The sequence below is a fragment of the Ruditapes philippinarum genome, unplaced genomic scaffold (genome assembly GCF_026571515.1).
Source record: "Ruditapes philippinarum isolate M1 unplaced genomic scaffold, ASM2657151v2 ctg5203_1_1_1_1, whole genome shotgun sequence".
NCBI lineage: Eukaryota > Metazoa > Mollusca > Bivalvia > Venerida > Veneridae > Ruditapes > Ruditapes philippinarum.
In genome coordinates, this window is record NW_026854671.1 from 1 (window position 1) to 102,889 (window position 102,889).

General features: G+C 33.3%; 4 protein-coding genes across 7 annotated transcripts; 2 read left to right on the forward strand and 2 right to left on the reverse strand.

The window, feature by feature from the left end:
- Window positions 1-1,311: 1,311 nt before the first annotated feature.
- LOC132740718 (PRKCA-binding protein-like) lies at window positions 1,312-34,175 on the reverse strand. Of its 2 annotated transcripts, none has more exons than XM_060728682.1 (10): window positions 34,057-34,175; window positions 21,666-21,906; window positions 20,656-20,722; window positions 17,861-17,950; window positions 16,381-16,497; window positions 14,929-15,062; window positions 13,390-13,482; window positions 12,313-12,413; window positions 9,509-9,603; window positions 1,312-3,159 (listed from the first exon to the last, which is right to left on the reverse strand). In XM_060728682.1, exons 1-10 carry the CDS (start codon window positions 34,089-34,091, stop codon window positions 2,927-2,929), a joined length of 1,206 nt encoding a protein of 401 aa, XP_060584665.1. In that variant the 5' UTR covers window positions 34,092-34,175; the 3' UTR covers window positions 1,312-2,926. The 2 variants fall into 2 exon arrangements, with proteins under 2 accessions (XP_060584665.1, XP_060584664.1); XM_060728681.1 differs by lacking the exon at window positions 34,057-34,175 and adding an exon at window positions 27,205-28,459.
- On the forward strand, window positions 4,821-8,199 carry LOC132740717 (uncharacterized). The gene has a single exon (XM_060728680.1). It carries the CDS (start codon window positions 5,227-5,229, stop codon window positions 6,514-6,516), a length of 1,290 nt encoding a protein of 429 aa, XP_060584663.1. The 5' UTR covers window positions 4,821-5,226; the 3' UTR covers window positions 6,517-8,199.
- A 19-nt stretch (window positions 34,176-34,194) lies between the features above and the next one.
- LOC132740716 (trinucleotide repeat-containing gene 6C protein-like) lies at window positions 34,195-72,900 on the forward strand. 3 transcript variants are annotated; one of them, XM_060728678.1, is made up of 15 exons: window positions 34,195-34,307; window positions 52,789-52,860; window positions 53,081-53,127; window positions 53,491-53,569; window positions 53,948-54,038; window positions 54,395-54,507; window positions 55,054-55,086; window positions 55,313-57,112; window positions 57,423-57,569; window positions 59,208-59,345; window positions 60,411-60,506; window positions 60,882-60,939; window positions 61,236-62,870; window positions 63,557-63,621; window positions 63,864-72,900. In XM_060728678.1, the coding sequence occupies exons 8-15, from the start codon at window positions 55,532-55,534 to the stop codon at window positions 64,317-64,319; spliced, it is 4,176 nt and encodes a 1,391-aa protein (XP_060584661.1). In that variant the 5' UTR covers window positions 34,195-34,307; window positions 52,789-52,860; window positions 53,081-53,127; window positions 53,491-53,569; window positions 53,948-54,038; window positions 54,395-54,507; window positions 55,054-55,086; window positions 55,313-55,531; the 3' UTR covers window positions 64,320-72,900. The 3 variants fall into 3 exon arrangements, with proteins under 3 accessions (XP_060584661.1, XP_060584660.1, XP_060584662.1); XM_060728677.1 differs by lacking the exon at window positions 34,195-34,307 and adding an exon at window positions 51,146-51,397; XM_060728679.1 differs by lacking the exons at window positions 34,195-34,307; window positions 59,208-59,345 and adding an exon at window positions 51,146-51,397.
- A 7,754-nt stretch (window positions 72,901-80,654) lies between these two features.
- LOC132740719 (kelch-like protein 24) lies at window positions 80,655-84,876 on the reverse strand. The gene is made up of 2 exons (XM_060728683.1): window positions 84,695-84,876; window positions 80,655-82,754 (listed from the first exon to the last, which is right to left on the reverse strand). Exon 2 carries the CDS (start codon window positions 82,743-82,745, stop codon window positions 81,006-81,008), a length of 1,740 nt encoding a protein of 579 aa, XP_060584666.1. The 5' UTR covers window positions 82,746-82,754; window positions 84,695-84,876; the 3' UTR covers window positions 80,655-81,005.
- Window positions 84,877-102,889: the final 18,013 nt, after the last annotated feature.

The following is a 102,889-nucleotide window of genomic DNA, read 5'->3' on the forward strand; positions in this document are numbered from 1 at the left end:
GTATTATGCATTAAAATTTTTGATTTTATTTTTTATTATTCAATTTTATTTTAATTTTTATTTTGCTTTTATTTCTTAAGGTACGCTTTAATGTCGGTAATATGTTATAACAGAAGGCATAAGAACAAATACAGATAGGAAGATCTAAGTTAACCAATCTACGGTAATCGCTTTAACAAGATAATTAATCCTATTTCAGACCTTTCGATAGTAAATGTTACAAAAGAAATTTTAACACTATCAGTAACCATAAGCTGATTTGTCATGAACTTACAGGGTTTCAGTTAATACTTTTATTAACATGTAAACATTGTTTCATTGGATGATTCCAAATTTCGTTACACGAAATTAAAATTGATTGGTTAAAATTACCTAAGGGAATTAAGGGTCACATGATGTACAGTAAAATTGATTGGTCTATTATTGTTATGGAAGTTGTTGTTCTAAAGTCCTTTCCTCTGAAGAGCCATAGATTGTATGACTCTGGATTGAAATAGTTTAAAAAATAGTTTGAAAATAAATTGAGGAAAAAGGACATCTTTTTGTATTTTAGTTGTACAAGAATTCCCCTAGTACCAAAGCAGAACAATTGGGTCAAAAATGTGACCACTAGAGTGGTCACAAGGTTTTTCTATTTTTAGCTCCTGTGACCTAGTTTTTCATCAGAGATGACCCATGTTCGAACTCATCCAAGCAATTGACTAGACAAGCATTCTGACCAAGTTTGATGATGATTGGTTCAAAAATGTGACCACTAGAGTGTTCACAAGGTTTTTCTATTTATAGCTCCTGTGACCTACTTTTTCATCCGAGATGACACATGTTCGAACTCATCCGAGCTATCACCTAGACAAACATCCTGACCAAGTTTGATGATGATTGGGTCAAAAATGTGACCTCTAGAGTGTTCACAAGGTTTTTCTATTTTTAGCTCTTGTGACCTAGTTTTTCATCTGAGATGACCCATGTTCGAACTCATCCGAGCTTTCAACTAGATAAGCATCCTGACCAAGTTTGATGATGATTGAGGCAAAAATGCGACCGCTAGAGTGTTCACAAGCAATTGTGGACGGCCGGACGGACGACGGACGACGGACGACGGACATTCATCGATCCTAAAAGCTCACCCTGAGCAAGCTCAGGTGAGCTAATAAAACGGGAGGAACTCACAAGAGAAGATTCCCGAACACTGTTTAGTACATGAACTGTAAGGTTTCCAAGTTTGTGAAGCTGAAAGAATAGTCTGAAACTTACCAGGTATTCCTTATTGTCACCTATAAAAGTCAACAATAAAAAAACTGACAACAAAGCTAGATTTAACATTTTATTATATTTCAAAATTAAATTACAACAATAAGTCAAATAATATTAAAGGAACAGATCTACAACAAAATGCAAATGATGTATACAATAAAATAGTTCACAACAACTGATAACAGTAATAATATTTCAAATTGGAAATAACACAATACATAAACAATAAATAACAAATATAAGTTCCTAATCTTTGGCCCAACTTAACAGTAAACACTCATTTGTAACAGTGTCTTGAAATTAATGGCATAAATTTGTGTCTTTCAGAATCCTTAAATAAAATTAGTTTCATGTCAATTTTAATATCATTATATCCTAGTTCTAAACCGTAAGGAAATAACATTAGTCAAATACAACAGTAATGATTATTCAAATTGGAAAGAACTTGTTCAACAATTTACATTTAACAATGTCTTGAAATTCATGGCATATTAATGTCTTTCAGAATTTTAAATGAAATTAATTTCATATGAATTTTTATATCATTACATCCTAAATATTAGTTTTACATACATTTATACAGGTATAGAAATAATATTTCTGGAATTCTTTTATTTACCTTTCTGGAATGTAGGCAGTATCAATGAAAACTATTGGATTTCTTAAAGAAAAAAATATCTATATAAATAAATCTTTAAAAAAAATATGACAATAAATAGTTAATAACACAAATGAATGAAAATAATCAAATGCGATATTGCACAAAAATTGCTACAGTAAACAAAGATGATGAAAACATTATGTCATTAAAGAAAAAACGGATAATGAGCCAGCATATTTCTTTCCAAATTCAATTAAAATATTCTTATATTGAGGTCATTTTCATAGATCATGGGTTTCAATATCTTTCACATCATTCTAATCTGTTGATGTTCATTTCATCAAATTCAAAATCACATATTTGCCATCATTATGTAACCTTCTGAGCTGTTAAGTTTGATGAGTTTCAAAATCAAATATAACATTCTGAAATGATATTCATTAAGCTGAACATGTATATCATTACATTCAGGGTATCCAAATCAAATATAACATTTTGAATTGTTGATCATCATGTTCATTGGTTTCACAATCCAATATAATTTCTGACCCAGTGATAATAAAATCATAATCAATGTACTACAATCAACCAAAAAGTTTCTATAGAGTCTGGTTATTCAGGTCCAGATAAACTTCCTGACATACACTTACAAAGTATGAAGTAGTCAAACAGATTGATACCAGTGCTGACAAAGTTTCAAAGAAAATTGGTCAATAATATAATGATCTTGTCTATGTTTTTTCTCCACAAAAAGGGAATGTCTTTATTAAAATGTATCCATATATGATATACGAACTGCCTCTACTATAAAATTGGATGAAAATAAGTTTTATACATGTATAAAAGATAAGTTACAATAATTGCTTTCTGAGATTCAAAACATTTTAGCTGAAATATAATAACTTAAAATAAATTAAACTTTTATAGAAAAGCTTTGAGCTTACATTGTGTTCCAATTTCTAAAAGAAATCACAACCTAAGTGAGCTTTTTAATTAAAGGATGCAGCTCGAATTAATTCAGGAGAGTAATTGTATACATGTAGTTTAGAAATGAAAGTCAGTTGACAAATATTAATCAGTCGAAATTAAATCTCCCGATACTTCTATCCCATGCTCTTCCTGTACTTCTTCTTCATCGTCCATACCATCATTGAATTGATTAGATGTGTCGTACGTAAACGTGCCTCGTGACAGATCCACTTCAATTGGAAACACAATAGCTGTCTTCATCACTGTGTGGCAATCATTATGGTACTTGGCCATTCCAGACACAAACCGCTGAAGTTGGAACACAATGTCTTGTACTGTAAAAATATAAATTTTTATATCAAAATTAATAAAATGTCCAAACTTAGTCAAAAGTCTGAAAACGAACTTGTTGAAAACCCTTGAACTGTATTAAATTTAGACACATGACCTAAACAGTTTCTTGCATGTAGGTTTGTTTCAAGAAGTTGGTTTTACAAGCTTTGACATGGTACCTCTTACAATGAGCATAGTTAGCCAGCAAATACATGCTGGTTGAAAAGGTTGACTTAAGTAACATTGGAAAATGGAAAATGTCAAGAACAAAGCTGAAGTAGTCCACCAGTCCGACTACTGATATATTTTCTTGCCCTATATCAACAAAGAAAAATCTGAATCAGCTGATAAATGCTGATTTTGTTTTCCTTGCTTCGTGAATGAATGTAAATAAAAATTAGGTTGAAACAACAGAATTTGTGAAGTCATTTCTAAAGCTACCAATTTGCATGTATTTGCATGTCTTGGAAAAGTTATGACATAAATAAAAAACATGATAAAAAAATCCAATCAAATGTAAGTCCATATTGAAATTTAGAAATCAATATTTCAATAAAATTATAAACTTTTTTTATTAAATGTTTTTCACATGTTAATTTTTCACATGTTTAACATGTGATCCTAGATTGCACACTTCTGAAACGAGGCAAAGATGTCAACTAAAATCAAAATGTAACTTTTAAGGTACATTACAATAAAGTTTCTCTAAACTCGTCAAGCAGTTCATGGGTAGCTGCCATTCAAAACTATTTTCTATTTTTAACTCTGGTAGCCATTTTGTTCAGTTCTAGCTGCTATTTTCATAGATTATACGAGTTTCATCAAAAGTTTGCTAAATGGTTAGTGAGTTGTCTTTTCAAGTGTCTTTTTTTGTATCTCAAGCATCTATCTATTAAAGCAAAACAGTTTAGTTATTTCGCAATCATTTAACTACCCAGTGACTTCATCTAATAAGTTACATCTACAAAGACTAAGTGGTTAAATACGGGATGTTATTTAAAGCTTCTTTATATTTTAGTTCTGGCAGCTATCTCGTTCACTTGACTAGAACATTAGTGACCATCTTCTTTCATTTCAACACCTTCACTAAATTCAGATCATGTTAAAAGATTACGAACAGAAATGAAAGTACTGATCTTGATCGTTTGTGAACATAGGTTTTTCTTGCATATCAGACTGGTGTTTCCGTTAATTTTGCCCATGCCGGAAATTTCATCTGGCATGGGAGGTGCCAAATGAGTTTCTTGCTATACAATACCATGCTCTGGATGACGTAATTTTGCCATTATAAACGATGTTGTAATTTAATACACTGTTGTAAGAAAATAGTTACAGGTGTAATGACATGAATTTCCATGAAAAAATGTTTTATTAAGGTGAAGAATTTGAAATATGTTGGAGTATGGTAGAATATGCAAGAAAAAATATCTGACATATGTTTGCGGTAAAGATCGAAATATCCGTCCCTCGTGAACCCGGTCAAGGGACGGATATTCCGATCTCTGAACTACAACATGTGATAGATATTATTCATCTTTATGTATTGTTTCTTTCCAATATACAAGCTACTTTGTAGTTACAATGGTTGACTTCATGCATTTATTTTGCCAGTTTTTAAAAATAGCTGTATTCTTTAATTATTATACAAATATATAGGTAATTGATAACATGCTCAAAGAGCCTATAACACAGGTTTCACAGTAATATTTATTCAATAAATGTACATGCATATTTACATTGAATCGATACAAATTTGCTGTTACCTAAAAATAATCATTGTATGTGGTTTCTTGATTAAACAATAAGTAAAGTGGTATAAACTGCATAGTCTTGTTATCTTGTTCAAAATACGTCCGCCCTGATATTCATACCACGTGAATACCATGAATACAGTAAGGCTTGGATTTTTATGTACATGTACATGTAAAATTATAAAAAAAATAAAATTGAAAATCAGCTCAATATTTCAGGGTGATTGATTCAAAGTTCAAACAAACAGAAATCAACAGGGGATTTTAGAATGCAATCTGAATTCTTGGGCTTAATACAGTATTTAAAGAACCAAAAGCATGGCTGCTGAAATTAATTTGCGAAGTTTTCAACAATTATTTGGACATGATAAAAAGGATTTAGATTGTGTCATTAATGCGATAAAAGATTTTAATGATAATAAAGGCAATTTGCTAAGAATAACATGTGAACTAAGAAGCATGGGTATAATAAGCAAGGAAAATTATAGGAATTTGATTGAGTTGCATCGTGGAGACAGGGACATGTTATTACCCGAGTATATTTTAAGATTATGGGTAATGATTCCTTTTGAAGACCTGTGTTTTATTCTAGATAGAGAGGGACTGAATACAGTCGTTTTAAAGCTGCAGGAGGCGAGATTTACACGTATGTACAGAAAACCTCAAAAAAGAGAACTTCTTTTTGTAAAATTCATTCATAAATATTACACAAATCTAAAAAGCCAAATAGATAACAACTGTTTCATTGGTGGCAAACAGGGTATCAGAATTATTCTAAGAGCACTTCTTGCTAAATGGGATGACACCGTGGCATCAAGTCAAAGCACAGAAAACGATCGGCAGTTAGCAATGGAGAAAAAAGCTGTAGGTCTTGTCTTACTTATGCAGCAGTATAAAAATCCAGAGAAACGAGAGATTATTCTTACACAAGCACTAAAAACAGAGACAAATGGATGCGATAACATGTCCCTTCAAATAGTTTGCCATTCAAAATTGGCGTGTACAGAAGCGTTCAGAGGAAACAATGCTGCTGCTAAAGAACATATTACACACGCACAAGCTCTTTGTGAAAACATTTCACCATGCTTTGCTGTGATATCTGCTTTTCATGACTTTTTATTTGTGCAAAGATTATTCTTCTCAAACAAACAGTCAAACGACAAATCTGAAACTGTTATGACAGGAAGTGAAAATGCTCTTTTATGTATGTTTGAGGAGCAAGAAGAAGTGCAAATTATGTGGAAAAGAATAATATTGCAATTCATGGTAATGTCTTTACTGAATATAAAATTGGACTTTGAAGTTCAGAGAAATGAAATCACAAAAGAAAACGTAACAAAAGCTAATGAACTACTTCATGAAATTGATAAAAGCAGCCAAAATATTGAAAAGAGACGTCAAATGATAAAGAGTCTGTGTTATGGGGTAGTTTGTGAGATGCAAGGCGATCTGGACAGCGCTCTAGTCTATGTTGATGAAGCACTAGACACAGCAAAGGACGGAGGCTGTTTCCATAGCAATGAGCTGCACAATATTGAAGAATATCATGATTATCTTTCAGCTCAGACATCTAGAAAATCTCTGTTATATGAAAGATCACAAAAGTAATCAACTGAAACTGATATTGGCCTTTTAAATATGATACTAGTATGATTGAACAAATGATGCTCTTTTAGTCAATTGGAGGATTCAGATGGAACTTATTATAGTTTACGTCTTTCCAAACTTCATTTCAAAAAACAGACAGTCAAATGGAACTTATAAGAGACATAAGGAGCTAATGATGGTCTTATTGGAGTTAATGATTTTTGTGAGGTTCTATAGAAATTATGTACCATAGGTTATCTTTATTTTATGCTTTTGAGTGGATTACTGATTTTTCCATGAAAATTATATTTGATAATTTCGCAGTGAAAAATTATCAAAATATAATTTCACACTTTTCAATGAAGAGGTTACTTTTTTAAGATTTTCCCCATGTGGTAGGTACCTCAATTTCATTTTTGCTTTGAAGTGGCTTCTAGAATGTTTACTCATCTGTCGACAATTATTGAGACTATTGTCTTAACAATCCTCAAATAAGTTTTCTTTTATATGAGTGTATGTAGAATTAACAAATCCAAATGAAATCCCTCTGAATCAATTTCCTCCTTAACACAACTTTAAAAATTGCGGTCGCATACATTTCAAAGGCCAATCTAATATAAACTTCTGCGGAAATAGACAGAAAAAGCTTGGCTTGGTGTAACTTTTTCTTCTCTTAGAAATGTTTGTTTTAATTATTAAAACAAGCAATCATTCATTTTTTTTACAAAAAATATCATCACCATTTAACGTTGATTTTTGGACTCAGTTGATATTGAGGAAATTTCATTTAAACTTGTTTTTAAGCATAACAGAAAAAGAAAAATTTGTTTGTATTTTTGTGTAAGATGTATTTTTTCCATACTACACCACTCACGAGAATACTGTTTTTAAAGCTCACTTTAAAAAAAAAATCATTATATATTATTTAGAACTATCATTGTCACCAAAGTAGTTAATGAGGACCATAAAAGTACAGCTGAAATGTAACAAGACCAAGTATGTAAATGACATCAATAGAACTGATAAAATGCTATGTCAAAAGTAAGTTGTTCAGCTTTTTGTGTATTTGATACTACTATGTGTAATAATACATTTATATGTACATGTATTTTCTTAGTATGTAATTTGGAAACTTATTATATATTTTTTTTAAGCTAAGTTGATTTTTCTCTGGAAAAAAACCCAAAACAACAGTTAAAGAGTCATGCTTTTAAATATTTAGTTTATTCATATCCAAATATTAGTTATATCATATTTAATTACTCACTCCATATATACATGTAGTGATTAAACTGTACAATGTAAATATTAAACATTAACAGACTTGACTACATACTTCCTGTTAAACAGACATGTATTATTGCACTTCCTGTTAAACAGATCAGTTTTATGTTAAAAGTAATCTTATCTCTCCTTTACTGAGAAAAATGTAAATTTGTTTGTTAACGTTGCAGACACATCAAACATTTTCTTAAGATTAAAGGCACTGGACCGTTTTCATGAGAATTTATTTTCAGGGGCTAAGGGATTACAGATAAAAACCAACTTTTAACACTAATAAAATATGTTTTATTACTTTTCATTATTAAAAGTATAATACAATAATTTCAGGTAATTAAACCAATTGTACATGGTACAATGTTGTCACTTTTTAAACTATTGTTTAAATGTTATTGCATTTTAAAATTGCATACATACATGTACAAAATGGCTGTCCAACAATATATGTTTGAGCTTCTTTTATTAAATGGGGGTTGGGGTATACTCTTTTTAACAGGATTTTATGACAGAATATATGATTTTTTATGATGTTTTACAGCATTTAGATAAGAAGCACTGCTTGTTGGTTGCAACCATTTTTAACCCTCGCCTAACCCTCCACGCCTCAACGTTCACCTACAAATGTCAAGGTGAGAAAAACCTCTGACTACCTTACTATGGCTTCACTGAGCTATCCAGTAGCTTACACATTTTCTCCACTAATTAGTATACAGTTATGACTGTGACATCACTATGTAACATTAGTTTTATAAGATATGATATTTAATTATAATAAATGTAGTGTATTTTCTTTAATGTTTTGTTAATAAAAATAGCCTACTCTCATTAATAAGCTAATTATGTTATTTTCCCTTATTAACTGTTTTAATACATGCATTTGCTCTCTATAAAGTATAAACTGATATTTATAAAGAACTTATAATGATTTATGTTTTACATTCCCTTAATTACTCTGTGTATGCCTTTTGTAGGCCCATAAAAGGGGGTCTGGTTAGCCCCCCAGAAGCCGAAAACAAGTGCAGATTGAAATGCACGTTCCGGAGTATTTCCAAGGAAATAATCAAACCAATTAGTTTAAATTATGACTTTGATTCAATGTAAGCTTTACTGAGGACAGTATATCATGCACATGTCTAAAACACACTTAATTCGACCATAAGACTTGAACTCACTACCAGCATTTTTATTGTTTTGTTTTTTTTGACTTGTGAAAATGTCAATTTCTTGACTTACTTGTAGGGACGGGCATACATGGCCTACATGTAATAGTAGCTATGCCACTGAGGTTTACAATACTATAGGGTGTAGTCCATACAGGATGTCTTCTCAAGCATTATAGGAAATTCAACAATTATTAAAGGCCCATTAAGCCTCAGAAATGCTTTCATTTTTATTTTTCAAAAGATTACTAATTTTGGTGTCTTATTTAAGTTTACAAAATGTCATTCGTTGGCCATATAGAGGAGACTTCTTTCGCTTTATAAGCGTTTTAGCAATGAATGGATACAGCTTTAGTGATTTAGTATTTTGTATGGAAGTCAAAATACTACTTTGTTTACATTTTGCTATTTTTATGACAAATAATTTCACTTTCAGGACTACTTTGCTCAGGTGATAAACATTTAAGATTCTCTTAATCCATTTTTTAAATGTTACAAAACTCATTTTGGCCTTTTCTAGAGAAGGAAAAAGAATATTCATTTCTGAGGCATAATAGGCCTTTAAGACTCACCATGCTTTTGATCCAGTAATTCCATTTTCACTAATACATCAGACCTCATTTTTGCGAACTTCACCCTTGCATCTTGTCTACATCGTAAAACCAGTCTGCAAAAATGGTAGAAGAAAATAAAATAAAACCAGTCTAATAACAATAGTAACCACAATAACAGAAAATAATATAAAACCAGATGAAAATAACAACAGAAAATAACATAATACCTATAAAAGAAAAAAGAAGAAAACCAGTCGGAAAAATTATAACTGAAAATAATGGAAAACAAGTCTGAAATTGATAACAGAACATAAGCAAGATAGCATTAAACCAGTCTTAAAGGGTATAAATCTGTATCTTATGAAATGTTTTTATAAAATTTATCAACAGTAAAATTATAATGGTTCCATTATGATATGGTTGATTTCCGAAAAAGTTGTAACGTAGAATGTCTCCATTATTTAACACACATGAATAATGTATGTAAATAGAATAAAATGTTCTGGGACAAAATATTATTTTGCTATTTAAAGTAGGGTTTTATCCGTTTACCAATGATTTTGTGCATGCGTCATTCGCTTTTAAGGTGATTAACTACCATTTTTACTTCCTACAAGCTGTTTGGAAAGCATTCTTTTTTAAAAAATTCAAACAATAAATTTTGCAGTAGATATATAGCTTTTATACACTTTAACAAATTTGTTCTTTTTGTTTTGAAAAAAAAGCCTTTTATGAAAAATAGCTTGTGGCTATGTTAGGGTGATTTACTGCCACTAAACACAAGTGGCTTCTACCTTTATATTTTTTTGCAGTTTTCTGTGGTTTAACCCTAATAAATTGACAATCTTATCAGCATATTTGACAAGAATATCTGTCTATATGATCCCTATTTTAATACACAAATTATACACAAGCCAAAACCTGCTTATCTATAACATTGGGGAAAAAAATCAGAATTTTGACTAGAAGTATTGCATGATGCATCATGTCTAATTTTGGTCATGATTAATAGCAAAATCATTCACTATCATTTTCACCAAATCATAAATGGTTGTGCAGATACGAGGAACAGAAAGCAAATAAAAAAAAAGTTAAATAAGATCAAACATCGCTAAGGCGCTTATCCCTATTCCTCCTTAGGATAATACTGTTATCTGAACTCAAATGAAAATGCATTTCATGTTTACATATCTTAAGCCTTATAAATTTGCATGTAGCATGTACTGCACTATTGCAATCTGGCTTGTCTTTTAATATTAGTCCTCTTTAGTTAAAAACAATGACACCCCTGGGGCAGGGCCAGTTTTGACCCCCGGGCTTTTATTTGAACAAACTTTGTAGATATTTACTAAAAGATGTTTCATAGTTAATATCTAAACTCTAGCTATTTGGGTTTTTTCAAAGAAGATTTTTAAGTTTTTGCTTTACACAAAAAAGGAAAATCAATGACCCCCGGGGCAGGGCCAATTTTGACCCCGGGGATTTTATTTGAACAAACTTTGTAGACACTGATTAGAAGATGTTTCATGCTTTATATCTAAACTCTAGCTATATGGGTTTTTTCAAAGAAGATTTTTAAGTTTTTGCCATACACATATAAGGAAAATCAATGACCCCAAAGGCGGGACCAATTTTGACCAAAGGGCTTTTATTTGAACAAATTTGGTAGACACCCATTAGAACATGTTTCATGCTAAATATCTTAGCTCTAGCTCTTTGAGTTCTTTAAAAGAAGATTTTTTAAGTTTTTACTTTATGCATATAGGGAAAATCAATTACCCCCTGGGGCGGAACCAATTTTGACCCCAGGACTTTTATTTGAACAAACTTGGTAGACACTCACTAAAAGATGTTTCATTCCAAATATCTTAGCTCTAGCTCTTTGGGTTCTTTAAAAGAAGATTTTTTAAGTTTTTACTATATGCATATAGGGAAAATCAATGACCCCCTGGGGCGGGGCCAATTTTGACCCCAGGGCTTTTATTTGAACAAACTTGGTAGACACTCACTAGAAGATGTTTCATGCAAAATATCTAAGCTCTAGCTCTTAGGGTTGTTTAAAAGAAGATATTTAAAGATTTTCCTTTCGGTTGCCATGGCAACCAGAGTTCTGCATGGAATTAAATTCTTTGAACAATTTTTAAAGGTGACCACCAAAGGAACATTCCTGTGAAGTTTGGATGAAATTGGCTCAGTGCTTTATGAGGAGATGTCATTTAAAGCAAAAGTTTACGGACGGCCGGACGCCGGCCGGACGTCCGGCAAAAAGCGATCACAAAAGCTCACCCTGTCACTTTGTGACAGGTGAGCTAAAAACCCCAGAAATTAACATTTCGTCACTATAGTTCAGTAACGGGTTATGTCCTAAATTTAATAGCAGTTAACTAGTTATTGCACTAAAGTGACGATTAATTATATACTTACCCTGAGATATGCTTTCATGTAATAGAATACAAATGAGCCGCGTCACGACAAAACTAACATAGTGCGTTTGCGACCAGCATTGATCAAGACCAGCCTGCGCATCCGCGCAGTCTGATCAGGATCCATGCTGTTCGCTTACAAAACCTATTACAAGTAGAGAAACTGATAGCGAACAGCATGGATCCTAATCAGACTGCGCAGATGCGCAGGCTGGTCTGGATCCATGCTGGCCGCAAACCCACTATGTTAGTTTTGTCATGATGTGGCTCAATACAACAAACATTCTTCATGCCACTCTTGTATTCATAGTTTCCAGTTCCCAACTTTAATCAAGGTTTTTTACTGACTTGTATTCATAATTTACAGTTCCTACCCTTTACCATGTATTTTTTACTCACCTATATTCATAGTTACCAGTTTCCACCCTGTACAACGGTTCCTGCAGGGCAGCGTAACTGTACTCCTCATCATCCATCTCCTTTACCTTCAAGCAGTAAGACTGAAAACAAATATGTACCTTGCACAGGGTGTGATTTTTCTTAATTCTTACCATCAACAGTACAATACACATTACAGTTTGTTTATAAAAGCCTTTTCAAATACTTCATAGCTGAAAGAATTAACAGCCAATGGGAATTCTCCGTCGCGAACTGAAATATAAAAGGGTCACTACCCCAAATGTATAACCAAAACACTGTTCTGTTAGCATGATTGGTAGAGCTTTTAAGACTGTGAATCATGCACCCTAGATTTGATTCCAGGATGGTGCAGGTCACTTTTGTTGTGATAGATCATGAAATCTTTTCTATGTCATTCGCACTGTACCTTTGCTCTGACATGTACAGAAGTATATCAGTTCCTTTTGAAAGTGAAAGCACTAGTACTGGTTAACTGCTTGGCAGCCTGGCCAGGAAGGTTGAAATGGCTGAAATGTGCTATGGTAAACTGCCATGATCATGAGAGTATACTTCTAAAAACACCACCACAACAACCATGAGAAAAATAAATTTCTTCATTAGAAAAATATTTGGAGTTTTAAAATATATTTACAATCTAAGTACAACTGGGAATGTTTCATGGCATAAGATTAGAGTTACTATTTTAACAGCATATTCTGACCCAAATAAAATAAAGCAAGGCAACATTGCTGCATATTATGTCTCATTACATGTAATTCCTCGTAAGTGTCCGAGTCAATATTAGTAAACTTGACAAGAATTTCCTTTAAAAAAGAAATTTTTCATTTTCTATTTTCATGAAAATTAATATGCATTTGAAGGCAATGCTTCTTTAATACATTTTAGATTCATAAATAAGTTAAAGTTGTATAATGACCATATAAAATGCTTTGCTAAATTAAAATCATTAAGACCTTCATAAGCAACATCTTAAGTATGAAAATAACAGCCGAAGCTCGTGTCTCACTTTATTTAATTCACTACAGCCAGAGCTGTTGTTTGATTTAATTCACTTACCAGGTATTCAAACTTGGCGTCCAAATATTTCTTTATTGTAAGTCTTGTATCAGGTACAGCTTTGTTTAGAAATGTATTTAAATCACTGATCATCTGAAAAATAGAAATACTCCCTATACTGATAAACATAATGAAATAAACACTTCACATCTTTATAATAAAGGAGAGGATAATTTATCAATTTTCTGTGATTGCTGGATTGTGTCAAGAGCTGCACCCTGTGAACATTACCTTTGCCTTCTTGATCTCTATTCTCCTTTTTAATTATTAGAATTTAATGCCATCAAATGATTAAAAGTAACTTTCCAGCTTTACTGGTGGAGGATAACATCAGGTGTCCTTTTGTGCTTTATTTCCAGCACAATCAGGTACCTGAGTAAAACCATTTTACAATGACTTTCCGTAAGCTAGATGGGGAGCTTCCCCACATGAAAAAAACAAAACAACAAAAACAACACCACACAGCAGTGAGAGGCAAGCAATTTGAAGTCAATGATTTAAACCACTTGTCCAATAATCTTGTTTAGTTCATCTTAGGTGTGAATAGAGATATCTGGCCCAAGCATAACCATTAGCATTTGTATCATAGTTTGGAGACTTTACTATTGAAAATATGTCAGAGCTGATTCCTATACCAGAACATGCTCAGTGTGTTAACTGGAGTGCAGGTGTTAGTTACCCGCACTCACTGTCTGTCTAGAGATTGCTCATTGATTGGCTCATATTTTGAAGGGTTTACTTATTGCAACGACAGGGAAAGAGATAACGACAGAAATGTCATATTCAGATGCTCATACATTGGTTACTCTTTTTCTGGTGTTTAATATTGTGACAACAAGGAATGAGTTTTTAGTTTTGCCTATGATACAAAAGTGAAAGAACATCAAAACACTTGGCAATCTGATTTATACTCTGGGGCTATGCCCCCTCATACAAATCAGACAGCCTCTTGTTTTGATGCTCTTTCTATTGCTTAAAAGACTTGCAAAGTAATCATGACCTATTACCAAACTGTAAAGAAGAATGACATGACCCCATGGCAACAGTAATCAAGAGCTTATTCTCTACCATTGCAATGTTACTATGTCAACAGTTATCATAAACATATGAGCCGCGTCACAACAAAACCAATATAGTGTGTTTGCGACCAGCATGGATCCAGACCAGCTTGCAAATCCATACAGTCAGAGCAGGATCCATGCTGTTCCCTATCAGTTTCTCTACTTGTAATAGGGTTGGTAAGGGAACAGCATGGATCCTGATCAGACTACATGCTGGTCGCAAACGCACTATGTTAGTTTTGTTGTGACGCGGCTCATATTACTTTTGATAATATGATGGTCGATGATAAGGAACATAATGACATTTGAAGAAAAAAATTCCTCAAGAAATTATGAAGAAAGAGCGAAAAAAATAGGTTACTGTACATACATTTTATTCAGGAATTGGTATGTGGACGCCAATGCCAGGTGAGTAGGACATTTATCCATACACAAAAAGTAAAGTGCAGCTTAAAATGAAATACAGAGTTGAACTTACAGGTTTGACAGTTTTCAGCATTTTGATGGCAAATCTTTCCATGTCCCTGTGTGCTTCACCAAACTTTGAGAAAGCCTCACTTGCAGCCGGCTGGGGTTCACGAACACCTATACTACTGAACACATCACCAAATGCTGTAATATAGAACACATCTTTTAATTACACTGATTATGTTTTGTTAATTGGTTTATTGTGTTAAGTTTATTGCAAATTAATAATGTATTATTCTTAACCTGGCAGGCAAGTACATGTACCTGACATGACTTAATGTTCCTGGAAAACCTGTATTCTGTACTGACCAGTTTTTGTAAGCATTACTGCCAAAATCTCCCCACATAGAGTCCATATCAGCCAATAATTAACTACAAAGTTATGTATGAAATAAACTCTTTTTTTTAAATGTAAACTTGCATCATTCCAGGTTTATCAATGTTATATTGAGGTATATTGTTATATCTGATAAACCAAAATTAATAATGTAATGATTCTAGTTTACTGGGTACTACAGTATTATTGAAAAGGGGAAGTAACTTACATATGCTTTCTTGCATAAGGAGAAGTGAAAGTATGTTAAAAATCTCCCTTATCCAGGACACACTATATTTTATGCTAATTACATTTATCACTGAAATACTCGGCTGTTACAATGAAATATTAGTTATATCACTCACAGAGTGTATCTCTACAACTTGTAAACATAGCATTTATTTTAAAATATCTCATAAATTATGGAAGGAAACCTTTTCATTTTTCGTGACTTATAATGCTACTTCAATGAAAACAAGTTTATCATTTCACAAGCCATTATGTGTTTGAGAATATTGTATATGCCTGAACTCTCAGTGAGATTTAATTCATAATACGAACTAATAATAAAGTTTATATTCAATCTTGTTTATCAAATGGCTTAATATTCAATATTATGATGATAGTTTTATAATGGATCAGTCATGGATAACAAGGCTTCTGATAGTAGAAGTTTTGTAGTCATTTACTCATTGATTTAGGCTTGTGACTTCCAAAATGTAATGCTTTTTCTTCATTACCTATAAAATGAGACATCCAAGTCGTAGATTTTGCGGTCTCTGACCTCTGAATTCTGGAACTTTATGGAAGCCCTGAGGCAAGTGTATTTTGACTGGGTGGGGTATAATGTAAATATGCAAATGATTTTTTTTTGTTTCAATGAAGTATTCGAATAAAATTCAGTAATGTGGTCACTGCTACACACAAATAAAGTTGCGTGAAATCATTACATTAACAGTTAATCCTTAACCTGCTAAACTGCTTCGAATTTGGAACAGTTTATTCCAAATTTCAGTATCAAAATGCAAAAAAATGAGCTACTAACAGTATAGGGCCTGGTCAGACTGCCCAAAGTCTGCCTCTATACTGGTGGAAAAGATTAATAACTTTAGGTTTCAGTCGGTTAAGGGTAAATGAGTTCAATACCTTTGTGTGATTGAGACAGCTCGAATGTACACTTGAGAAGTTTCTTGGTATGCTCTATAAGACCTTTATATGTTTCTGCTGTCCTTTCTAATTCCTGAAGCTTCTTCACTAAACCATCTGCAAAATTAATAAAACAGTATATAAATCAACCATCATATATTCTGCATCTTGGTCAAGATCCATCGTGTAATGTTTGTTTGATTTAACACCAATCTTAACACATTCTTGGTCATATCTTGGTATTCAGTTCACCTAAGCGACTTTCTTCAATAACTTACCAGTAATAAACAACTTCTCCACAACTGACCAACAACTATTATCCCACATGATAGGAATCAGTAGTGAGAGACAAATGAGCCACGCCATGACAAAACCAATGTAATGCGTTTGCGACCAGCATGGATCCAGTACAGCCTGCGCCTCCGTGCAGTCTGATCAGGATCAATGCTGTTCGCTTACCAACTCTATTACAAGTAGCGAAACTTATAGCGAACAGCACGGATCCTGATCAGACTGCATGGATTTGCAAGCTGGTCTGGATCCATGCTGGTTGCAAACCCATTATGTTGGTTTTGTCATGACGCGGCTCAAATGTCTGAGATCAATAGATGTTTTCCGGAACTCGTCAAATGTGGGTTTTTCCAAGCTTATTACCCAGTACAAACAAATTTTTACCATTATAGCTTCATGGTGCACTATCAGTCACTATAGATCCATAGTCAACCTGTTGCCCTTATTTTTGAAGCTGTAACTGTAAAAGTTTGGTACCCCCAGATTAGCTGGGAAAAACCAGAAATGAAAGTAAAGAAATTACCAAAAGTAGTCAGGTGGCCAATAACATGCTGCAATCGATTTTACCCTGTTACTGTGACATTATGAAATGTTTTATGGAAAATATAATTAAAACTCAGAAATCTCCGTCTGAAAAAATGTTTTTAAGTGAAACTTCCGGCTGTAATAAATTGTATTAAGATAATTTAATCTTTGAACTTTGACTTAAGAGAAGTGCATTTACAATGATTGCCAGTTTTCAACAAGTCACGATGTGCACTTATTTGCTCTTCTAGTATTCTTTGATATTTTTTTTCTTCAAAGCATGCACCATTACATCAATTGTGGAGAATCAAAGACTGCCAAAATACATGCAAACAGTAGTATCAAACGGAAACGGTCGACTTTGATATACATATGAGCTGTGTCACGACAAAACCAACATAATGGGTTTGCGACCAGCATGGATCCAGACCAGCCTGCGCATCCACGCAGTCTGATCAGGATCAATGCTGTTCGCTATCAGTTTCTCTACTTGTTAAAGAGTTTGTAAGCGAACAGCATGGATCCTGATCAGACTGCGCGGATGCGCAGGCTGGTCTGGATCCATTCTGGTCGCAAAAGCACTATGTTGGTTTTGTCGAGACACGGCTCATATAGTGATTCTTATCCCTAATTAAACCATTTGAAAACAAACTAATGGTATTACCATTGCATAATATGGCTCTTGAAAGCCCTAAAGCATCAGCTGTATTGGAGTTCATAGACTCGACCACGCGGTGTTTTGCTTTCTTAAGAACTGAAATAAAAAAAAAATTTTTTTATATAATTACATATATACACAAATGTATAATTTTCAAAATGTATACTGTCCAGGTAAAATTATGACAAGTTTTGTTTATTTTAATCGGATATATCTTCTGCTAGTGCAAGATAAATAATATCTGTCATAAGTTGAACTTGCAGTTCGGATCGGATTATCTGTCCCGAGGGGACTCGCCCATTGGGAGGTAACTAGGCTTTCCGATCCGAAACGCAAACACATATCAGATTTTTTTTTCTTGCATCATCTACCATATTCTTTTATATTTTAAAAACTTTACCTTAATAAAAACAAATTTCCATGGAAATTTAGGTCATTACACCCGTACCTATTTCTCTTACAAAAGCATATGAAAATTACAACTTAATTCATAACCGTAAAATTACGTCTTCTTAAACATGCCATTGTATGGCACGTGACTCATCTGGCACCCTCCATGCCAGATCAGATTTCCAGCATGAGTAAAACTGACGGAAAATGCCAGTCTGATATGCAAGAAATGCATGGATATCTTAACCCGGTAATGGCAACCAGATTTCATCCATGTGCCAAGCGCAGACTAAGATCAGCCAGCTTTTCCGTGTCTTCTGCGCTGTTTATTATATAGTCAGTAATAATTTTGAAATTTTACGGATTTCCTGTTTTGTTCAGATTTGTCCAGACGGACAAGTCCATTTAATAAATTAAGAGTTGTACAGGCGGATAAATCGTTTGAAACAGATTTATAAATAGAGTGGTACAGATACAAATCTTGGATTACTTTTATAGGTGATAATGACTTTCCTACCAAAGGCCAGCCTGCACATGCCAGCATTTTTACATGACTTTAAACAGATGATGCCTCAGTTTGAGTATTTTTATAATGAAATCGCAGTCTGGACTCAGATGGAAACTACAGTATTGGAGTAGCATCAGTCAGTAAGAGTGAATCAGCTTTAAGAACTGCTATAGCTAATGTGTATTTTGTCTTGAAACAGGACCTCCCTACCTCACTATCAGCTTTAAAGGATAAAGTGTCCATATTTTTTATGCTAAGTATCCATTTAAAATAAAATTTAAATGTGCTTATTTATAATTATCTTTTTTTAGATTATAAAATAGTTGTAGAAAATATATAAATAAATGTTTGTTTTCACAATAATATAACCTGTATAAATTCTTATCAGGCATGTCTCCTAACACAATTACTGGCTCCATTTTTGGAGACATTTAGACAAATTCTTAGCCAGCTCAAACTAAAACTGACCCAGAAGGAACCCAGTCTATTTAAATCACTATTAGACTTTTCCTAATTCAAAGCAAGTCAATTCCTTTACAAGAATTCACCTTGACAAGTCTTTACTCTGTGTTTTACAGGATTTTAACAAGAAAAGTAATTAACACTGTGAATCAACCTATCCTACAGGGTGATTTGACGAATATCTCTTATATATGACGTCACCTAACTACATGATACCAAAAGACTTCCATTAAATCTCTGTCTATGTAAATACTAGCAAGGAAATATACTCCAGCAAGACAGAATAGAAATAGATTTCAAGTTTTAAAGCATAATTGATCATTTTAATATGTTTCACTGGTTTATATTATAGCTACTATGCAGTTCAGCTTAAGCAACATGATAATCTTGTATAAATGTAGACATAAGTAATGTTGTTAATTAAATTTAAATGCCTTTAAACAACAATGCTTTCAAATTCAAACAATCTTTATTCCTTCTTAACATTATTAGAGAATTTGAATTTAAACCTTATGAAAATATATGTGGCAGAGATTTAATTTAATTAATGTGGCAGCAAAATAATTTCCATTACATTGATGACATTGATTACATTGACGAAATATCACAAATTAATTTCCTGTTTTAAAATCAGGCAAATATCATTGGAATCATTAACTCCAGGCCCTAGCTATAGTCTTATTTTGTCTTAGATTGTCTAATTTTGCATGGTCTTTTGTTCAGTCACTTTTATGATAAATCAATAGCAAATATGAGCTTAACATGAACTGATTACAGAATTCTAATCAAAGTTTTGTATTAGAGCAAACTTTCTGATAAGATAGGCTTACAGATGTAACAGACCTTTTTCGGTTAAGTTCCAAACATAAATGTTCCTTGTAGTAATATTGGACAATGTCCCTTATAATAATAATAGACTATGTCCCTTGCAGTAATATTGGACAATGTCCCTTGTAATAATAATGGACTATGTCCCTTGTAGTAATACTGGACTATGTCCCTAGTAGTAATATTGGACAATGTCCCATATAATTATAATAGACTATGTCCCTTGTAGTAATATTGGACTATGTCCCTTGTAATAATAATGGACAATGTCCCTTGTAGTAATATTGGACTATGTCCCTTGTAGTAATATTGGACTATGTCCAACAATATTGGACTATGTCCCTTGTAGTAATATTGGACTATGTACATTGTAGTAATATTGCACAATTTCCCTTACAGTAATATTTGAACATATCTGGGACTCCCTTGTAATAATATTGGACTATGTCCCTTACAGTAATATTGAATTATATCCCTTACAATAATATTGGACTATGTCTCTTACAATAATATTGGACTTATCCAAATCCAAAACAGGGCAAGTTATTTTACAAAAGCAGAAGGGTAAATGTTAAAGATGTGTATCTGTGTAAAAACATTATCATTATCTTACCAATGTCAAGAGATTTTCCTTGTTTTGGATCAGCATGGAGTTTGTTGTAGTTTATACTGACATCACCCTATGAAGAATAAATGTTACATAAATACAAAGGAAGTAATTGAAATAGTTCATGAAATAGTAATGAAATTTTCATTTAGAATTTTTAAATATGCACAAAAATGTGTAAACTATTTTGATCAATTTAATTTTGTCTCCAAGCATAATACATGTGTATTTTGCTATTTACATTAGGTTAGTGAGGAAATGAGATACTGACATTTTGTATGCCTGAAACTAGTAAAATAAATTATGTTTTATAACTTTTGTAAATACATGTATTTACATAGGGAAAATATCATGCATTCACCCAACATTCACATCTTTAGAAAACATGCAACAGGATTGCGGTATCAAATTTCAATAGAATGTTTAAGTGAGAATGTTTGTAAAATAAAGCTACGGAGTAAAATTCTGTTTAGTATGAAATACATAAACATTAACCCTAACTGGGCAGCAGCTAGTTAGTGGTCAAGTTGTCCACCTCTAACCCATGGACTTGTGGTGTTGAACCCTTACTTTTGCCAGTAAAACGAAGTAATTATTCCTCGATGGCACAGTACTCGGCATTAGTCTCTGGACAGAGCAATTGTCTGGACTTAACCCTAATAGCGTGTTGTAATTTGTCACAATGACTCTTTACTTTCAATATGAAACAATCCATTCAAAGTTTAAGGGATTTTATTTACAAAATAAAAAAATACAACTATCAGCCTGGCCAGATTGCACAAATGTGAAGTTTGGTCTGCCTTATACAACTGGCAAAGGTTTACCACTTTAAATTTGATTCCTGCAGGTTAAGTGTTAATATTAATTGCAAAAACTTTTTTCACAATTGAGCTTAAATAAAGTTGTAAATGCTTCTTTCTGATGTTGCTGTATAATGTTTCAAATTACAAACTTACAAAGCATAAACAATTTAAGAGTTATGTAAGGAGATACAGCATTAGTTCTCAAACATGTACCTTAATAGACTGTATCATACGAGCAACCTCCACCTTGGTTCTGCCCTTCACTGATTGACCATTAACACCAACAAGCTCATCACCTGACTGTAAGGTACCCTCCTTGGCAGCAGGGGTGTTGTCAAAAATCTGAACAACATATAGGCATGGACAAAGGGGAGCTCCGCCCCCAATACTGATCCCAATCAAGTTCTTTTCATCCTTTGTTAGTGCCACACTCCCCGACGTCACTGTCATCCCCCTAGAACAAGAAAAACAAGCAATTATCATAGTATTGCAAGCAATCCATAAGTCCCCTACCGGTAAGAGCCCAAGCAACATTCTGAAGGGCCATTGGCCATTCACTTAGGTTCCTATTTTAAGTAAATTTGTTGAAAAAGTTCTTTAAAAATGATCACAGGAAACAGTTTTTATGTACCGACAGACGGACTGAAGGACACTCTAAAGTTATTTTTTAAACATCCCTGTTATCAATATATAACATTTTTAAAATCCTATCATGATTGAAGAAGTTGGAGTAAAAATTACCAATTTCTCAAAAAAAAGTCTAAGTTCAAAAGGGGCATAATTCTGGAAATAGTCTTGCTAGAGTATTGAACACTCACAAATGTTGAGTGACAATAAGAAACATGTATATGAAGTTTGAAGTAGATACATTCAGAAAAAGAAGTTATTAAAAAAAACAGTTATTAAAAAAAAACAATGTTTTTTTCATGAAAATTTTAAGTTCAAGGGAGGTAATTCTGATAAATTTTGTGCTAGAGTTGTAAACCTTGTCACATATGATGTGGTTGATGACAAGCAACTTATATTTAAAGTTTGAAGAAAATACCTTAAGAAATAAAGAACTTATAGTGTAAAAACTTAAAAACTAGAATCAGAAATCTTGAAATTCAGTCTATTTGTTGCCATAGCAACCAGAATTTTCAACATAGGAAGATAAAAAAAAATGTGCATAATTTCCATACTGCCATCTACCCATATGTCAAGTTTCATAAACATATTTTCAGTACTTTTTGTGTTATCACTGGATCCAGGTTATGTGTAAAATTTGCCATATTTTTAGTCTATTTGTTGCCATAGCAACCAGAATTTTCAACATAGGAAGAAAAGAAAAAAACGTGCATAATCTCCATACTGCCATCTATCCATATATCAAGTTTCATAAAAATATTTTCAGTACTTTTTGCGTTATCGCGGGATCCAGGTTATGTGTAAAATTTGCCATATTTTCAGTCTATTTGTTGCCATAGCAACCAGAATTTTCAACATAGAAGGAAAAGAAAAAGACGTGCATAATCTCCATACTGCCATCTATCCATATATCAAGTTTCATTAAAATATCTTCAGTACTTTTTGCGTTATCGCGGGATCCAGTTTTGTGGACGGACGGACTGACGGACGGACAGACGGACTGACGGACGGACGGACAGACGGACAGACGGACGGAGGGTAAACCTAAAGTCCCATCCGGTAAACCGGTAGGGGACTAATAACAAAATGTTTGTTATTTGTATGTTTAACGCATTAAAGTGTTAAAACTGACAGTTTTAATAAGAATTTGTTTGATTTGTTGAGTTTAAAGTCACACCTGCATTGTGAAGGTGACCGACAAATGGTTATTTTCCAGCCTTACTGGTGGACAGACCTTGGGTGCTCTAGCTGTCTTGCATAATTTCGGACACGAAGGTGCCATGCTTTCTTATATGAATTAGTCTACACTTCCTCACAAGAATCAAACCAACAGTGGTGAGGGGCTAAGTGATCTAAAATAAGTATCCTTAACCTGAATGACAAGCTCGACCATGGACACAGGGTTTTCATACTTATCTGAAGCAACAGATGTGCCAACGAAAACAACCAATTTGGCTTTGGGTCAAGGGGGATATTTTAAACTCCAGACTGAAAATACAACCAATTTCAACCAATGATATGGATCACCAATCTGTTGAAAATGAAAACCTAGGGACACCCCAAATATTTTGTTATCGGGTGTTATTAAGTCACAATAATACTTTGAGGTCATTGTGCGACTTTCCAGCTTTCCTGGTGGAGGATGACTTCAGATGACAATTAAACCTTTGAGCATTGTTTCAGGCACACCAGTGGAAGCTAAGTAGAACAACATGGCAACCATCTGTAAGCTGGATGGATAATATTCAACTATTAAAGAATTAAAAATCCTGGTGGGATTCAAACCAACAGCAGTAAAGTGCCAGTGGTTTTAAAGTCAGAGACCATAACACTTGGCTGTGGAGGCCCTAGGATGGCCTGACAATATACGAGCCAGTGATTTTCTTTCCAATTTTCAAAACAACAGGCTGTGGCTTTCTGAAGGGGAAAATATAGCGCTATAAATCAGAAAAGGGGAAAATCAAATTCCAACAACTGAGAATAGAATTGACCCACACATTTTATAAAAAAATTAATTTCGATTCAATTTAACATGCATGGTACATAGCAGAGGCTATAGGGACAGCTTTCTGTCTTCTAGCTGATATAATAAGTCAGATGCTGTTAAGTAATGGTTCTGGTGAAGAAGTGCACAGGGCATAACAGGGGCAAATATTAGCTTTTTTAGGGGAAAATATACCTATTTTGAGCTAAGGGAAACAGCATTTATTCGACTGTAAAATACAGGGGAAAAAAATCTCTGCAAGCACATGTACTAGTACTTATTAACATGATAGAAAAAGAGTATGACACATCCATGTACCAAGATTATAACAGACTTTATCATGTAACTTGTTTTATTCCTCCCTCTATCATTTGTTCATAGCTTGATGGAAAGATCAGGAAGAACAAGATTGAATCATTCAAATTACACGTAATTTTTTATACATGTATTAATCTAATTTTACACCTTCATATAGTGTCTTTTGTTTTACTGTTTAAAATTTTATTGATGTAATTTAATAGCCATTTTATATCTGATTTCCAAGTCTTTATATATGGAAACAGACAATTTCATCACTTGGATTCCAAATGAACAGTAACAACTGTAACTGTGGTAATAGTAATCAATATTAAAACAGCAATGTACTCTTATACTGTGTAGGCTGGCAATAACATGTTTTTCAGCAAAAAAGAAAAAACAAGACAAAACATAATATGAGCCGCACCACGACAAAACCAACATGCGACCAGCATGGATCCAGACCAGCCTGCGCATCTGAGCAGTCTGATCAGGATCAATGCTGTTCGCTATCAGTTTATCTACTTGTAATAGAGTTGGTAAGCCAACAGCATGGATCCTGATCAGACTGCGCGGATGCACAGGCTGGTCTGGATCCGTGCTGGTCGCAAACGCACTATGTTGGTTTTGTTGTGGCGCGGCTCATATGAGGATGCAACATGAGAGTAACTTCATAAACATTAATATCACAAAATTGTATGTAATAAGATCAATGAATATAATGTAAATTATGATTCAAGGTAACTTTCTTTTTCTCAAGGCATGCTTTTATATAAAAGTCTTTTGGCCATGTAAATGTACTTCTAACATACACAAATGGCTAAAGTGGCCTACTGTATATTGACAAATGACAGACATCAGACAAACACAAAAGCTCACTTCTGGACACATCGTGATTCCTGAAGCTATAAATAAACACAAAAATTACCATTCATTGGAAATGCCGTCAGCAATTATTTAAGTCTGAGATATTTACTTACAACACAATATAACTTATAAGCAATAATTTTCTGCACCAGACATGCAATTTTCTGTTGCTATTTCCAGTGGTAATTGGATTTAAATGGCTGTGATTGGTGGTATAATATATCAATATGGTTAGAGTTACTTGTTAACTTATTCAACAAACTAGAAAATGAACTGAAGTAAGACAAAAAAAGTGACACATTATGACATATATTATAGCAGACATGCATATATATTCAATGTTCTGCAAGAAAATTGTAACTTAAGAGAAAATACCAGGGGTCAAAACCAGTGCCTTACCTGCTTGAGAGAAAAATGCATGACTCCAGTAATTCAATCCCATTTAGTGTTTGAAATTATTTTTTGTCCAATAGGATTGCAGTATTTCAAATGAATTGCATCACATTTACTTTGGTAAATCGGGAAACTGTTAATCAGTCTAGTAAAATCGTCTGTTTATAAAAATAATTTAAAACACTAAGCCGGTTAAAATTTATAAGTACGCATTAACAAAATTAAATTGATCCCGCGGCTGTGCTGCACCTGACCAATTTAATTTTGTAAATACATACTTATAAACTTTAATATATACTCACCTCTAACCATCACACAGGGATTAACAGTGACAGATGTGATGAACACTAATTTTAACCTTTAACTAAACAAAATAGTCATGAGCACTAAATTTGTAATGTAATCATAATAGATGAGCACTAAATTTCATCCTAAATGGAGCTGTTTAAATAAACATGGTGAACACTAAACTTTAACTTTGGAGTAGCTGTACACAAAGTCACAGCGCTAACTTTTGATACTAAAATGTGATGCAGACATAAATGTATTTAAACTACATTGTTTGTTTGGGTTTTACGTCACACCGACACAGTATAGGCACATTTGGCGACGTTCCAGCTTTACTGGCGGAGGAAGACCTCAGGTGCCCTTCTGTGCATTATTTCAGGCACGAACGGGCACCTGAGTAAAACCACCTACGTTCTGTAAGCTAGCTGGATAGCTTCCTCACATGAAAGAATTCAAAGTCCCTGTCGGGATTCGAACCCACAGCGGTGAGGGGCAAGTGGTTTGAAGTCAACGACCTTAACCACTTGGACGCCCCTTTAATCTACATGTAATTTGGACTGTTAATGTTGGTAAGCACTAAAATTAGACCCATGAGATGTGAGACTAACAAAGTATCCTTAAAATTTGGACGCTGAAACTTGAAACATAGTGAACACAAAACTTTGACCTCGGAGCTGAACAAGTTAATAAAAACTTTGCAATAAAACCACTAAAATTATCTCCAATATCAATTTGCATATTTGAGTTACCAGTTACCATTTCAATTAAAATGTTCCATTCAATGTAATAAACTCATTTGCAGTTTCTGTTTCTATTTGAACACTTGATTATCATTTTCTTATTCATTGAATAAAAAATTATGAACAAGTAAACACTTCCCCAAAGACCGCAAAAAAATGCCGTAATCATACAAGTCATACAAGCAGTATGCATTATATATGCGAACACCGACAACTGTCACTGAAAATCACCTGAATACATATAAGCCGCGTCACGACAAAACCAACATAGTGCGTTTGCGACCAGCATGGATCCAGACCAGCCTGCCCATCGGCGCAGTCTGATCAGGATCCATGCTGTTCGCTTACAAACCCTATAACAAGTAGAGAAACTGATAGCAAACAGCAGGGAACCTGATCAGACTGCGCGGATGCGCAGGCTGGTCTGGATCCATGCTGGTCGCAAACCCATTATGTTGGTATTGTCATGACGCGGCTCATAATATGTCTACAATCCCTGACATGTTCAAACAAACAAAGAAAAACCTTCATGGCTTGAAAGATAACCAATGCTCACTTGAGATCTTCCCACGGTAGTTGTGAAAACTTGTTCTCGTCCAACCAGTACTCATCGAAATCTTCGTCAGGTACACTACTGTACTCATACTGATATTCCTCGTAACTCATAGTGACCACAATGTTTATCACTGTTTATCAACTTAATTTAAAAGCTTTTTCCAACATTTAAATCAGATATAAATTATCAAAGTTTCATCTATTAAGTTTGCAATTATTTTTATTGTATGTGCATCAAACAAACTGTTACAGCTTCATTCTAATTTCACACTCTAGCTTTTACAGATACAACTGTACATATATGTTATACAAAAAAATGTATTTAATTTCTGACTATTATGTACATGTAGGTTTAACCTAATTTCTTATCCTAACATGTAGGGTTTATCTAGATTTCTTACCATAATACATGTAGGTTATTCTTAATTTCTGACTTTTAACCGAATCTTTTTCAATTTTTGCCTCACTCTTACTTTTAGATTTGTCCTAATACTCTTTCTAACTTTTAGGTTTATCCTAATTTCTCACTTTAACTTTTAGGTTAATCATAATTTCCCACTCTTACTTTTGGGTTTACCCTATAATTTCTCAATGAAATTGTTTGGTTTATCCTAATTTCTCACACTTACTTGTAGATTTATTCTGATATTTCACTTTAACTTATAGGTTTATCATAATTTCACTTTAAAACTTTAGGTTTTTCTTACATTTAACCTATCACCTCCATGTTTATCACTTTCTTCCCATTCTAATTCTTACAGGTTTATTACTGTTCTTCAAAATAAACTAAGGTTTCTCAACCCTTATAAAGTTGTAGGTTGTAACTTCTTGTATCTTTTTAAATTCTATTTCAATTTCTAAAATGTTTATCTTCAAAATAAATATCATCAACAATTTACAGAGTCTGTCATTCTTTTGTCTACTTATTATAATAAACTTTTAAATTACAAAAATTATGTATATTTAGTAGCAGTATATTACATCTATTCAGTATATTTATCAATTAATTGCATAGTCATTAATCTTTAAGCAGATTAAGCCTTAAGAGATTAAATAAAAATAAATAAAAATCACTCCTGTGGTTTTTAGCAGCTTTTAAGTATGTTTATCAAATTTGTTTCTTTCATCACTTCATTTTATAGTTACATTGACCTTAATAATACTGAAGTATACTATTTTATCTAAAGTTTAACCTTTCCCCAACCAAAACATAAAATAAAAATAAAAAGATTACGCAAAAACTTTTTTTGGGATATTGCCTGTGTATATAATTATATATATATTATGTATGATCTACACAGAAATCAAGTTTTCTACATGAGCGCACATTCCTATATATCCTTCCTAAACGCTGTATTCAATATCTCTCTTATTCAAACACACACACATAATTTATTCCTTTCATATACAACACAGATTTAAATCTAAAATAAAAGTTTTAACCAAAATTGCAACCATAAAAAAATCTGCATCAAAAAGACCACAATAAAATACGGTCAATAACTGATTTAAAAGTGAAAACAATTAATCCAGGTTTATAAAATGATCTACAGCATGCCACGTCATGAAATGTGTATATAAACATCTGTTCCACTGGACATGTATTATAAACACCGTTATACATTGTATTCCCGACTTTCATACAACTAAGATAATTTTACTTATTTACGCTACAATTGTGGTGAATTAAATTGATGAAAATTTGATGTTTTCTGAAAAGTTTAAACAGTAGATTATAAGTGCATTTTTAATTTGTTATTTGTTTTTCTGAGTATTATCTTTTTCATCCATTTGATTTATGAACAGTACCTGGCTGTAGATATATTTTAATATTAAAATCTTGCATCTAAAGACCCATTATGCGGCTTTTATGCCTCAAAACTGCATTTATTTTTATCTTTTTAATTTTGGTGCTCTAAAAAGTTATACACTGGCCATACAGCCGAACCATATTTTGCATCTTCTGCATTTTAGCAATGTTCTGAAGCCATTATTATAACATAATAAACACATGTTAAATTTGTTTTTCTACTGAAAGGAAAAAAAACTCTGACGCATAATTATGTGCTTTTAAATAGTAAACATATTGTCATGCAAATAATGAAAGTACATATTTTGTAATTTAAGCCAATAAATGCACTTTTGATTAGTTACCTAATTTTATCTAAAGTTACTGTGTAGCTAAGCAGGAAACACAAAAATCATTAACTGGGCCAAAAGTCATTCAACCGGAAAACCCATGAAAGTACTTGAGGTACCGATCAATCCTGTAAAGTTTCATTGAAATTGTATTAGTGGTATAAGAAATGAACACAAAAATAAATTTTTTAAGTTTTAAAAAGAAACCCAAAGGTTGTAACACCTTTTTTTCACAATAAAATAAAATTCTTAAAAAAAGGAGTGAGTAAAAGTTTTAAAATTGTCACAAAAGTTGCCCTTCTTTTAATGGAAATTAATCTTGAAAAATTTTTTTTTTCCCCCACCATTCAAATTTTGGAAAAAAAAACCTCAGTGGAGTCCCTTTAAGCTTTGTTCACCAGTACCTGCTCCATCATAGGCGATGCGTTTTTTAAAGTGAAATAAAACATGATATAAATTTTAAATTGCCTACTTAAGAGTCCTGTTTTAATGTATTTCCCCTCAAGGCAATTTTCATCGAAACTATTAATAAACAAATACTTAATAAATATGTTTAACTAAACCATACTGCTTTTTACAGATAATAATGTACTTTAATTAACTGAAATCAATATAACCGGAGGCCAGATATAAACAATCTTTTTTTATCTAATTCTTTTTAGACACTTAGCAGAGGGAACTGAACTTTACCCCAGTAAAAGGGTCGAACCAGCATTAACAAGTCAATCATAATCACAATGTCAGCCCATAAAGGCACTTAGTCTTACTTTTTAAGTTTTTTCCCTACTTTTTTGTCCAAATTCCCTACTTTTTTTTCCAACGAGGACTAAATTTGAAAATTTCTGACAGTGTATTTCTGACAAACTGTCACCAATAGCATTTATTTAACCATTCATTTTAATGCTTAGTCCATCTGAAAAAATCAATGTGCGCATATAAAAAGTAGGTCAATGACTAAGTTAGTTATACCAGTATGCTAAAAATCAAAAAATTAAATGTCTTAAGGTACGACCCCCTTAATGGGCACTGTAAGGAACTGTAAAAATGACGCCACTCCGGTCAGTTATAATTGCCTTGAAGGACATATGTATGCAAAATTTAAACAAAATTTACCATGCAATTTATGAGTTATGAACATTTTTCTGAACTAAATCTTGGCTATTAGAAGGATTCTTTTTTAGAAATGAGGAAACTCTAAGTAATCTATAATTTCATCATTATCTTTTCTTATAAGCATAAAACTATTCCTTATAAACTATATCTAAAACTTTCAAAACTTGCTTGACTCACTTTAACAAGCACTATAATTAATAAGTAATTTTAAAACACATTGGCATTACTATTTCAATAGTTTAATAATTAACATTTAAAATGCAAATCAGGTCCATAATCAGCCCCATAATTTACAATCAAAATTTTGTGGTGTTTAAAATTTTTTATGCTTTGATCATCTGGCGGGAAAAGAATCAAAGCCAAATCTAAAAAGCCCGGATACACTTTTTAATTAAATGTTTAGGGGGTTTTTATTTGTTCTATTTTTTATAATTAAAAAAAAAAGTTTTGTAAAGCAAATGTATAGAAAACAAATTAAATTGCACATATATAATTCTACCTTTTTAATAGCTGTGTATAGATGGTTGAGTTAAATTGACAGACAGTAAACGCAAGTTTAAATCTACAAATTATATTCCTTCTTAAACGTTTATAGCATGATTAAGATTGATTTCAACACACAATTTCAGCCACATCATCATTAACTAAATTAAGTCTAGCCATACATCTAGAGTAGTTGATAATGTTACAAGTGCCCTCAGGTGATACATCAGCCTGGTAATTAACTTACTAATTATGTTTTCTACTTTCAAGTGTCATTAAATCAGACTAATAGATCTAATATTAGAATTATTATCCCTGTGAAGAGTCTAGACAATGAGAGATATAAAAAAGTTCTTATGCACAATTCTTGGTGAACTTGTACTATTACTTAAAACCAGTCATGATCTGGAAGTTAAATTGGTTGTTAATCACAAAATAAAGTTAATATACCTAGCATTATTTCTTTATATATCAGAGGCTGTTTATTTGGAAAAGCCTTACATTAAAATCATGCAGTTTTCTCCACATAAAGTTTTTTCTACCCCTTTTGCAAATATACCATGTCATTTTCCCCCAAATTTAAGGATAGGGCTTAATTTACTTCCCTTATTTGTCAAAAAATGCCCTAGAAATACACTTAGTTCTATCCTCTATTGTGACCTTGACCTTTGACATAGGGGCCTGTCCTTTTTGAGCACGCATTTTATGGTGGGGGCATAAAAATAACCATTAATTAGCTACCTCGTTATGTAGACAAGTTTCACACATGCAACAAATATTCACTTAAAGAGATTAAGACACAGTGATGGACCTGAGCCCAAACAACAATTATCATATTATAATTATAAAACTGTATTTGATTAGTTGGTATTACATGTAAGTTTATATGTATTAGTTCTTTATTTTCTATTATTCAATTATCATTGTAACTTGTATCGCCACACTATTTTTCTTTTCTTTTCATAAATTACACATTTATAACATGCTATATTCAGACATACTATACTACATGATTGTGTATTTGTATACTTGGTGATAAAAATGATTAAAGTATGCTTATAGTGGGTTTTAAATTTGAGTTAAACCTAATTTTTCCTAGAACATTCTTAAAGTACACTGAAAGTAACAAAGAATGGCATACTGTTCAGGCCTTTTTTTCCTTATATGTATATAAGGAAACCAATAATCAGGGGCATTCCAAGTGGCAAAACATAATGTTTATGTCCCAATTGAGATAAAAAAAAATCTAAAGTCTTCATTAAGGTTGTTGATGATTTTCATTGAAAGAAAATCCTTTGTAATTACCTAAAGTAATTAGTTTCAAGGGATTTTCTTTACAAGAAAATATGAATACATTTAGGAGCATTGAAAGAAGCTATTCCTTTAATCATTATAATTATGTTCAATAGTTTCTATAGGTTACTCTAAAAATTGCCAATTTTGACTTTTTCAGCTGTTTTCAAATGTTTTTTTTTATTCAGCTGCAATAACTCAGCCAAAAATCATTCAACTGGAAATCTTGTGTTATAGGTACAAGAACTTTAGCCACTGACCAATCCTGTAAAGTTTCATTTAAATTGCATTACTGGTATAAGAGAACTTTAAAAATACAAGAAGGCAATGATGGCCTGTAATTGCCCACCTGAGTAGAAGGTTCAAATGAACAAGACTGCATTATCAAGACATTGGTACCTGTAGCAACATCAATTTTACAAATTTCAAAGTGCAGTGGTTGGTGTATTCACAGAATAAATTTGTGGAACTGATACATTTCATATTATTATTATGTAATTAGTAAAAATTAAAAAAGTTTTTTTACAAACACAAAAAAAATTGTAAAATAGTGACTAGAATTTTTAAAAATTTTTTTTTTTTACTCTCTTTGGCAAACTTTTCAGCAGACCCGGAAAAAAATTAGAGCAATTTTTTTAGAGGCCATTGAAAGGTCATTTTGCAAGTTTCATCACTATTATGCAGGGGTTTAACTAAAAAAGTTAATGATAAAAAAAGAACGGATAAGGGGTATCACAATAGCTTTTATGTCGTGCTAGGTAGCTAAAGAATCATTAAAAGGACATAACTTGGACACAAGTGCAATCAGTGATGATAGCCAATGAAGCAGTTGTATTGAGGGTGATTGACCAAATGTTCCCTATATGTTGCTGCTAAAAGCAAAGAAACAAATAAACAGTTTTGTCCAACTTATTGTACTACGTGAGTACGTGACGAGATAATGTGCTTTTTTTCGTATGGGCATTATCTCCCCTCTAAATCCATGTTTCACCACAGAAAGGTCTGTTTCTAGTTTTGACGTAGAAATGAGTTTCTGACCCAGAACAAACATCTCAGGCACATTTTTTGTAGATATATATTTTGACTGATAAATGGTTACTGTAAACAGAGACATCTCTGCTGTAAACAAATCTTTAAAAAGATAATTATAATATTATTAATATTAAAAAGGTAAAGCCTCAAAGGGAGCTCGATTTACTTTTACCGTGAAATGGTATAAAATAATCGTTTTTTTTGTCATTTTTATTTTACAGTTTCCATTTTGAAATTGTCATTCGGTATTTTAAACACTTCTTCAGTTTATTCTGGTTCTCTTTCCTATCATGGTTCCCAGTGCGCAGGACACCAGTCTACGCTTCCATTTTCATACAGAATACCTCGATTTTTATAGTTATTTTGTTATTTGAAAAGTTGCGATGTGTTAATTCAGTACTTAGGACGATAGTTTTCAAAACTATCACTATCTATCAGGTACTCGCGTTACCGTAAAGCTCACTTTGCGAGCAGGCCATGCGGCCCAGCTCTTCAAGCTCGCTAATAAAAAAAACATCTGAAAACAAATTGACAAACATTTATAAAACAAAAAACACACAAATGTAGATTGAAAGGAATGTAAATATTACAGTCCAAAGAAACAAATCTATGGGACATCTGTCAATTGAAACAATAGACAAACAAAACTTATCCGAATACTGGGTTATTATACGAATATCTAATGTGCAATAATCCCATAACATTTTGCAGTAATAATTGCCAGTTCGTGGAGTTGAAACTTACTTAAATGAAAGGGCATTAAATTATATGCATCGGAAAAGATAAAACTTACAATTTATCCTCCTCCAACTCGTACATGTCCATCATTGTTTACATTAATTTTTTGGTACCCAGCACTGTCAAATGAAACAGCGCGAATGCTGAGCTCAATCTGGGTAAGTCTATTATTATATTAGGTAGAGTCAGAATAATTATTCGTGGCAGAAATTACTATAACACCGTCGGGAAAGGTCATTACAAGAGAAGCTCGAAAAGGCAAAACAAGCTGTGTTTTCTGTTTAGTTGCCACAACGAAGAATGAAGGTATATCTTATTTTTTTCTTTATATTGTATAACATTGTTAAATGTAATAATTTTAGAAAAAAATAATCTTTATTTAAACATAACACTTTACTGAAATATTCCATTTGGACAACTGCAAATTCATCATGTTTTCAAATGGGCGGACCTGGAAATTTGCATAGCCAGGTTGCCATCTAGGAATATTATTTGCTATCATCTTTTTCATTTTATTTCTATATCGGCACCACATTATTATGAGAAATGTGTTAAATCCGAGTGTCATACCTTTATCCACCATTGATCATATGCTCATACAGTCATAGATAGGGTGTTGAACATATGTGTTTTAAGACTTAAGTACAGAATTATTCTATAATATAGGAATACAATAAACAAGTCTGGTTAGCTCAATAGGTAGAGCATTGGACTGTGAATCGCCCAATCTTGGTTTGATTCTCGGACAGTGATTGATAGTGAAATCCTTTTTAGTTCTCACTCTCAGCACGGATTTATATTACAAGGATCGGACACTTTCGTTTAGCTTAAAGTCCCGTCGCGCGCATGCGCGGAATCGGATAAAGGTTGACAGAATGAGATGGCGGAACGTGCGGTGTACGAAATATGACAGATTTTCACCGGAGTATGTGGTGTTATTTCAGCTTTGTGAAAAATTATACACATATGAATGTATTGATACAGTATTATTTTGTGTCGCTAAAGTATTATAATATGAAAATATGCTGATAGAACGCTGCAACGCTTAGTTAAAAAGTACCTAATTAAAAAAAATATTCGCCTATTGTTTAGGCATACTCTCTACACTTCGCCGCCCTTTTACTTCAAGCACGAATTATTACCGCGATTCAGAATAAGATAATTATTTTTTACATGGTTTCATGATGGCATTGCAAAAAAAAGTTTCTTGATTGCTAAAAAACTTTTAAAGAAATTCATGTTTGAAATGTGTCTTTATTTCTGTGAATTATTTCCAAATGATTTGTACATTTTTTATTTGATTACCTGTATATTAGTATAAATATAGTAAATATTCTACTATTAAGTGTATTAAATATATTTTCAGATCATTCTAGACAAGCATTCCTATATAGATGAATTCATTAGATTGGCAAGGAAGAAACTTTTATTGGCATAGAGAACAGCTGTTTTATAATATTATTTTTTATTTTGAAACATAATTTTTTCATAGATATCCTAAACAATTCACGTCAAATGATTTATTTATCACATGTTTATTTTCATTATTCATAAAACAGATTTACAAAAAATAATAATGATACAAATGATGAATGAAATTTAAATATTCTATGAATATGGCAATATTGACAATCTCGGCAATATTTTGAACTAAAAAATGAATAAATTTTCTTCACGTGTAAAGGCCGCAATACATAATTACCCGTAAAACAATTGTGCGTTAATAAATTTGACTACATAACCCAATAAATCTTAAATATTGCATCTTTGATCATCTGTGAATAACTTACATCGGCTCTTTTTTTGTTTTGAAACTGAAAATATTATGGTACCGTAATAATAAATTTCAAATACCTGCTTTTTATATAAAAAATGTAAATTTACCGCGGATTTCGTCAAGTTAATTTTTAACCGTCGTTGCGGACAGATAAGCTGTACCTTTAAAAAATAAATTAGATATTTGAATTAACCAAGTATTTTTCTTCAAAATAAACTTTAAATTTCCAAAATCGGATAATAAATGAAAAAGCTATATGGTATTTTGTAAAGTAGGTATCCGTTGCGAACGGGCAGTTACGCTTCGCGCCGGTAAATTATCGATCGATGTACCTTTATCGGGTGCACGACAAGATATTTAAGCATTTATATAGGGTTAACTGGGAGTGTCCGATCCCTGTAATATAAATCCGTGCTCTCAGTCATTCCCACTATAATTCTGTTCTGGCCACAGGGGGCCCACACAGTGTTTGGATGGTATATACTGCTTGATAGTGACCTTAAAATGAGATTTTAGTCATAACCTTATAATATGTATATAAATTTAGACAAGGGGCATTACTCGCTAAATAGAGAATTTTCGATCACCCTCAAATTCATGCGAGATTTTCCACTAATTAAATAAAAAAAATCCAAAAACTATACTGCGTTGCATAGCTTATATAATCCACAATTGATAAACACTAACTCTTTTCTGATTCCCTTAGCCCATTTTAAGAAATTTATTCAAAACCGTTCACTTCTGTCACAAAATTGCTTAGTCGTACGAGATGTCGCAACACCGAATTCCACGGGTAAAATATAAATTTTAAAAGGGGTAGGTACAAATAAACGCATGCAAACAATAACCCAACATAGTTTCTATTACCTACCTGCGCAAATAGTCGTGAAGCGCTCTTTATTCGTCTGTTTCGAACGAAATCTTCAAATCAGTGCAGAAATCTGCTTCGGCGAATACATGTTGGAAATTCTGGTCATGGTGTATGGAAACCTTTCATTGGTTGTCGTTATAAACAAAGTTCCTACCGAACCAATGAAAGGTCTCGATACACCGGCTGGTCACGTGACCGGGGTTTCCCCAAGATGTCTACTTCGAAGCAGATTTCTGCTCTGATTTGAAGATTTCGTTTGAAACAGACGAATATAGAGCGCTTCACGACTATTTGCGCAGGTAGGTAATAGAAACTATGTTGTGTTATTGTTTGCAGGCATTTATTTGTACCTACAGCTTTTAAAATTGATATTTTACCCGTGGAATTTGGTGTTGCGACATCTCGTACGACTAAGCAATTTTGTGACAGAAGTGAACGGTTTTGAATAAATTTCTTAAAATGGGCTAAGGGAATCAGAAAAGAGTTAGTGTTTATCAATTGTGGATTATATAAGCTATGCAACGCAGTATAGTTTTTGGAATTTTTTATTTAATTAGTGGAAAATCTCGCATGAATTTGAGGGTGATCGAAAATTCTCTATTTAGCGAGTAATGCCCCTTGTCTATATCTATATACATATTATAAGGTTATGACTAAAATCTCATTTTAAGGTCACTATCAAGCAGTATATACCATCCAAACACTGTGTGGGCCCCCTGTGGTTCTGGCATATACAGAAGTTATCAGTTCATAGCGAGATTGAAGGCAACAAGTACTGGTAAACTGCTTGACAGTCTGTCCAGGAACGATGCGGTGGCTGAACTGTGCTCTGGTAAATTAAATGTGGCTTAACTGCTCTGATCCAGAGTGTAAACTACCAACACCACCACCACCAAGTTAGGCTTTGAGCCAGCCGGTATAGTTTAGTCAGTAAGAGCATGAGACTTGTAACCTTAACATTGTGAGTCCGATTTTCTGGCTTACAGTCTTTCGGATGAGACTTTAAATTGAGGTCCTGTGTATGAGTTAAACTGCTTAAACACTGGGCATGCTAAAGTATCAGTAGCAGCTTCTGAAATTGAGGTAAACTGCTGTTAAATACAGTTGTATTTTCAGCCTGTAGAGAAAAATAAAAACAGCTGTTAACTTTGGTACATCTCACATCTGTTAACTCTGACAAAATGAAAACTCTGTTCTTTCTGTATCAGTATCTTGAAATATCCTCCAAAATTTAAAATAATACTCTTCTGGAGGACACGCCCATATGGGCAACCAGTGGCAACCATAAATAAACTTGTATACACACACATAAGTTAAGTTTTTAGACACCAACCTTTCTTTATTCATAGAGTGTGAGTACTTGGAGGTCAAAGGCTAAATTGTGTTTGCCCAATTTTCGGTTTGGCATATATTAACTTGCTTGTGCCATGTTGGATTTTAAAACATTTGGTGTGTTAGACACAACACCCAGGTCAAGGTTAAATCTGGAGGTAAAATGTCATATGGCACGGACATCAGATTCTGTGTCCTTGCACACATTTCTAGTTTTCTGTTTTTTGGCAAGTTGGTTATTAAGTTTGCTATAAAGTGAGATTCAAAATAATGTCAGTTGTCCCGTTTAAACATACCCCCAGCATTGAATTTACAAAAACAATTGCTCTTACTGTACATTTCTTCTTAATTACAAGTATACATGCCATGATGAAAATTAAACAACTGTATCATACTGTCTATATGTTTCTTTGGTAAACATTATAATTTCTACAAGTTGGTCTATTGTAAGTACTACTTGTACCAATGGTTCCATAATTTACTCACTAACTTGCATATATAAATACATGTAAATGTCTGAAGATCATGATTCTGACAAGTCATATAACTGTGCCATCTATTTTCCCTAGTTGTCTTCCCTTCAGCTATACTAACTACTGCTGTGGAATTTCTGAATTTTCTCTGCTAGTTGAATATTTTTCACCTACTTCATATAGCATAGACACATTATAAATTTGATGACCAATGCAAAAGGTCATGACACATTTTCATTTATCATTTTAACAAGTCGGGTGACTTAGGAAAAATTGAAATAGGTTCCTTTAATAGATTTAATATTCATATCAAGGGTTCTTTTAGGGGCTTGGGTGTATTATAAATAAACAGAGATTCTTGTATTCTGTAATGATAATGATTTTTTAGGCAATCTGTAACACTATAAAATTCTGTCTCCCTTTCAGGCTTTGCAAAATTAAGTAATTGTTACCTGCTGTATATAATAGGTAAAAGCTGGTACATACTCAAGTAACCCTGGTGTGAAAATTATGTTGGTGCATGTAATCTTTAAAATTACCATTGCATACAATTTAGGGCTTTTTTTCCCACAAGTTTGGGAAGCAGTCCAGCCCTTAATTTTGGGGAAAAATTACATGGTATATTTGCATGAGGGGGAAGAAAAAACTTGATGTAAATTCAATTTCTGGGGAAAACTGCATGATTTTAAAGAAATTTTCTTTGGGGAAGCAGCCCTATACTGGCCCATGTTATAGAAGGCAAAAGGGCCCTGGACAATATACACAGAGACAACAAATCTAATAAAAAAAGTCATCTCATCTGGATAGTTGTGGTCATGATTCAACAGTGACACTTCGGTTTTCCATTAATTTTTTTCCTATTATTGATATTGTTTAACAGTAAGCGTTTTACATTATATTATATATAGCCCTTAACAAAGTTTTGATGTCTTGCCAAGCTATCTTCTTACATACAAGGACATATGTTCAAATTCTTCTTACTTGAAAAAAAGTATTCATGTATTACCAATAATAAGGCCACAGTGGTTTATTTTTGGTTTATGTTTTTTTTTTTTTGAATACTGTAGGTAGACATTTCCCCACCCCATCCACTTCGCAAAATAAACACTCAAAAAAACACACCAAAAAGTACCAACTTGACACAATTAGCAATAAACTAAAATATAAAAGCAAACCATATTTTATTTCACTGCTTGGTTCATACCTAGACCATCGATCCACCTTTCTGTATACGCACCAAACTGGTTTTCCTAAATAACTATTACCAGTAGAGGTAACCAATTTCTATGCAAATGACCAACTACAAATCCCACATTTTAATCAGCAGTTAGACAAATAACCATAACACTCATTGTTGGAGATCAATTGTCACCGAGAAATTACCTCCCATCCAATGATCAAACCAGGGACCGACCCCTTGATAACATAAATCTGATGTTCTCCCCTTTGAGCTATTAAGCTGGCGAAAAATATTTGAATTTCATGTTTACTGTTAAACAGTTAAAGCATGTCACTAAAATTGTACATCTTTTAAAATGTAGATATCTATCTGACAATTTTCAGAAACTGGTATGAATTTTGAAATGAACTATTTTTAAGTTTTATTTTATCTCTCTAAAAATCAATAATGGTTTAGTGTTACTTTTCTTTGGAAAACATTGCATGTGTATTATGCATGTCTTGTACATTGTATACGCTCCTGTAAAGGAAAGAAATTGTATGAATTTATTTCAACTGGATTTATTGGGTTGGTAGGAAAAAAAAATTTTTAATATTTTTTAGGAGTAATATTAATATAATCAAGGTTTTGTACATGCACTTTCATCATTAAGCATTAAAACAGCCATAATCATGGGCAGTTTGAATGTGACTGTACTATTGTGACTTCTTGTCCTTTTCGTTGAAGTAAGCAAAACTATATTGTCAATTATAACATTCCAAATAAAGTGTCATTAGTGTGTGAGTCAAAATGTTATGAATGATATATATAGAATTATGATAACAGTAAACTTGAAATAATGTTTCATATAAGAGTGACTTGTAAGAAAACTTCAAATAACAATGTGAGGTTAAAACTTATAGTGATGGAGATAATATAGGGAGTTTCCATGTACTTTTTGTTATTTATGAAAGCTTGTTTCAGGTTACAAATTTTAATTAGTTGATAATTTCAATTTTCTGAATTTTGAACTTTTTTACTTTTGGAGGAAAATGGTAACTTGGAGAATTATTAATGTTTTTTAAGCGCATGAAATATTTTTAGTATCAACTAAATGTTGCAGATTTGCCTTTTATTTGAATTACATGTAGTCTAAGTATTAAACCCAGGAAAGTATTATAGATGAAATAGCTATCAATTTACCTGACACCTTTTCTTTTTGTATTTCAATTTCACATTATCTCTTGATCTACATGTACATGTACTTTTTGTATGAACATACATATATATAGGGATGTAAATTAAATGTTTCTAACTTTCATATTAATTTGTTCATGGTAAATACTGGTACATATTATGGTGTTTATATGAAAAATAGGAATTGATATATATGTGTATGAGGTATACATTATTTTGTTATGTTTTTGAGAATGTATAAGCCAAATATACATTAATTTTGGTGTCATTGTTTATAAGAAATATAATACAATATATCTAAGAGAAAACCATTTCTCATGTTTTTGAAGAAGAAAAAAATGGCTGAGGAATAGACATTATATTGTGTATTTAATCAATTTTGCTTGCATTTGTTTTTAGTTTTCAGTACATGTACAAAAAACCTGTATTGATGTTGTTTGTCTTTTTGTTTTTAAGAAATAAATAAATAGAAGTTTGATTAATTAAGCTAGGAACATGCACAGGTGTCCGGCGAGTGGCCATGACTTACACTATACCCCCATTCCCCCTCTACAACCCAAAAACCCTTAAACATCATCTGAACATGACTTTGTTTTTGGGTTGTAGGTGTATAGTGTAAGTCATGGCCACGATCTTATGATGTTTGGATGATGTTTAAGGGTTTTTGGGTTGTAGAGGGGGAATGGGGGTATAGTGTACGTGCCGAACCACATTTTCCTTTTCATTATTTTTTTTTGAAGTTTGCAGCAAAAAAACACAAGTTAATTAATTTACTTGGATTTTCAGATTTTCGACTTTTAAAATTTAAACCCTGCAATATGTGAGAAAAAAACAACAGTACAGTTATAAATTATAAACAGTTATCTATAGGCAGCATGATATTGTACAAGTAGATTGTTTATATATTGGAAGGAAAGGCATTCTTGTATGTTTGTCTCGTAAAACATATTTATAATCAGCGCAAGACTTTACAGCACTTCAGACTAGAAATTATCGGGAAGGATTTTAACAGCTTGTTTGGTTGACAACAGCAGCATACTGAAATCAATAAAATGCTAGATCAAATGTTACTGTAGACATTGGTGGTATTTTCAAGGCTATAATGTCTCTGCTGTTACGTTGTCTGCTCCTTTCTTGAAGTTTAGTATTAATTCTATAATGGCTATAAGATATATTTAGATAATTTATGTACGATTGCTGAGCACTGTAAATCAGTTTCCAAAGTTAAAGTATGTCTTTGAACATTTTATGTGCTAAGAATTTTTAACTCAATGTTATACACAATATACAGTTGTAAATTGATACCCCACCTCAACCACCCCCACCCTTGAGGAATAGCCAGTACTATAAATTTGGGTCATTATACCCGTGACGGGGGCCTCACCCTATAAGGACAGTCGGATGATAAAATTGCCTGTAAAAGCCCCTGGACATGACCAGTGAGCCACGGAGAACATAATTGTTATACCATACCATAGACCTGGCAGACTTAACTTTGTTATTTGAACAAAATGGTCTCTATGCATTTCTAATATAAGTAAATTTGTCATGTGTATAGGTACCATTATATTATGTGTAACTCAAAGGTAAAGGTCGGGCTTAAAGGTCAAATGTCAATAATTGGTCTGCAGTGAACAGAAATTTTAAAATACCATGATACATGTATAATTGTTACTGTAGTCAAGCTGAAAATGTCAAAATGAAAATGTAGTTGATTGAAAATATCTTCTTTTCCTTTTTGCTCTGGTTAATAGATTAAGAGTGAATTGAAAAGACTTAAAAATTTTCATTACAATAAATTACAATAAAACAGTGTGTTCCAGGGCATATTTATAATCCCCTTCGTCAGTGGATGTACTTTTTTTGGATAAAAGTTAAAATTTCAATCAATTTGTCAATGTTAGAAAGCTATTAAATTGACATAATAGAATTTTATGAACTATGTGATTTGATCTTTATAATTTGGCTGCATTATTTCATGGCATTAATAAACCCCTTTAAAATAATTCATCTCTTCAGTGTTGTGACAAAATCTAGCTCAGTAATTATGCTGCCCATAACTAGTTCACTAATAGTCTAGAATTGCTATGAGTGAAAATGATTTTATGTTAGCTAATTCAAACCCAGTTTAAATGGAATCTGAACAAAATCTGCCTGTCTCAAAGGTTTCTCTAAAAAGCTTGCACAAGTAGTTCAAGAATTGCCAGGTGTACATGTATATTAAGTACTCTAAAAAATTTAAATTGAAATTGTTCATCTTTCAATCTGGACAAACCATTCATTATTTCAGGAAATATTTCAAAATATGTACTAAATGAATAGCAAAAAGTGCAGACAGGGAAGACTTATGAACAGCACATACACATGTATTGTGCTGGCTGAACTTGGTCTGCACTGGTTGGTTGGTTGGTTGCATGCATCAATTAAATATTAACAGTCAAGAAAATTTTATTATCATAAATATTACTGATCTACATGGATTTTTTACTCAAACTGTTCAATGTAGATTTTCTAAAAATAAACTTTGCAAACCTTGCAAATTAATAAATCATTTTCATGAATGGTATGGTCTGAAAAGATTAATACCTCTGAACTTTGCATTAATACATTAAATATATATACTTTGATTTGTATAGTACTATTAGTTTATCTATTGATGTTTATATATTATATATATTATCAATAACAAATTATAGATCTCTACACTATAAAGCTATTTATAACTGATAGTGTAGTTGAAATATTGATTAGCGTTTAAGGCGATCCAAAAATGTGTCTTGTTCAGGTCGTTTTTTAGCTCGACTTTTCTATGAAAAGGGGAGCTATCCTACTCGCCCCGGCGTCGGCGTTGGCGTCACACCTTGGTTAAGTTTTTCGTACCACCCCACTTTATTTCAGAAGTATTACAAGTATGGCTTTGAAACTTACCATACTTGTTCACCATCATAACCTCCATCTACAGACAAGAGTACATAACTCTGTCAAGGTTTTTGACAGAATTATGGCCCTTTTTTGACTTAGAAAGTGTATTGAGCTTGGTTAAGTTTTTTGTACCACCTCACTTTATTTCAAAACCATTGGAGGTATTGCTTTGAAGCTGACCATACTTGTTTACCATCACGACCTTCATCAACAGACAAGAGGACATAACTCTGTCAAGGTTTTTGACAGAATTATGCCCCTTTTTGACTTAGAAAATACATTGAATATGGGTAAAATCCACTTATTGCCTTAACCCTTTGAGATATTGCTTTGAAACTTTTAATGCTATTTCACATCATTACCCCCATCTGTACGCAAGAGAAGGTAACTCTGTCAAGGATTTGTTTTAAAAATTAAGGCCTTTTATCGACTTAGAATCTTGGTTAAGTTTTTAGTACCAGTCCACTTTTTGACTGAACTGTTTGAGATATTAATTTGAAAGTTGGAATACTTGTTTACAATCATGATTCCCAAACATGTCCAGGAGAAGGTAATTCTGTCAAAGATTTTATTTGAATTATGGCCCTTAACTGTCAATGTTTTGTATTATAGGCAAGCACTAAAAAACTTAAAAAATCTAAAAAAATTCATTCCTATCCACTTGTTCACTTTACCATAAATTATGTCATATAAACATTGCTGTAATATTCAAGGGTATCAAACAATTAGTTCACTTTAAAAATACAGAGATTCTTGTATTGCCTTTTACTGCAAAAACTTTTTTTATTGGCAAGCAATAAAAAAGTCGAGCGCGCTGTCTTACGGACAGCTCTTGTTTACACCACCTGTACGGTTTACCATTAAAAATTTTCTGATAAATTACTATTGGTAAAATCAGTAAAATACAGAAAAAGCTTCGTAACTTATTAAGAAGATGAGAAAAAAAATTTCACCTATTTGTACCCAGTCCCTTAAAATTTGAAGACGAAATTAGAAACAAGAAAAAAATTTATGGCCTTTTATGATGCCCGAATAATTTAACATGAAATGTATTTCATTTACTATACATAATAATTATTGTGTCTTTATTAAAGGCTGTTTGAATATGAGTTAAGGGCAATGTTCTATTGTTGCTATCTGCTATTGCTGCAATGCAGATGTGGTGTTTGTTGTAAAAGATCAAGTTGTAATATTACAGGTTCACACGCTTCTTTTGTATATATAAATTTCAATAGAATTAACCAATGTGAAAGTGCTATTGAAAGTGGATTTCAAATTTCTAACTGAATCTGATGAGATAGCTATTCCTATATTATATTGCAGATTTAATATTTATAAACAAAGTTGAGCAATGCAATTAAATCATGAAGTATAAAGTACTTGCTAAAAAAAATTTGATTTGTCAGTTCATAATTGCTTCAGATAATTGCATATTGTTTACATTAAATATTCATTTAAGACTTTGGAGGCCAATTTTTTTTTTTTAATTGGTTGAAAAGGCATATATTTATATCTTTAATTTATATCTTTAATGCTGTACTGGAAAAAGTATTTAGCCTTTGAATGTTGATAAACCTGCCTAAACGCATACTAAGTACATAATTGTCACATACAGAATAAATTGTCCATTATATGTATGTAGGTCCGGATATCTCTGTTAGATGAATTTCTTGGGAAGATTTATAAAAAGGGGTATTTTATGTAATTTGGTAGGGACATTGCCCATGGCCAATAAATGACCCTAATTGATTTTGAATCATAAGGTCAAAGGTGAAGGTCACATTGACAATGTCTTCAGAAGAATTGTCGCCTCCTTTCCAGTTCCTACCTTCTAAGGAAGACCGACTAGAGGTAGGATCCAACATGAAAAGATGCCGCTGATAAGTGTACAGACCCTGGACCAGCAAGCGGGGGGATATTTTGAGGCCCTTAATTCTTGGGGCCTGCATAATTTAACTACATATAAACAAAATGTAAAAACTAAATATTACATGTATAATAATTAAACCCAACAAAAACAAATCAACTGAACGTAACACATTTATTGCCTTATAAAAGACAAATACCACTATCTATTTATAATTATACAGACTTTTGCATTATTTACCCAGGGAACTGAACAACTGCCCTTTTCACAGATCTATCAGAATTCAGATTATAGAGTACTTCTAATCTTTGGTTCGCAGTTTTATCTGGGGTTTAAAATTAATGACAGCATTTTGATTATGTACTATTATTTTCCCCTCTCTTATACCATAGTGTGTCTTCTGCACATACGATATAAATAATGTCTTAAAATACCTGATTTTTGTAGAAGTAAGCTTGCAAGATATCAGAAATCCTCTTTGTAATGTAAAATTTGTTCTTGTATTTGGTCAGGGTTCATGTTTTATCACCATTGATGAGATAGGTAAGTGATAGCTGCATTACTAGGCATATATGGTATACAGTAGACTATAATTAAGATAACAAGAGGCTATCTCAATAGCCTTAATGCAAGCTACTTCATGAAATATTTAGACCCAATTTGAAATATGTTGATCTAAGCATTAATTTGTACAAAATTAATGAAATTATGACGAAACATAGGGTTGAAGTGGGGTGGCGTGGGGGGTTGTTATAATCAATAGCATGAAAGAAGTTGCATACAAGTAAGTAAAATACATTGTATGATCAAATGCTCCATGGTTATTGCAGCTGGTATAGGGGGAAATAATTACAGTTGTTGTGTTTTTTGTCCTGGTACTGAAGAATGAGGAAAAAAACAGTATTTTAAGTGCAATTATAGATGTGTAAATGTAGATTAGAGCATTAAAACTCTTGTTTTACATGTATGTTATAGGGCATTCGTATTTGGGAATATCAGAATAACTACATGTATTGATAATATTTTATTTTTTAACAAAATTTGAACTGAAAAAGCTCAGCTTTAAGAAAAAAGTTACGAATCCAGGGATTTTTTTTTAGTCCCCTACCGGTTTAACCGGAGGGGACTTTAGGTTTACCCTCCGTCCGTCTGTCCGTCTGTCTGTCTGTCAGTCAGTCTGTCAGTCCGTCCACAAAACTGGATCCCGCGATAACGCAAAAAGTACTGAAAATATTTTTATGAAACTTGATATATGGATAGATGGCAGTATGGAGATTATGCACGTCTTTTTTTTTTCTTCCTATGTTGAAAATTCTGGTTGCTATGGCAACAAATAGTCTGAAAATATGGCAAATTTAACACATAAACTGGATCCAGTGATAACTCAAAAAGTACTGAAAATATTTTTATGAAACTTGAAATATGGGTAGATGGCAGTCTGGAGATTATGCACATCTTTTTCTTTTCTTCCTATGTTGAAAATTCTGGTTGCTATGGCAACAAATAGCCTGAATTTCAAGATTTCTGATATAAATTTTTCAGCTTTTTCACTATATGTTCTTTATTTCTTAAGGTGTTTACTTCAAACTTTAAATATAAGTTTCTGGTCATTAACCACATCATATGTGACAAGGTTTATAACTCTAGCACAAAAAATATCAGTATTACCTCCCTTGAACTTAGATTTTTTAGGTGAAAAAATGTTGTCTTTTTTAAATAACTTCTTTATTTCCTAATGTATCTACTTCAAACTTCATATATATGTTTCTTATTATCACTCAACATTTTTGAAAAGGTTAAATACTCTAGCAAGACTATTTCCAGAATTATGTCCCCCTTGAACTTAGATTTTTTTCGAGAAACTGGTATTTTCACTTCAACTTCTTCATTCCTTATAGGATTTACTTTAAAATCCCTTATCGTAATAATATGACAAGGTTGTATAAACATAATTTCCTTACTAAGCATGGAAACTTAACACATTACTGTGATATAGACAAACTTATTTTATTATGTTTTGTGGTTGATATTTTCAAATACAGACTTCATCCTCAAATTCATTATAAATGGCAATACACAGGAGTGTATGACAATTAAAGAACTTTTTGAGGGACCGGTAGGGGACTACTGTATTGCCCGCAATACTATCAAATGCTTGTTGTAAATTGTTTGTATTGCAAGAATTTAAATACCCTTTCCTTATATGGAGAATTATAAGGGAGAAGATGATTAGTGCAAAACCTTAGGAAAGAAATAGGGGTGCAGTGTGGATGCAGTAAGAGGATGCAAGGCCATTTTATTAGCTGGTATATATAATATAAATACAAAACAATTATTTAAGTATCCCTTGAATTTCCTCAAGTAATTGCCAACTTCTCCACCAGAATAATTTTTACTGTACGAAGGATCTATAAATTATTACTGGAAATCAAATCAGCCCCTAATTAATACTATATACATGTGCTTGAAATCTGCTGAACGTTTTGTCAAAAGTCAGTCAACGCTGTCCTTTTGTTGTCTGACATAACAGTGGAATGTAGAGACATTGGTGTCCTAAAGACACATATTTTCTAGTTGGAGGTCATAATTATAATTATTAATTCTTTTAAATTGTTCAAATAACAAAATTTTTACACTGACAGCAGTGTCCACTGCATTAAGCATTTATAATCTTTAAGGCACTTGGTTACTATAAATAAAATTAAGTAAACAGTGAAAAATGGCTGGTATCATAAAAGCGAACTTTACGTTCAAAAATCGTTACATTTGGCTACTGATTAATAAAAAAAATTTGTCCATAAACCAAGTGCCTATGTTTATAATGGAGCTTTTTACTTTCCATTCTTTTAACTTATACATTGTATAGTAAGAGGGAACAGTTTCTAGAAATACGACAATTTGCAAGAATGCATTGTTAAATGACCTTGGGAATAAACTTTTTCATGCGGACAAGAACATTATTGATAAAACTAATTACGGGAATATTATATAGCTTTTAATTAAGCTTAGATTGTAAATTCTATTTTTGTGAATAATGCGAAGATCTCTGAATATTAATCTACACAGAAAACTAGGTTTAGAGATGAAATATTGCTGAGGATTCCTTTATAATATCTTTAATATCTATACAAAATGATGTTTATATTAAATCAGTCTTCAGCATTATATATATATTGCTTACATCTCGGAAGGTAACTCTGCTGAAAATTCTTTAAAAGTTACGTAATGTATGTCGACTGCTGTTATCATACATGCAGGAATGGTATGATGTATTTTGCCTCAATAAAATATGCATAACCATTCTGACACTTGAAGTTATGTATTGAGATTTGAGATTAGCTGCTATATATATTTTTTTTGCTCTTGTCTGCTTGGAGTGTGTGCCGCTATTTTTTTTCCGCAGTGTCTGTACCAGTCTATAACAGCAAGCTTCTCTTAGACTGGAAATCAATAAGACATGCTTAACTTCTAGTGACAATATCTTGTCTAAATTTAAACATTGCTGTTTTTGCAGATTCTCTACATAAGAAGTTGGTTGTTATGGTGTTTTCTGAGTCGCAAAAAGCTGTTTATTACAGCGATCTGCACTCCTTATGCCTGTACAATTACAAGTAATTGTAGTATTTTGTACAGACAGACATTTTAATATTTAATAGGTACGTTAACATAATAATGTTTGTGATTGTCAGGCAATACATGCTGAATGTTTACAGGCTCGTTTATTATTTATTCTTCTCAATTATTGCTTTTAATCTGAGAACGGGAAAAGATTGCTGTGTTGAATCTTTTGAAGCATTTATTGTTTATAAGTTTTTTTTAAGTAGAAATAAAGTTATGTTGTTGTTTTTTTCGACATTCTGAGCAATGTTTAACAGTTTATTTGGATAACATTAGGTTAAAAGAATTTGTAAAAAAAAAATGTTAAATTTTTCATATACTTTCATATATATACTTATTAAGTAGATCTTATTATCTCAAGTAAGTTTATTTGAGCATAATGAGAATATGAAATGCCTTGCATAATAATGACCTCAGCCACAAAATTATCATACTGTATGCAGGCATCACACAGTCACTTAGTCTGAGGTAATTCAGCCGCCTCAAATCGCAACTCTGTAGGAAAACATTTTAGATCTATAGACTTTCAATTCACAAGAAAAATATCAGTTAGTTTGGGTCTCTCAGAACCTGTCTATTAGAACCTTATTGCCTAGATGACACTATGTCTGTGGCATTTGTCATCCAATGCTATATTTACAGTGAGTAATTGAATAATATGTTCGCAGTTACTTGCTGGGAAAACAGGTTTATGTATCGAACGTCATGCTGCATAATAAGTAAATGTCTGAAGACTGTTGAAAACTTATTGTACGCAATATTTTTAATGCAATTCATTCAGAGCCTCCAATTATTTTAGAGAAAATGATATTGAAACAGGAGCACTACTTAAACTAAGGATATAATAAATAAATTGCAACAAACTGAGTCTTTGATAAACAGCATGATGTCACTCACACAAAAAAGGACATGCAGATTTTAGCGACACTTCATCACAGAAATTTAGGACAGATTTATATCAATATGACTGGCTTTAGAACTTCATGTTATGTCTTTAACATAGATGAAATTGAGCATGATGCACAATTTATAGTTATACTAAAAGGTTACAATTTACAGGCCTAGTGATATTTGTTTGAAAATCTTCTTGGTCAGAAGTTTGGTAGGTTATGCATCAGTTAGTTTAAACCCCAGACTCCTCAAACCAGTCTAAACAGCGAAGGGCTTGAACCATGAGTTTGAAAATTTCAAGTTAATTTAAGTCCCTGCTAAGTCTTATGGTATGTCCCTATAGGGTTCTATAGATACACAATGGTTACAACTGACTGGCCTAACTATATACAAAAATACAGGCATAAATATAGTTACAATTCTCATGACAATTTGAAATAGCAACTTAAATACATTATATTTTTATAGATTTTTATATCAGGGGGTGCCCTTAGTATTTTTGGGCAATATGGTTCTAATAGTTGCCAGTTTTCCAGCCCCCTTATTTTTAACTGTTTTAATATTCTTTTATCCTCTTTTAAACAACTCTTTGTAATTTTCATGTGATTTTGATGTGCAGACATGGATGTGACATATCTACGTCCCTGCAAGGGATCTGACATTGGAAGATATAGGTAGATAAATTAAGTTCATATTCAACATTTAAAACTGATGACAAATATTTTGTTTGTTTTCCTTTTGTAAGCTGTGAGTTTTCAGTTGATAAGTATGAAGTTCAAGTGTTGTAACATGCAAATCATAAAGTTTAAGGGATGAAAAAATACAAAGCCAAAGGCTTTTTGATTTCACCATTAGAGATGCAAATGTGATTTATGTTCTAATTATTTATCATTTTCAAAGATCATGGTTGAATTATAGTTTCTAAGTACATCAGTTTTATTTCTTTCAAAAGTAGAGCAATTATTGCTCGTTTGTGTCTCTTGTTTTGGTTTTGGAATGTTTACAGCACGCATGTGTGTACAATGTCACGTGGTGTCTGCGCATGCGTGACGCGTCTAGGCATTTAATCTGACAGATTTGCTCCGTGATGAGCGCTGCCTAACTTGGCTCTTTCGGGCCTGTTAGCCTTGCTGAACTAAGTTATATTGTGAATATTTCGGCAATAAAGAATGTCTCTTAACCGGTGCTTTCTAAAGATTGTATTATTAGTTGTTCGTATGCCGTAAGCAATCTGTGATAAAAGTGCAATCTTTCCAGGGTAGCAACTCGTCGTTGAATTCCTTTCCGAGGTAAGCAAAGTTTTTTCGTCTAATAAACATTGAAAATACTCTTAATTGGACGAATTTTAAATGTCCTAGGGGTTTAGATGTGTTTAAAGTCGAAATATAACAAGTGATCTCTTCCGTAGAGTAGACAGATATTTTTCATGGAAATTTTTGTGAACCAGACATGCAGCCGGAAAAGTAGGTCAAGTTGTTGGTAGTGTTATTTTTCAGTTGTTTACATGTTAACCGTTTTGGAATAGAAAGAAGCTGCGCTTGGTCTCGGTTGGAATGAAAATTAACATGTTTCCGTGGTAAAGAAGGGTTAATCGTTTCATATTTATATGTATTAGGATTAAAAAGCCGAGGGGAAAAGAATTTTTGCAAAGTGGTTGTTTGTCCTCCATATTTGCAAGTTGACCGCAGTCATTGATTATTCAAAATGGCGGATAAAGCTGTATCAAAATCGTTAAATTATGGAAATATGAAGTCTTATTCAGTGATTCTTGTTGTGTCAGACTTCTAAAGTTTTGTCAAGTTATCTGTGATGTTGAGCTTTCAATTGTGAAATTATTTGAAACTTGTGGAAAAATCTCTTAAATTATAGAGGGGGGCGTTTCAAAATTGTCAAATGAAGGGTTGTCTCAAAACATCGTTTTAATAGTGATGGAAATTGGGCGTTTTTATCACCTTTCATTGTATTGTTGGAACGATTTTTTGTGTGTGAATATTTCATTACAATTCTTATATGTTGTATTGGAGGAAATCGGGTGTAAACTGGTAATTTGTTAACCTGGTAGCTCTGTCTTTTGTTTTGAACCACATACCTTGATTACTAGGCAGACATGTTGCATAACCTATTCAACATTTTAACTGGCATAACCTATTCACAGATCTCTACTTATTTTATTTGAAAGACACGCTTATACTTTACATATAAGGAGCAACACTCCTCATATCTTAAAAGTAGGTACTATGAGTAATGAGTAAAGAATCAAGTATTTATGCTTGACCTTTGCTGAATTTGTATAGGACCAAATTTATCTTGACATGATTTTGATATGCTTAAATCAACGTCTTTAGACGATGCACTATTTATTATGTTTCTTACCTTGTTTCCATGATCACCGGGTGAAAGGATGTGCAGCCTGCCCAGGACCTTGTGTGTAAGGGACACTGTTCTGTATCTGGAGATACTTACTCATCATAACTTTTAAAGTGTTCACTTCTCATTCTTGAAACTTTGTATGCAGAAAGGATTTCTTTACAACCCTATTTTTGCCAAATCACCAGCATTTCTCCACAAGCTAAGTTTTGGCAATTAAATTTTAAGAAAGAGTCGGACTCAGTGCAGTCGTCCAGACTCGTCCGTGTTAAAAATGCACTTTGTTTCATAAAACTCTTGTTTTACATTTCAGCTGATATCCAAAGATCTTGTATGACATTGTCTTGCCTTCAATGAAGCTAATGCTCATTAACTCATTTGAAAGGTAGGTAATTTGTTTGTGTTGTCTAACCTAAAGATTAAATTTTATGAACTTTTTATCAATTTATTACATTTATTTGAATATTCTATACAGAAAACCTCTTATCGATTTCATATTAATTTATCATTAATGTATTGAAAATGGGATACACATTATATATATTTTACTATGCTTTGTATTCATGTGTATGTTTTTAAAATCATTCTTTGTTGCTTTTTTTCAGTATCATTTCATGGAATTCACTGCCTTTCATGTGAGCGCAATCTCCTTGTAAGTACATGTACCTACTGTTAATTTAAACGGAATGTTAGTATCACATGTCTCCTTAGGTATCAGTTGTTGTTTGTATAAGGCTTTTAAATTTTTTTGCTTTGTGAGGTTTTTGCTACATTAATTTCTTTGTCATTATGATGATTATAAGTAGAGGTGTACTTTTCTACAAGTATGTTTCAAATCTTTGTATTTTGACTAAGAAAAGATGGAAGGTCTAATGCAGTCTTGTATGAAAACTTGAAAGGTACAACTCTTGTATTTTCTGTTCGCAATTATTTATTGTTAGTATTTCATATAAAGTGATAATTATATAGTGTAGGATAAAGTGATAATTATATAGTGTTTTATCTTGTTTTCCAGATCTCACTATTTATGATCTACATACCAGTATAACCTTACAACCTGACAAGATCTCATACCATTCATTGTTGTCTGATACGTAAGTATTTTTATTGAGAAAAAAAACCTGATTAATGCAATGATTGCATTTTTCATTGTATTTTAATGAACTGTAGATTTTGTGGGGGAAAAAAGTTTTTTCAGTGACCTTTGATAATATGGTTAAATTTCTAAGTTTCTTTTATTCATATGTTGTCATATTATGCTATAATTATCTTTAACATTATGTTTTTAAGATATATCACTATTCATTAACAAATTCATTTCAAAATGGCCGCATTAAGCCATTTGGTAAAATTTTATGAATTGGGCTACATATACAATACAAATTTAGCCAAAAACAGATTTTTTAAAAGGCTAACCCTTGAAAAAGCGCTATTCTTTCCAAAGATGTAATTTAATTTTTTTTTCATTTTAGGTACTCAACCATTTGTTAACTTGAAACTGTGTGCCACTTAGTCATTTTGTTGCCAGTTGTTATAAATGTGCTATTATTGTCATTGTTAAAGGTAAGAATCTTTTTTCATTGAATGAAGGTAAATTACTGTTAATAACTCGTTTAAATTTGACCATACAGACTTTGAAGTGAACAAAGCATATTTAAAGATCTTGGATATCGCTATTTGAAATTAAAGTAAGGAAGTTCATAGAAAAAGAGTATAATGATCTGAATGTTTGTAATTAATGTTTATTTGCTGCAAAGTTGAAGAAAAAAGATATAATTTAAGCATAATCACTGGTAAACTTTCTGTTTTTGAAACATATATTTCATACTTCAATAAATTGTACTGATTTGTCATAAATATTTGGCTGTTGATTGTCTGAAGATTTGTGCATTGTAAATGTTTTCAAAAAATATTTAAAGGTTGTTTCCTGTAAGCCAATGAGAACAATATCAAACTTCAAGCCAAATCAAACAGAACAAGAAACAACAATCCATCAGAAAGCCAGTATCATCACAAGCTACTGCTTCTGCTGGTAAGATTTTCTCTATTTACCCCAATTCAGGGGCTTTCAAAGCCAAATGATAAAGATAGCTAAGTTTAAATCTCTTGTCCCTAATTTCTTTAAATTTAAATCTGCTGGATACTGATCTTTCTATATGAGGACTGTAGATTATTCTACTGAGTGCAGTTTGTTGTCTGAGATCTAATTAGAGTGCAACTAAGATATGCATCCACTAGTAAAGCTGGAATTTCGCCAAATGACCTTTGTAGTGTTGTTTCAATTAGACTGTTTTAAAAGTCATGCATCTAATGTTGCTTTTATTTTATATTCACTTTATCATTATATCCGTACTAATTTGTGAAGAATATGCATTTAATATATCTTTGAAACTTAAGTATGATAATGATGTGGTGTAATGTTTGTTATTAGACTAAGCATTGAAACAAACTTATAATGTCTGTTATAGGTCTTCCAGTAAGTAATGTTTATTTTTCCCGTAAATAATATTCACTTTTTGAACTTTTCCCGTCCTGTTTAATCATTGTGTATATTTAAGTTAAGTTGTTGTTTTTTCAGTCGAAGCCAAAGTTCAAATTATCCAAAAATTAGGTATGTATTGTAATTCTATGTATAATTTTATGCAAATTAAAAGAGAGAGAGAAAAAACAGACTGTCATTAAACAAGAGAATCTTTTTCTCAAAAGCATCATTGATTTCTCATTGACTTACCTTATAAATTATAATAGTAATAATCTTTATTTGAATAACTAATGTGTTGAATGAAAAAGTTCAAAATGTCCAGAAGATTGATACCTATAATGGTTCTCTATTTCAGAGGATGTCAAAAAGTTATAGCCAGTGTTAATTCAGGAATACATGAGGGAAGTCTAGGGTTGTGATTTAAACGTTCCAAAGTTCTTTAAAACCACTACAGTGTTCATCTGTTGGTGTTTTCATGCTCTTTCACAAGGGAATGATAGTGACATTCTAGTGTGGAAAACTTAGTCTGTGATATTTTTTGACGCTCAAACTTGAGTCCAACAAAGCAAGTGCCATGTCGACTCAAGGTGCTTCCAGTCTGTGGGGTGGTTCATCCTCTACCCTAAGTGGACTAGACTCAAACTGGGGTATAGGGACCCCATTTTCCTCAGGTGCCAATAATATGAATCTTTTAGGATATGGAGGCAATAGTAGTCTTTCGAATAACCAAGGACATATGCAATCTGGTGCAAGTACTCTCGGTGATTCTAATCAAGCAATTGGAAGTTATAAAGGAGGTTGGGGTGCACCAGGAACACTACCCCCTTCTCAGTCTACAAATAAACCTGCAAGTTCAATTGGAAATATGCAAGGATCATTGCCAGTAAGTGGTGCTCAACCAAATGGACCTCAGTCAAGTCAGCCGAGCGGTTCGTTCACCACATCTCAGTCACCAGGGCCTAACATACCATCCTCACAGGGTAACAGTGCATTTGGGAATGTGGGCTTTCAGAAAATTCCCACCGGAAATGCTTCATCTGGTCTCGCTATTAATCCAGCCACAAGTATTATGAACAGTGCTAGTAATGGAAGCAGTGCTCAAAGTTCTGACAATCTTGGATCAAGTGGGTGGGGTGTACCAAGTACAACACAAGATTCCAGGTTATCGGGAACAAGTAGTTGGGGAAATCCAACTGGTGCTGATTGGGATCAACCATCCAATGCTTCTGTGTCTCAGAGCCAGTCTCAACTCCCTCCTACAACTGGCTCACAGTTCCAGAGCTCTGCCCCAGGTGCACCAGCTGGGCAGGACCAGCAACGTCCAAGCTCTTGGGCTCAAGCTGCTGGCAAGGGTTTAAATCTGCAGGCAAATAACCCAAACCCGCAGAGCAATATGTCTCAAGAAGAAGTGCAACGACAAGCATTGATTAGAACAGCTATAGAAAGTCATGATGGATGGGGTAAAAAACCCATAAGACAAGATACTGAGTGGAGCATTGAAACCTCACCAAAGGTTCAACGCAAAATATCCACTGCTTCAGTGGTGCCTGATCAACAAAAGGGAACAAACAATATGTGGAATAACAATAATGGCACAGCAATATGGGAGGCAAACAAAGACAACATGTCAGCTTGGGGTGGAAACCAATCGGTGCAGGCTCGGGCACCAGGTCAGCCACCAAGCAACTGGCCAGGAACACAACAAAAACCACCAGATCCTGCTGGAGGAGCACAGTGGGGGGTTGGTGGACAAGGGCAGGCCCCAGGACCAGATAAGGGCATGGGTCCATGGGGAGCCCCTGGAAATCAATCAAACACTAATTGGGGTGGAAGTACTGAGACTGGTTCCTGGGTTGGAAATTTCGGCAGTTCAACCCCAGGAGCTAGTGGAGGAATATCAACCTGGGGTGATGCTGATGGTACCTCAAGTTGGGGTGAAGGTAGAAATTCTGGTGGCAATGATGGCACCTCATATTGGGGTGATCCATCAATGAAACCACCTGTTCAGCAGCCAAACTGGAATGCCCCAGGCAGCGGGCAACAGGCAATAGGGCAGAATCGAAAAATGGGATCTGGTTGGGGTGATCCAATGGGACCTCCAGATCCAAAAATAGATGATGGCACTGGTTTGTGGAATAGCAATCCTCAGCCACAGGTAATACTTTTGTCTCAATAGTTTGACATAGGCCAATCTTGTTAATGTTTTCACTGTTGATATTTTAATGAAAAGTATACCTATATACCTGATTGTGGATACAGGAAATTGCCTGCATTATTGACTTAACTTGAAAAGTATGGGTAGGAAGTCTGGAAATATATTAAAAATAGCTTTAGCTTTAATTAGTAAGTTTGTAACCTTAAATCTGAGTAAAGATAGAAATATTCTTTTTTCATTAAATTTCATGTCCTATCTTATGATCCCTGTCATAAGTGATGACTGAAATTTCTATGACAAATGTTTATAGATGCCAGGTCGTCCAGCAGGGTGGGGAGGAGATGCTGGAAATCCACAGTGGAACCCAGGGGCCATTGGAAAGCCTAATCCAAAAATGGTCGGCCAGAACCCAGCTCAATATGGAGGAGTGGATGAACTCAACTGGAATCTACCAAAGGTAATTTTACAGTTATCTGTTGTCTTGTGATGTTTTGAGATAGTTGTTTACATTATTATTTCTTTGTCATTGTCGAGGAGAATCCCCCAGTATACTTGTTTAAGTTAAAAGAGAATTTTACAAGGTTTTTAATTTTAATTAATATTGAAAACATTCCACATTAGTAGGTAAAGCTGTCATATAAGGAAATTATATTTTATAGTCTTATGTAACTTTATAGCTTTATCAATTTGTTAAAAAATACCAAACTGAGTTTGTGGAAATTTTGCCTGACCAGACTTTAGAAATGTTCAGTGCCGTAGAAGTGAGACATAATTTGTGTTTTGTCTGACATAGTATCATGTAAATGTTGTGTGATTCTCATGTTAAAATAGAAATGTTTGGAGCTGCTATACTGCATGAAAATGTATGAAAAGAAACATTACATTAGTCAACAGTAATAGTGTCAGAAAAGTATTCTAATTTGGATTGTGCTATTTATTTAATTTGCATAATCATATTGTTTGCTTTAGTCGATGCATTATGCTTGCTTATTCCTTTATCAAGATTTCCATAACTTTTCAACAAGAAAGAAAAAGAATATACATATATATTTATCTATTTATTTAACATGCCTAGAAGACAGTTGAATTGCAGCATTAAACATTTCATGCGAAAACGCCTCTGACATCATCATTATAGCCTTGCCTGTTTTAGTTATTTATATATTTCTCCAAGTTTTGTTTGTTGATTACCTGTTTGTTATTTTTGTTACCAATCCTTTGTTGCTGGTTTGGCGAGGATACGTTGACAGCGCTGGGCTGTCATTTCTTTCTTATTATAAAAGCATGCTTGTAGGTCCATGGATAAATATTGACCAGGATCTGCGCGAGCTACTGCATGTGGACAAAAACCACCTAGCCAGCATTAGCAAATTTCATGTGGTATGGGGCAACAGGTTGGATGTAGACATTAAACCACATAACTAAGCTTGGGTCTTCAAGTTCTTTGCCCATTTATTTGTATGATTTTTTGTATGGAAGATTTTTTTTTTAATGAAAAGTAGATTTGGTATATAAATATTGAGGAAATGGCATGGTTTTTCAGCTGTAAGTCATCTGATACCTGGTTAGGAGAGTGTTACTGCAAATTGCATGTGTCAAACTATGCTGCATATCTTTTATATAGAGGAAACTAATTTTGACTTAAGATAACGGAAACCCTTTTTACTTTGAGGCATGTAGATGCATATATATGATTATGTAAGTTGCATCGTATTTTATGGAAAAAATTTTTATGATGTACTACATAGTTTGTAACAAAATGAGGGCAGATAAAGCATATTATGATGATGTCAGAGGCCTTGAGATTAATATACAAGCTCTCATTCCCCAGCCGAGTATTTTATTTCAGGATTCCTCTAGAGAATGTTCAAATATATGTAAGATTTGTTGAAGTTGGCTTGTTCTAGGTGTGTTAAGCTTCCTTATCTTATGGCTGTACATTTGAGAAAGCAACTGATACCTGTCTAGCATTAGATTTGGTCCATTGAAATCTAAAGTCAGTGAAGAATTTCAGGAAAAAAAATTCATGAAATCTCTAGAGTAGCATATTGGGTACCATTAGTAAGGAGAGTATTTTCCCTTGTCTCGCCCACAGGAAGATGTTTGGAGTGAGGAAAGCATGGGAGGCTGGGATGATGCCGATATGGGCACATGGAATGATACTGCCCAACAAACAAATTCCTCCTGGAACAGTGCTACTGGGTGGAATAGAGAAAAAAGAAATAGTATTAAGGTATAACATCGCTCACCGCAGCACAAGCATTGCTCGGGCCAGGGCCAAAGAAATGAGCTTCTTAGATTCGCAGTATAAAACTGGATTGATGAATGAAAGTAGTGATTAATAGTTTCGGAAAATGGATTTCTTTCTTGATGGGTGAAAAGGGAAGTTTTCTGAGGCCCTGGTCTTGAAGTATTTCATCGCTAACCAACTAACGATCAGTGTTCTTTATTATCTTTCTTCATTGTTTTTTTTGAGGTGACATCATCATGATAATGCTTGATTTTCTGCCCTCAGTTACTCTTTGTTAATCTCAAGAAAAGTGTTGCGGTCTAACAAAACTTAATTTCCATATTGTTTCTTCCAAATTATTTTATCTAACAATTTTATCTTTTTTTATTGCATGTATTTTTAGTTACCTTGATTAACATTTTTTTTTTTGCCTCAGTGTTGTTTGCTTTTCAACAGCCAGATGCTTATAAAAGTGTGATTTTGTTTTGATCATGAACTTGATTGGTGAGCTAATCCAGTCTTATAGATAAAGATAGAAATTGGGATTGAAGTGAACGATGTAAAATTCACTTTAGGTTAGTTTCTTACCAAAAGCGCATTGAAATTTTATGCAAGGAAGCTATCATGAGGTCAGTGGTTTTACCCAGATGCCTATGCATGCCTGTAAAATGTATGAATGGACTCGAGGATATTTGACCTGTCAATGTTGGACTGGAATGAGAATGTAACATAAAAACAAACAACTGATATATTTGTTACTGAAATTTTCGGAATTTAGCTTAGATGTACTTTCAAATGTTTATCATTGCTGTTAAAAGAAAACCAATATTTATATAAAACTGATCTTATAAAAATAATAAATAGCTGGCAAGCAGAAGCATTAAACTTAATTTTAACTTAAACTCTGAAATTTTTATGGGAATAATTAACTTTAACTTTGTCATTTTTATGGGAATTAAACATTGAAATGCCTAACACTTGTCTTGGGGAAAATAATATGTATTAATATATAGAAGACTGGTTTCAAAAAGTTTATCAAAAGGTAATGTAGTAATTGCATTATTACAGGATGGTGCCATTAAATTCCCGGGCACAACTGGTGGAAACCACCCACCACAGATGAGGAGCCGACTTCTACAACAGCTCATGGACATGGGCTTCAAGGTAGGAACACTGATATATTAATGGTGCAAAAAGATTTCTCTCAAAATTTTATGGAAGATAATTTTCTATATGAAATATTTTTGTTAAACGGAAGAATTAGAAAGAATTTTTAGAAAAATAAGACATTTAACAGGTCCTTATATACTTTGTTTTTAAGAGAAGTTGAACTGGGACAGTATATTTATCTATTTCACTTGTAAGAATTTTTAGCATTGAAGGTCTGTTATTCCAGCAGTTGAGCAGTTATAAAAGCTGTTTTTGATACTTAAATTGAATGTCGAGTGTTGAATTTTCTGTGAAAAAATGCCCAAAAGAGTGTAAACACATTAAACTTATCATCTAAAATATTTCAGTATGTAATTTATTGTTTTACAGAAAGATGAAGCTCAGCATGCCCTGATCACGAATAACATGAATATACAGAATGCCATATGTAAGTACTGAATAGAGATTGTATAAATTGATATCTTAATGTATAGAAAATATTTCACAGTTTGTTTTGGTTTAGATACAACATTATTTAAAAAAAAGAATTTCTTTCATGAAAGAATTGTTGAGTCATTTATCAGGCAAGTCTAAGCATTTGAAAAATGCATTTGCTATGAAAGGTCAATTAAGAACTTGTGCAGTTTTGAACTGGGTAAAGGGTCATCTTAGTAATGCTGTTAGTGTTGATAATTTCATTTAGAGGACATGATTGGAGTAAATACTATTGTTGATGTTTTTCAGCCGATCTGTACAATCGTCGTGGTGCTATAACCAGTAAGAAAGACGAGTTGGAGATGGCACGAATGTCCGGTCTACTTCCAGACGGTAGTGCCTCGGACGACATATCAGATACTCAATCAGACAGCAATTCATTTGTGCCTAATATGAATCCCATGCAAAATACTCCATATACGAATGCTCAATCGAAGATGCCGAGTCAATATCCTTTCAACAACGGACCTAGTCTCAATCAGTCTAGTCTTGGTTCAAATAACCCCAGTATTAACAATGCTTTACAGCAAAAGATCATGCAGAAGTTCCAAAGTCAGCAGCCACCCCCACCGTCACCATCGATGAATTCCATTAATCAAGCTCAGGGTCCCATGGGGCGTGGCCAGCTGCCTGCAGGACAACAGAATCCCGCCGTCCACCAACAAATGGCCCAGCAGCAGATACTCCAGCAGTTGAGAATGGCAGTACAAGCCGGTCTTATTAGTCCCCAGTTGTTGAATCAGCAGTTACCTGCCCCAGTCCTAGTCATGTTACAGCAGTTACTTCAGCAGCAACAGAATCTTCAGCAACTTATCACTACACAACAGATGCTGCAACAGCCAAAGGTGAACATGAATCCACATGTGCAGCGACAGCAAATGGAATCTGTGGCCAGCAGAATTAACCAGATCAAACAGCAGATATTAATGCTTCAAAAGAACATCTCTCAAGCGCAACTGCTGAACAAAACCCAGTCTCAACAGCAACCTCCACACCAACAACAACAACATCAACAGCCTCCAATGGAAGGTTCTGAATCTGCTCTTCAAAATGAGTTGAACAACTTAAGCATATCGTCCACACAGCCTCAGTCCAGGCTCAACCAGTGGAAGCGTCCCACCCCAGACAAAGAATCTCCCGAGATTACTCCAGCCACCAGCAACGAGACACCAACATCTAGTTCAACACCCATCACTAGCAGCAACTCCGAGGGTGGGGAGTCGCTTAATAAAACTGTGGGATCAAAATCTGTCCAGCAATCAAACTCACAACCAAACCTTAGAAGATTTGATGAACTTGGACTTACACAATTAGGAGGAGACACTACATGGTCAACAAGTGCAAGTTCAGCATCTCAGAACTGGCCAAATTCCAGTTCTCCAGTCACATCTGGCAGCTCTGGTGATGGGGGACAGCCAGATAATAAAGAATCTCAGACCACTACAGTATCAAGCTCTTCTGGGAACAGTTCAGTGCTCGATTCCATGACTTCCATTCCAGAATTTGTCCCCGGTAAACCATGGCAAGGAATTCCTAAAAATGTGGAAGATGACCCACACATCACACCAGGAAGCTTTTCTCGCTCACTGAGTGTCAACACAATAAAAGACGATTACCTTCTCACACTCACCAAATCAAGTCCAACCAACGATAGTAACTCTTCATGGCCATCAAAACCACCAGGTGGTAACACTACACAGAGCATGAACAAACCATGGAGTGCTGGCGAAAGTCTGACCCCAACCAGCTTCACATCAGATGTTTGGGGGGTTCCAAAGGGAGCTATGTCAAGGCCACCACCTGGTCTCCCTCAGCAGAACAAGGGAGGATGGACTGGTATGAATAGACAGCAGTCTTGGGCTGGCACCTCTTCCAGATCAGATGGTAAGTCCATTATCAATTTCCTGTCCATATGCTAAAAGTGGAATTCCATCTTTCCTGGTTGCTTGCAAGCCTTTTTTCACTCTGCATTTTATCTTTACATTTTTCGAAGATTTATATATTCAGGGTTGTCATTAACATTTTTTGCAGAAGGTTTGTTTTGAACTTGAGGCGGTCATTTCTGTCTTTATCATGCATAACAAAGAGTGTTTTCTTAATTTTGAGGCGGCCCATAATGCATTTGAGACAGGCATTTTGGCCTCCTGCCGCCTCTTAATGACAACCCTGATATTACTGATTTTATATATGCACTTGTACATAATTAACATTGCTATTACTGTTAAATCTAGTGAGGGATATTCTGCTTTCTTGTAACTGCTAAAAAACTTCACTGCTAAATTCTATTTCATATCTGAGCATTTTGAATATTTTCCTTACATGTAAATCTAAGCATCTTCTTAGTAAATGCATCATTTTATTTCATTTCACTGAAATCTAACAAAGTTTGAAGCTACTACAGCCTTTTACGCTTTTACAGATATTTCATACTACAAATTCAATTATTTCTTGGCTTTCTATCTGGTAATGATTTTAATTTAGAAATAGATAAATAGCAACTATTAAAGTATTAAATGAAAATAATGTATTATCACAAGCTAGATGCCTATGTATACATCTAATTTTTTCAGGTGGAAGCAACTGGGGTAATTCATCGATATCCACTGCATTGCTGCTGAAAAATCTTACACCTCAGGTAATATTTTCATCCATAAAATGATTTGGTTCTTTTATTGATTATTAAGTTGGTTCATCTTTGTTTAGTTGATAGGAATTTTATCTTTGGCTTCTATAAAACTGTATAGTTTCATGCGGTATATATTCAAGGTCTACATTTAAAGAAATAATTTGAAGATCTAACATTTGTACATGTGAACTTTTCTTCTTTTAGAAAGAAATAGACATCACCTGAAGGCAATTGAACATTTTAATTTTCAGATCGATGGGTCAACTCTGAGGACCCTGTGTATGCAGCATGGTCCCCTACAGTATTTCTACTTGAATCTGGCACATGGTCAAGCTCTTGTTAAGTACAGGAGCACTGAAGAAGCGATAAAGGCTCAAAAATCCCTTAACACGTGTCTGCTAGGTAACACAACGATTGTTGCCGAGTTTGTCTCTGAGGTGGAGGCACTACGTTTTGTAGAGCAACAAAGTGCCATGTCTTCTGGCCCTAGTCAGTGGTCCCAGATGGGACAGCCACGTCAGTCTACTGCCATCGGCAACCAGCGTCAAGATACTAGTATGAGCTGGGGTATGGCCCCTCCCACCTCTATGTCTGGTACAGGAATGTGGGGAAACAGTAGCGTGGGCAGCAGTGGAACATTGTGGGATAACATTGAGGATAACTCCACACACAACCTACTGGGCAATATGTTAGGTGATAATATGTAACTTATTGTTTTGTTGTTTGTATTAGATGCTTTGTTTCATGTTAATGACTATTTAAAAATAACTATATCATAGTGTTGTAATTTGTTTCCTTAATGCATATTATTGATCTCTTGTATGCGGGTTAGTTATGTTTGACAGTTGTGGGATCACTTGCTCTAATTGTGTTCTCTTTACTGGTGGCCATGGCAACAGACACATATCACATGATGCAAATATGTTGGTGCTTGTTGCTTCGAAGAAGTACAGCACATATTTTTATTTTTATACTTCGGAGGAAGTATTGATGTCTTTCAGATTTTTTCCATTCGTCTTGTCAGATATGATGTCTGCTAAGCCACGCCGTAAACCAGTCCCCCCGACCTTAGATGGTTTTCAAGTCATTATTTGAATTTCTGAGATATCATTGTGCAACCTCAAATGAATAGACAATATATCATGATAAAATTATGATTGTTCTTTTATGAAATATTTATATCATGTTCATGACGACAAAAAAAAATTAAAAAACCCCAAAAAAATCACATCACAAAAAAAATCATAAAAAATATAAAAGAGATATATATGTCATTTTTATTGCTATATTATTTGTATATGTACAAGAAAAAGTGCAAATTTTATTATCAACTTGTATAATTCCTAATTGTTTGTATTATTTGTAAAATATTTGTTTATTTTTCACTGTGTGGAATTGTTGCTTGTTGGATGGACAAGCGAACTTCCTGTGATAATTTAAGGCCATATTGCTTATCTTAAACTGTAAAATTTTACGTGCTACATATTGACACATTCTTCGTATCTCTGTATGAATTTTTAAGGAGATGACTGTTCAAGGGACTGTGTACTACCCCTTTACTTTGAAAGGGGTTGTGCAGTTTTCTTCAAAGTCAACTTTCCAAGAATCTTGGTAAACGTATTGATAATGGAGGTAACATTTTACGCCATATCTTTATATACTACTCTTTATTTATAACATGTACTTGTTGCCGTAACTTTCATACAATTATTATTTTTTTCATGTTCTTAAGCTAGTTTCTATTTTTTGGTGACTAATCATGTATTTCTACTTGCTTGTCCCATTTCGAATCGATACGGAGATTCAATCCTGTGCAATATGGCTATTGGGAAATCTGTTCTCTGTTAAATGATTCGTTCGTAACAGTTGAAAAGAGTGATCATGTTTATTGAAAAGTTTTTGAAATACAAATTGTAAACGCACAAAAAAAACTCGAAAAAATACAGAAAATGTTTACAATTTGTATTTCATTAACAAGCTCTGCTTAATACTAGATTCAGCAATAGAAAAAAAAATCATAAAAAAAATGTCTGTAGAAAAAACGTTGCTGTTCTTGTATTAAGCAGTATGTGTTAGTGATATTTTATCAACATTCTCATCTTTATAAATAGATCTTGTTGTCCAAAATGTTCTGGATGAAACTGGAACCCAAAAAAAATCTGTGAAAAAAAAACTTAAAAAAAAAATCCAGTTGTGTCCAGAACTTTTTAATATTCATAAATTTTATTTAGAGAGTTAAAAACAAGTATTTTTTGTTTCATGCTGAGAGTGATTCAGTGAACATAATCATAATTGATGGTGAATTGATTAACTGTTATTGCATGAAATGTTTTATATGTGAAATTGTATTTTAACACCAGTTGAAATTATCCAAAGATAATTGGAAAACAAAGTAATTCCCACAATTTTTTTTTTTTTTTGGCCTGGTACAAAAATGTTCAGGCTTTTTGTATTTGATGACTGTATTTTTTTAAATGTATTTTGCTCAGGCTTTAACGAGGCACTAGTCTGTACTTGATAGTTGTGTTTGTGTTAATCATTTGTCTTTCCATGTGATTGGTATGGTACTATAACCCTGTTCAGTGCTATTTTTAGAGATGAAAAAAAAACGGATATGAGGGCCACCAGTTAGTTAGTTCCAAATAAAACAAACAGTACTTTTGTTACATTAAGTACTGCTCACTTTATATATTTGCTAAACTATTACATTGATTAAAAAAAATAATAAATGTTTTGCTCCATTTAATTATTATTATATTATAATTATGTCTCATACTTTTTATGTTAAATGTACACTTGAAATTTTTCTTTGTTTATTATGTTGACTTTTCCATTATTTTTTTTCTTTCTTTTGTTTTTCCTTATTTTTTTTTCCAAGTCAAATGTTATTGTGTTAGTTATTATTGCTCTTACAACTGCTGTGTGTATTATTATATTGTCACCTACCTAGAAAAAAAGTATCAAATACAAAGCCGGCCATGTTATTGTTACAAAAACTACTTATTTCATGACTAATTTACTAGTGCATTGTGGCACAAGACTGTTTGTAAATGGCGATACAATTCCATATTGTATATGTAGAAGATATGGCATTATATCAAAACTTTAGCTGTATGAATTTGTGTTCAATTTATTAAGGTGTATGGGGAGAAGGAAAAGAAGCCTTGTAATGGAGGTTTATTTTTCCTTTGTATATAGTAACTTAAGTATTGAATTAATGATAAACCAATTAAGCTGTGTTTTATATCGACATTGTTTTATATTAATACACAAAAAGTACATTTACTGGTCAATAAAAAAAAATCCGGTTTTCAAAATCCCCTATTTAGCCTAGGTTAATCAAGATATTTGGATCAAATATGTTACTTTTAATACGGACAGGAGATTTTTTAATGAGAATTTTTAGTTGTAATTTGTGATAAAAAAAATTGTTTAAAAACTATATATATAATTTTTTTTTTGAAAACATACAGATAATTTACAGAAGAAGGGCATCTATATTTATGTAGATCTTAAAACATAATGACTTATCGACATAATCATAGCTACTTGTATTAATTGAGTTGTCATGTGAAATATTTTATGTGATATGTAGATAGTGATGTATACTGTTGTCTTTAAAAAAACTGGTGATGATTTATTATACATGTACGAGAAGGGTGCAATTTTATTGCTTATCTGGTTTTGATATGTTTTAAAATCGGCTGAAATTCAATTTAAAATTACTTTTTTCTTAGATTTAAAAGTTTGTGTTTTTTTTATCATTAAGGATCTTGTCTCCCTGAATTAACCGTCTTACTGACCAGATAAAAATTTTACTCCGCAAGTTAATCATATTTTATATTTTTAATATTTTCATGCCTTTTTCATAGGCTTTAAGCTTTATCTTAATACGAAACTGTCCATTGACAATGCATAAGTATAAAATTGCATCCGATTTCAAAGTTATTTAATTAATTGACAATGATTTTAAACACATAATGCTTGGATATTTATTAGTGGTGCAAAAAATTTTCTTGTTTTATATTTAAGATATAAATGCATTTGTAGTGGAGTACACAATTTAATTTTTTTTTTCATTTCATTTTCTTAAAGTGCCATTGTTTCCTGCTTTCAACGAAATGTAATTTTGCAATGAAGCATAATGGTCATAAAAAATGTTCAGGATTAATAAAAAAAAAAAAGATCATAAGCTTTATTCTAAACGGAAGGTAATGTTTCTAAATCCAGAATAGAAAGTTTATTTTAAAAAGTAAAATTATTAGATTTGATAGAAACAAGGGAAGTAACTATACAATGATTAGTCTATTAAAATTTTGAAAAACAGTTCAAAGAAAAAATAGTCAGTTGTGGTAATAATGCTTCATTGTTTCATTACATTGATTTTTATCTGTAGAAAGAAAGACAGCATTTGTGGTTTTTTAAATAAAGACAAAAAAGATTGCATAAAAAGATATAAAGTATAGCTTCTTAAAGTTGTTCAATATGGATTTTGTTATGACAATATTTTAATGATAACAGGGTCAGAGTAAAGGTTTTTTTGTAAAGCTGCCAGAATACTCAGTTTCAGGTATTAGTATTACTGCATTAGTCAAAAAATTTGCATAATTGCACTGAGAACACCAGACCTTTACATAGGCTTAGTTTTTAAGTTATAATATGTTTTTGTCGTATGTTAAGTATTACCAATGTGTTTTATTTTCTATGTTATCAAATTCACCGTATTTCACTGTACAAGTGCTAATAATAAACATGTATTCAGGCTCTATAGAGATTCTTGATATGCCAGATATTTTTATGTGCTGATATTTATACAAAATTTCCATAGTTTTTTTCTTTCTTTTTGTCTTTGTCATCGAAAAAGTGTGAAATACTGAAAAATAGCAAATTTTTATTGTTTTTGGGTTCAAAATGAAAAAAAAAAGACCTCTATTTTTTTTGATATCTGAATTGGAATTCAAGCAAGCCTAATGCCAAAACTCGATGAAAACCTCAAAAGATCTGATATATTTGATATAACAGCTGTTTTATATGGTTAAAAAGGAATATTTTATATAAAATCTTAAATTAAATGAGAACCTAATTGTGAATGCTAGTCTCTATGTATTTTTCAGTTATATGTGCTATTATTATTGATAAAAGGATATGTATTTGCTCATGTATCATTGAGCAATTTAAGCTATACATCAAAAAACACGGGCCTTAAATTGTACACAAACCTTTTAACCATATGTTGCTCTGTTTCTTTTAGAGCCATACAAACATGTACATCAAAAAAACAACAAAAACATAGGCCTTAAGTTATATACACAAATTACTTAAACCAGAGATTTCATCAGTTATTGACATGACCACATTGTTATATTTATGCCATAAGATTTTTTTTATCATGATTTTTTCTCTTTTTTATCACCACCATCTAGCCAAAGCTGAATAATCATGCTATTTATAATTCCATTTTTTTTTTGTAATATTATGTAAATGATACTATGTGATATTTGTTGTATACTGATTATCAAATTTTTGGTGCTTAGAAATTGTGTGAAATTTCTGGCATGATTCATGCAATATAGTAAGATACCAGACTTGTTATTATTATAGTATGATATTATAGTTAAAACAAAAATGTCAATATCAACAGAATCTCTGTATTACCAAATCTCTAGATGACAATGTTTTTAAAGTCCTTTTTCACTGGAAACACGAAAAATTTACAGCTAAATTAAAAAAAAAAATAAGAAAAATTGTTTGCAACTAGTTTCATCGTCAGATGTAAAATGCTTTTGGTACTATTTTCAATTTTAGATGATAAACTTGATAAAATTAGTTGAAAAGAGACTTGGAAATTATTGCTAGAGTACGTTTAGAGGGCTTTACTATATTATATTTATATTATTGAATAAATATGATGGGATCCTCAATCCAGCTACATAATGGCATCTTCTATTTGAAAATCTATTGTTTTTTTTATTTTGCCCATGAAGGGGCATATAATCGTACTGCAGCACGTTTCGTCTGTGATGAATAGCGCATTTGTATTATCAAATCCAGTTTCCATTTATTTTTGTGTGTCGTTATTAAAGGAGAACACTTTGTTGTTTTTTTTTAAACCGTGCAAGGAAACAATCTTATCTGCAGGTTATTTATTTAAAGCATTCATCGAGATTTTATCGCCTGTCTGATTGTGATGATTATAATTCCATGTGTTCATAATGATATAAAAGCTGTGCTCCTGGTCTTAATATGTGTGAGATTTTGAAAAATTTAAATATTTTTATGTGTAACCCATTTCAATATTTCTGCGGAAGAAAACGCTTACCAACATTGTTTTTTTTTTGTTCTTTTTTGTCGTATCATGAAATACAGCATTTTTTCATTGTATTGTACTCTGTAACTTGCCATACACAGGGGCAATACACATGTGATATTTATAAATATATATATATATATATCTTATAATATGTATGATTATATAATATAACATTGTGACCCTCCTGCTTGAATGAGTGAAATCTGCAATCCTGTTGTTAAAACTTTAAATTTTATGTCTACAAGAAATCAGTATAAGCGGAAGACTGTATTTTGATATATATTTATTTATATATGAAAGAAAAGGGGAACACTGGTGTTCAGGCGAGAAGTAGTATTCTAATAGGTGGTAGGGTTAGAGATTTTGTTGTGTCTCGAGTAAAAATGGCAATAGGGTGATTTTTGTAAGCTGCACTTTATCTTACTTGGGGTACCTTCTGTTTTCTTGTGTGCATACAATTTCAAGCAAGTTTTGTTGTTGTTAAAGATAGTATTAAAGTGCAATGAATTCCAAATGTAGAGCTGTGTTCATTGACATGCATTTTGTGCCATTTTCACCATACTAGCATAACGGGGGAGTCTTTTAGAAGTATTAATGTTGTCCAGCTACAATGACTTGAGAGACACATGATCCTGTTGTGTGAATATCTTAATGTGCCTTGAAACTTTCTATGACAAAAAAAAGAAAAAAAGAAAAAAACAATACTGAAGTTAGATTAACCCAAAAAATAAAAGTGCATATGTGTTGATTTTCATACTGCTGTTAACAAAAAGCATTGTCCTTAAGTTTAGACAGGGACTATATTAATAAAGAATTTTGTCCGAAAGCAGGTATAAGTTGAAACTGCTTGTAGCTTGGGTAAAGTCAATAAAAATTCAGGAGTTAGTATTTCACTGCTTTAGTTTACTTATTTATTATTGAATGATTTATTTTATATTCAATGAATTGATTTTTTAGAAAATGTATGTTTCATATAGAAATGTTGAAAGACTGCAGATTTTGCTCATTTTTGAGCGGAGGTATTGAAATTGAAAACAATTTTACTCTATGTCAAATCTTGTCATAATATAGTGGTTAGTTGATTAAACTGTTCATATTAGATTGACGGAGGGGATAGCAAGAGGTTGCGGAATTCTGCAGCGTCTTATTTTTTGGTTCATGTACAGTTCTCATTCTAGTGATTAATATATTTTGTGTTGTCAAATATTATTATTGATTATTATTATTATTATGTGAAACATTCTCATTTATATGTATGAAGATTAATTAACTTGTGATGCATTATTAAATGTTTTTAGTCAGGACTTGCAATGCAATACAAAATACCGGGAGTCCCCCCAAAAAAATATCCATATTCTAGGAATCTTTATCACAGTTTTATATATTTTATATGAACTACGCTTTTTTGTGTGTGTAAATTTATAAGTCTGCAGGCTGATGATTGTTTAAGAGAGGGGTGATGGTTTTAACTTGTTTCATTGTTTTAACAAGTTCTGGGTTGTTGAGATTTATTTTGTATCTAGTTTGATTAAAGGCCTGTCTTTTACTTTTTGTAAGCAACAAAAAGGATCAAAGGTTTTTTAAGGGTATGTTTGTATAATATTATTATATGCCTAGAATAGGATAATAAAAAAATCTGTAAAAAAAATTCTCCGTACGGTTTTTAGGTATTGCATTGTGAGAATCCTGTATGCTAGTGTATCCTTGTAAACTGTGATGATGAAATCTTAGTCTGGAATGTGTTACACTCAGCTGTTTTAATCAAAGGAACGATTTATAACCTCAGATATTTGAGCCGCATCACGACAAAACCAACATAGTGCGTTTGCGACCAGCATGGATCCAGACCAGCCTTCGCATCAGCGCAGTCTGATCAGGATCCATGCTGTTGGCTATCAGTTTCTCTACTTGTAATAGAGTTGTCAAGCGAACAGCATGGATCCTGATCAGACTGCGCGGATGCGCAGGCTGGTCTTGATCCATGCTGGTCGCAAACGCACTATGTTGGTTTTGTCATGACACGGCTCAATTTTGTGTCGGAGTGTTTTTTTTGGAAGAAATTCATTTATTACTCCCCCCAAAGAAAGGTTGATGTTTCATTTAGTGCTTCACACCTTGCACCATGATTGCTTTAAAGTGTAAATAAAGTCATTTAAAACAAAATTTTACTCAAACAACTTGGTAATATTAAAAATAAAAAACAGTAATATCCAAAAACAATGTTACAAGGTAATAGAAAATTAATCCATAAAGTATGTTGCATGATAGTATGATGTAAATTTCATTAAAATATATGTCGGAAAGTTTGATTAATCTGCGGAGAATATTTGGTTAACTTTAGAGTTATAAACCCTTGATTGGATTGGATTGGATTTAAATGAGATCATACCGAAATTTCAGAAAATTTATGCTCAAAGTAATAGTAATACACAAAAAGTTTGAGTAAAAGGTGTAAATTGCTAAAAGAAACTTCAACTGGAGTAAACATAATAGAAATGATAGCTGTATAAATTTAATGTTGTTTACAACAGATAACAGAATTGTTCTGTTGGCCAAACATATTTTTTCTTCAGTTTTTAACATTCCTTCAATATATCTTCATAGATTGTTGTTTTGTTATCATAAAAGTAGTGTGTGTGTACACAGTTTGTGTATCCATAGTCCTGTTTAGTTTTGAATTTTTTTTTTTTTATTATTTTTCTCTGACAGCATATCAATCTTGATACATTAAACACTGTGTATGAATGATGAAGAGTTGTGGAATTTATATTACAAAGGGTCTGTGTACAATCTTCAAAGATGTATTGAAGTAAATGATTTCATTCATGGATTGAGGTAGAAATTTTGGAAAGAATTTTGGCAGCAATTTGAACCGTTGTGGTAAAAATTAAGTGATAACAAAAGTAGGACATGACATGTATATTGTGCTCGTAGAATCGCTTTGGACTTGTATTATGAATAAATCTTTACCTCATCAATGTTGTTGTTTTCTTTTTGTATACTTTCCCTTATTGTATTAATAGAAAGTAGACATTTTATTGCATTAAATGTCTAGTGACTTGTCGATAACCATTCTGTTACCACATGTAACCATTCTGCCTCCGTGGTCGAGGGATCAGCGTCGATGACTTCTAATCCCGTTACCTCTCTGGCGTGGGTTCGATCCCCGGGAGATGTTTTGGTAGTTTAGCGCGGAGGAAGGTTGTCTAGTACTGGTGTTACTCTCCAGGAACAATGGTTAGGAAACTACCCGCCTATATGACTGAAATACTGTTGGAAAAAGGCGTAAAATGAAGCAAACAAAGTAGCCATTCTGTTACACATGTCCTTCTGAAAAGCCGACTTATTCATAATTCATTGAAAGTTAGAACTTTAACTTTGAAGATCAACCACTGTAAGAAAGAACATGCATGAGAAACTGATGCATTAACCACGTGCATTTTGTTTCCGGGCTATACATAAAGTACATGTAACAGGACTAATGGAAAAAAGTTTCAGGAAGAATTCAATGGAACTGTTCGTAGCACAAGTTCAAAGCCCATTTAGCGATAAGCCATAATTTCCTTGAGCTAGACATTACACAAGTTTCACATCCACAAACGTACTTATGTCTATAATTTTAATAGTTTCCTGGAATATAAATTCCACTTTATAGAGGAAATAATCTAGCCGTCAATTCCCTTTTCAGTCATTTAAATTATGCCTAAAAGCTGTAAGTTTTGTTTCATTTAAATAAAGATCTTTGTATCTTTATTTAAGCATCTAGATACCATTATTTGTTAGATTTGTGGACACCTGAAAAATACTGGTAAATTTTGTTAGATCGGTCTGTATTTGAGCAGTTTTCAGCAATTTGTTTTACAACCTTTAACGTAAGATTGCCCTGGTTTTTCTTCTGCTTTATAATTATGCAAATCATGGACCAAAAATATTTTCCTTTCTTAAAAACTGCCCAGATAAATATGTCTGCTGGAGTGATGGAGCGTTACTATTTGAGTTGGACTAAATGCATGGTGAGAGTAGAGAGGTAAAAACAAAAGAAGCATAATATTGATTATCTGTCTTACAATGTTTATACCCCCACCACAAAGTGTGTGTGGGGGGGGGGGGCTATAATGGATTTGCTTTGTTGCTTCGGTCTGTCCGTCCGTCTCCATTATCGTGTTCACTCTATAAGTCCTATACCAATTGAAGGATTTTCTTCAAACTTGGCTCAAATGTTCACCTCAACAAGGGGATGTGCAGAACCCATGTTGCCCATGTGTCAGCTCAAGGTCAAGGTCACAATTGAAGATCAAATATTAGACGGTATGTTGTGTCCGCTCTGTAAGTCCTACACTAACTGATAGATTTTCTTCAATCTTTGCTCAAATGTTCACTTCAACGGCAGAACCCATGTTACCCTTTTGCTGGCTTAAGGTCAAGGTTTGGAAAACATTCTTAAATTTTAACATGTATTTGAATATTTCTGAAACTATAAAAGGTATTTGCTTGAAACTTACAATATATATTAAGTGTCGTCAAGTTTCATAACTTAGTATTGCATTTTGACAAAGTTATGCCCCTTTTTAAGTCTTCAAATTTACATACAATCACATATTAGACAATATGTTGTGTCCGCTCTATAAATCCTTTTCTAATGGAAGAATTTTCTTCAAACTTTACTCAAATGTTCACCTCAACAAGTTTATGTGCAGAACCCATGATACCTTTGTGCCGGCTTAAGGTCAAGGTCACACTTGAAGGCCAAATATTGAATTAGAAAATGTTCTTAAATTTTAACATGTACTTGAATATTTCTGAAACTAGCACAGTTATTTGCTTGAAACGTAAAAGATATATGAGTTGTCATAAGTAAGATATGCAGATCAAGTTTCATAACTCTGTATTGCATTTGACAAGTTATGTCCCTTTTTATATGCTGGAAAGAATTTCGGGCGTATTATGTTATACCCCCCTGGCGTTCGTCTGTCTGTCTGTCCGTTAGCAATTTGGTTTCCGGAACATTACTTGAGTTCCATTTGGCCAACAGTATTCAAACTTCATAGGATGATTGTCCATATTGGGTAGAAGACTCCTATTGATTTTGGGGTCACAAGGTCAAAGGTCAAGGTCACTATTGCCAAAAAACTGAAAACAGTTTTCGGAGCATAACTTAAGTTCTATTTGGCCCTCAGTGTTCAAACTTCATTGGATGATTGTCCATATTGGGTAGAAGACCCCTATTGATTTAGGGGTCACAAGGTCAAAGGTCAAGGTCACTATTACCTTAAAACTAAAAACAGTTTCTGGAACACATCTTAAGTTCTATTTGGCCCACATTATTCAAACTTCATAGTATGATTGTCCATATTGGGTAGAAGACCCCTATTGATTTTGGCGTCACAAGGTCAAAATTCAAGGTTACTATTACCATAAAACTGAAAACAGTTTCCGGAGCATAACTTAAGTTCCATGTGGCCCACAGTGTTCAAACTTCATAGGATGATTGTCCATATTGGGTAGAAGACCCCTTTTGATTTTGGGGTCACAAGGTCAAAGGTCAAGGTCACTATTACTTTAAAACTGAAAACAGTTTCCGGAGCATAACTTGAGTTCCATGTGACCCTCAATATTCAAACTTCATAGGATGAGTGTCCATATTGGGTAGAAGACCCCTATTGATTTTGGATTCACAAGGTCAAGGTCACTTACCTAAAAACTGAAAACAGTATCCAGAACATAACTTAAGTTCCATTTGGCCCACAGTGTTCAATGGATGATTGTCCATATTGGGTAGAATACCCCTATTGATTTTGGGGTCACAAGGTCAAAGTTCAAGTTCACTATTACCTTTAAACTGGAAACAGTTTCTGGAGCATAACTTAAGTTCCATTTGGCCCACAATATTCAAACTTCATAGGAGGATTGTTATTTGAAGGAGGTAAAACTTTATTCAATTCCCGTGTCTTACAAATGCTTCATCCTTACAAAAAAAAACACTTTCGGGCATATAATGCTCCGCCTAGCGGTGCTCTTGTTAAGTCTTTAAATTTACATACAATCAATACTAGACAATATGTCGTGTCCGCTCTATAAATTCTATACTAATGGAAGGATTTTCTTCAAACTTGACTCAAGTGTTCACCCCAACGGGCAATGTGCAGAATCCATCTTACCCTTGTGCCAGCTTAAGGTCAAGGCCACACTTGAAGGTTAAAAATTTACTTAGAAAATGTTCTGAAATTTTAACATGTACTTGAATATTTCTAAAACTAGAACAGATAATCATTTGAAACTTCAAATATATACGAGTAAGATATGCATGTCAGGTTTAATAACTAAAAAAAGTGTGGGGGAGAACTTTGTATTGTATTTTGGCAAAGTTAAGTCCATTTTTATGTATTTACTATAATATTTCTTTAACCAGAACAGATATTTACTTGAAACTTAAAATTCAAGCTCAGGTGACGAAAATTTAACAATTCCATTAAATTATGACACAAGTTATGTCCCTTTTAGGCTTAGAAAATGTTCTGATATAATAATTAATACTTAAATGTTTCTGAAACTAGAACAGATATTCACTTGAAACTATATAATATATGAAGGGTCACAAGTAAGCTCAGTGTGCAAAGTTTTTCCACTCTTAATTACATTTTGACATAATTATGCTATTTTCTTAACTTCACTGCTTTTGTTTGTTTTAGTACAATGGGAAAATGAAAGGTTATTTGTGAATGTTTCGAACATGATTTGACAATATATATTTATACTATTACCTGTACAATTTGTCTTTTTTTTCACCAGAGATAATTTCTTTTTATGTGTATGTATTGTACCACTAAAGTTATTCCCTTAACCACCTTTCCAAGTCGTCTTCTGTCAAGGACAATGGTGGGGGTATGAATCGCATTCAGCGATAGTTCTAGTTTTGTCTGGAAAAGAACTAGCAAATTATCCAATAAGAGATCGACAATGACCTTAAAATATTGATAGATGATTATTAGAAAAAAGTAAGAGTCAAAATGGTCTTGTTTTCAGCACAAAAACCGGAAGTTTGCTATTAATATTCCCTCTTGTCCGACGCCCGAAGAAACTTGGGATGGCATTGTCCGTCCTTCCATAGGTTGCAGGAGTTCTTTTGAAGGATTTCAGCGATTGTATTTATATTTGGCTTGTAAGTAATTTATATCAACACGTATATAAGTTTAATTTTCGCTGCAATCAAAATATTATTGAAAGAGTTATGCCTCTTTTGTAACAATTGTACTCAGGATAACTTTTGAAGTATTTATCTTGAAGGCATATTTGTGTATGTGATATCTTCTTTTGAATTTACCATCGGGCGTATGTTTCTCCGCCTCAGAGGAGCTCTTGTTACTTTCACAACACCTTAACCACAATACCTCACAGGATGGTCCTTATAAGGTCCTCTAGAAAATTTGCTCAAATGGTATCGGTCCGCTGAACAAGATGACAGCAAAAGCTTAAAAATGAAGAAAAGAAGAAAACAAAAACAAGAACAACAAGATGTTGACATCTTCCCAACAACTCTGCAGCAATGTTCATTAGATGTCCTTTACAAAATTTGTCAAATGGTTCTGATCTGTTGAAGATGCCTACCAGAGGTAAAATTGAAAGAAGCTTTAAATGAATCTTTTCGTCAGTCGCTTGGCTAATAGTGATGAAACTAAACAGGAATGATCCTTAGACGGTCCTTTATAAACATTGCTCAAATGGTTCCATTCCGCCGAACAAGATTACCGCCAGAGCTAAAGAGAGAAAGAAAGTAGAAGAAAATGACACCTCCTCCTCAACCACTAGGCAGATTTTGATGAACCTGTACAGAAATGAACATCTATAGGCGATCCTTAACTAAAATTGATAGATTCCTACTCTGACTTTTAGCAATTTGAATAAACAGACATTACCATGTGCTTTTTCGTTAACAAATATGTTGTGGTGAAATTCATATTGTATCCACTTATCTGATTATTAGAATTGGACAGGTCATGGATCTATGCATTGCTAAAATAGTTCAGGTTTGCCGAAGATGGTCGCCAAAAGACATCTTCGCTTCAACCATGCTATGATATTAATGAACTTCTACTAGAATGATCTTTAGGTGGTTCTTTATAAAAATTGCTAACATAGTTTTCGTGTTGAACAAAACGGCCGGCGGAGCTAAATATAGAAAAAAAATGACATTTCCTCCTCAACTGATACATGAATGGCCATTAGAAATTATTTTCAAGTTGTACGTTATACTGTGGGACAAAGGGTGACTGGATTCCTTCACATGCTTTGATTTTTTTTATCTAATAATAGATTGATAAAAAAGCAACACTTTAAAACAGATCAAAAGGATGTTTAAGACGTTTATTTTATTCTTGTTAACGTCTAACTAACTTACAGTCTTTGATCTATTTTTCCTAAGCACGCAAGACGCGACGTTAAATAAACCTTATTGAATATAGTTTATTGGTAATATATATTTTAGGTCTTGGTTCTGACTTGATCCATAAATAGTCACAGGCTTAAGAAAAAAATAGCCTATTAATGCTTGGAGAAATATTTCTTACAAACTTCAATGTCCAGATCTTTGATACTCGTAAAACCTTGTGGTATTCTAAAACAGTAATATGAATAACCACTATGTTTTACGTCCGCTCTATACCTTGAACCAATTGGTGAAAATTGAAACTATTTGACATAATGTTTATGGGTTGATGGTCTTTAATAAAAGGTAGATATTTACTAACCGTTATAATTACCATATTTAAAATGTATACGTCAACGTGCTACAGCTATTAAAACATGCATGTGAGGGCAAAAATAAATATTTTGCATTCATGCCACGTCAGTACTGGAAATTTTCCAACCTCCTGCGCAGTGGTCCCCCTTTGCTTCGCTGAACAAACTTATACGCAGTGGTCCCTCTTTGCTTCGCTGTACAAACTTTATGCGCAGTGGTCCCCCTTTGCTTCGCTGAACAAACTAATACGCAGTGGTCCCTCTTTGCTTCGCTGAACACAAACTTATACGCAGTGGTCCCTCTTTGCTTCGCTGAACAAACTTTATACGCAGTGGTCCCCCTTTGCTTCGCTGAACAAACTTATACGCAGTGGTCCCCCCTTGCTTCGCTACACAAACTCCAACGCAGTGGTCCCTCTTTGCTTCGCTACAGAACCTCATTGCTTCATAGAACGAAGTCGATCAAAATTACTGTGACAAACAACTTGCTCAAACTCAAATTGGGTGATGTATATGTTTTCAAATTGAAAAAAAAATGGCTGTGATTATGTTTGATTTGATATTAACTCGAAGATTAAGGATGTTTGTTGATTAGAACCAACAGAAATCAAGCTTCAATTTTTCATCTTCCCTTTGTGTTAGGTCTACTTGTATTTTACCAAGACGAGTTGTAAGCTAAGTGTGAATTGTTTATTTGCTTGATGCTAACAGTACCTTTAGTGCTTTGATTTTTAGTGTGATATTTGTGTAGATCCCACAGAGTCCTGTCAATAACTCACTTGATTGCTGTTGTTTTATTTTCTTTCTCAAATACACCATGAATGCTCTGATGAAGAGATGAGAGAGTGTTCACTTAATGTAGACTTCAGAACATATAAACGAATGAGAAGATGAGAGGGCGTACCTTTTTTGTATACATTAGAATATACAAAAAGCTCATAGTAACTGAGTTAAAATTAGAGAAAATATGTTATTGTAAGCATTACACTTTTAGGAATACAAATAAACAATCACTGGGGGCGTCCGTGGCCGGGTGGTTAACGTCGTTGACTTCAAACCAATTGCCCCTTACCGCTGTGGGTTCGAATCCCGACAGGTGCTTTGGATTCTTTCATGTGAGGAAGCTATCCAGCTAGCTTACGGAACGTCGGTGGTTCTACTCAGATGCCCGTTCGTGCCTGAATAATGCACGGAAGGGCACCTGAGGTCTTCCTCCACCAGTAAAGCTGAAACGTCGCCAAATGACCTATACTGTGTCGGTATAACCCAAACAAACACTGGTTATTTTTATTATATTGTTTTTTTACTGGCTTTTCTTTTTAAAGCATACAAAATAATAATGTCTATAAAATCAGGAATATTTTTAATAAAATCTAGGGATACTGTTACATATATATAAATTGATCACTGTATAAATTAGCTGATAAATATATAAATAGATGGATTAATAAATAGGTGGATAAATAAATAAATTAAACACTTACACGCAAGACTATAAATAATACGAATATTTTTAACGTTTCACAACACACAGGGATATATTTTCATGTTGAGGTATTACCATGTTACTGTATATACAGATATGTACTTGCCAATTAACAAGTTTCTAATCTGTAAGCCAATCATTCGTTGTCATGACAATTTACCGCATGACGTATTTATAAGAACAGAAACAAGTAGAAAATTCTATAAAGTGACACCGTAACATTATCATTGTATTGTTATATTTGTGTCAGCACGAGAGTGTCATATTTATCAACAGTGCAACCTCAGCAAAGCGTCCCTCTGTAGAGAAATTAACACTTTACCACAACAGTATCAATGAACAACGTTCTTAACAGTTTCTTTGTAAAAACAATAACCTCTTTACCACATAAGTATCAATGTAAGTGCAGCCTCTAGTGCAATAGACTACCTCCGGAATTAAGAATACATTGTTTTTGGGGTTTTCCCAGCTTATCCATAGGTTCAAACAAACCTTTACAGTTACAGCTTCAAACAAACCTTTACAGTTACAGCTTCAAAAAAAAGGCGCACCAGGTTGATTTATCTATTGTGACGGGTAGTGCACCGTCAAAAGTTTGTTTTTACCTACGGATTAGCTTGGAAGCACCCACATTTGCCGAGCTCCGGATAACGTCTATTAACACTGTCTTAACCACAACAGTATCGATGTAAGTGCAACCTTTGAAAACAGTAAACTCTTAACCACAACAGCATCAGTGTAAATGCAACGTTCTAAGAAGTCTCTTTGTAAAGCAATTATCTTTTTACAACAAGAGAATTAATGTATTAGCAACAGTACGATTACGTTAAGCCCTTTGAGTTAAGACTTCCACATGAGAAACTACATAAATTTTAGTTGTTCAGAAAAAGGTACCAGAGGATAACTGAGTTTGACTACAGTGCTGTAGCAGTGGTACACTTCCATAGGAACGGGAAGACTCTCCGGAAACTCTGACGTCGATACGGTTGAGCTTAATCTGATGATGTCAGAACTAGACCTTTCGTCATCAGCCGTCAACGTGCCAATACTGTCAATATGCTCTCCACCGAGTATATACAGCGATGAATTGTCTTTAAATAGTCCAAAATTTCTCATGTTAAAGTCCTTTACCCGGTTGACAAGTCTGACGCCTGATTCGGGCTGAAAACAATACACCTCACCATTAGTGCAAGCGATGTAGGTTTTGTTTTCAAAGGTAACAGCACGAGTTTCTTTCTGTGGCGACGGTAAACTTCCTACGATACTGCATTTGCCTGTAGCGGTATCAAAACACTGTATCGCAGCTGATTCTTCTGAAAATCCTTGCCAACCACCGAATATCAATACTTTATCACCATACACAGCAATAGATGCCGCGTCCACCGCGTGATTCAGATCTCCAGCTCTACTCCACGTGTTAGTCAACAAATCGAAAGCTTCGACGCTGCTAATTGTGCCAAACTTATAGCCCCCAAATACGTACAAAGTTTTATTCACAGCGGCCATGCAATGCCTGTATCGACCATGACTCATCTGAGGTTTCTCTATCCATTTACATAGTTTAGCTGAAAAATGGTAAAGGCAGTTTGGTTTGGATGTTCCACCGGAAATGAACAAATCGTCGCCAACGGAACATGCGGCGAAGTCATCACCAAGATCAGTCGGTGCTGTGCACAGACTATACCAAATGTTGTCCTTTTCGTTGTGTCCAATGAACTCCGTAATATAGTCACCGTAATTTACGCGGCGCTTCCCAAGAACCCACTTCAATGCTATTTTATCTGAAACGTCCCTTAACCTGACCTTCGTTGTTTGGAACATGTGTCGGCTCTCCGGCATTGCGTGGTATTTGATAGCGTTTTTAAGCATCTGAACACACTTCTCATTTTGATAAACATATTGACTTGTAAATATTTCTTCCAGGATAAATTCAAGACTAACTTGACACAGTCTCAATTCGCTTAAAATTTCCGGCATAAATTCTTGTCTGTTTTCTTCGTCTGCGTCGACCCATCTCAAAGCGGCTCTACAGACATTGTCTTCCGTTTCAACTTTTAGATGTTCATTACTAATCAGACTGTAAAAATCCTGAAAGTCTAACTTCAGGAATTCGTCATGTCTGACCACAGCGTCGAAATTATCAAGAATGTATTGTAATGCCGTATCTGTCAACGTTCGGCACGACAAAGAGCGCCCGATAGCCCAACACCCGATACTGTTATCTGGCAATAATTCGTCTGTCAAAAAGCTGACGCATTTTTCTGTCAGAGGTTTGACTTGAAATCTACATGAAGAAATTAGCAGTCCTTCCACATTTTCCGTTGATATCACGTTTTCATGGCTGTAGATAAAAGCTAGTAAGTCTTTGAATACGTTTGGTTCAACGTCCTCTATTTTGACACAGTCTGTTTTGGCTTCCTTCATACCTGACGAGAACATCGCGTCGAAATATTCGGATGCAGCCGATAGCACTACTTTGTGACAGGAGAACACTTGTGTTTGCACGCGAATGTGAACGTCACAGTGTTTGCGGTCCGCATACAGCAGACGTAAACCATCCTTTAACCAGCACGACGTGTTTGGCTCGTCACAGCTTTTCATCTCATTCAACTGTATAACAAAATAAAAACATACATGAGTTTATATGAAGATGTATACAATTTAGGTATAGTAGACAATTTTCGCCATTTCTCAAATTTTGAATTTAGAAAAATTTATATGTCAATACAGCCAGCGTTACTCTTTCAATATTTCTATATAATAACCATTTTCATTAACTGCTTATTGTAGGCACTTTCCGTCAACGATCGCATAATGATTATTGGTAATATAGAAGATTTTTTCGAATGTTTAAATTTACTTTTCAGATATATAATAGTTTAGTATCTAGTATTTTTTATCTAAGTCTCATCAATTACATTACCAGGGGGTAACTAACATATGTTGTTTTTACAGTTGTGTAAAAACAAATATTTCAACATCTGATATTCAACATTTTCAAGCCGATCTTTATCAACTTCATTTTAAAACCTATCTTGCTATTTTTATTTTTATTTAAAAAACAAACAAACGGAATTTATATGACATGTTACACCCTTGGGTAAATGGGAAGGAAAAATAAAATAATTATAATATCTTTAAAAGGTGACACGATGTCGAAAGTTTTATCACAGTATTTATTGCCTACATTTGCGAATGGCCAGAGGGTCCAACAGGTTTGTAAATGTCATGTCAAGAAGGCACGTTCTAGTAAAGCACCGCTAAATAGAAGATCAGTATCTTTTTCAATTAAATATTTAAGATAAAGATCGGTTAATAAAAGATATGGTATATTTTTAACGTTTATTTCTTTAAATATCTTTCCAAAATTTTCTCAAAGGAGAAACTGACGGACGTGGAATTTCTTCCTATAATGTTGTTGATTTTGTTGTTGTTGTTTTCTGTAATAATTTTGTATTAGAATAGTTTATCGCGCATATGTGCGACAAATACATACATGTATAATAATGAAAAATGTAAATGCGTTCTTATTTTTCCAGAGTTGATATTAATCAGATTTTGACTTATTCGAATTAAATTGTTAAGCAATTCCATTCTATAAAACTTCCTATATTCTTTTTTAGTTCAAAAATCGTAACGCGAAACAAACAATAAAGTTATTCGGTTAATCAGAGACATAGATTATCTATGTCTCTGGCTATAAACATTTAATATATAATTATATCCATTTAAAAAGAAATATGAATGAAGAATAAATATAAAGCATCAACATGCTCACTATTTTGCTATACGGATTACCAGATGCCTGTGTTTAAATTCGCAACTAAACCAGTCAATGCACGAGCGAATCAATGTGCACGTGATTTATAAATATTCCAGATCTCATATGTTTACATGTACTGAGGAAGTATTGATGGTACACCGGCATATATAACATACCAACATGTGTGTAATTATATATTCACAGCAACAACTACATTTATTCGGCATAAATTGGCCACTAATGAATTAATTACGCCGCAATTGACATTGATCATAGCCTTAACCATACTGAATTTGCATATTGCTGGACCCGTCCTATTTAAGAGCTTTCAGTAGGAGAAAAACGACAAAAATTAAACCACCATCAACAAAAACAAAAATTGGCGAAGGTTTTATACAAAGTCCTATCATTTCAGCCGCTAGTAGGTCTCAAAATTTTGAGACTATCTTTACTAACTTAGCCTGTTACATAGGAGTAGAATAACTACAAAGACATGTGAAATTTAGAGTGTTTTATACAGATATCATCTTTAATCTGTCTCATTAAAAGTTCAACATTCGTTTAGTAGATAGATACATTATATCGCTTTACAATGGAATGTACAATACCTTATATTGATATCGAATAATGAAAGCCATGGATTGCAGACTTCAAAAGATACGGATGCCATTCTTTAAATATAATCAAATTGCAATTAAGGAAACATGAAAAAATATGAGAAAAAAATGTGTATTCTCAGTTGGAGATTTTTTTTTCAAGCTTAATAAATAAGATAAATTGTACTTACTGTAACAGATGTAGTCCTTCCGCGTTGTATTCCTATAATGCACACTTATTATCATAATAAACAGCAGACGTGTTTGCACACGATACATCCAGACCAACAATGTAAATATCGATAGACGCTATCGATTTAATCTGGTCACGTGATATATACCGTCACGTAACTGACCGTAACATATGTACGGGATTTATGTCATGTTGACCGATGTCCGCCCAAGCATATGGTTACTTTATAAATGTAATATGTACACAAACGTCATTGTGGTATTGCTTTTGTTGGGTTAACGTGGGTTAATGTTACACTAAGATAAATATTATAATAATTTGACGAGAATGACCGTAAGTTAAACGTACTTATGGCTAAGCTATTGCAGAAAGGTATATAATGTAGTGCAAACTAATCTTTACACCAGACAAAGATGTATGATTTACGATTTATTGAAATACATGTACAAGAATAAACTGATGGCGCACAGTTAACTAATTTTTAGTTTTTGAAGAGATCAAGCTTTGCACAATCGATGTCACTTTCACGACGTTGGTGTTGACCATACAGATATCTTAAAGCTTAGTTACGTTTATATGCATACGCATGTAGTAATTACGCGTACGGTGGGACACACATGTATTTTTGGAGCAAATTCCTAATTTACACCCTTGGTATATCTTTAATGAAATTAATTAAACCCAAAACTACTCCAGAATGCAGGATATCACTTCTAGCAAAAACAAACAAACGGATCATATGCGTCTTCGTCGTCATCAACAACTGCAACAAAATCCAAGAGGGTACACATATGTAACATATACAATACAAAATTATATAATATTACAATACAAACGTTTTGTCTATTCATTTTTTTCAGGTCTGGCTAAGGCATTACAGTTCTGAATACGTGATCAGATTTTACTGATGTAAACAAACCATTGTGCATTGTATGCATACTGTATTGAAAACACGAGCAGCACGGGTTTAGTGAGTCAGTTCATGAGACGTTATGCAAAGTGTATGGATTTTTCACGACCTTACCATTGGCTTTTTATTCAGTCTTGTATACGAACAACATTGAAGTCCATGAACCTGAAGCATAAGAAACTTTAAACAGCACTGAGTTGCAGAACGGGGCTGCAAACATATTTTATTTCTCAGGATATATATATAAATGTTACAATTCACAATATACACAAAGCATTTCAAATATCCTTAAAATAATAGGGTTAGAATGAAAGACAAAGTGTCTTATGGAATTCTTCTCATTGTAAGTAAAAACAACTCCTATTTATTATAAACAACGATTGCTGAAATCGGATGTAATCTATAACTTTATTTACAAATATAACAATTTATGATACCACCACTAGGACCAGATTTCTGTTAATTGTCTTATACAAATAGAATTATCAGTTTGTCGTTAGTAACGGAAAAATGTAACTTTCAGTTGGCAAGTGATGCGTCGTTGTTATATTCAGTTTACATTTACATTCTACAGTTATTTTGTTTCATTTTTATTGTAATATTATATAAATTTGTATTGAATATGTTACATATATGTATGACGGTGTGTTACTTAAATGAATATTGCAACGTTTAAGTTTTTCTGTACAGTGCACTCAATAAAAGCGTCTAGACTTCAGTACTTAAAGCCGATAATGTATTTACCAGCTTATCTCCCGTGTAATACAGGTATTAAATACCGCCGCAGATTGTTGGATCTGCAAGACAAAACCCTTTGATCACCATAATAATAATAATAATAATAATAATAATAATAATAATAATAATAATAATAATAATATATACATCTTTATTGTCTCCGAATGTTCGAAGATATACATATTACATAAAACAGTCAATGAAAAGAAATAACAAAGTAAAGCATCATAATTATTCAAAAGGAACAGTTTCAAAGATATAAAATTATATATATTACATAAGACAATATTTGAAGAGAAGTGACGTTAATCAATATGCGAAATCCAAATTTTAACAAATATAAATGAAATAGTGACTTTCTTAACATTCCTTTTCTTGTCTATGTAATATTTTCATTTAAATAATAATTATTACTTTATTTAAATAAAGATAACAAGAACTTTGCACATATGGCCATGAAATCTGGGTACCTATCAGCGGATAATACGTTAATAAGATTGATATTTACATATCCTAATGTGTATGTAATAAATATCCCTGTAGGAATTGCCTGCAAAAAACTACTCAGAGTGCTATTGAACTGATTTTCTAGACAATCAAAGAATGTTGCCATTTTCTTTAGTTCTTTAAATTGTTCACCTTACAGTAAAACATCAGATGGTAGAGTTCATGTATACATTCATTAAAACACTTTTGACAAATTATAGTTTGTTCATGCTTAACTACATGTATACAGTTAAGTTGCGCAACAAATCGCAAAAGAGTCAGTAACTCTGGTCTTTCTTGTGCTACTCTCCATACATCGGACATAGTCTTTACTTTTGCCGGGAATAAACCACTTTCTATAAACTGTTCAATATAATTAGTCCATTTATACTTATCCAATAATTTCAAGACATCTGGAATAAAGCCTAATGAGGATATCGTCACTTTTGTTTTAGCATGCATAAGTCTTGTGTTCATTGTTATGAACACTTTACTAATCATTTCGCTTGATTTTAACCTACAGAAAGACAGATTTTGCCGTTTTTAGTTTTAGGATAAAACCAATGGCGTGCAAAAGAAAGAATTTGATAGTTTATATAATTTTGGATTTGAACAAACATCCAAGGCAATAGTGAACTTAAGAGCTATAATGTGTATATCCATTCGGATAGTTTGCAGTTCTGATGTACAATTTCGTTGTGCTAAAATTCGACTGTGTTTCGTATATATTGTTACTAAATTTGAATACTATATATGTTAATTTTGCTAACTATGTACTTTATTGTTTAATAGAATAATAAATGTAAAGCCTCTTGTTGGGGTTTATGTTTTTATAAAAAAAAATCTTATAAAATCATTATAAAATCTTAATACATTATATATATGGTTTTCTCTCTCAATTTCTGGCTAACTGGTGGAATGTCTTGCCCTTTGTGAAATTTTCATTCAACATGTTTCACATACATACGAGCTTAAGACTAAACTCTGGCAAGATGGTACACATAAAGAAGGCCAATGTGCACTGCCATGTCCAACGGATCTTTCGTTAAACAGGGCTTGTAACAAACATTCCACAATCCTTAGTATGAAGCTTTGTCAAGAACACACACACACGCGCGCACTCGCACGCACGCACGCACACGCACACACACACACACACACACACAGAAAACACATGTCGATTTAGTGTTTCATCGTATCAGAGCGGGAAGACTTTTTCTCCAGTATGAACTGTCCTAAAGTTTAAATGTGTCTATTTTCGAGTGCTATATAATATTTTGGAGTGCTATATAATATTTTGGAGTGCTATATAATATTTTGAGGTGTTATATAACCATACGCATATGCTATAGGTAATTGTTCATTATTTTCACCATACATGTATATCGGTAACTAATTGCTAATGCCCAGAGAACAGACATCAGTCGGTCATGCATAACACTCATCGTAAGGGGCAAAAGTTTTGCGTACAGTTAGTTTATCGAACCAATTATCATGCGTACAGTAAGAAATACGCAAATATTGTGGGATATATGCGAATAATTCTTTACGTTCTTTTCTCTTGATTTTATAGTTTTGCTTTTTTAGTTAACACGTTAATTAGTGCTTTAACTAATCAAGTATCTGTTTCAATATATTTGTTATTGTATTCTTTTAAAATGTTTGTCAGGTTGCTGGTGGCATTTAAAGAAACAAATAACCTCAATAGCGTTCTCCTTACCATGAAATATATTCTTCATGACTTGTGTATCATACTTTAGGGACCTTTCTCTTGAAAATGTGTCAGACTTAAATCGTATACATAATTATATACATGCATATTTCGTTAACTGGAGTGCAGGTATTAGTTACCTGCGCTCCAGAGCATGTCCATTGATTGGCTCATTTTATCTGGAACGACAAAGAATGGGATAGTACAGAATACCGTTAGGGCCATCGTGGTTAGAGTTTCTAATCCAGAGGGCGACAATGCGACAGTGCGATGACGACAATACGACAGTGCGATGACGACAGTGCGATAGTACGATGACGACAGTGCGACAATGCGATGACGACAGTACGATAATGCGATAATGCGATGGTGACAATGCGATAATGCGATGGCGACAGTGCGATAACGCGATGACGACAGTGCGACAATGCGATGGCGACAATACGATAGTGCAATAATACTATCGCGTTGTCGCCATCGTACTACTACTGTCGCCATCGCACTGTCGCATTGTCGTCATCGCGTTATCGCAATGTCGCCATCGCACTATCGTATTGTCGTCATCGCGATATCGCATTGTCGACTATCGCCTCCCGATGGACAATTATATACTGCTGACGAATAAGCTGACGGTATAGAATATGGGAAAATAATTTTACTTTTGTCAATAGATTTCTTCTTCTTGTTTTTGTTGTTGTTTTCTTTCCTTTTTTGTTTGTTTTTGTTTCTTTTTTTTGTATACAGAAAACGTCTAAATAAAATCATAAATTAATAAAAAGAAGCATTTTATATCAAAAGATAGGGGACAAATATTGCCAAAATCGATACTTTACTTGAATAAAATTCTTAGATAGGGGAAATACTTATATAAAATACACAAACATGTAATAAACTGTGTGAAACTTTTTAAAAAAGTCGAAAGATTTCAGATGAAAATGATGTTATGTTGACATTTAAAAGATGCAAAAAATATTCAATTGGTCAGTAGTACATAGAGGATATTCAAGTTTTTTTTCTATAAATGCAGGATTTTTTTTTTAATCGAGTGGTATGAAAATAAATATTTCATGAGTTGCGCTAGTATTATATACATGTACTTTTTCTATTTTTGACATTACTGATACAATATGATAGTCTTAGCCTTAAATTTTGTATATCGGCTGAATCTAGAAGAAAGAAGTCCGGCAAGACACAAGTGAAAATACGGAAAATATGTTTCACTGCAGTCAAGAACAAATTTTGCAGTGTAAATGAAAATACGCATTTCATTTCTATGTTTTCTCTAAAATTCTAAATACAGTTCATAATAAATCTAACTGGTCGGCTTTGTTTAATATCAAAAAAATATTGCTATTTCTAGAATATTTAATAATATATAAATTCCATTCAACATTTTTATGTGTAGATTTTTTCTGAAGATATGTCTGCTATGTAAACATAACATGTATATTTTATACGTGTTTAAACAGTTTATCCTGAACACTATAATATCAATTTTTGTTAATTTGAAATAACATTCTAGAATAATTACTAAAGTAACGTGACATTGTCTTTAAAGTTTCTTTTAATGCATTGAAACTTAGTATTGAAAATGTATTGTAATGTATTGCAATGTATTATCACACTATGTATGATTATGTACTATGTACAAGTCAAAATAAAATAATGTTCTGTTCTGTTTTGTTCTATTATATTTTTGATTGGTCATCAGTGGCTTTATTGTTTTGTAGGATGTAGAATTTATTATATATACTAACAGTGTGAAACAATAAGAAATGTATGTTAAACTTAATTTTCTCTGTATATCTAATATAAGTGGTCAGCAATTTTCACTATAAGTTTAACTGTAGGTCAGCAGATTCTTCTTTATGATTGACTGGTCTGCAGATTCTACTTACGTTTAAGTGGTCAGCAGTTTTTCGCATGTCGTTAAATCTTCTGACCATAATAGAAGAAAGTACGGCAAGAACAACACAAGCAATTTCTTTTATATTTTAGTTTCTCAGCATTGGTTTAATTGGTTTGCGAGATGTAGAATCTATTATATTTACTAACATTATGCTGGCAAAACATATTTCTTTAGATATCTGATTGGTCAACTGTTTTCCCTGTAAGTGTAACTGGTCAACATATTTGTTTTACCATTCACCTCATAAAGACGTGTTTTCACGCCTTTTCAGCCTCTCTTTTGATGCCTCAAATAGTGAAAACCATGCCCTATTTATCAGATACATCGGGTTGTAAGAGAGGGGGGTGCCCTCTTCTGCAGGGGGATTTGAAGGGAAACTGCCGCCCCACTCAACTCGAAGAAAAAATTGAACTTGTGAGAGGCTCAAAATGGCATCAGGTCAATCTTAAGGTAACGTGTAACCAACGCTGAAAACCCTTCACTCTATCCCGACCCATCGGGAAGCTGCAGCTTTAATGGAAAAAATTAACACAACATAGTGATTTTGAAATGTCCCCTCGTTGTCATGGTAACAGGAAATCAAGATACAGATGCTTTGGCTCAGTAAACATTTGTGCCAAGTTTGATCAGTATTAGAGCATTTTTTTTTATAGTTTCATAGTTGATTGATTGATTGATTGGGTTTTACGTCACGCCGACACAGTATAGGTCATATGGCGACGTTCCAGCTTTACTGGTGGAGGAAGACCACAGGTGCCCTTCCGTGCATTATTTCGTTTGAGTAGAACCACCGACGTTATAGTTTCATAGCAATTTGAACTTGCGTAACAGGGTTTTTTTCAATGAAAACAGCTGTTTTTCACAAAATGCTTATGCAGTAATGGGTTAACTGGTCAGCAGATTCTACTATACATGTGTACCTAAAGCACCGTCCGTTAAGTCTGCTGACCATATAGTATAAGAAGAAAATATGGCATAAACCATAAACCAAATTTCTACTAACATTGCAAAATAAATAAGTACTTCACTGCAAATATCATTTTCCTCTGTTCATAAGCAGTTTCTCTTAAAGTGAAAATTGTTGACCACTTATGTTAGATATATAGAAAAAATTATGTGTTGACGTAAATTTCTAATTACATGTATCTTTATTTACAATGTTAATAATATAATAAAAATTAATTATAAATAAATTATACATTTTACAAAACAATAAAACCACTGATGACGAATTCAATGGAATATCAATATAATTTGTTTGTCTTTATTATACAAGTAATAAACAATGATTTTTTTCTTCATCTTTTTAATGTCAACATAAGATCATTTTCATCTGAAATATTTCTATTACATTGTATATTAAAGTTTCACACAATTATTACATTTTCATCTATGTATAACTCTTTCAGTATTTATATATAAAATGTTTCTTATCATTAATTTATAATTTTAATTAAACATTATTAGTATTCAGAAAAGAAACAAACAAACAAAAATAAAAAGGAAAAGAAAAAACAAGAAGAAAAAGATTTATTGACAAAAGTAAATTTATCCCATATTCTATACCGTCAGCTTATTCGCCAGCAGTTTAGAACCGTCCACCAGAAGGCGAGAGTCGACAATGCGGTAACACGATGACGACAGTGCGAAAATGCGATGGCAACAGTGCGACAATGCGATGACGACAGTCGCACTGTCGCATTGTCTCATCGCACTGTCGCCCTCTGTATTTTAACGTATAACCACGATGGCCCTAACGGTATTCCGTAGGATAGCGATAGGGATGATCGTTCGTTGATTACTTTTTTCTGGGGTTGTGACAACAGGGAACGTGTTTTTAGTTTTGCCTATGATAGAAAAGAGAAAGAACTATAGCCTGCTCTTTATTATTCGAACAAAATGTACAACATGCAACAAATATATGAAGCAAACCGACTCTTACCCACGTTATTTGTCACGTATGATACCCTTTCACATTAAGAATTATCGTACCTCTATGCATTCGACACCCCCTTGTTCAATAATGAAAAGGTCAGAGAATCGAATTTTTTCCCGAAGTACGGCGGAGAGTGCCGGAAAATTTTCCACACACAATTTTTTCACACATTTAAGATCACGTGACCATTTGAGTGTTTATCAACAGCCAACATTATTTTTGGAGGGAAAGTCGTACCGAGAAGATGGAAGGACTGGTGTTCCCTGATAGGAAAGTAATTTTGTTGATTTTTACGAATTTTGTCGATTAAATTCTTTATTTATTTTCCAGCTACCGGCCTGTGTTGTGTACCTGCATTTTTATAGCCAGGTACGTACATTTGCACGTGATAATTGTCTATTAGAAATGATTGCTATTTTTAGCTGTTATTATGATACATATGTTATTTTAGTTGATCTTTTGAGATTTGAAAAGGGGTTTGGGAAGTCGATTTTAGAACAAGCTGGTCAGCCGCGCGACGTTCTATACATCGGCGGTTTTTGTTTATGTTTATGTACAATCTCCCGCGTGCCGATGTATACAGCTGGTATATACATGTACGAATTTGGTGCATATATATATTTCCTACCTCTCTTTACTAACAAATATATTTTTGTGTAATTTGTACACATACACAATATGTTGATGTTGAAATGGGTTTATGATAGTCCAAAAATGATGGTAGTAAAGTAATTTAGTGATCATGTGAAGTGGTAGATCTACTGAATAATACAGTGAATTGTTGTTTTTCATTGCATTTCCTGTCAAAATGTTTATAGTATTAGTGTTATTTTAGTTGATATGTTATGAAATTCTGCCTGGCTTCGCGCTGCGTTTACTCGCGATTTTAAATGTTCTGAAATTGCATAATACCTAATTAAAATTATCACACCCGCCTATATAACCCTAATGCGCTCTCCTTTGTCCCTTCCTATATAAAATGTCAAAATGTTTATAGATTTCTTTTATGTATAAAATTGTGTTAGTTTAGTTGATAGGAATGTGTTTATGCTGGTCAATGTTTTTAGATGCGAGTCTGGTCAGTCTGTGTAATCGCGCGCGTTTTTAGATATAATCGTGATGTTAGCTCGTGCCGAATTTTGATTTATACTTTTGTCATTTCTCTTCAATATTATAATCATAACCATAGTGCTGTATTATATTTGATTTGATGCTAGTGTATTTGATATGAATATTTGTCTACCCACTATGAAATAGCTATAATGTGAATTCTTTCATTTACCCAATCCCCACTCCCTTTAGACCTGTTGTTTGATGTATAAACCACTCCTTTTAATGCCATGTATATTACAGTTAGTTTAGTTTAGAAGTGTTGTACATATTATGAAACTGATCAATTAATATGTTTGTGTTTTAATACCTATATTTTTTGTACTTGTAGATCTACAGTACTTGGAAGTTGCCAGGTTCTTCTAATTGTATAATAGAATTATAATAATATATTCCAATATTTTGTGTCTGGAGACCCCTTTGAATAGAAGAGGTTGGAGGGTCCTGATTGTGGTGGAAAGACGAAGATGTGGATGGCTGTGTAACATTGGCAAAGTCTGTGTTGGAATGTGGCATGATGGAGCAATTGGTAATTTTAATATGTTACTTGATTTTATGGATTTTGTCATAACTCTTTTTTTGTAAACAATTTGGTATTTCGTGTTGTGTGTAAATTTGTAAAAAATTACAGGTATTATTGAGTATTTTACTATATTTTATTAGATTTCAATGGATTTTTCATTGAGAAAAAAAAGGGATTTTAAGAAGTTATTTAATCAGTTGAGAAAACAGTTGTTTTATAGCTAATACACTGGGGGAGTGGTTTTATACAAAAATGTAAAATTGCCCCTTGACTTTAATGGTACTTATTTTCATCTGCAACATAACTTAAAACCATTAAATAACAAATAGTTACCTGTTTGGTTGGAAAGTAATTTGTAAAGATATTGTAGATGTTAGGGGCGTCCGTGGCCAAGTGGTTAAGGTCATTGACTTCAAACCACTTGCCCCTCACCGCTGTGGGTTAGAATCCCGACAGGGACTTTCGATTCTTTCATGTGAAGAAGCTATCCAGCTAGCTAACGGAACGTCGGTGGTTCTACTCAGGTGCCCGTTCGTGCCTGAAATGATGCACAGAAGGGCACCTGAGGTCTGCCTCCACCAGTAAAGCTGGAACGTCGCGATATGACCTATACGGTTTCTATGTGACGTGACCCCCCCCCCCCCAAAAAAAAAAAAGATATTGTAGATGTTAAAATTAAGAGATTGGAATGTTGTTTTGTTGTCCCTATGATCTTTCAGACCATGGAGTTGCATCAAATGTGATGATCGATGTGATCTTGCAGACCATGGAGTTGCATCAAATGTGATGATGAATGTGCTCTTGCAGACCATGGAGTTGCATCAAATGTGATGATGGATGTGCTCTTGCAAACCATGGAGTTGCATAAAATGTGATGATGGATGTGATCTTGCAGACCGAGGAGTTGCACTAAATACGATGATGGATGTGATCTTGCAGACCATAGAGTTGCATCACATGTGATGATGGATGTGATTGTTCAGACCATGGAGTTGCACCAAATATGATGATGGATGTGCTCTTGCAGACCATGGAGTTGCACAAAATATGATGATGGATGTGCTCTTGCAGACCATGGAATTGCACCAAATATGATGATGGATGTGCTCTTGCAGACCATGGAGTTGCACAAAATATGATGATGGATGTGTATGTGTTGGAATGAGTCATGATGGAGCATTTGGGTATTTTACTAAACATTACTTTATTTAAAGGATTTTATCATAGTAGCTTTTTTGGACACAATTTGGTAATTTGTGTTGTGTAAATTGGTGAACAATTTCAGGTATTATTGAGTATTTTACTATAATTACTTGATTTAAATGGATTTTCATTAAGAAAAGACCCAAGTTTAAAAATATTATTTCATTCAGTTGAGAATTACAGTTGATTGTCTATAGCTAGCTAGACTGGAACGTCAGTGGTTCTTTTCATAATGTCAGTTTGCTACTCCTTGCTCTTTTATGGTATATTTTCATCTGCCACATAACTTTAAACTATTACTAACAAGTAGTTGTCTGTTTAGTTGGAAAGTTATTTGTAAAAATATTGTAGATGTTAAAATTATGAGATTAGAATGTTGTTTTGTTACCCATGTGATCTTTCAGACCGAGGGGTTGCATCAAATGTGATGATGGATAGATGTCAGAATGTGGACAATGACAGAGTAATGAAGAACTTGACATGCATGGTTGAAGTTGATCGAGACTATCAATTCTTCGAGAGGTCCAGCGACTTTTATACTCGCAAGAAGGATATGGTATGGAATAGCTTTCTACACTTCTGGGCTGGCAGATTTGTAAGATTGGAAGTTGTTTCAGTGTGGAGAGAGATGAACACTTTGTATGGTCAGGTAAAATTTGCTTTTGAAGTCACAAGTAAGTCTCAATAAAGGCATTTCCATTTCTAGTTTTTTAACTAGCTATGTATTGAAAAGTTGGTGGTTCTACTCTAAAAGGTGTCTGTCTTTGTCCGAAACAATGTCATTAAGGCACATTTTACTCTACCTTTAAAGCTGGACAGTCACCAAAATAGAACATAGAATTGTATCTGTTAAATGGAAAAATTGCTTAGGTAACATTGTTACTTTTTGAGATTGCAATATTGTTCTGTTAACCCCAGTGACATTTCAGTGAACCCTTGCAACATGTTGGCTGGATTTATGTCGGAATGTGTGTGGCTGTGTGACATTGGTGAAGTGATTTTTATGACATTGGTGAAGTGTGATTGTGCTGGAAAGTGACATGATGGAGCATTGGTAAATTATCTATTTTGAATTTGTGTAAGTCACAGGACAGGTGGAGTGCAACATGTATGGAGGCTCAATTTTTCAATAGCTAAGTAATAAATCAGTTACACATTCAGTTGATTGGAATTGTCTTTTGTAGATTTAAAGTCTAGAACTAGGTAGACTGGAATATTGGTTGCTATAATCTGTTTGGTACCAGCCCTTGCCTGAAACAATGAACATTTGGGGCAATTTTGCTACCAATAAAGGAGGCCGGCCAGTCGCCATATGACTTATGACATATGACAATCAACTAAACAATTGTTTCTAGTTTAGCTAAGGGTTTGGTTAAGATATGGGCAATGTTAACATTTTGATATTGGAATGTTGTTTTGTTAACCAGTGACTTTTCAGTAAACTATAGACCATGGAGTCTGAATGGCTTAAGTGCCATTAAATGTGATGATGGATAGATGTCAGGAAATGGATGGTAAAAGCACACCTGTGACAGAGTAATGAAGTACTTGACATGCATGGTGGAAGTTGATCGAGACTATCAATTCTTCGAGAGGGTCCAGCGACTTTATACTCGCAAGAAGGATATGGTATGGAATAGCTTTCTACACCTCTGGGCTGGCAGATTTGTAAGATTGGAAGTTGTTTCAGTGTGGAGAGAGATGAACACTTTGTATGGTCAGGTAAAATTTGCTTTTGAAGTCACAAGTAAGTCTCAATAAATGTATTTCCATTTCTAGTTTTCTAACTAGCTATGTATTGGAAAGTTGGTGGTTCTACTCTTAAAAGGTGTCTGTCTTTGTCCCAAGTAAGTCTCAATAAAGCCATTTCCATTTCTTCTTTTCTAACTAGCTATGTATTGGAAAGTTGGTGGTTCTACTCTTGAAAGGTGTCACCAAAATAGAATGTAGAATTGTATCTGTTTAATAGAAGAATTGTTTAGGTTACATTGTTACTTTTTGAGATTGCAATGTTGTTCTGTTAACCCCAGTGACATTTCAGTGAACCCTTGCAACATGTTGGCTGGATTTATGTCGGAATGTGTGTGGCTGTGTGACATTGGCGAAGTGATTTTTATGACATTGGTGAAGTGTGATTGTGCTGGAAAGTGACATGATGGAGCATTGGTAAAACATCTATTTTGAATTTGTGTAAGTCATAGGACAGCTGGAGTGCAACATGTATGGAGACTCAATTTTTCAATAGCTTAGTAATAAATCAGTTACACATTCAGTAGATTGGAATTGTCTTTTGTAGATTTAAAGTCTATAACTAGGTAGACTGGAATATTGGTTGCTATAATCTGTTTGGTACCAGCCCTTGCCTGAAACAATGAACATTTGGGGCATTTTTTCCTACCAATAAAGGAGGCCGGCCAGTCGCCATATGACTTGACAATCAACTAAACAATTGTTTCTAGTTTAGCTAAGGGTTTGTTTAAGATATGGTCAATGTTAACATTTTGAGATTGGAATGTTGTTTTGTTAACCCAGTGACTTTTCAGTAAACCTATAGACCATGGAGTCTGAATGGCTTAAGTCGCATTGAATGTGATGATGGATAGATGTCAGGAAATGGATGGTAAAAGCACACCTGTGACAGAGTAATGAAGTATTTGACATGCATGGTGGAAGTTGATCGAGACTATCAATTCTTCGAGAGGTCCAGCGACTTTATACTCGCAAGAAGGATATGGTATGGAATAGCTTTCTACACCTCTGGGCTGGCAGATTTGTAAGATTGGAAGTTGTTTCAGTGTGGAGAGAGATGAACACTTTGTATGGTCAGGTAAAATTTGCTTTTGAAGTCACAAGTAAGTCTCTAGAAAGGCATTTCCATTTCTAGTTTTCTAAACTAGCTATGTATTGGAAAGTTGGTGGTTCTACTCTTAAAAGGTGTCTGTCTTTGTCCCAAGTAAGTCTCAAAAAAGCCATTTCCATTTCTTCTTTTCTAACTAGCTATGTATTGGAAAGTTGGTGGTTCTACTCTAAAAGGTGTCTTGTCTTTGTCCGAAACAATGTCATTAAGGCACATTTTCCTCTACCTTTAAAGCTTGACAGTCACCAAAATAGAACGTAGAATTGTATCTGTTTAATAGAAAAAATGCTTAAGTAACATTGTTACTTTTTGAGATTGCAATGTTGTTCTGTTAACCCCAGTGACATTTCAGTGAACCCTTGCAACATGTTGGCTGGATTTATGTCGGAATGTGTGTGGCTGTGTGACATTGGTGAAGTGATTTTTATGACATTGGTGAAGTGTGATTGTGCTGGAAAGTGACATGATGGAGCATTGGTAAATTATCTATTTTGAGTTTGTGTAAGTCATAGGACAGCTGGAGTGCAACATGTATGGAGACTCAATTTTTCAATAGCTTAGTAATAAATCAGTTACACATTCAGTAGATTGGAATTGTCTTGTGTAGATTTAAAGTCTATAACTAGGTAGACTGGAATATTGGTTGCTACAATCTGCTTGGTACCAGCCCTTGCCTGAAACAATGAACATTTGGGGCATTTTACCTACCAATAAAGGAGGCCGGCCAGTCGCCATATGACTTGACAATCAACTAAACAATTGTTTCTAGTTTAGCTAAGGGTTTGTTTAAAAATATGGTCAATGTTAACATTTTGAGATTGGAATGTTGTTTTGTTAACCCAGTGACTTTTCAGTAAACCTATAGACCATGGAGTCTGAATGGCTTAAGTGGCGTAAAATGTGATGATGGATAGATGTCAGGAAATGGATGGTAAAAGCACACCTGTGACAGAGTAATGAAGTACTTGACATGCATGGTGGAAGTTGATCGAGACTATCAATTCTTCGAGAGGTCCAGCGACTTTATACTCGCAAGAAGGATATGGTATGGAATAGCTTTCTACACCTCTGGGCTGGCAGATTTGTAAGATTGGAAGTTGTTTTCAGTGTGGAGAGAGATGAACACTTTGTATGGTCAGGTAAAATTTGCTTTTGAAGTCACAAGTAAGTCTCAATAAATGCATTTCCATTTCTAGTTTTCTAACTAGCTATGTATTGGAAAGTTGGTGGTTCTACTCTTAAAAGGTGTCTTGTCTTTGTCCCAATTAAGTCTCAATAAAGCCATTTCCATTTCTTGTTTTCTTACTAGCTTTGTATTGGAAAGTTGATGGTTCTACTCTTAAAAGGTGTCTGTCTTTGTCCGAAACAATGCCATTAAGGCACATTTTCCTCTACCTTTAAAGCTAGACAGTCACCAAAATAGAATGTAGAATTGTATCTGCTTAATGAAAATATTGTATAGGTTATACTGTTACTTTTTGAGAATGCAATGTTGTTCTGTTAACCCCAGAGATATTTCAGAAAACCCTTGCAACATGTTGGCTAGATTGATGCCGGAAGTATTGTTGATGGATTTATGTTGGAATGTGGATGGTTGTGTGACATTGGTGAAGATTTGGCAGATTTGGAGTTGCTCCAGTGTGGAGAGAGATGGAAACAGTGTATCGATTAAAATAACTACTCAAGGATGTCACAGGTACGTCTCATTATATAAAACAAGTCGGGACACAGTGTTTATAATAAAATACAGTCCATCCTTGATATTTCGAATTTCTTTAGATTGAAAATTTACTTTTAATAATTGATGGATTTGAATAATCAAAATACCAATATAGTGATGACAACAAATATTCAACTTTTGGTCATATTCCAATCATAGCAAATGTACCGTTTACAACACACTTATATCCATTAGTCAGTCGAAAAAATGAACAACAAAAGATGTGTACAATGTATAAAATAAAGTTTTATTGGCAAATATTTGCATTTTATTCTCCATAATATGTAGAACATGTAGTTGCATGAAAATTATGACTGTCATCTTCAAGCATTTACAGTAATAATTACACAGTGTAGAGTTTTAATCATAAATATGATGCATATTCATTATTAAAATATCTATTGTTAGAGACCATAATGCACTGATTTGAAATAGAAAAAGAAATTTTTTGGTATTCATATACAAAAACATGGTAGTATTTGCTTGTTTATTGATTTCTCTATTTCAATTGTTTACTTTCATTCTTAAATAAAAATTAGTAAATTGAATGCTTTTAACCGTCCAATAATTAAATAAGAAATAACTGGCTTGCAGGTGATTTTCAGTAATAAAGAAATTTAAGAAAACAAGAATAATTATCACCATTGTCTAAATACACACACGCAGTTGTTAGAAAATTCAAGTCCTGGTCAGCGATGGATCAGTGTCAGTTTGTCTGGCTTCAAATAATAGGTGTGAATTTCTTTCATAATTGTAAAATCAGACCAAAGTTTAACTTAAAAAAGAAGAGGTATTCAGTTAGTGTTTTTGGAATAATATTTTTGTATTTATATTGATTTATATAATACATGTACTGCACGTTTGTAACGTCAATTTTTGTTGGATAATCGTGACGTTTATATACACGGCTGCTGTCAATTGATAAAGAAATCTCACATTTTTCTCTAAAAAAGAAGTTTGCAGTATTATAAATTCCTTATAAATATCCAGGACAGGTTATATGGCCAAATATTAACGGTTGTTTGCAATATAACCCTCGCCTAGTGGCTCATATTTCCAAACATGTTGCAACCATTTATATAGGGCCATATAACCTGTCAACATTCTTTATAACTAATAATAAAGAGATAAAATTGGACTGCTGATCTACTTTGGATAATACCAGGTATTGAATAAAGGGTTGTCCAATAACTTCTGTATAGGTTCCAAAAATTTTAAATATCAAGCTATTAATCCATCATATATCCATCAGCAAGCCTTAAAATTATCTTTGTATTTTGGTAAGGTTGGTTATATGGAGTTTAAAACAAATTGTGAATGTTAAGCATTATTCTGTTAAAAGGTTTGAACGATATTTTATTCAACATGTATCCAAATTTTATCTTTATAGTTAAAAACATGAGACTAATATAAATATGTTGGCACCATCTGCTTCCATAAAACAAAAAATTTTTTTTTGCTAGGCAATAAGATTTTTTGGGTTGCTGTAATTTTTGTTGCTAGGCTGTGGGAGGGGGAACAATATTGTATTTTAGGCCTAATCAAACTGAATATGCATCCACAGAATGATTTGTTGAGAATATAATAAATTATTAAAGGTAACTAAAAATGATAACATTTCAGCAATGTTTATCGACTAATACCGGTTTAGAGTTTTGAAGCATAGGAATTGACATAAAGGCTGTAGGCCTGAGTGGTAAATTTTTTCTCATTATAATGAGGAATGCTCAAGTACCAAGTAGACATTACTATGCTGCCAATATTTGTAAAACATTGTTCTATTTCACACCCTACTCTTGCTAATGTTTAAAAGTTATGAAACAAAATAAAAAAGATTAGAAAACAATTTTTCACGTTATTATTCAAGAATAATTTTATCAAATTTTCAACAATTTAAACTTGCGTGACTGTATTGTTTTGTGTTTACATCAGTGCTTAATAAGTCATTCTTTAAACCCCACCAATGTCAGTCAGGGATTTTTTTTTGGCTTATTTTATTGCCGATATTCGGTCATATTCCCAATTGAAAATAGTATATTATTTTCCCAATACACAAGAAAAAAATCCCAATTGAAAGTTACAAAATAGAAATATTAAATAACAATTTCTAAAATCTTTGAAAATGAGGACTTCTTCACTGTTATGGTTCTTAAATGTTTGAAGATGCCATCCTAGACAGTTATTCTTTCCATTCATTAAATCACTGCAAAATTTAAGTCATGAATTTTTCCCATATTTAGCTCACCTGTCACAAAGTGACAGGGTGAGCTTTTGTGATCGCTTTTCGTCCGTCGTCCGTCTGTCCGTCCGTAAACTTTTACTTTAAATGACAAAAGAAAAAACTTTAAATACCTTCTTTTAAAAAACCCAAAGAGCTAGAGCTTAGATATTTAGCATGAAACATCTTCTAATGAGTGTCTACCAAGTTTGTTCAAATAAAAGCCCTGGGGTCAAAATTGGCCCCGCCCCAGGGGGTCATTGATTTTCCTTATATGTGTATAGCAAAAACTTAAAAAATCTTCTTTGAAAAAACCAAAATAGCTAGAGTTTAGATATTAAGCATGAATTATCTTCTAGTGAGTGTCTACAAAGTTTGTTCAAATAAAAGCCCTGGGGTCAAAATTGGCCCCGCCCCGGGGGTCATTGATTTTCCTTATATGTGTATGGCAAAAACTTAAAAATCTTCTTTGAAAAAACCCAAATAGCTAGAGCTTAGATGATTAGCATGAAACATCTTCTTATGTGTGTCTACCAAGTTTGTTCAAATAAAAGCCCTTGGGTTAAAATTTCATTATACGTGTGTAGTAAAAACTTAACATCATGAAACATCTACTAATGGGTGTCTTCCAAGTTTGTTCAAATAAAAGCCCTGGGGTTTAAACTGGCCCCGCTCCAGGGCCTATATACAGGTGAGCGACCTCAGGGCCATCATGGCCCTCTTGTTTAAAAAACAATGCTGAAATTCCCAATTTCATGTGTATGGGTTATGTTCCAAAAATCCTGGGGAAAAAACCTGTCAGTTGAAAATGATGCCATTCGGGCACCTTTATGATTGAGTTGCGTACTTGGGATCATATGTCATTTCTGTTT

Excerpts from the sequence above, each read along its gene's own strand:
- LOC132740719 (XM_060728683.1), bottom strand. The coding sequence starts at position 82,745 with ATGAAAAGCTGTGACGAGCCAAACACGTCGTGCTGGTTAAAGGATGGT.
- LOC132740717 (XM_060728680.1), top strand. The coding sequence starts at position 5,227 with ATGGCTGCTGAAATTAATTTGCGAAGTTTTCAACAATTATTTGGACAT.
- LOC132740718 (XM_060728681.1), bottom strand. The coding sequence starts at position 27,314 with ATGAGTTACGAGGAATATCAGTATGAGTACAGTAGTGTACCTGACGAA. Across the intron at positions 17,951-20,655 it reads AGGAAAATCTCTTGACATTG|TTCTTAAGAAAGCAAAACAC; the intron begins GTAAGATAATGA and ends TTTTTATTTCAG. Across the intron at positions 16,498-17,860 it reads AAGAGCCATATTATGCAATG|ATGGTTTAGTGAAGAAGCTT; the intron begins GTAATACCATTA and ends TTAATTTTGCAG.
- LOC132740716 (XM_060728678.1), top strand. The coding sequence starts at position 55,532 with ATGTCGACTCAAGGTGCTTCCAGTCTGTGGGGTGGTTCATCCTCTACC. Across the intron at positions 60,940-61,235 it reads GAATATACAGAATGCCATAT|CCGATCTGTACAATCGTCGT; the intron begins GTAAGTACTGAA and ends GATGTTTTTCAG. Across the intron at positions 63,622-63,863 it reads TGAAAAATCTTACACCTCAG|ATCGATGGGTCAACTCTGAG; the intron begins GTAATATTTTCA and ends TTTAATTTTCAG.